General features: G+C 46.4%; 1 protein-coding gene across 1 annotated transcript; it reads left to right on the top strand.

Moving 5' to 3' along the window:
- The first annotated feature begins 82,768 nt into the window (after positions 1–82,768).
- Positions 82,769–140,805, top strand: LOC142558205 (dorsal root ganglia homeobox protein-like). The gene is made up of 3 exons (XM_075670367.1): positions 82,769–83,012; positions 134,988–135,175; positions 140,005–140,805. The coding sequence occupies exons 1-3, from the start codon at positions 82,910–82,912 to the stop codon at positions 140,209–140,211; spliced, it is 498 nt and encodes a 165-aa protein (XP_075526482.1). The 5' UTR covers positions 82,769–82,909; the 3' UTR covers positions 140,212–140,805.
- The last annotated feature ends 3,374 nt before the right edge of the window (positions 140,806–144,179 follow it).

The raw sequence follows: 144,179 nt of genomic DNA, 5'->3' as shown, positions 1-144,179 counted from the left end.
AAGAATTCACTAATTAACTTTTTAGCTAATAATCTTATGACCCATTTTGCAATTTACAAATTCTAGCAGTGGACTTCGCAAGGCGGATCCACTTGGAGCGAATTATCAGGACGACGCCATTTTCGAGATATAAATATCTCGAAAGAAGATAGAAATGCATTGGTGTTCCAGTTACTGGTGTGCTTCAGTGCATGAAACGTTTTTTGACAAATTAACTGGAACGCCAATGCATTTCTCCGCAAAGTTCAGGAATTTATATCTCGAAACTGGTGTCATCTTGAAAATTCGTTCCAAGTGGATCCGCCTTGCGCACTCCACGGCTAGAATTTGTAAATTGCAATATGGGCCATAAAGTAATTAGTTAAAAACTTAATTAGTGACTTTTTATTAATTAGTCGATTTCGCATCTGATTTTGTTGTGCAAGTATTGTCCGCCGCTTCGAGTAGACCAGCTCATGAACTAGAATTCGGATATCTGGCACAGGCAACTCTTAAAGATTTTTGAAAGTGTTCGCTGAAACACCCCGTATATATATATATATATATATATATATATATATATATATATATATATATATATATATATATATATATATATATATATATATATATATATATATATATATATATATATATATATATATATATACTTGAAACTCATCTTCCTCATCTGCACATATCGTCACCCCCAGCCGCGACTCGTCGTGGCTCGGAATCTTCCAGTATCTCTTAAAAAATTGCGCAGCGGGTTAAAATAGCTTACCAGCTTACGGCTTCAGAAAATGACATTCTATAGCTATAGACATTTCTATTCCAGGCCACATTCCACTTACATTCGTTCATGTTTATTTCCCCGGAGGCATTCGGAATACTAGTGTGCTAGATTCAGTAATTACGTCTGGTAGAAAAGAAATCATTTTTGCCAAAGGCTTTAACACCCATCATATTTTGTGGGGTTTCAAGACCGATTCGAGTGGTAAACGTTTGTGGGATTGGGCTGCCAACAATAATGTATCATGCATTAACGCAAGAGCACCCACATTTGTTTGTAGTCAGTCACTTTCTGCGATAGACCTCACTCTCGCTAGCTCTAATTTGTCTATCTCCACTTGCTCTGTTATAAACCCGGACACAAGCAGTGACTACCTTTCTGTACTTTTTGGGCTTGTATGCTCGTTGACTCAAATAACTATGCATTCAAATACTTTTGTTAATTTCAGTACATTCAAAAAGGTCTTACAAATGGCTTTATCTAATCAGCAACGGGATAATGAAGAAGATACGGCGATACATTTATTTTCTGTTTTAAAACATTCCGTAAAGAAGTCTCAATTCAAGGTGCACTCCACTACAAGCGGTTCTTCTCACCCTTGGTGGAACGCAGAATGCTCACGCGATTACAGGATAAGGAAAGACGCGTTGCAAAAAACTACTTCATAACCAGTGTCCTAGCAATTGGAGAGACTATAAGTTCGCGGCAGCAACACTTCAAAGAACTAATTTTGGCCGGCGATTTGAACTTTCCAGGCATAGAGTGGTCTGCTTTAAAATCCTCTGGCACGCGCCAGACACGCGATTGTGTATATTTTGTTGACCTTTTAGAATATTATTAGTTGTCTCCACTTATCGAAACCCCAACGCGGCACCAATGCTATTCTTGATCTACTTCTAACAACATACCCCGAAAGTGCTACCGTGGATGAACTAGAGTATATCAGTGACCATCATGTCCAACATTGTACCTTTAAATCGTGAACCGTGAAGAAACCGCGACAAAAAAATATTTATGACTATTCTAAAGCGGATCCCGAAGGCTTCAACTCTGAGCTTTTTGAATTTTACCTGTCATTCATGCAAACATATGAAAACTGTTCGTTGCAAGATAACTGGATTCGTTTTCGTGACGAGTTAAGACTGCGGGAGAGATACATCCCAAAAAAATGGATCTATGAAACAGCAGACAAGCCATGGTTTACGCGAGAGATTAAGCGATATTTGAATAAAAAGAAACGTTTGTTTCAAAAAGCAACAAGTGCAAAATCCGTTGAAGCTAAGTCAGAATATTTACCGTTTTCTAAAGAATGTGCATTACATATTGAGGCAGCCAAACATAAGTTTTTCAACCAGGCTATTTCGCAATTTCCAACAACAGATCTCAAAAAATTTTGGAAGGTCATTTCTCTCGCACCTACAAAAGAGTTACCTGTTTTTGACATTGAGTCTGGTGCTGCAATTGATGTCATGGATGTTGCTGATCGGTTTAATTTATTCTTTTGTAGTGTATTTAATGACGAAAAGCCCCTACATATGTCAACAAAGCTTTTTGATAGTTCTCCATTTATGGAATGTATTACTGTGACAAGTGACGGTATTGTGAAAGCTATTGAGCGTTTGTCATCGTTTTCTAGTCCTGGTGCTGATGGTATTTGTAAGCTACTAAAAATGACAAAGCACAATTCTGCTCTTATACTTACACTATTGTTTCAACAGTCTCTCGGCGCCGCCGAAATTCCAGACGACTGGAAATTTGCACATGTGATACCAATATATAAAGCCGGCGACAAAAACAAGCTAACAAACTATAGGCCTATTACGTCTGTTGTATGCAAACTATTGGAACACGTCTTATCTTCTCAAATCATGCAGTACATGGCTAGCAACCACATTCTATTTGCAAACCAGCATGGTTTTCAGCGAGGCCGGTCATGTGAATCCCATCTTCTTGAACTAACTACAGACATTCACCTCAACCTTCACGAACTTACACAAACTGACGCCATATTTATAGATTTTGCTGAAGCGTTTGACCGTTTGGCTCATAACCGCCTGATATATAAAATGAAGCTGATTAAAGTTGACGAAAAAGTAATAAACTGGGTTAAAGAATATTTAGGTAACAGACGACAAGCCGTCGTAATTAATACTGTCCGTTCGTCATTTCAACCTGTTCAGTCTGGTGTGCCTCAAGGTTCCGTTTTGCGACCCACTCTATTTTTAATTTATATAAATGATATTCATCAGGATATAGACTCGGAAATCCGGTTATATGCCGACGACTGCGTTTTGTATCGGCCGTTAAAATGTAAGGCTGACTGTGACTTGAAGAGGATTGAAAGATGGTGCTCAGACTGGCAAATGAGCATAAATACCTCAAAAACTAAACTTATGAGATTTGCTACTTGCAGTGAAATTACGAAGAACACATACTTTCTTAATGCTGAAGCTCTAGAAACTGCAGAATCATTTAAATATGCAACTGTTCATCTTTCTCCGACTTTGTCTTGGCATAATCATGTGGGTTGTATTGTTTCCGCTGTATGCAAATCTCTTGGCTTCATTCGTCGAACGCTTCGTCAGGCTACTAGTGACACCAAGCTTCTTGCATATACCACCATACTTCGGTCAAAGCTTGAGTATGCCTATTTATATGGAACCCGCACCAAACGCATCTTATTACCAAGTTAGAATCTTTTCAGAACAAGGCAGCGCGATTTATTACAGGTAACTATTCATAACATTCAAGCATGACCAAAATAAAACATGACCTAGGACTCATCCCATTACAGACTAGAAGAAAGATATCTCGGTTAACTTTCTACCATCAGCTTTTTAATCACCCAAATATCTTCTCTCAGGCCCACATCTTACCAGCCAAAAGGAAATTCCCACGAATTGATCACGAATTTAAGGTCGAACAACTATTTTGCAGGTACTAAACTATTGCAGTTTTCATGTCTGCACTTAGCCATTTCGGAATGGAATCATCTCCCAAGTAACATAGCCGAAATAACTGACCATATTATATTCAAATAAACCCTTAATTAAACATTTGGAAATTCGAAACATTAACATTTCTTCTTACATTTCTTCAGATGTCAGAGGATGTAAGATTATTGCTTGTATAATGTAAGAATTATTGGCGTATGATGTCGAATGAGAAGAGATGTAAAGGTTGCATAGCACGTACTACTACATATAAGGATATTCGACTTACATGCATGTTGCCCTATACTTTTGTATATGAATTGTTATTCTTCCCCCCCCCCCCATGTAACTGTCAGGCAGAGCCTTTGGGGTAAATAAATAAAAAAACCAGTTGCAAATGCGAAAGACAGCTTTGACTATAATCACTTTGACTTTCTTTTAAAGGCCACCAACAGAAAAGCGCTCTTTCGACTTCTGAGAAATAAAAATGTCCGTCCGGCACAAATAAACGTCGACTCTGGTTCCAACAACCGGCGCATTAGCCAAATTACTGGAAGATATTGCTAAAGGTCTACAATGCCGCTTTAGGTCGATTTCGCCCTATCACACTACGCCGCCTACTCATGGTGAAGATTTTGACGAACTTACAGTTTCTGAGCTGAAAAATCTACCAAGCCAGCTGCCTAATTGAACGCCAAGCTCCGATGGCACTACTACGACTATAATAAAAACTTTCAAACACTTTTTAAAGATATCTCCTCGCGCATTATTCACCCTGGTAAACCACTCTATTAAAATTTTGTGGATTCCTCCGGAATGGATACTTGCAAAGGTAATCCCATTATTAAAGGATCAAGGTGCCGGTTACATCCTAGATAACAAATAAGGCGAATATATTTTGCATCTAACCTAGTAAAACTCATCGAAAGACTCTTACACGACCGCATAGATAATTGGTTGACAGAGAACATGATTTTGAACGCATGCCAAATTCGCTTCAGACGTGGGTGCTCGATTTGGTGTGCTCATCTCGCCTTGAAAAAGACAAGTCCACTTGTCGAAACGTTGGCTCCCGCTTCACCTTGTTCTGGTGTTACTCATCGTCTTGAATTTCCATCTCCCACATCCCCGTGTTTTCCCTGTATGTCGACCTAGAAAGCCGTATTCAAATAGCTCGATTTCAGGCAAAATATGCTGCCTTAGTCACTCTGGATATCACTAAAGCGTACTTCAGTTCACTTTTATTTCCTTAAAGACCCCTCAATGGGGATATTACATAAGGGGTGGGGTTTACAAATGTTGTTTATTCTAATTAGTGGCCACATGAGTTCAATGAAGAATATTAGTATTAAGCTTATCAGAAAACGTCGATGAACAGGTGATTTCGGGTATGTGACGGGGCAGGCCGTTCCAGTCAGTTGATAATCGGCAAAAGAAGGATGCAAAGAAGGTTGTAGTACGGCTGCGTGGACGGGTTACTAGCAAGGAATGCCCTGTACGCAGGGAATGGCGAGGGGGTAGGGCCAACACATATGGTGCGTGATGGAGCGAACTGTAATAAAACTTATGAAAGAGGATTAAGGAATCAATGCGACACCAATCAATGCGACAGTGTAGAGCATGTAGGCCTAATAAACGTGCTTCAGAATGCAGGTCTGACAAATTATTTTGTCGCGTGGGCTTATCAATTTTCAAACAGCAGCGAATTTTGCTGCTCTCAATGCGGATTGTCTTCATTAACGTATAAACAGTCAAGAGGTCTACCCCGAGAATCAGTCTTATCCTCATTGCTGTTTAATGTTTTACTGAGTAGTTTTACTGAGTAGCGGGTAATTGCTCGCCGAGAAGACCGATAAACGTACAGTGCGACGCAACTTGAGAAATAATGATATTGAAACGTCCAAGACAAAAGAAAAAAAAAGATTGAATTGTCGAGACGGCAGAGCACAATTAAGTCGACCGTCATAGGCGTCGAAGTGCCTAGATATAATGAATTTATTTTTGAACAGCTCTGATAGCGTCCACGCAACAATGGTTGCTTGTGTACTGTCAAACGCTCATATGCTGCGGCCAAAAGTTCACGGCACAGTGCGAATTAAAACGCGCTCGCAGCAAAAACGAAGCATCGTGCGTGGACACGCATGTAGACGCGTACCCGGTCGCCGCGAACCCGTGCGATCGCTCCATTGTGGCTTCATTCTGTTATGAAGAGCATATTTCACATAGTTTACTATCAACGTTTGCCTACCTTTCACGCAAGAAGCCGGTTCGGGTGACTCGATCACGGCGACCACTAGCAGTTGGCGTTCACTGTACGTGTTCGGTAAAGAGATATAGTGTCTGCAAACCATTCTGTGCTTTATGTTTGCCCAAGATTCTTATTTGGACAGTAAAAAACTTCCTTCGTTTCGATAGCACTTACAGAAATGCCCAGGAAGGCTCCTGCGTGGTGTTTCTGTTGAGCGCCGACAGCCAAACCTATGAGGAGAGCGCCGCGTTATCCCTCATATTGCACAAGCAAGGCACTTCCGACACATGGCGACTCTGTAAGTCCTCGATGCCAATACTTCGCCACTCTTCGCCAGGTGCACTAATGATGTGGCGGCTCATGAATGCCGTCACTTAACCAGACCCTATACATATCGCACGATCACCACCAGTATTCTAGGTGTTCAGAAAACTGTGCTTTCTTCGTAGTCGCAGCATTTGTATACATGTATACAGGGGGCTTCACGTAATTGAACCAAGGATTAAAAAAAAGTGGCTAACCACAGCTGAACTAAACCAATGACATATGGTGCTCCGCAATGTGGCGCTCCTTAGAGCATATTTTATATTCCGCTTAATTAGTTAATTAACTAAGATGTTTTATGTAAAGCTTTGAATATTCACTTTAGAGCCAAGCGTGCTTCCGAAACTACCGATCCAATTGCTGTGGCATACATGCTGTGCATATATATATATATATATATATATATATATATATATATATATATATATATATATATATATATATATATATATATATATATATATATATATATATATATATATATATATATATGAAATGAAACCACGTGACTGCGCTCATGCGTTATCGTATTGCAGCGCTCTTCAACTGTGCTTTCTGGTTCAAGTTACGCGAAACACCGTGTATATTACTCCATTTGTCTTTCACTATGTCTCAGGCTATAACAGGTGTCCCAGTTAAGTTGAACCAAAATTTAAAAAAAAAACAAGAGCTCTAGAGAAATCGTACCGACTGCATAGTAGCAACAGACGTGTGTACTTACATACATTATTTTTTAATCACGAATATTAATTAATTAATTGCATTTATTCAGTTGACTATTTAATTATTGATTGAATCGCAAAGATGTCAAATACAAGGTTCTGGGCACCTTAAATAACCGCCGAATCAAGGATTTATTTCATGCTGAAGTGAGCCTGGTTGTTTATTCCAAGAAAAAGAACTAAAGCCCGCGAAATACGCTAACTATGAAATAGATGTGCGCTCGCGCGCCGCTACTCAAACGCGTCCAAGCAACCTTTGAAAGACATACGGCTGCATTCGTTTATCGCCGCATCATATAAGGCTTCATCATGTAGGAAGCCTCCAGAGGTTTCGCGACCTAACTAGCGTGGTGCGATAAGCGTCAGCATCTGCGGACGCAAGAATGTTGTGCTCGATCATGAGACACTCGAGATAGCTTTAACCTTCGCGTATCGTGAAACAAAGCTACAAAAGAAATTCAACCAATGTTAAAAAACAGTGCGTGAAATAGCACGAAAAAGAAAAAAAATCAGTGCCCTTCCACTCTGTGAAGTGTGACCAGCGAAGCTGTGTATGTGGGCCCCTTAAAGGGAAGCTGAAATGGTTGTCAATTTCCCTGAATTGCTAGGATTGGGAAGAACAGGCCTAATAATTTACGGTTCCGAAATTTTTTTCTTCGTTTTGTTAATATAAGGGCCGGAAATCGCTTTCTAAATCACCGCCGCGGACACGCCCCCATCGCTTCCCGGAGCGCCGGGTGAGGTGGTTGCCAGAGTGACGTCATTCGCGGGGACCGAGCTGCCGGACCGGCGTGCTGGCATGTGCTGGCATGCCTCTTTCGGTCCTGCACTTTACTGAACGACGCTACGAGAGATCTGCCGCCGCCGCCGCTCACGTTTGTTTTCTTTTGCGATTTTCGTAAACGCTGTGGAGGCTTGAGATACTTCTTGCAGTGGCTGCGTTCGCACTTAGAAAAAGTTCGCGACCCGATTTTTGAAATAATTTTCCATATATAAGCTGAGTTCTGAATGAAAAAAAGAAGAATTTACCCACAGAAACAATCCGTGTACTTATACGGCTGCTAACACGTTCTTTTAAATAAATTTTCTTTTCGGCATTTTTTAATTGCAGCCCGTCGCGGCAGCTTCACGTGCATGCTCGCGCGAGCAAACGCCGCTGGCACGCTGCGAAGCATAGACGGAAACGCGCGCAGTAATAAATTTTGGCGACCGGACTTCGTGCGTAGCTTCCACAGCGTTGCACCTGAGGTATGAAATGGAGTATAGGCTTGCCTAGTGACGTTCGACGTACGGTTGCAGTTATCGTGTTTATCACAAGGCGGTGCTAAAGCTGCCTAATATCTTTATGTCAACACTAGCATGGAGCACGCATACCGATTCTTGATCGAGCCACAATCGCAAAGTCGTCGAACCATAGTATGAATATTGCACATATAATACCTCTGGCCATCTCTGGATGTATATGATAAGCAACTTCCATGACTGTAACTCACAGCACTGCATGTGCGCGCTTTGAAACGCGGCACTTATGTTCGCGATCGTGTATCAACACTAAAAAAACCACGGGACTTTAGACAAGCAGCGGCAAGGTGCTTGACATCGCGGAATTGCACCCGTGTTTACAATCTAATGAGAAGTTAGTGCTTCAGCATTCTTCCAGCAGCAAGTTCCCAGTGACACTTTAGCGCATTTTTCTCCCGTCATTGGAACGTGCAGCTACATGAAGAAAAAAAAAACATACGTACCAGCTAAGATTTCCACCGCGCGAGAAGGTGCACACATCGCTCTCGCTGTTGGCACACTCAACATCGTCGTTGCCGCCGTTGCCGCCATTGTTTTCCGCTTCGGCTGTCGGTACGAACATGTACGGCGAAAATACAATCTGTCCGAGAGAGCGAGAACGTTCCATAATGCTTACAACTCAGCTATGAAGCCAGAACAGAACAGCGTGCTACGCTCTGAAACGGCGGCTGCCGCGAATGACGTCACAGCGGCCCCGACCAATCACGGGCAACAGCGGCGTTCGCGCGATGCCCTGAGGCACTGGTGCTCCTTTTCTTGAAAAAACAGCCGCTTGCGTTTGTTTCCGCCCTTTTTGAACCATATATTCATGTTCAGGGGACTCAAAACTGTAGAATGCCGCAGAGAACTCATTTTTTTCGAAAAGTGTTTCAGCTTCCCTTTAATGGCGAACTGCCCCTCCGCCGCGGGTCGGCCCGGCATTGCACTATATTCGGGATCAGCCCACGTATGGGTAGTGCTCAATGCCTGCTTCACCTCCTCCGCGGGTCGGCCCGGCATTGCACTATATTCGGGATCAGCCCACGTATGGGTAGTGCTCAATGCTTGCTTCACCTTCGCCGCGGGTCGGCCCGGCATTGTACTATCTTCGGTATCGGCCCACGTAGGGGGAGTGCTTAACGCCTGCTTCACCTCCTCCGCGGGTCTGCCTGGCATTGCACTATCTTCGGGATCGGCCTACGTATGGGTAGCGCTTAACGCCTGCTTCACCTTCACCGCGGGTCGGGCCGGGATTGCACTATCTCCGGGATCGGCCCACGTATAGGGAGTTTTTGCTTACCACGCCAAGGACGCGAAAATTTCCTTGGATGGTAGAGGTATACCGCTTCATGTAAAAAGCTAGCTCTCGGAAGAACAGAAAAGAGCTATTCGGGAGTTTATTTCAATAAAAAATAAACCAAAAGCACGTAAGGCGTCTCAGCCGCCCACAAAGAAACATCCAAAGGTGCAATTGGTTTAGCCATTTACCCTTTCTGTCTTTTGAACTGCGGAAAAGAAGCAAAAAGCAGTTTTTTACCTATTTCTATCTTTGTTGCAAGCTTTTTTTTATGTAAGGATAGGGTTACACTATGAAGGTGCGTTAAACAGTCACGTTTCACACCAGTTTTGAGCGGTTATTTTCGATTGCCACTTATAGCACGCGCTCAAACAGGTCACCGTCTGAAGCAATACCGTACTTGCTTCTTTCCAACGCTTATGCTGTTGCAGCTTTGAGCAACGACGTTGGAACCTCGTGGCAGATTCTGCTTATTTTTGCCCTTAGGGTGTCCGGCGTAGTAGTCTCGCCGCTATACACGGGATCTTTCACGTAGCCCCACAAGAAGTCCGGCGGTGTCATATTCCGGCGAACTTGCAGACCAGGATCCAGGTCCACGCCGGCCAATCCACTGTCCGAGAAAAAGCTTGTCGAGCCACGCTCGAGACTGACTACAACTATCCGCAGGAGCACCATCGTGTTGAAACCAGATGTTCCGAAGCTGCGCAAGTGGAACGTTGCAACAGATGTCGTTCACGGGACCCTCGAGAATGTCGTTGACTTAGCGTTGCGTCGTTAGTGTGTTGCCAAAAAAGATGGGCCCGATGATGTTTTATCAAAAATACCGCACCACACATTAAACGACCACTGGTATTGGTGTCATGCTGTGAAGTAGTGCGCCTTGTGAAGACTGATTAACTTGTGCGTTCCTGGAGAAATTAGCCTCATCCGTCCAAAGCACGCGAGTGAGAAAGTCCGGCTCTTCACATTTCGTGAAAATCCAATTGGCAAAGCCAAGTCCGTTTTCAAAATCTCGGTCTTCAAGTTTTTGATGAAGATATACATGGTACGGGTGCATGTGACCTTTTTTTTTAAATCCTCCACGCTGATGAATCTTGAGGTTCCGGCCTCCGCACTGGCGGTGCGCACACTACCGTGAGGGTTAGCAGCAAACAATGCCAAAACATCCGTTTCCACTTCCTGAACTACCGTCGCAGTCCTGTGTCGCTTTCTTGTGAAGCTAGCCGTCTCGCAAAGGACTTCATACGTTCTAAGCATTGTTGACGGACTAGGGCGTCCTCCACAATGCCACATTCGGAACAGCTTGGCTGCCTTCCTTTTGTTACCATGCGCCGTCCCCAGAACCAGGACCATTTTAGCCTTCTGATCATTCGTGAGGGGCATGACTGTTTTCTTGAAGAGCAGGTCCCTGGCGTGGTACTGTCGAGATCCTCCGTATTTATCTACGCACTGACACGTCAAGCAAAATGATTTACGTAATCGACAACAGCATATGCTGGCCGTACATCCTCCAAAACGCATTAGATGGACATAGCCTGTGCAATGTTTCTTACAGTGAAGCTGTTAGAGCCTCGCTTGGTTTTTCTTGACGTTCGCAGCTTCGCCGAGCTGGGGAGAGAGAGCAGAGCATAAAAATAGCATCGCGCAGTATGGCGACGCAACGAGGGTGGGTGGAGCCTAGTGGGGGAGAAGGAGCGGTGTGGCGGGGACACCGATGGTGTGACGTCATTGCTCTCCGATAAAAACCCACGCACTCGCTTCGGCGGATTTCGAGAAGCTACCAGGTACACGGCGCCGCAGCTAGCATGCATCAGAGCTAAGGCGCAGCGGTTGACACCGCGTCGCGTCGGTGCAGCGTCTGGCACAGGACACCGACGCATACGGCGTCTCAACAAATCGCTTCTGTTGCGGCGAGCGCCTCAGATTGCGCGCCGTCACAACCGACCCCCCCCCCCTTACAGAGGAAGACAACTTGAATTTTTCTGAAATCTTAACTTCCTCCTTCTCCGCTGGTCTCTGGTGTTTGCGATAGCAGAGCCAAGCATAATTTTTTCTATCGCTAAAGGGAACAAAAGGAACATACGAACATGAGCTTATCCATGCGTCAGCTCCGTGTTCTCATGATGCCGCGACCATCACTTAGCGTGAAGCACTTTATCGAGCTGCCAGTTGCCGGTCTAATCCACTCCTCGTAGGACGGCAGTGCGAGTGTCGTCCTACGAGGAGTGGATTAGACCGGCAACTGGCTCGATGGATTCCGACAGGGTCATTCTGGACTCGCTCTTGGCTTTCGCCAAGGATGCGCAGCTTCTAGGACGGCTCTGAATACGCCTCCCCCCTCCTCTTCCTATTCCCCATTATAGGCCGTCGCGCCATCCCTTAATAAATACATTTTCTCATCATCATCATCGAGCTGCCACCGCTAGTAAAGCCGTGTATCCGTGGCTATTCGTTTGGGAGCGCTTGTGTAGCAGCGCGCGAGCGCGTATCTATTTCGTATTTTGGATGTTTCGCGCACTTTTGTTTATTCTCAGAAAAACTAACGAGGCAAAGCTGATCACGAAACAAATTCTTGATTCGGAGGTTATTCGAGATGCCCTAAAACGCTGTAATTGATATGTTTGCGATTCAAGCAATAATTAAACAGCTCACCAATTAAATGCAGGTAATTAATTAATACTTCTTGATGAAAAAGATACTGGCTGTAAGTACACACGACTAAGGCTACTATGCAGTTGGTACGATTGCTCTAGAGCTCCGTTTTTTTTTTTAACCTTGGTCCAAGTTAACTGGGCATAATGAGGGCCCATATGTTTGGAAAGCATAACGAACGTACTCGGCAGACACACCATGCGCTGAAGGAAGTTTCCAAATTGAAGGCAGCTCTCCACAGAGCACACTGCTTTGTCAGCGCACGTGGTCCCAGTATCGAATGCAAATGCGGGAAGGGATTAGTGCTACCGCTATCGTCGACCTTTCGAGCGAATACCCTCGTGTGCATCCCAGCGGATCGGCGAGTTAATAGCGCTTCACCTGGACTAGTAGCGGGTATTCCGTAAGCTTAAAGGTATTCCGCAGGATTGCGTGAATATTTGTAAGTAGCACGTTTAGAAGTCGGCTCATTATCCCTGGAACAAGTGACGCTTGCTGCACACACAGCGTTATAGTACAGCGTTCTTTATCAAAACCACGCATGCATATTGGTTAGGCAAATCTACGGTAATGTGTTTACCCGACGCTCTACCAATGTTAGCTTGCAATGTTTAGTTTACTTATTTATTTATTTATTTATTTATTTATTTATTTATTTCAGGAGTACTGCCGACCTCTCATATGGGGCCTTAGGCAGGAGTGGGTTATAAAACAAAAACATATTTGGAAACAAAGAGAAACGAATCTAGAAGCGCAACAGAAAAAGTTGCCAAAGCAAGTCCATTGCAGGTACTAGGGAGAACGTGATTCATGCGCAGGTACAAGAAACAAACGCTAGAAACTCGAATACTAGAAGTTATACAATGTTATACAAGTTCGGGGGTGTTAAGGCACTTCGCTTCGTGCGGTGTCAACAGTGCCGCCTTGTTTTGTTTTGATTCTGTTGACAGTTTTTTCTTTCGTTTTTAACTGTTTCCGCAACACATTGTCGACAAGACTTAATGGGAATAGATTTAGTCACGCGCCCCACATTAGCGTGTTGAGAGCACTCTGCCTTGAGCTTTCGAAGCTCTCGTTCATTTCTAACGAGCAGAAGTAGCGGGACCATCGCGAAACACTCAGCTTTGACCATTCGTGCGCTATCGGTGTAGTCCGTGATTGATTGTGCGTATATGGTGCGCATATATACAAGTGTGCGCCCATTCACTCATTGACACGTTGGCGATAGATTGGGCGTAAGTTTTCGTGCCAGTTGGGGTATATGTGTTTCGATACTGTGCGCGAAACTTACGATGATATGTCGCGGCGCTACTCCCTTTGTCGTTGTTTAACGAGTGCTACTCACTCTTGCCGACGTTCCGGGGCTGAAGCACTTTCTTTGAAGGTTAGCGATACAACACTGGCGGATTGGCAAATTTCTGTATCCTCGAGGAAAGCCGTACATCTCAAAGCGCCAGTAACACGTACGGACAGTTGCTGCAGCGGTCCGCGAACATGGCGGCACAGATTCATTCTATTCCTTAATATGCCAGTCACTATTTTTTGCAACCAACTACTGCAGACGTCTTCAATCCAGTTGATTCAATCCAGCAATATTGAAGCCCACTGCGCTATCGCAAACTCAGTTGCATCTCCGACAGCTGATCGCACAGAAGCAAGCTGGAAGCGGCAATGGTTTCTTATTCGTGCGCTGTCGCTGAGGTTACGTGCGGCGCCATCTCGTTTATCTAGAACAAACTGCTCCGCGAAAAGGCTTAATACGAACGCTTGTGACTGTCAGCGGTCATTCTCCTTCAAGTGTACCACTCTAGCTATCCCTTCACTATCCTTCTTTTCACTTATCCTTTCCTATTTTTTCCCTCCCGATGTGTATACGGCAGCCAACCGGGCACGTCCTTGGTTAACATTCCTGCTGCCTTTCTATCTTTCTTTCTCTGTTCATTACTCCGTGATGTGATGCTTTCTTTTGTCGATGGACTGCTGCCACTATCACAGGGACAAGTACGAAGCGAATGAAACCTAACCGGACTGGTCGCGGGCCGCCCTCCTCGAACTCAGTATACGTTGAATTAAAATCCCCATTTCGTATCTGTCCCCAAAAGGCAACGATATAGGTGAGGTCAATTTATGGTAGCTCGTAGTTTTAGACGAACGACGCCTTTCACGCTACAGTTTCGTCTTTTGCGTGCTTGGGAACCGGAGTGAAAGGCAGGCGGGTAACACGACTTCCCGAAATGAAATATTCCGGAGAATAGTTCTCCGTTTGAATGTTGGACATATGTCAAGGGCCGACGATACGAACCACCTTCTAGTCGGTATCAGCGTGCAAAGAAAAAACTGAAATGGATCGTTTTGAAATACATAGAAGTTTAAATATGCAAATTATATTTTTGTTGAATTGACCTTCTCTAGTGTGCGGTGAAAACTGAATAATAAGCACTGAAATTTTATTTTCTCTTAAGACATCCTGCTAATATCCAACTTCCTCTAATTTGCCATCTGTAAGAGGAAGAAGTCAGTTGAGATTTAATTATTAAGTATTGCGTTAATGTAGTAAATGCAAGCGCAACAAAAGTCTATAATCCAGTTCCCCGTGTATACACTCAGTTTAAACTCAAACATATGCATATGCAAACTCGGCCGATATTTTGAATCATAATTTCCTAAAAGTTGTGCCCATTCAGTTACGCTTGTGCATTGCCGCGTAGTTCCACAGAATGGCGAAGGGCAATGTCCAGGATTCCCGGACATGCATTCGTCACGCTGCGCATAATCTATGACGCAGCGTGCGCACTTACCTATCGAGGAAAGATAGGAGCTCAATAAACCGCAGATACTGCACGAAGCGAAGCAAGGACCTTATATATCTGAGGACCACATATAAAATTAGAGAGAAAAAAAAAAGGCGTAGGACAGGCACGGGTGTTAACCGCAGCAGGTTCCGGTTGTCTGCTCAGTAGTAAAGAAAGGGGATAATTGGACGGAAATGACATGGCCGATGAACCAGAACTTCATTTTTCGATAGCGAAGGTTTGCTCAATTTCTCTATAGCGCACTAGAAATCGACCATCTTTGCCCGCTTAGGCTGTTTAGGTCATTTCAGTCGCGCATAAGGTGTACGTTCATTCGTCTAAGCTCAAAAGACACTGCAGACGGGGCTATCAGCTATAGCGTAGCAAAAAAGGGGTACTCATTTCCGAATCCCACTAGAAGGCACGCTCAACACAAGAGAGTCACACTGTGGTTGATTGAATCTTGACTGGAAGAAATATGGAACTGAACACCAGGGTGATTGACGTTCCACGGGTATAAGCCTCGCACTCGCGCTGTCAAAGCCTAGCTGCCGCTTCCGCTCGCGAAAACAGCCAAGTGCGGCGGATGTGTTGTCTAGGACGCTTCCACTTGCAGCGCAGTGACCTAGAATCAACAGAGGAACGATGTCACGGCCAATGTCGACTAAGAGACGAAAAAGTATGGAGGTTTACGTGCCGAAACCACGATCTGACTATGAGGCATGCTGTAGTGGGCACTCCGAAAATTTCGACCACCCGGGACTCTTTAACGTGCACCCAAATCCAAGTACACAGGTGTTTCGCATTTCGTCCCATTCGAAATCCGGCCGCCGTGGCCGGGATTCGATCCCGTGGCCTCCATGCTTAGCAGCCCAACACCATACCCACTAAGTTCAACCACAGCTGGTTGACCACGCGACGATCATGCGAACGCGTAAGGGAAGAATTATCGGCACGCAGAGCTTCCTACAAAATTACTACACAGACAGATGTGGCGCTAGTGTCTACGGAGCTACAAGCAGGGCAGTTCAGCCAGCATGGTACTGATGGGCCGTACGTGGGTTTGCCTAAAGTTTCTCCTTCTGCCTTCAAAAGGTATTAAGACTTTGTCAATTGATCATTTTCAGTAAAATACTGCAGTATAAATTCAACAATTTGCCATGCCAATGCCCGTGCGTAGATTCTTATTGCCTTTCGCGTTTAGAAAAGTAGGGTTCCTCAGAAGCTTAGGCCAATTAGGGGAGATAAAGCGTAGTAAACAAAGCCACAAGAACGTCTGAAGCCACAAGATGAGGCAAATCCACGTCCTAATCATCATTCCCTTGGTAGCTGAGCGATCGCAGTGCCAGAATTTCCTCTTGTAAATTAAGCAAGAACCTCTATATATGGCTCGACAAACCATGGAGTTTCCTACAGTTACTTGAGGAAACTCTGGCGCTGCGATCGTTCAGCCACCGTGGGAATGATGGGTAGTAAGTGAATTCGTCTAATCTTTTTGCTTGGGGCGTCCTTGCAATGTGGCTTCGTTTATTGTGATTTAGCTGGGCCTTAATTGGCCTAAATTTCAAAGCAATTTAATATTTTCTAATGCAGAAGGTAAAGGACTCTGGAAGCACGCATAATCGCTGATGATTGCAGTGATTCCTATTGTTCATGCGTCCATGGCCTAATGGTTTCAATGTCGGGCTTTTTGCTAGAGGTGCTGTATTCGAATCCTGCCGGCGGACATTTTTAATGATGTTTACGGAACTATTTATGACGTAGGACTTTCTTTAAAACGATCACTTTGCAAAGTCACGAAGCTACTTAAAGCCAGAAGGAGGAAGTTTAGGCAAATCCATGTTCTACCCAGTACACATTATTCCTATGCTGGCTGAACGGCCCTGCTTGCAGCTCCCGTAGACGCTAGCGCCACCGTTGCATCTAGCAATTGTATGAAACTCTATGGCTCGACAGACCGAAGTGTACCTTCCACCGTAGACTGTTTGCGGCAGGCATACCAAAATATGTCCACCGTCGAGAATTTCGATGATTCTACTCTTGTGAAGACCATCAATAAAATATTAAATTCTCACTTTATTTTTGGATCCATCTAGAGCGCAAGGAGGAACTTTCATGCAATCACCGTCACCTTAGAAAACATGGGGGCGTCCTGTTTCCCCGGTGTGACTCTAACTATACCACGGCATCTCATCACTCAGGGGCGTAGCAACAATGATTTACCGCTTGCTATTTCTGACACAACTTGGCCTCCTCTATTTCATCCTTGATTGCCTCGCGAGAAACCTATCAGGGAAGAATTGCGGTTGTAGCAGCGGTGGCTAGTAAGGCTTTCCCAAGGTTAATCGGCAGAGGGACTGTTTGCTGCTAAACGATTTTTGATCGCCGTGACGACCGCCTATGTCGCTGCAGTACTTTCGCGGCTGCACCGTTTCCCTTCGCGCACGTTCGAGCAAATGCCCGAGCAGTTCAATGCGAATTCATTTGCGCAGCATAATCGTTATAGAACACTCGGGCATGCCATATAGCATGAGGGAAGAAGTGCCGTTTCTTAGTTGCAAAAATAAACACAAAGTGACGCGACGCTTAGAGACAAGCAAAGATTTAATGAAACATTGTAGTATGTATTAAATGTGGTGTGCGGAAATTATAGCCAAAGGAATCGGTCAAGCGCTTCCACAAGCAGTAAAGAAGACTACAAACTGATGCTGTTCATTTGACATATGTTGCCCGCCGTTACCACTTATTAAACATAAAATACCTTTAGCTCCCGTTGTTAGCGACCTTGGAGCGACCTTGAGCCAAAAGCCAGAGCCGTTATCCGGGCACTCAAACGAGATTATCCGGGCAACCAATCAAAACTTAAGAAAATGCGGTCTCTGGCCCCCAACCCTTTGTGCAGGACCGCATTACATACGCTGGTTACTGCATGCCCAAACAAGTTACAAAGAATATCGCTTTCGAGTTCTTCCTAATGTTTATTGACAATATCACTCAAGCTGTAACTTCTAGTACGCTGAAGTTCTTGCTGTCATTTCCAATACCGACGTTCAAAAGGCATATACAGGGCACCATACACTTCATTGTCATCTTTCGGCGCTGAGACAAGGTTGACTGTGCTCTCTTGAACGCCAGCGGTCCGTGAGTTCCGCGGCGCGGATTTGTGTCACCTCGAGAGATGGCGCCACGCTGCGTGACGCCTCCTTCAGGCGATTTTCTTCTAGATGGACAGTGCGCTCTGTCTCCCTGGCGTCTTTCGCTGCCTGTCGTGCCGCCTTCAGCCGGTTTTCTTCTTCTAGCTGGGCAGCGTCCACATGGACCAGTGCTTAGTGTGGCGTGGTGCGGTGTGGTGCGATGGTGTGTGCCATTGCGAACATGCACTACACCCGTTTAAAGATTGTGGCTAGCATCATGTCCAACCAATCTGCTTTGCCGGTTGCCATTTCATGTTTACATCTACTCTCGATTACGGGAGAGCCAGCAATTATTTATTTAGGCTACAAGGGTTGCTGTCACTTCATCTGCCCTCAAATGTCTTGCGGACGTTGGACGTCCTTTAGTGTGGTATATCCAGCGATACTATTTGTGGACAGCGGCTACAGTAGAAGTGCCGTTTTGGTTTCGAAGCTTTCTTTCCCGTCGTGAGTCAGTGACAAACATTACTGTTGTTCGCCTAACATAACTTTTCTGTCGAAGTTTTCCCGTTTCCCCGAGCTCTGCAAATTTTTGAACTTAAGCACGCACGCGCCTTCACGCACCCGCCATGCAATGCTGCGCCTTAATGAGGGTGTGATACGCAATTAGTGTATGAACCACGTCCTGTTGCAAACGAATGAATGTGCGATGACGCAATGGGCGCTGTTGGTAGCAGTACTTTTGCTTGAATGCTTTATGCGGGTGTCTACGAGCCTGTCCTCACGCGCTTGCGTGATAGGGGTTTGCATGTATTGAGGTGTATCGCTGTCGGCTTAATCCATGAACTTCCGCGACCCGACACCGGATGTTCCTGGTTATCGTGATAGGCGAAGATATCACATCTGGAAAGCGTTTATTACAACGGCGCATGGATGCTAATTAAATGCACCCTTTGCCGGTCGGCATTCCTTCACACAAATCGTGTCACACGAGGCAGTTTAGGTCTAAAGGCAGGCAGTCGCTACCCTCCCGCCCTTGCTTTCTACAGCGCCCACTGGCACGGTTCTACACGAGAACGTGCCTACCACCTTTATTCCTTCTTGTTTTCCGAAGTTGCCCGTTTGTAGTGGAAATATATTTGCATGATTGAGCCAAGCACGTGCTTTGCTGTTGCACTTGTAATGAAATTTAATGTGGAAAAGGCTCATAACGACGAAATCACAACCCTTTACGGGAGAAACGGCGTGCGTATTGCGCACGGACAGACGGCCTCCGCGAGTGTGGAATGGGGTAGCAGGTCAAATGTATGAACAGGTCGCAGAAATCACCATGCATGTAGACAGGCTTGAAATTACGTAACAAAGAGAAGAAAAAACATTAAGGCAGTTGAGTTGAGTTGAGTTGAGTTGAGTTGAGTTTAGTGGTTGTAGGCTACTGGTGGGATTAGCCTTGCACTAGCTGCCGGCAATTGCTCCACCGTAGCGACACTTAAAATACATAAATCATATAAATCAGACACAGACATCACAACTACACATAGTCACTCCTAAGGTCACCATGTGGAGGCCAAATCCGTGTCCTGCAGGTAATTTAAAAGAAGGCGAGAAACCTCCTTCCTATCTAACTGGTTCCCGCGCGGGGAAACAATGTCCTGAAAAGAACTGTGGGGAATTCCTGTCTTCTTGAGGGACCCGAATAATACGCTCCTTTCCGCGTTATACAGAGTACAGTACATAAGGTAAGGTTGTATGTCACCGCACACACCACACGTTGAACATAATGGAGACAACGCCAGGCCAGTCTTACACATCCACGCAGGGGTACGAGCAGAGCCCGTGCGAATGCGGAGCAGTAAAGTGGCTTGGTTTCTTTTGAGACCCTTAGTCACACATGGCTTGTGAGGTGAGCTCCACAAAGAGCTGAAGTGGCACGACACCGCTTCTCTGAAGAGTCTCTTGTCCTCTTGAGGCACTTTTCTCAAAGGATTCCCAGACAGCGCTCTATGGGCGAGGCTGTCCGCCATCTCGTTGCGTATGATACCCATGTACGAGGACACCCATTGGAATCGTATGGAGAAGCCTTTGATATGGAGATTGTGCACCGAGCGTAGGGAGCTTAGACATAAAGCATCAGTAGGGAACCCATGCTCTAACCTTTGAAGGGCGGATTTCGAATCTGTAAGAATAACAACGGGTTGAGGCGTACAAAACCGTAGCTTCTTTAGAGCTGCCTCAATGGCAACGCTTTCGGCCGTAGTGGAGGGCACGACTGCAGTGAAGCGAACCGACCAATCATACTTCAAAGAGGGAATGCGAAAAGCAGCTGCACTAGATCCTCTGACCTTGTCCACAGAGCCATCAGTAAAAATTTGAAGATGACGTGCATATTCAGTTTCAAGATGTTCCAGCACGAGCGAACGCAGGAACCATCCTTGGTGATTATCTATATCGTGCGAATATTTCATGAAAGGTGTAGACGACGATAATGTGTGCAAAGAGTGGCGATGATGCGATGACGAGTGCATTACGACTATGGGATAAGGACACTTGTGCGACGACAATGGGTTCACGACAGTGCAATCGCTACGACAAAATGACGGCGGCATGGCGGCGACATTGCGATGACGACGCATTGTCGACAATGGCATGATGGCGATGGAAGGCTGAAGACGGTATGACGACGACGGCTCGAGGATTGCGTCATGACGACAACATGACATCGCAGTGACAGCAACAGAGTGAAAGTGGCGGGGGTGTGATGATGTCATGAATGTGAAATTATTATCACGTTGTCATAATGGCAATGAAATGACGACGATGGCATGACGGCGGCAGCATGACAACGACAGCATCTTGGTGTTGGACCTCACGTCTGCTCTCATGTGCACCACCTGCCGTCGCCGGCGGCCTTATTTCGCACCATATCCTGTGTTTGCTTGCACTATGTCCGGCTGCTTTTCGAACTGCAATATATCCGGGATCGGCCCTTACTTTTCAGAGATAAAATCGACGCATCTCTGAGCGTGACCTTGTTCTGATCTTGGCTCCAACTAGGCAAAGAAATGCTTTTAGAAACTGCATTTAATAACTGCAGTGGTGTCGCGTAGCCTTAAATAAAGGTGTATGAGAACTGTTGCGTATACTCAGTAGTTTATAATAATTCTGCGCGCAAAAATATGTATTCAAGTAACTCTTAGCCCATAGCTCTGAATATTAAGACCAAATCTTCGTTACAAAAACATGTATGCTCCACTCCATTCAAGTTACAGATAAGATAGAGACCACTGTGATCATCATCATCAGCAGCAGCAGCAGTAGCAGCAGCCCGGTTACGCCCACTGCAGGACAAAGGCCTCTCCCATACTTCTCCAACTACCCCGGTCATGTACTAATTGTGGCCATGTTGTCCCTGCACACTTCTTAATCTCATCCGCCCACCTAACTTTCTGCCGTCCCCTGCTACGCTTCCCTTCCCTTGGAATCCAGTCCGTAACCCTTAATGACCATCGGTTATCTTCCCTCCTCATTACATGTCCTGCCCATGCCCCCCCCCCCATTTCTTTTTCTTGATTTCAACTAATATGTCATTAACTCAATTAACTAACAGATGATAGATTTACAGAAATTTATAGCGACTCGAAAACAGCTATTAGAGCTTTCAATAGGGGAAAAATTGCTCCACAGGCTGCGAAAATAATTAACAAAAGGCAAACAAATGTTACGCGTTTCATTTATTGGTTCCCGGCGCACCTTGGTTCACTTGATGGTATTCCTGTCAATCCAAATGAATCGGCCAACAGCGTCGCCCGCGACCTTACAGACCGGGCCGCTTCTACATATGGTTTTGATTCTGCTGGATTGGAGAACTTACAGAGAGATACCCTCATTACATACAATGAAATTACAAAACATTACTACATGGGAAGGAGGGAGTTTCCACCCCCTCACTATAGACTAAACAGAGCACAAGCAGTTACACTTAGGCAATTACAAACACAGTCTTATTATTCACCTGCACAAATAAAGGAATGGTATGACATTGCAGACATGAATATTATATGCAAAGCATGCAAAAAGGAGATATGCACGCTTGAACATATGCTCTGGGAGTGTGGGTCGCTCGGCCCTGGCATTTCCCGGAATCGGTTTTTAGGAATGATAAGATCTCCAGATCATATCCCTCAAGTCCTGGCTGTCCAGTACGCCCGTGATAGGGCTAGGAGGCTTGACCTCCCGGTCCCAACATGGGACTAGCCAGGCGGGTGGCAACACCTTGTACAGGACAAGAATAAAGTTTTTTCCTCCTCCTCCTCCTCCTCCTCCTCCTCCTCCTCCTCCTCCTCAATTAACTCGCGTTATGTTCCCTCACCCAATCTGCTCTTTTCTTATCCCTTAACGTTACACCTATCATTCTTCTTTCCATAGCTTGTTGCGTCGTCCTCAATTTATGTAGAACCCTTTTCGTAAGCCTCCAGGTTTCTGCCCCGTACGTGAGTGATGGTAAGACACAGCTATTATACACTTTTCTCTTGAGGGATAATGTCAACCTGCTGTTCATGATCTGAGAATGCCTGCCAAACGCACCCCAGCCCATTCTTATTCTTCTGATTATTTCAGCCTCATGATCCGGATCTGCGGTTACTACCTGTCCTAAGTAGATGTATTCCCTTATCGCTTCCAGTGCCTCGCTACCTATCGTAAACTGCTGTTATCTTCCGAGATTGTTAATGTTAAACCTTACTTTAGTTTTCTGCAGATTAATTTTTATACCCACCCTTCTGCTTTGCCTCTCCAGGTCAGTGAGCATGCATTGCAATTGGTCCCCTGAGTTACTAAGCAAGACAATATCATCAGCAAATCGCAATTTACTAAGGTATTCTCCCTTAACTTTTATCCCCAATTCTTCCCAATCCAGGTATCCGAATACCTCCTGTATACACGCTGTGAATAGCATTGGAGAGATTGTGTCTCCCTGCCTGACGCCTTTCTTTATTGGGATTTTGTTGCTTTTTTTATGGAGGACTACGGTGGCTGTGGAGACTCTATAGATATCTTTCAGTATTTTTACATACGGCTCGTCATACGGCCAAATATTTTAATTTTTTTCGTAGAAATAAATACACATTTTCGGTGGGAGAAGCGTACGCACGACTCCATCAAAACCAAGCGTGACGGTTCCATTTGATCTAAAAGAACGAGCAGAGCGGTCTTCACCTCGTAATGTTCCAAACTATTTCGCCGTAGAAAAAAAAATGAGATCCTGTTTAACCTGGGATTGAAAGGACGCAATTATACGAACGAGGAGACACGAAAACACATGACAAGCGCTTGTCCCATGTTCGCCTGCATTGTCGCTTTGTGCGGCTTTGTGTGCGCAATGGGACTTGGACACCAACTAAAATAACAAGAACTTGGACTAAAAAGTAGTGTTCGAAACAGAGACGAGTATACACATAACTATGCCCGAGATTCCCATTCTGTGTCCTTGCAGTCAGCAAGGCAGTTTCCTTTATGCATCCGAGAAACGCCTAAAGTATATATTGCGGCACTTGTACGGCCAATAAATGGAGCTCGTACGCGAATTGTGAGCCGTTGCCTCGCATGGCTGACTTCTCCAATCTAATGAACCACTTCTCCGCATTTCAATTCTGTACAAGCTCCCGGCAGGAACATCCGTACCTTCTTGCAGAAGCCGCAATAAGCGAGCGGAAGTGCAGAAGGCCCGTGGACATGCCGGTAGGTTGCAAAAACTCCACATCTGTGCGCAGTTCTTTGGAAAATGCGAATCGCAAACGGCGATAATGGCGCAATCATTACAGATAGTCGCAGATATATTGCGCAATCCTAGTTACTGGCGCGAGAAATATTCTGAAATCTTTAGAAATCACAACAATGCATATGAAGAAAACAAACAATCAAGTTAGCGTGTTTTCTTCTCATGGCTGTAACCAACAGAAAATCGAGCCCTTCGGATCTCCTTATTCGTGTCGCTGATTGAGCAGTCGTCATAGTATACGAGTATGAATCATAAGGTTAGCGCAACACTTGCGTCATTTTGTAAATGTTTGTTGGTAAAGGTTCGCGTAGGTGTGCCGTATAGACAACAGCCTCCTCTGCCCGGTGAGGGCTGTGAGCTTCTCTGGCGTCACGGGTTTTCGCGCCTCCATGAGCCGAGCGGGGCACGCCGCCGACGGGACAATGAAGTTGTAAGCGCTCTTGCATCCGGTGGAGCCTGCGCGCCCCAGGCGGACGCCGAGAGAAAGGCCGCGCGTCGCGTATTTCGTACGCCCTCGCCTGTAGCGAGCGGAACGAGGCCCGCACGTAAACGGCGAAGGGCTGACGTAACCAATATATATCGTTATTATTGAGGCCGTGTCACTCCGACTATCACCGCCGTGATGCGCTGTCCGGCGTGCAGCCAGTTTTTTTTTTTTTTTTTAAATCACTTTGACGTTACATACGCCGCTTTTCGATACTGAGCACAACGCTGACCGAGCGCTCAACACATGCGCAGTGCTGCGTCTGCAGCGCCAGCTGAGACGAAGTAGGGCTCGCGCAGAAGGCCGACTTGCGCCACGCTGCGCCCGAAGGCCGCGGGGGCTCCGTGACCCAGACGTTGCTGCGCTTGTTGCCGCACTGAGTTCCGCGGCGGAGCGATATGCCTCGCTTCGCATTTCTCATGGTCGCGCCTCAGGAGGCGGCTTGTGCATTTTCGAACGATAAAATATGTAATCTTCTCCTACAATACGCTCTTTCTGTGGGCGCCCCATCCTTACGTGATATAAATAAAGCGACGGCCTGTGCCAACACTTATGCCTACAACCCCTGCTATACACAGCGCCCACAGAGACAGTTTTGTGTTGTTGTTTTTTTCTTCGTTTTCCCTCATATTTCATACTCCTTTCCCATTCCTCGGTACAGGGTGGCCCGCCGGAGATATCCTCTGGTATAACCTCCCTGTATTTCCCTTTCTTTTATCTCTTTCTCTCTCCAGCCATCCAAGTAGGCTAAATATTTTAAAAGGTGTTTGAACTAAAAGCGTCGCCATTTCGAGATAAGATAGTGCCTGTCACACGAAGTACATGAGAGAGATAAACAAATAAGGTAGGAGAGGGCAATGATGTTGCAGAATGACTGGAAGGTGATCAAGTTGGTGCTGACTGATATACCTGGGCAGCGCAACGTGACACAGACAAAGGAAAATAGAGGAAGGAAATGGCGTACAGCGCATATCCTGTGCACGTCCTTCGTCTCTCATTTGTCGCTGTTACGTGGATGCTAACCGGCAGATAAACATCCCGTTGCTACCCAGCACGAAAGGCGGGTAAACGGAGAGACAGTAAGATGTGCATTTATTTACATGATCTATTGTTCGCACCATTTATTAAGCTTATGAAGATCATCTTGCAAGGTATTAACATCCGACGTGTCATTAGTTGGTCGGTATATTGTGCAGTCATCTGCAAACGACCTCAGTTGTAGAACATGACGTATTGCATAAGTTGTTTACGTATCTTAATAGCAAAATTGGGTCTACTACGTTGCCATGCGGCTCTCCGGATTTTACGTGATCTGTCCGCCAAAAGTCTCTCTCTATTTACAGAAACTAATTGCGAGCGATTCGTTAACGACTTTCAGTCTACCGAACTGCTTTATTGCTTATGTCTGTATGTGTCAACTTCTTTTTTTAAACAATTCGTTGCGTGGAACTTTGTCAAGCTACTTACGGAAAGCTTCAAATATAGCGCTCTTTTTTTTTTTTTTTTTGCGAGGCCTGTATATGGGCGATGTGATGGTCAGTGATCAACTCAAACAGCTGCGTCTCGCTAGTACAACATTTAATGAAGCCGCGCTGACTCACAAAGAGAAAGCTATTCTTTAAAAGGCATCTCATTACTGCGGATGATGCAATGTGTTATAGAAACCTGTATGCAATGTTAAAGGAATGAGTCTATAATTTGAAGTCAGATGTAGGGATCGACAGGGTGAAATAACAGAATAACGCGAGCAATTTTCCACTCGCATTGTACGCATTCAGAGCCGAGTGACTCGTAAATGACAGCATCTGAAATAGTACATAGCGCAGGTTTTGTTATCTTCAGAAGCTTGGGACAAATCAAATGACGTTATAAAAAAAACGTTTTTTGGAATTTGTGGCCCTGTACATTGTGTATTTTGTCCACGAAGTGTGTACGTTCTCGATGCGGCATATGTGATATATACAATGTAGTTTGTTTTTAATCTTATATGTCCGCCTGTCCGTTTTACATGGACAGGCATACATACCTTGCACGACAGACTCTGAATATTAATTAACTGCTATTAACAAGGAATCACTAAGAAAACTCATAATTACTACATCTAGAACACACATTTGTGCACCATATTTGATGCCAGCCACTTCATTTTGTTTTTTCGTTGTCTATATTGTAATTTTAAAAAACAAGCCTCCATAAATAGCGCAAGACTCGCCTGGCGTGCCTCATAATGTAATCCCGAGATGTTGCACCATGTCGCCAGATGTAGCAGCAGCTTATCAGTCAGGCGGCAATAGGAAAAACCTTGACTAAGACTAGGCGCCAATAAAATCGAGGAAGCACTTCAAGGCACACTTGGCTCTATCGCAACGCGTCAATCGAGGATCTGAATGGCAACTTTAACGTCGGACATTTTGACGCACAACCGCACTATAGAAAATGTTTAAAGACCAGAAGAGCCCCAAATAAAAACAGGTTTGAATTCTGCTAAATAACTGCATGCTCTAAATTAAAAGCTGAATAATTATTTCTGTTAATTAGCTAACTGATTATCCTGATTTCTCCCCCAAAACGCGCACCTGCGCGTATAATCCCGTTCCGACAGCAGAATTGCGCTCCCAACCATACGTGATTTCTTAAAAGTCTGTTAGCTGTGTTAATTAGGAACACATCGTGTATTGTGTTTACACTTAAAAAGGTCGTCCGCAGTGGCGTAGCTAGATCCTCTGGCACCCGGGGCCCATAGGTCTTCTGTCATACCACCCCCCACCCCCCCGGGTGTAGTCGAGGAACGCGAGGATATCAACAAGTTGCGGGTGCCTTCAGACGTAAATGACACCCCCCCCCCCCCCCCGCTGGCCCCTTGAACCCGGGGCCCACAGCCCCCCGGCCCCCCCTGTTGCTACGCCACTGGTCGTCCGCACTTAATGAAAGCACAGCGTTGGTATTGAAGCGCTCACTACAGCGTTAATTCAGCATTAACGCCTGTCGACTCATCTTTTATTAATCGACATGGGTGTAATACATTCACACTGACCTGTGACTTCCCCCGAATTAGAAGATATATGCCAAGATTGTTTGGAACTGAACGCTGATGAGCTGTTTACCCTAAGAAGCAACTACACAGCAACACAGTGAAGGTAACGTGTCCGCTTTACATCGTCTTCATACCGCAGTCGCGATAAGCTGTATATGGAGGTGCCTGCCTCCTTCTTTTCTATTTTACAATGTCCCTCATTTGAATTATTTGCCCCAGCGGAACGTTTAGTCCTGTCATGTGTTTCCGTTTGTTGTGTGGTCCCTCTCCCTTATCTCTATGGTTCAATTGTGATGAGTCTTTCAGCGCGCATCTACGTGACACCTCATCGCGGTATCTCGGGTGCGTAGGTCACAGTGCTCGATACGGACAAACCCAACGACTTTTTTTTTTCGTTGCCAAGCAGCCGGGGGTTCATTCGCCCTTGCAGTGGGAGATTTTTGTCGCGAAGCTAACCGATTACGCTGTGTTTGCTGCGCCAGTAATGCGTCCGAGTGGTGTGCCAACGATGTGAGTCGGGGCTCACATTGCGAACACTTTTCGTACAATCAGCTTGCTACACATTGTGTAGCTCCCTCTCTACATCATTAATATCGCGGGAAACGGCTGCAAACGTTATAACGGCGCGGTATGCTGCTATTTTGCTATGAGAATCTCTGTAGCGTTTTATGATTTAGACATTTGGAATGAAGCAGTGGTGGAGTAAATGAGCCCATGGCTCAGCAACCTAAAGGACAACGGCGCTGTGGCGCTAGTTTTATTTGTATTTTATCTGATGCATAATTCAGTGACTTCTGCAATATTGCGCTGTGCGAGTCAGGCCACATTTTCAACTACTTCTGATTGTTCCTTTTTTAATTACCTTTATTTTTCAAAACACTGAGCGTTTCGAAATGCACTCCGTCCTTTTACCCGCACGATAAAGAAAACATCGTTGACAGGATAAATAAATAAATAAATAAATAAATAAATAAATAAATAAATAAATAAATAAATAAATAAATAACATGGCAATGCGTAAGGCAGAAATGTTTCAAATGTAACTTTAAACTCTGATGTTTACTTATAATGTGCTGAAAAATGCAACGAAGTTTTAACCAAGTAAGAACATGAACAACGAAGATCTCACGGACTAGACGACATGATTGTGCAGGAGACAACTGCCGGTATTTACAATGTACAATGCACAATGTAGTGTAGTTAGGTTGACCGACCACTCATCCTATATTTAAACTAGCAGCACCAATCATAAAAGAAAGCCGCAGTTCAATATTGTAGAAATCATTGCCCGGCGAACGAAGTGGGCAGCTGAACAAAATATCTTTCTTTTTTTTTTCCCGCAAGTCTCAAGGAAGCGCTGCGTACACAAACCTAAACATTTTTCTTTTTACCTCTGTTTACCTCCCTAATTTGTATGCATGAAAAACGTACATGCATTACAGCGAGACCATAGCATCAAGGAAAGAAACCCGCTTATAATGCAACTCAAATCAACATCTAAGACGCTCGTCCGGATAGTGGAGCCGTAAATGCGAATACGTGCGTCATAGGGATCGTGCGCCGTCAGGCACCTTGCCCTGCGTTGCAAGAAGTCCTGAATCGCCGACAAAATGACCTCGACTTGTAAACGGCGTCCATGCAAATAAATTATAGCAGCCGCCGCCCCCAACTTCTCCTTGCCTATAGCGAACAGCCATATCGAAAATAAGTATGCCGAGACTCATCTAATAGGAATTTATATATACTTATTTATTTATCTAAAAGGCAGATATTACTTTCACGGTAAATCGTAGTGTGATGTCAGCTATTTAACAAGGTTTCTCTAATGAACTTTTTTTCAATTATTCACCTTAGGGCACATGTCCCAATTCCTGAATCGAAGTCGAGAACTAATGATGTCATATTTATATAAGAGAAAGTATGTTACTTAGCACCAGTTTCGAGAAATAAATCCTCAAAAGCTGTGACAAAATTCATCGATGTTCCAGTTTCACACTGATCGACATTAAAAAGACAGAAGTGCTGACAACGTCTTTCCTCATTTTAAGCGTAGCGCTTTCTCTTTGTCAAGCGGGGATATTCGGACGGGGACATCAAGCCTGCCCGCATGGCATTGCAAGCTGTATAACAGCGTCACTGGCCACAAGCCTATGACTCTGTGGCGTTGCGCCTGCCGCTTGAAACTCGGAAGCTCGATCAAGAAAAATGAGGAGCACTCTCCCTAACAAACTCTTCAGTTTTGGAGCGCCGAAATATCTGCAGAAACCACAAGCAGTACGTGGCCAGGCAACATTTTCGGGTGCCTGGAGGAGTTCTATCTTTTGGGGGAGGAGGAGGGGGGGACACTTGACAGAAGCTGGGCCTCCGTAACTTGCGAACACCGTTAACAAAAAAAAAAAAAGAAAGAAAGAACGCTTTACATCAATATCTACAGTTCGCTTACTATTAACTAATGGCGAATTCAACAAACAGTTGTTCAGGATCCATTCGAGCTTCCACAATCATTTCGCCGAAAGGCGCCTACGGTGTCATAACGGCTCCCTCGTCAAGCTCCGCGTTTGACGACAACCGATGCAGAGTTGCCTTTATGTAAAATGACGTTGTTTAGAGTATACAGTGCTCCCACGCTTTTGCTTCTACGTACTCTCAGTGCCAACTACGTCCGTCCTTGGAGTACAGCACTGTGGTGCCTGCAACAGCTTATACCTTCAGAGCTCCCGCCAACGGAAGCACTTCCAGAGCGAGAGTTCAGCAAATGCTAAAAACTTTCATTCCAGTAAGGGCGTCCTTAAGTTTCAACGCGATAGCTTTAAGGGCCCTGTATCGCACAAATTCGGGCGTCGACGTCCCGCGTCGACCATCGATGTTCGCGAAAAATCATGCCGAACCACGCATACCCAACCACGCAGGCCCTTCACGTAGCGCAGAGAAGTTACTAAACTAAATGAATTTCTCAGAGTAAGATACGTCAGGAAAATCGTAACGTACGGCTTACACACTGCCTACAGACATGATAGCGTCGGATTGTAACTTGAATGTACCAGAAAACATAATTCTGTCACGCGGAAACTCATACAAACCCACTTTCCAGCGCTTCTACCAATCACAGAGCGGTGCGCCCGGTTCCTCGCAATGCCTCCAGATGGCGGTCGCCTCGGCGCATCGCGACCCATGCAAGAGGCCGTGTTTCTACCAGAAAGCTCGCCCAAGGTCAATTCAAATAGGTCCCGAAGCTTCGGGCAAAAAGCGTTTCAGAACAAATTGTCACCGACATCAGCAAGGGTGGTTATTGGAGCAGCGATTGAAGCGCGACTATGTTTGGGGGGAACAAACATTGGGAAAGAAAAAACGGCTCTTTAATAACGAGGCGCAGTAAGATTCATTCAACGACAATAAAATTCCCAATCAATGTTATGTATGCGTAACGAGTAAAGAAAATACAAGTCTATTTTATATTATTATTATCAATAAATACCCTTTTTTCCGTGCACATCGTAAGCGCCCGTCGACGCCGCTATCACTCGCAATGCAATGCAGCTCTTGAAATGTGCAGAAAGGCGCGCTCGTAAAGTTCACCTGTTAAAATACGCCCCCCCCCCCCTCACACATTGTGCCGTTTATCTTGTCGACGTTTGTTTGGATGTGGTGATGCGGGTAGCTTCATCGTTTCTTAACCTGTTCAGTCAAAAGTAGTGAGTTACGACCACTAGATAATTGTTTACTTTAGTTGTTTCGTGTGACTGAGCTGGCCGCCGGGCTTGGCGTCCGTCGATAGGACGAGCACTCTGCACCTAAAGCTTTCGTCAGCCTCCAAAGAAAGTATGTTCTGTGCAGGGGCGCGATTTCGACACCCGTACGTTCTGGCCTTTTCCTGCATCGCTTTCCACTCTGAAAGCTCGAAACGCCCATCAAGTTGGATGGCGGGGCATTTGAATACACAGCTCTAATGGCAGGACACCAAAACGAATTTCGCGCCTTCGAGAAGAAAATGACGTCACCTCTGTTTTTAACTGATATAATAATAATAATCATCATCAGCCTGTTTTGATGTCCACTGCAGGACGAAGGCCTCTCCCTACAATCTCCAATTACCCCTGTCCAGCGCTAACCGATTCCAACTAGCGCCCGCGAATTTTCTAATTTCATCGCTCTACCTAGTCTTCTGCCGTCCTCGACTGCGTTTCCCTTCTCTTGGTACCCATTCTGTAACCCTAATGGTCCAACGGTTATCTAACCGGCGCATTACGTGACCTGCCCAGCTCCATTTTTTTCGTTTGATGTCAATTAGAATATCGTCGATACCCGTTTGCTCTCTGATCCAAACCGCTCTGTCTCTTAATGTTATGCCTAGCAATCTTCGTTCCATTGCTGTTTGCACGGTCCTTAACTTGTTCTCAAGCTTCTTTGTCAGTCTCCAAGTCTCTGCCCCATATGTCAGCACTGGTAAAATGCACTGATTGTACACCTTCCTTTTCAAAGATAATGGCGAGCTTCCAGTCAGGAGCTGGCAATGTCTGCCGTATGCGAGCCAACCAACCCATTTTTATTCTTCTGTGAATTTCCTTCTCATGATCAGGGTTCCCTGTGATTAATTGACCCAGGTAAACGTACTCCTACGCAGACTCTAGAGGCCGACTGGCGATCCTGAACTCCTGTTATGGCGTCACATTATTTTTTCTTCCGCCGGAAGTGTTCCGCGTCACACAGGTGACGCTGATTCCCATGAACCGCCGATGGAGTACCATGATTTGAACCTATGGGCTTCTATGGAAGCTTCGCTACCAGGTATATTTACCTTGGCTCGCCTTCGTGCATAACGCTCGCCGCCAGTGTTTCCCGGTAAATATTACGGTTGCATGAGCTGCAGTTGCCGGGAAACGTGAGAATCAGTCAGGGATCTGTTAATGCTATGGTGTTCCACTCTTAAAGTCGGAGCTTAAGCGTCCTCCAAATTTTTTCGTCTGTAACTTCATAGAGCACACTTTGAGATATTCAACATGGCGGGTAAGTGCGGGAACGGCGAGAGAGTCAAGCGGAGTGATAGAGGGGGCAGGCGCATTTACGCTTACGTAAATCACCGGATCAAGGTTAGTTACAGCCGACGCTGCGCATACGGCGAAAAGTCAAAGGAGAAAAAAAAAAGGGGGGGCGGGGAATGAAAACGCGCTTTATCGACTACGTAACCGGAGGGCTTATAAACGATGCGGCACTGCAGCGGGCGTTTTTGTGCCCGCCTTCAGAATTACGGCTCTTGTGCGACAGACTCGGCAACGACAGCGTCCGCCCACGTGGCGTGAATGTCAATTGAGGGGACACAAGCTGCGCTCAGTCTTCTGAACGGCTTCGTTGCATTGTTCTCAAACTCAGAGAAGACGTCCACTTGGCTTTCCTCTCTCTCTCTCTCTCTCTCTCTCTCTCTCTCGTTTCCTCTTCACGTGTACCTTGTTCTTGTTGGAACAGTTTGCTACACGCCGCCTCGCCGCTAATTTCTGGTTTTACCAGCAACAGTCGCTTTCTCTTCTGTACTCCGAAAAACGCCTGTGCCAGCGCGCACCGCGCGTGCTGTTCAAGGCCGCACAGAGGAGGAAGAGAGTCTAGGCTATCTCGTAGCAAGGCAGGGCGCGCGTGTTTCATAGCTGAGCTCTGGGATGCTTAATTAGCATTCGTCTTCAATTTTATTCATATTAAAAGCGCACAACAAACGATTTGCCGAAACACCGCTTCGAACCACGACCAAAGTCTATAATTATACGGGTCCCATATATAGCAAGCTACCAATAAGACACGTTTGGGTACCGTGACAGCGACCGAGCAACAGGAGTTTACACAACGCTAATAAGGCAAGCGACAAAAATGCGTAGATTAATTGCATATGGATATATATATATATATATATATAACTGCAAAATAATAATTCATGACGCTGGCGGTAAAAAGTCCAACTAATGATTAAAACGATCACCTATTTCTGGCAGTTAAAAGAAAAAGGAAAACAGTTAAAAGAAGAACAAAACTTCGAATAAGAGCAGCGTATTTGAAACAAAGTATCACAGTTTTTCTCTGATGTAGGAAGACCACACGACCCCATTTCAGAAACCACAGCGCGCCGCCAGTAGCGGTCCTTCACACCTGGACATGATAAAGAAAAGTATAGCTGGCCAAGACGTGACGAAAATTTTAAATTGGAAAATGCAGCAGATACGAAAATCGCCCTTCTATTTTTTTTTTATAGAAGTACTTAAATGAGAGTGAACGGTGTGGGACGACGTTGAATGAAATACTCCAGAAATCTTTGAGTCAACAAAGCAAATATTTAGAAAGGGCAGGGGATATACATACGTGACTCAGAAAAGCGGTGTCCAGACGATGGAAATGAATTAGCTAGAATCGTTTTTCCACGTTCTTCTTTTTTTTTTTCGTACAAATAGAGACGCACCAGCATGCTATGGAGACATAGAAAAGGCAACAACCCCCACGAAACCTCTGCTTGGGGAAACGACGCTGTGTGGTTTTTACCCGTTTGCGATGACGCCAATAACTGACCGCATTAAAATGATTCGCTTTATAATCCACAGTGAACTTGACTGGGAAATTGCTGTAATAGCATATTCTGGAAGCTGATCACTTCGACGGAATCGCCTGTCTGGTGGTGTTTATTCATCAAGTGAACGCACGTTTTAAGCAGAGCACTGGATTTTATTTACAACCAGCGTATAGCGTCAACTCGGCTTCTTATTCAGGGGTTGCACGACGAATAGCAAGCATTCCAACTTAAAATGAAAACCATGAAATCGAAGGGACGGAGGTTGACGTAGGTGGGTCTCACTCGTTCTTATTTCTTTTTTTTTCTGATATGGCACGTCCTGCTTGGACGCGTGCAAGGATAGGTACCAAAACAAACAAATAAATAAAAGGAACAATTAGCACAGTTGCTTAGCTTTTTGGTATAAAAGAAAAAACGTTTGTTAATTATACAATGCGATATCGGTGCAACCTTCGACTCTCTTTATCAGGAATTTTTTTTTTAGCTACATAGAAAGAAAATATCTGACTACATTGAAATGTTAGGAAACGGCTTTACTAAAAGAAGTGTAATACACTATAGGCTATAGCGGTGCATTATACAGGGTGTTTCTTTTTTAACCACAGAGTCTTGAAAAGAAATCAATCTTGACAATCTCCCCTAATTTCAGATATTAATATTAAAATTTCAACGCTCAACCCAAGCAACATCGAAATCGCGCGTGCGCCGCAGTTATGTCAGTCGGGAACGCGCTGTGGCGATGCGCGTGACGAATTTTAATGACGTCCATGTCCTGACTCGCCGCGCCGTTCAGTTTCAAACTTGGTCGCGATTTTCGTCACGGGGCGTGAGTGAGTGAGTGAGTGAGTGAGTGAGTGAGTGAGTGAGTGAAGAAACTTTATTGCAGGTCCGGCGAGGACGCGAACTCGTCGCGCACCCGGCTGGTCCCACGTCGGGACCGGCAGGTCTAACCCACCGGCCCGGTCGCGGGCACGCCGGATGGCCAGGATTTGTTTTTATAGAGCGGGGCTACGCAGAAGCGAGTCCCACTCCTCCTTGATGAACTTGGCGTATGTCGACCCGCACTCCCAGCGCATGTGCGCTAGAGTACAGGTCTGCCCGCAGGAGGGGCAGGCGTCGTCGCGATACACGGCCGGGTAAGCCTCGTGGAGAACGGACAGACACGGGACGTTTCGGTCGGTTATGCTAGAGGGGCCGCCTCTTTTGTGCTCACCTCTCGCTCGGTTTCAATATTCCCTGAATTGAGCGTTGAAATTCGATGATGGGAATTTCTTGAAATATGTACGATATTCACGATTTAAAAAAAAATTGCGGGTACATTAGGATTTGACTGCCTCCAAATTCGCCATTTAAGCAACTGCCCCCAAAAGATTCAAATAAAATGTTAAAAACAATTTTTTTCATTAGTCTTCTGATGCTCACGTTATTAGAGGCAAGGTATGTCCGCCTCGCCGAAGACCTTATATGCAAATTAACAAAAGCCCGTAGCCTTTCTATAAAAGATATGTATGCTCTAAAAAAAAACACCCTGCATATTTCGTTTTGGAGTACTACAATAATTCTGTCGTTATTTTCTACACCAGCGACACGCACGGCCGCGGTACAAGGATCCGTGTTTCTGCAGATGGTATTGAGTACGGCCGGTTCGATGCTGTCCGAAGAGCTTCACACTCCACGCCATACCAGAAACACAGGCACATGAAGGGTTGAATAGCTTGTTTACTTTCGCAAGGGACGCGTGCAGTCGTGTCACCCATTTTAAAACGGAACGCGAGTAGGCCATCCCATCCCGAGCCACAAACGGCACAACAATGTGCGAGCAATTTTTGACGCAACTTGTAGCTTCAGGGGTACATATCTCTGACACCGTTTGTAGAATTGGTTCGCACCGTCTCGTGTGCGCGCAACTAGTGCTATGTCTCACCCCTCTATCTTTACGTCCCTTTATGCCATTCGCCCAGTTAATGGTAATAAATAAATAAATAAATAAATAAATAAATAAATAAATAAATAAATAAATAAATAAATCGACGCTTCTGTTTTTCTGCAGAGGACGGCGAGGTAAAAGCTGTGTAAAACCAATGCTTGACGCGGTTCATTGCCTGTGTATGCGGACCGCGAGCGCAATGGTAGTAACGAGAAGTAATGAAAAATCACAATAAAATATGAGCACAAGCCGTCATGTTCGGCCACTGTACAAGTACAAGGTATAGTCAAAAAGTCATGCGCACCAAGTGATCACTACAGGAAGTAATCAAGACGTACTATTAGGACACTGCGCAATTTAACAAAAATCAAACATAACAAAGCTGTTTCTTAATAGATACAGAAAAAAAAAGAAAACAATACCCTGAAAATAATTAGATACAGCCAGGCCCACATCACATAAAGCGAAGAGAAGGAAAATGACGTGGCGTGTAAATGCCCGAATAGTGGCGTGTGCAGAAACGGGGGCAAAAGCGACCTGAGCATTGCCGAACCTTCATCGGTTTGGGGTAACAGGAGAGAACGGCAAATTCGAACGTCATCACGCGAACAGCGGAGTACGAGTGCTAATATGCTGGAAAAAGTGAGTCATCTTCAGATGCTGTACACTTGTAGCAAATTTCAAACTTCGCTGGCTTCAATATATATATATATATATATATATATATATATATATATATATATATATATATATATATATATATATATATATATTGTAAGCTAGTCGAAAAAGAAGAAGACAAACATGATCTGCTGGGGATGAAGAAGTAAAGGCTTTTTGCGACAGAAATAAACGTGCTCTTTTTCTCTCCCTATTTCGAGGGCTTCTTTTTAGGACACAAAAAAAAAATGTTATTTAACAAGTAGGAAGCTAGAAGCTGCTGAATTAGATGTGTCCTTGAACGCTCTAAACTTTCTCATTCGAATTAAGCCTTGCCGCAAGGGTAGTGCTTGCGAAGTTGGTTAATAAAGTTGGACTAATTATGCAATTGAGTAGAACACAAGAAAGGTACTGTAACTTACTCCATGCCAGCACTACATTCGGTCGCGCCTGCCTATAGTGATTGCGCGTACTTTCACACCTTGGCTAAAATGAGATGAGACGCCCTATAACAACACGGTGTTCATGAACCGTCCGTGTGCGGCAACGTCGCGTGCGTGAACCTCTACCACAAAATGGACGAGCGCATTTCCTCTTGTCGGTGCACGTCGGGGAAGAATTTCTCGATGCACATCTTGCTCATCCTTCTTCGTTTTTCACTCTGGCGTTGAGTGCTGCCGTCCTTTTGCGAAGAAGCCACCGTCACGCACATGGGGGAGGCAGCTTGTCACTTCGTCACCTTCTGAGCGAAACCTCCGCCATAAGCCTCTGTCTTTTTTTGGAGAAACATGGAAATCTTGGGGTTTTGACAGGCCCCTTGCTGGGCGCGCAACAAGGAAATAAATTCTGACTGCGAAATCCGCTTTGAAACGTGCAAGCTGCTTCGCACACACGCGGTACGCGTTTCGTGCAGCTATGTTCACCTGGGATGAGCCCATGTTTTTCACGATCAGATGAGCAGCACAGCAAGCTAGAGCTAATAAGGAAGAAAAATAAAATCAGGCGTGATAATGGTGATGCGAGCTGTCGTGCGCACGACAGGCATACACGGCCCGCCCAAGCCATAACGGCAAAAGTAAGGCGGGTCCCGACATTTTCAGAAGAAAACAAATGATGATAGGCTCGCCAGAAGAGGCGTCATTAAAAAATTAAATTAAATTATGGGGCTTTACGTGCCAAAACCACTTTCTGATTATGAGGCACGCCACAGTGGGGGACTCCGGAAATTTCGACCACCTGGGGTTCTTTAACGTGCACATAAATCTAAGTTCACGGGTGTTTTCGCATTTCGCCCCCATTGAAATGCGGCCGCCATTTGATCCCGCGACCTCGTGCTCAGCAGCCCAACACCATAACCACTGAGCAACCACGGCAGATGAGAGGCGTCATGGGACGCAGGGAATATACCAATTCATATTCAGAACAGATTAGAAAAGAGGATCGCTATGTTTGCACCTAGACGAAGTGGCTGCGGAGGCATTTGTGCCTTTCAGGGCGTGTTCAACGGCGATTTACCTGGCTCCTTTTATTGTCTGGCCTCGTGCCTTATAGTCGGCCTCTGGACGTGCATTTCATCAATCATTCAAAAGTAAGAAGACCCTTGAATACTACCAGCGTTTCCCGCACTCCTAACTGATTCCGCAAGCAAAATCAAGCGCACGTGGCTCTTCGTCAGACATACGCTCAATTTTACAGCTCAAGTATAGTTTGCCGATTCGTGAAGAATCGAAACATGAAGCGCCAAGAAAATGTTTTACGGAGATGAATGTCGATTCGTGTGCGTAATTATGCGCAGTATGGATACGTAGGGCAGGCTGCATCTTCGTTTACAAGCTGTTTGTTAGGTCGATGCTGATTTTAACACAAGATTAGAATCGGAATGCTGAAGGCCAATAAAAATGCGGGGAAACAATGCGTTCTACAACGCACAGGTGCATATATAAAGTTATACGAGGCGCTGGCGCGAATTCTGCGCTACACTATCTCTCATATCGCACCAGTTTCTCGGATATGGTCGGTTGTAGTTGGCTCCTTAAGTGGCTCAGTTGCGCATCCTTTCCGTGCACTTGCCATAGCTCGCAGCAAACCCAGATGCAACCGCTGCAGGCGAATTTTGTATAGCTGATAACCAAAGCTGTCCTGTAAATCACTTACGATCAATTTGTAAGTTCTGCAGCACTCGCAGATCAGAAAGCTCGCGCATGTTATTTTTTTGTTTGTCACAACACCCTCCAGATGACCGCATAAGCTTACCTTAGAAGAATTGAAAAATATGCATTTAGTCGTTGAAGACAGGTCCAGGCCCAGGTGGCGTTACGTACACGTGACGTTAAAGGGACCGCTAAAGGTTACTATGAAGTCAAGCTAAAGTGATAGAGCAATGCCCTAGAACGTCTAAGGCCTCAGCATAATCGCGAACAGAGCTTTAGTAACCGGGTTCGCATCCCGGCCACGGCGGCCGCATTTCGATGGGGGCGAAATGCGAAAACACCCGTGCACTTATATTTAGGTGCACGTTAAAGAACCCCAGGTGGTCGAAATTTCCGGAGTCCTCCACTACGGCGTGCCTCATAATCAGAAAGTGGTTTTGGCACGTAAAGCCCCATAATATAATTTTTTTTAATTGAGGTAAATGCATGACACGATTTGAGACCCCCAGCGACATTCCGGTACTAGCCCGATGACGAAGGCACTCCTCAATCATAATTTGTGTCACTAGTACTCAACTACTCGCATTAAAAAGATCATTTCATTAGATTATAAGACGGAAGAAAATGCTACTTGTCTACTTCTGTTCGATTCTAAGAAAAAATAAGATTTTGACGTTACCCTTCAGTAGTATGGGTGGTCGAAAAGTTTCGTTTTCGCTCGACTCTGCGCGCTCGACTCTGCGCCGCGCGCGCTTTGGAGTTTCAGTTGTTTCGTTATCGCGTCGCGCTGCGCTGATTCTGCTGGCTCGCGAAACTTGCATTTGGAACAAGCAGCGAGAATGCCACGTCCACGTGAAGTGGAATGCGCGAAAGGTCCGCGGAACTTGGCCAAGGGCAGTTGCAGCGGCGAATCCAACGTTACTTATCACTGCGTGCCAGCGAGTGAACCTCTCCGTTCGAAGTGGTTAAGTGCCGTACCTCTGCCACAGCGCGTTGACAAAGAACCGAAAAATCGCATAGTGTGCTCGCTGCACTTTCGTCCAGAGGATTACGAGTTTAACGGCGACTTACTGAAGTCGCGTGGAGTGCCTTTCAAAGCAATGCTTTTCCGTAGCGCTGTTCCGTCGGTCTTGCCTGCATTTTCCGAAGCGCAAGAACTGCAGGTCGAAGACGGGGTGGTGAGTGCGGCATTTGGTTTTCATGAAGGAAAAGCTACAAATGTGCGAATATGTACAGCCATGACATATAGTTGCCGTCGTAGTAGTACGCAACGACGCCGGCAGCGCGAGCCCTCAGCAGCAGGTCACGTTCATCAGTGCTTAAATCGCTGAAGTCGAGCGCAGCATCGCGAGCTAATGTGCCGTTGCCAGGGTCATTCATTGCAACGAGCGTTGAAGTTGGCGTCATAAAATAAAGAACCAGCTTATCGTCCCGCGCTTTCCCATCCGCTAGCCACCATAGTTCCGCTTTCGCGCTGCTGTCGGCTCTGTCTTGGCTCTGTTTCTGGCCGCGCGTTTGCGTTTTGCGCAGAAAAGCCGTAGCGCCGTCTGCGGGCGCCGTTTTACTCACCGACGGCGCAACGTCACTATGAGACCATGACGTCACCACTCCTCAATCGGAGGGCGGGCGATTTGAACTGTTCTAGAGGTACGCGGACGCTTCAGAACGCATTTTCTCTTAAAATAAGTCTCTTCTTTGTATCAAACAAGCGTTTCGAGGTTTCCGGGATGGTATTTCAACAGTCCACGTTGACTTAATATTAACCTTTAGTGTCCCTTTAAAGAACCTCGGATTGGTCGATGTAGAATGGCTTATTAGAATGGAACGATGTAGTTATTTAACGACCAGTGGCTAAAATAGACTTTTCCGTATTCACACAAAGTCGAACGCGTAATACCAATCCTGAAACCTTGTAGGACCCCAGTTTGTCTCAACTCCTTCTGACCGTAAGCCTCACATTCTATCTTTGTAAAGTGATGGAGAAGATGATGGGCAGTCGGCTTACGTGGTGGTGTAAAAATACAAGATTACTTTCGGATTACATGACAGGGTTTCGACGGCGGAGCTGCTCTACTGATGCAGTGCTGGACACTCCCACACACGTCGAACAACGGCTTAGCTGCGGAAATTTAATAGTCGTAGATTTTCTAGATCTTAAACAGAGCTTTAGGCACTGTAAGCCACCTAAGTTTACTTGTTAGGTGTTAGAGCTTGGTCTCCGTGGCCGATCTCTGTGATGAATTTCCAAATTTACCAGTCAGATGAAAGCTTTTACGCAAACCAACCGAAGGCAGTGTAATTATCACAAATTAATGAATGGTGTCAGTGTGCTTAAGCCATTTCTCTTCAATTGCGTTTTGGCCCCTTTCCAGCTAAAGATTCTGTCTGGTCTGCAGTATTTCTTGCTCGCAGATGATGTCCGCGTATGGCCCTCTGCTTCGTCGACATTGCAGAATAGCTGCGGAAAGCTTCGGCAAGCTTCAATAGACGTTGCAGGAAGGTCTTAAAGTTATGGAATACTTCTTGTCACGGTCAGCTGCCGCTGTAATACTTCGCGTGCTTGCACGAAACATCCCATTTTCCGTACGGAACGCGCGAAGGCTTCAAAACAACTGACCGCACTACCTGGGCTCTTCGCTCCGCCTTCGTATCGCATCTGGACTCGGCCAACACGAGGCTACCCTGCTTTGTCGACTATGGCCAGAAATTGCCTTTACGAAATGTTTTGCCTGCCGTATCAAAACGACCGACAACGCTGCTTACGGTGATTCTGGACGCGAGGAGACCTCCGAACGCACTCTGTCTCTGTCCTCGATACAGGGGACAGAGACCAGTGCTCACGACTGCGATAGCTCGCGTTGATCACGGACCAATGTTCAGAACATACCATTTTGGAATGCCGACCTCATAAGCCGTTGCTACAGAGGGCGACGAAGGCATTGCTACATTTCTTAAGGACAACAAAAGTGTTCAAATTAATTTAGCTTTAATTGGCGTCAATTGGGATTCGGTACAGTGATCGCGTGTCTGTGTTCTGTGTCTCCTTATTTCGCTTTTTTTTATTTGTGTGTAGCATAGCAAACCCTATTTTATGCCCTGGTTAGCCTCCCCGCCTTTCTTCTTTCTTTTGTCTCTCTCTCTCTCTCTCTCTCTCTCTCTCTCACTCTTTTAAAAGGAAGGGGTACCCCTTCCTTTTAGAAAGAAAGACTCATACGTATGAGTCTTTCTTAGGCTAAGACAGCTGTACTGCCTTTCGTTAAGGCAGGAGCCTTCGCTTTAACTGTGGAGCAGAGAGCAAGCAGAGGAAAGGCAGAGAGGATAACCAGAAGAGCGTCCGCTTTACTACACTACACTGAGGGCGAAGGGAAAGGAAATAGAAAAATAAGGACAAAGTTAGCATTGCACCTACTGCAAATGATTTCCAGGAGCAAGCAGGCGTAAAAACTGTCCAAACCCCTCGTATGGTATGGTATGGAGAACTTTATTGGGTCCTGAAGGTCAACCATACGTTGACGCGGGCCGCTCCCACGTTGGGACTGTCAGGCCGAGCCCTTCAGCCACATCGCGGGCCTACTGGACTGCCCGTAATTGGTCAGAGAGTGATTCACTGTGTAGCATTTGCCGCCACCATTCTTGTTCCTTGTCACGGTCTGTGAAGACCGCGGGGCACTGCCAAAGCATGTGGTCAAGAGTAATGATGCCATTGCACTTATTACAGTTGGTTTGAATTTCCCTCTCCGGATAGATCCTGTTAATAAAATATGGACTTGGGTATGTTCTTGTCTGTAGCAAACGTAATGTGACCGCATGGATAAGGCGATTGCTACTTGTTCTGCTACTGTGGGGTCCTTGGTATAGACGGTGATGGCATCCTGTATGTTACGTTGAGTGTCTACGACAACGGAGGTATATGCATCCTTATTTTTAACCCAGGCAGCGTCAACGAACACCGCCAGCAGCTTATGTTGATCTATGTCTTGAAGGAGTGCCTTCGCCCTTGCCTTCCGTCTCTCGAGGTTATGTGTCGGGTGCATGTTCCGAGGGAACGGGGTCGTCTTTATTGTTTCTCGTAGTCCCGCTTGCAATTGTGTTAATAATTCTCCTTCGTTGGTGTGGTTGTTAATTTCTACGCCAATTTCTTCAAGTAGCGCCCTCCCAGGGCGTGTCCCCATTAGTCTCTCCTGGTGGGCCACCTGTTGAGCCTCAGCTATCTCCTCTAGTGTGTTATGCAGCCCTAGGCGCAATAAGCTATCATTGGCCGTGCTGATGGGAAGTCCTAGTGCAGTCTTTATAAGTCGTCTGATTAAAGCGTTTAGCTTGTTCTTATCGTCTTCCACTTCAAAACAGAGTCAATTTCATTGATTTACCTTCAGGGCCGTTCAGGCGTTACAGAATAGAGTTGATGACAGCGGTGTCATCAGGCGTTAGGCGTTACAGAATGGAGTTGATGAAAGCGAGCATAATAACATCAAGTCGTATAGTGTAAGCGATGACAAATAGCAGACTTGAACATTATGTGATCTTGTATGGAGATGGAGGCAGGAAGGTGATTCCAGTCCCTGATAGTACTGGGAAAAAACGACTCAAAATAGAGGTTAGTTCATGAAACTGGAACATCAACTTTGTGTCTGTATCAATGCACGGTGACACGTAATTAGCAGTGATTACGACGGCACAGAGACAGGTTAGGAAGTTCTAACCTTTATTTTTGCCATTTGTGAGACGCTTGCAGTCCGGTAATAATTCGCTGCGTTAAACCTAACAGAGCTGCTCTGGACCGACTCTAACAAGGACGCAAGAGGATTCGTGTATAAGTCCCAGACACTGGAAGTTTAAGGATTTGCCGTCTTTACACGAGCCTCCTTTTACGCGTCCATCGGTATTTAGCGTTTTTCTCAAAATAGGAAATATTTAAATAGCAGCTTAAAATGCTATGAATGAGCTTCCGTAATCTCGTTTAAACTGTAGAATACTTACAAATATTTTACTAAATCCTTAGATGAATTACATGAACTTGTATGTTCATGACACTACATATATTGATCATATTCACAGTTGCAAACACTGGACGCTGAGAAACGCAAGAATGTGTGGCTGTTGCTGCTGTTCTTGTGGCACTTCAGTACGTGTAATGCACAGCCTCCTTCTCCTCCTTCATTTGTTTCTATTTTTTTTTATTTTTTTTTTTGAGTACCAGCCCTACAGTCGGTCGCTTTGTTGCTTTTTGCCATATGCAGGAATCGGCACACAAGACCGTCTAGCTGCGCAGCAAAATGCCAGTGTCGCTGAGCCACCACCATAGGTATACAAGGAAATCAGAAAAGATTATGCTCGAAATACTACATAGCATGGAGCGGGATAGATGGAACAGGATCTATACAGAAAGCCTATAACATACGGCAACAAACACCGTCGACAGAGCCTGTGGAACAGCACAAGACGCTTCGTTAGCAACGGGCTTAAGCGAAAAACGAGCCACGAGCAGGCCCGCCTTCAACAGCACAAGGAAAAAGCCGAGGCTCTGCCTGATTGCTTTCGGATTCTCCAAAAAGCGCTGGCAGGTATGCGTGGAAAGTAGTGGCGCTTGTCATAATCCAAACGACCATTAGTCGCTGGGCTGACGTTAGTATTCTTAAAACATCAGTCGTAGAATATTTCTGGCAAAGGAACTGTGTTCAGCGTATGTTATGCATTTTGAATGTGCTATAAGATTCCGTGGTGGAGTTAATGTAGACAGCTTTTTGTTTCCTAGAAAAGGCAGTGAAGCGATCCGACGCGAGGGTGTCTAAGGTCAGCTTCCGCACACAGCGAAAGAAAAAAAAAGAAGAGAAGGGGAAGAAAAGAAAGGACATTCTCGCGCTGTCACATGTAGCCTTGTCACGAAGAAAGGTTTAAGACGGATGCTGTTGCGACTCGGGGTTCGAAGACGTAGGATCCTCTTTCTTCGTGGAGGGGCAAATGAACGTGAGGTTGGGTCCGATATTCAGGACCTTGATCCAAACACTTATATATTTACATAAGTACAAGAAAATGCAAAGAAATACAGAAAAGTTGACGATAAAGTGGTAGTGGCTGATCACTCCCTCCATCCGTAGCTCCTTTTATGCCTTGCGTGATCATTGTTTAGTCATTTCCCCCAATCCGGTGCCAGGAAGCCGCTGACACCAGGTCCCACCAATCCGGAGGTAGGTTGCCCTTTTCGCCGTCGCCGATCGTACTCTGAGAGGTGATGGTCGGATCATCGCAATGAGCGCGTCTCTGGCTTGGACACGCCAGTTTGCGCTGCTGACAGGTGACAGCCGTATCATTGCTAATTGCTGAAACCTCGCGTGAACGAGGAATTCCCGCGCTGGTCATAATTCATCCGTGTCAAGAACCATTTTGACGAGGCCGTCGGCCCGTTCGCCATAATCGTGCGAGCCGTGACCGAGGGGCGTCGCGGGGTGAACGGCCGCTCACAACAATGCGCAGTCAGGCTAACACCAGCCTTTTCGTCAGCTTTTCTACCAGTTTTAAGACATGCACCAGACATACCGAGCGTCCCAGTTATGCTAATTCCTCATGAAACGACACGCAGATGGGTTTGACACAATGTGCAGAGCTTACTTCATCCGATGAGCTAAGACAACAAAGGGCTGTTTCCGTGGCTCCCACGTCCGTGTGGGCGCAAAAGGAACGAATGACAGACACGGAGGCAAAAGCCTGTTATTGTAATTTTAAATGTCGCTGAAGTCGTTTTTCCATGTCGGATGCGCTTATTTTGTGGGTCCTCCAATATATCACCTTGCTTATCGAGTGGCTTTACAGCAGATGAGAGAGAATCGACTCTCAGAGCACGCAGTTTATTCACTTCTGCCTAAATCGTTAGTCATCTCCTTGCCAAGAAACACTGGTGCCATCTCTTTCTCTCGCTGTCACTCACACACATACACACACGCGGGCGCGCGGGCGGCTGCCAAATAAAGAACATATGTATATCTTCGTCGCGTTCCTTATTTTAGGCGGGCTTGTTTTATTTCGCGAAGTTAAGACGCAACCAAAGGCGGAAAAAAGCTTTAGGACAGGAAAGAGCGCCACTTGCAACTATTGAAAGCAGACGGGATCATATATACAGGCGAATGTGGCCGTGTGCGCACGTACGCTTGCGCACAATGCTCCAGCCACGTTTGAACCGTTATCCAATCATTCAGGGCAGAAACTTTCGTTCAGGGTTACGTCAAGCCACAGATGTATCGCTGACACCGACGTCATGGTTCATGTTGATGAAATAGGCCTCCATTAATTTCCGTGCCAGGGAATGTTTGATTTTACCAAGAATGCGGATATGGAAAAGATCCGGCTCATACGTGCAGGAATCGCAGTGCATAGGTAAATGTGCATTGATCTTGTCCTTCACAGACGGCTCGTGTTCCCTTGCCCTACCGTTGATGCAACGGCCTGTCTGGCCGATATATACCCTGCCGCAATTAAGTTCAATTTCGTACACCCCACCAACCGCGTAAGTCACACACGGCCTTGTATGCTTTTTACCAGAAGGGTCAGCTTCTGCGGGTCTAAGATGCTTGGGCACAGACCAGCACGCTTCCTTGGAGCCGAAAGAACAATAGGTACTTCGTACCTACTGGCCAATTTCTTTGAATTGTGGGCGAATTTATTCTTGTACGGAACAACCTGCGTCGTTTTTTCCACAAGCGGCTTCGCTTTCCCCTTACACTTCAATTTTTGATGGAGGGTTTCCGCCACTCCAACCGTGATAGAACAAGGGTATCCGGCTGATCGTAGCCGTGTAACCTGACAGTTAAAGCTATCTAGCATTTTGTGAGAACAAGAGCTCATCAATGCCGCCTCAAGACACATGGAAGCTATTGCCCTTTTAACAAGTTCAGTATGCGCCGAGTCAAACGGTAAAAGCTCTTTGTGTGAGCGCGGGCAGTATACGCCAAACAAATGTGTCGTTCAGAAATGAATGGACTTAAATCTAAAACTGCATCTTGTCATGTAGAGGACGCTCATGCGTAAAGGAAAGCCTTTTGCCATGTTGTCCAAATCACACTAAACGTTTTTCCACTGTATTAGTGGTCGTTGAAGAAAAGTTAGATCTTGAAATCACTAAAATATCGTCCACATACCTAAAAACTTTTTGCACTTTTGCATCGTCAAAGGCAAAAGCCAAGTCTCGTCAATGGCAGATAAAAATATGTTACATAAAACTGGCGCGACACAGGAACCGATGCAAATACCCTTACGATGAATGTAAACAGGATAATCATACGGAACAAGAGAAGAACAAAGATGAAATTCTAGCAAAATCATAAAGTTGTCAACAGATAAGCCTGCACCACTCTCAAAGGCGAGAACACCATTTTGTTCGATGCAGGCCCCAACTATCGGAAACAGTTCTGCATGTGGGACTGAGTGAAACAAATCTTCAACATCCACTGAGTCCACCAGAGTCCAAGTTTTGCAGATACTGTGTAACATCTGTTGAATTCTTGATAATAAACGGGTCATCTACACCCAGTGCACTAAGATGCTTTAGTAAATAACGGCTAACGTTTTGCGGCCAGCACTCACGCTCACTAACGCCGCACCTGAATGGCATATCTATATTGTGGGTTTTTACGCTAAAAAAACACTAACAACGAGTTGCGCTTAGAGGCGTTAACAGCTTTAGATAATTTCTCGAGATTAAGATCTTTACACAGCGCTATGGCATTCGCCTTTACCCTATTATGTAGCCCTTTGCTGGGACGAAACTCTTGGTGATTGCTTGTGCAGCTTTTTCACAAAAGACCCGGCAAGGTAACATAACAAAGCCACCTTCCTTGTCTGCTTGTTGGAGGCGAATGTTGTTTTGTTTGAAGTAAGTGACGACGTCACGGGTTGAGTCATGAGGGTGTAGCTGCGTGCGTCTAACGGCCTTCAGAAGGCAGGCTACACCATCCAAAAGGCGCCGTTCGTGGTCGCCGCTATCCGCCTTGTTTAATGGATGTCTATTTCGTCAACATGAAACGTGACGTCTGTGCCAGCTGTACATCTGTGGCTTTACGTAGCACTGAACGGCAGTTTCTGCACTGTATGATTCGATAACGATGCAAATTGAGTATTGTGCGTAAGCGTACGTGCACACATGGCCACCTTCGCCCATAAACATGCTCCCGTCCGCTTTCAATAAACTATTTGCAAGTGCCGCTGTTTCCTTTCCTAAAGCTTTTTTTCCGCCCTTCGTTGCGCCTTAGCTTCGTGGAACAAGATGGACCGACTAGACCAGCAACAAGTGTTGATGCGGCTTTGTTTGCCGATGTCGTGACCATGTGGCCATGACGACGAGGACCTGTCCGCTCCCACTGTGGTCCGGAATACAGTGCACACATGTAAAAAAGCGTCTCGAATAAGGATTCGGGGCACTTGACCCATCTCGACCCATCCGATGACCGTGCTCATCAAATCATCAAAAAGTGCACGAGTACGCTTCCATTGTTTTTAGATTTGTGATATTCATTATGTGTATGATCTCTCAGTACGGCTGAGTATCCTTATTCGCTCATCGCAGTAGCGCGCCTACACGAGTGAGCTGTATTGTGCATTTTGTGGACAATAGACGACATCGGAGCATTCTTATTCGATGCAGTAATATGTACATGGTTTTCAGTTCACGTCCCACAGGGCAGCGTTCTATCGCCGCTTGTGTTTAACACCGTATTCGCCGCGCTTCCAAGTCTCTTGCGTCGGGACAGTGACTTTCCTGTGGGCATGGTTATCTATGCAGATAATATTGCTCTGTGGATAAGCGACCCTTAGCACCTTGGTCCGTGGCTTCGTGCAAGCTTGCAAAGAGCTCTGACCGCGACTTCGGAGCCCTTGACTGAAGTTGGCCTGGGAATATCATTTGTTAAGTCGGGTGCAATAGCATATCATTCTAAACAACGCGCTCATCGAATAATGAGCCGACTGTAACTTGACGAGACGCTGATAAGCTTGGTGCGGCAATACCGTTATTTGGGCTCATTTGTGGATGACCGCATCTCCTGGCGTCCTGCCGTCAAATTTGTACGACGCAAATCGCAATCCCTCCTCAAGTATGCGGCCGTCTTGACTGCTAGAGGTGCCGGCTGCGACCAAACAACGGCTCTGGAGGTGTACCAGTCATCTGTACTCTCAGGCATGATGTATGCGTTAGCAGTCCTGAATGTGCCACCTAGTTTGATGGCCCAACTGGAACGAGATCATCGCGTTGCTTTCTTACTAATGCTTGGTGATGCGCAATGTGCCGCATTACTCGCGGAAGCACTTTAGTTACCTCTGAGGCTGCAAGCAGACCAGAGAGCTGTATATCATATTGAGCGTCTGCACCGCTCATCGAATGGTCAATCGCTCCTTGATCGTCTGATTCACCGCTCGTTACCTCGCATGGGGAAAATGGCGGCATTAGTTATAAACATTGTTGGCAGTTCTGAACATGCTGCTTCTACGCCTCCGCCTCCGGAAGATATCGCCAAACACGTGTTTCCCCTTTATCTTACAATCCCTGACATACACAAAAAGTCTATTATGCCTTTTTCGGCAATATTCCAATTGGCTCGGTCACGCATGTTCGAAAGATTTCCGGATTGTCTTCAAGTATTCACAGATGCACCTGTACACAGTGACGATCAAAACGCCTACTACAGCATTTTTCTGCCTTTCGACTCGAGTACAACGTATATTTCATATACCACATCCAGCCTCGTTAACAACTGCGGAGCTAGCAGCGAATAATGTTGCACTGAAATACGCGCAAGAGAAGTTCACCGCATCGAAGATTTCGATCTTTACGGACTCCCGCGCTCAGACTGCGGTCAGACTGATTGTCCAGTTGCGCGCAGCATTACTGACTCTGCCAACAAAATTGCGTAACGTAGGCTGCCAAAGCTGCATTACGTGGTTTGTAGCATTTTTCTATTTTCAGATGACAAAACCTCAGACACTATTTCTCCTATTTTAACATTCTTTAGTAGCGTGACCTGCAGTGACCGGCCCTACTATGCGTGAACGCGGTCAGACTGATTGTCCAGTTGCGCGCAGCATTGCTGACTCTGCCAACAAAATTGCGTAACGTAGGCTGCCAAAGCTGCATTACGTGGTTTGTAGCATTTTTCTATTTTCAGATGACAAAAACTCAGACACTATTTCTCCTATTTTAACATTCTTTAGTAGCGTGACCTGCAGTGACCGGCCCTACTATGCGTGACCTGTACTGTGCGCGTGTTCTGCTGTATTCTTTGAGATTTGTCATTTTGCTTTCTTTCCTCTTTCCTTCCCTCCTTCCTAACTTCCATTTCTATGTTTCTGTTTCCCCTTTCTGAAGAGCTGGCAGGCGTTATGCCCTATCCGGCGGCAGTTGTCAGACTGCTCCTTGCTTTGCTTTTCTTGTCAAGTACAAGTATGTCTTGAAATCAAATAATAGCTAAAAATAATAATTTACTGCAAATTTAAAAAGGGGGAGGCTATTTTTTTTCTACGAACTGAAAAGGAATGTCCATTACTACGATTTGATGACAAATTTTATTTAAAAAATAACCAAATTAGTATTACAAACCTGTACTTTGCTTTTCCTCGACATCTACCTCTGCTCGATTGACTAACGCAAAGTGAGCGTGACAGTCCAGATTTGAACTAAGAACAATGCCCCCCCCGAACCTTTGTTTTCCTATACGGTGCGCTGCGTCAACAGAAACTGCGTGCATCCTGCGCGTATCCTGCGCTCTGTTGCAACATCTGCTGCAATACGGTCTTTTCTATACTACAACGTACAGGTATCGCGTATCTCATAGGCGCGATGGCCCTCAAACATTAAAGCGTATTGGAAATTGCAGTACCTTTGTACGTGTGCTGCAGTGGAAATTATACCCGTAAGCATTTTAAGAATAGGTCAACCTGCGACTTCCTGTCATGAGTAACGCTGATGGAACTAACATAAGATCATCGCTGGTACACATTTAAATAAGCGAGAAAGATTTAAGCAAAGGAACCTGCCCAAGTTAAAGCCGGATAACAATCGTGCCGCGTACGCGGCAAACCCTGCCGAAATTTAATAGATGTTCGCTGCTCGTGTCTTGTCTGTTTGCCTTCTTTTTTATGAGTGTCTGCCCGTTTTCTTTTTTTTTTTTGCATTGAATTGAAACTAAAGAAGGAAAGCATCACTTCGCAGGGGTTACGCCCATAGGCGTGCGCACAGTGACGGCAATAAGAAGGATGTAGCGAACATTTGTGGTTACGGCTAGTGCGTTTCATGAGGCAATGAGGAAAAAGAATGATAATATAGTACAAGATGGGAAGAAACGCCACGGGTTTTATGACAAGCTCTGTCAAGTGTTTCCTGTCAACCATCTGTTCCAGGTAAGCTAATGCCGCCGCACACTTTCGAGTCGGCGAGGAGCATGTCAAGGAAAGAAATCTACAAAACACTCATCTGAATTGTGGAGCTCGTTCAATGTGCGATACTCGAATCATCTGGAAACATTTAAAAAAAATTAAAATATGGGGTTTTACGTGCCAGAACTCCGGAAATTTTACCACCTGGGGTTCTTTAACGTGCACTTAAATCTAAGTTAGACGGGTGTTTTCGCCCCCATCGAAATGCGGCCGCCGTGGCCGGCATGCGATCCCGCGACCTCGTGCTCAGCAGCCTAACACCATAGCCACTGAGCAACCACGGCGGGTTCATCTGGAAACATACTGAAAAAAAGTTTTCAACCCGTAGCTGAGGTATTCGATTTTGAAACAAAGCAAATAGATCGAGGCTGTTTTTTTCCTTCTTTAGGAAAAAAAATGCCGCGGTGAAGCGCGAAAGATGGTCATTGCCGATGAGGTATGCCGACGTCTCGGCGGTTTAGCTGGATGCTTCATACGCATCTCATATCTTCCCCTACTTTTTTGCATGTTGCTTATTGTTGAGTGAACTCCTGCGTGGTTTAAAAGAACTGAAACCTGGGCTGGTGTTTGTCTGCATTACTAGGTCCCTCACATGGGTCTTTTGTTCTGGTGATATTTCTTTATTATTATTAAATGTGTGTGCAGGAGAGGTTGGCTTCAAGGGTGATGCCCGCTATTCCTTCTCTCTTAAGCAAACAGTTCTTATAGAAAAAAAAATTGCCTGCTAAAACAAACAAACGAGAGGCAAAAAAAGGACAGAAACAGTACGTAACAAAGATAGGCCGGCTAAAACAGACACAAGAAAGATATTCAATCACGACATAAAAGCTCCAAGATAGGCCCAAAAGCGCAAACGCAGAGTTCACATGTTTTTCAAGTTGGCGCATTATACGTCACCACACAATTTGCACAGCAAGTAACGTTATTTAAGAATATAGAGCAGTCACTTGTATTTCGAGGGAGCGCAATCTACCATACCATATATGAAAGCTTACACGACAGGTTATAACGACGTCAAGATCAAGGGCACGAAACATTAGACTGCCGAGCTTATTCACAGAACGTAATTACTATGCTCTAGAAATTGTCCGCGATTCTTGTCACTTCCAAAAATTCTTTTCAGGCACTGAGTGCGCACTATATATTGTATTTCAGTTGTTGGGTATGGACCCAATATCTCCCCCAGTGGGAGCGGCCGTCTGTCGCAGAGCACACAATTTATCTCGTCTTTTTCTTCGCTGCGCATGGAAACTGCAGTGCAACAAGAGGTGTTCAACATCTTCTGATTCTGAGCAAGAGCACAGCGCACCTTGGACTCGTTCTATCTTTTGTTAAAAAAGAGACAGAGATAACTTTCGTGTGCGCTGTGCGCAGTTAGATGTCATATTTGTATCATTGTTTCGAGCGAACGCAGGCAGGCGTTGTGCCCCTTCTGGTGGCTGTTGCCAGCCTGCTCCTCGCTTTTCCTTTGCTGTCAGTTGTATATATGCTTTATACTACTACTACTACTACTACTACTACTACTACTAATAATAATAATAATAATAATAATAATAATAATAATAATAATAATACTAGTAGTAACCGTTACTGAAACAGGGAACTGTATTTTTGGGTAAATCTGAAATCGAACGAGGTTTGCACAACTGTTTACAAACCAGCTATCTCTCGATAATCGGAATGAAAGTTGACGTAAACTGTTGCGGGAACTGCAAGGTGAGAGAAGCATCAGATGAGTCTCATTTTTAGTGCGCGCCGCGCGTGCTGAACTGTCTGCCTCTGTGCTGGCATTGAAATACCACGGCGACTAGAAATCCACTGAAATAAAATTTTGCGTTGCATGTATGTCGTGTTTGTACGCGTCGTATGTGACGTATATGTGTCGGAGTACCACGTGCAATGGCAGGTGCTTTAGTAATAGCAGAGGCGCGCAAATCTTCCGAAGATTAATTAAATTCTGGGGCGTTACGCGCCAAAACCACGATCTGATTATGGGGCATGGCAACTCTTACCTACACGAATAACCCCTGCCATCCGTCCAGACGTTCACCTGCGAGGTTACGAAAACCTTCTGAAGGACTGCTCTAAGCGATAGGCGCCTTAGGCCATTGATAAAAATGTTTAAAAGTCCGCTTCGAGAAAAGAAAATGCCTAAATCAGCGTGGCTATCATGCGCAAATGTGCCCTAAGTATGTACATAATTATAGCGCGCAATGAGCAACAGTGGTTGAAGGGTCCTGACGAAGACAACATCCTCTTGCCGAAATGTTAACTCCAGACGCATCTCTTTTTCGACCACCGTGAGTCACTTCACCTATCCATCTTAGTCAAGTGTTCGACGAAAACTCGTCTGGCGAGGAAACATAAGTGCCGCCTTATCTGGAAAGTGCCGCCTTATCTTCATTCGGGACGCGGCCAAAGCTATTTCTAAGATACGTGGACGACTGCTTCTGCATTATCCCTCGCCGGCACGCAACGCATTTCCTCGACCACCTAAATTCCTTGAAGCCGAGTATACAGTTCACGGCTTAAGAGGAAAACAATGAGCGAATTCCCTTCCTGGATGTCCCCGTAGAGAGGACTTCAAGCGGCTTGAGGACTACTGTCTACAGAAAGCCAACGCACACGGGAAAGTACCTGAGCTTCGACTCGGCGCACCCAATTGGGCAAAAGCGATCCGTCGCAGCAGCACTCTTCAACCGGGCATTCCGCGTCTGCTCCAGCCCCACGAAACGTAGGCAAGAGCTACAGGCTGTAAAAAGGGACCTGTTGAACAATGGCTACCCTCGACAACTGCTCAGAAAGCAGGAGCGCAAAGCAGCAAAGCCCCGCCGTGAAACGGCGAAAGAAACAGTGAAGCGCGCGGCGGTACCCTACACAATGGGAACAAGCGAAGCCCTTGCACGAATTTTCAAGGGCTACGGTGTTCAAATCGCCCACGTGCCTTCCCGTAAAATTGGCCAACAGCTGGTACGCGCAAAAGACCCTTTGCAACACGCGGACTACACACAGATACCTTGCAAGGAGTGTGACGTGTCATACATCGGCGAGAGCGGAAATTTTAAACGGCGCTTGAAACAACACATGAATGACGTCGCCAAGGGCCACACAGTACCGAACGCCCTGGCGGAACATCACGAACTAACCGGACACATCATTGACTGGGACTCGGCAGCCATCATCGCAAAAGAAAAACACTTATCTGCCCGTTTGCTTTTAGAATCATTTTACATCCAATCAACTAGACACAGGATAAAGAGGACGCGGTGTAATCTTCCCGAGATATACACCCGAACACTGCGCCACCTCACCCATAAATAGCCGCGCGCTCATGCTTACATCTTCATTGTGATCAAGGGACCCGTACGGGGCCATAAACGTCGGTTCTTTATATTTATTTTATTCTTGGCGAGCGCACGTTTTTTTTTTTTTTTTTGCACCGATCCATCTTCCGGTGAACCTGTCTGGCGTGCAGTGAGGTTCCATTTTTTTCTTCTTGTGCTTCTTTTTTTCTTGTCGCAATTCATCGGTAGCTTTCTCTTTTTAAGGAAGTTTTACGCTCAACTACAGGGTTAACAACAAAGCAGTTGTACGCATAGAATTTTATGCTCAGCAGGGGTAAAAATTACTACACTTTACCAATACCCTGACGTTTATACGATGCATGACCATTCTCGAACACAGGCGTGAGAATGTGACATTCACTAAGTTGTGCAGGGTTTCGTTCTCGCCCACTCAGGTCCATGGACGTGGAGCACCGGCCTTCACTAAAACACACGTGAAGCGTGCCACCAGGTTTGGATTCACGCACTGGGCCTCCCAATGCGAGTAACACTAATATCGGCCAAAGTTGGATGGGGAATCTGCTTCCTTTACTATTATTTGATTTCAAGAAAGCAATTAGTATCGCTGTGCTGCGCCAGACTTTCGCCGCCATAACTGAACTCCACGTAAGGACTCACAAATACTCTTTCTTTTCGTTTTTCTTACTAATAACGGCTGCCCGACTGCGCCTCTCACATTCTCTATTTTATGGTCGGCTTTTGCGACTAGTTAGTGTTCCCACGCGGTCTCATTACATACTCCTCTAATTACGAAAGAGGACCTTAGTGAATCGACCTCCACGGTACTGTTTGCCGCGTAGTAAATTCGCTGTTTCGTCTCGACGCGGCGTAGCAGCGTCTCGTTTGCAAACACCAACCTTCCCTGAACACGTCTCGCTTGAATGGCGCGAGCGAGCGGGGGCCGCTTGGAGATAAGGCGTCACAACGCGAGCAGCGAACTCGGCAAGCTTACGCAATCGGCCCGACGGCAAGGGGTCGGGGGGTCCTTGAAGCGAGCAAGCAGGCAAGCGTGCCCTCCCCCTCGCGACCTTGGGGCGCAGCGGCCCGACGCCGGCGGTCGGAGAGACGCAGCGCGACCCTGCAGCGCGCTGCGGCTTCCCGCCGGCCTCGCTCCACCCCGGCCAACTAGCGACCTCTGTGCGCAGCGGCGGTTTCCAGCGTCTGCGGTCGACGAACCCGCCAGTTGCGCACTCGAGGGCACAAAAGGGTCCGCTACACTCGTATTCTAGCGACTCCGCAGTGACCGTTTCTTACAGCAGGAAAATTCCTTTGGGCCGTCGTCGTGGCTACACTCCGCCTCCGACGACGCGCGGGTTTTCCAGTGGTTTTCCGTTTCTTTTCCGCCAGCCAGTCAGAAAACGCAGTTTTCACCGCTTCAGCTGCGCAATGAAACGGTCATTTGATAGGCACGACCAAAAGCAAACGAAAACGTTGAGCGCAGTCTCCGTTCTCTCCATGAACATTCTGGAGGCTGGGAGGCGGATTTAGTGCTTCAGCTATCTGCGTGTAGTATGAACACGTGTTGGCGAGAGCTGTTTCTTTACTGACCACATCGTCCCTTCCACTGCTGTATGAAACTCGCATCACGAGCACCGTGATGTTTCTTCCCAGCGAGTGTCTTCAACTCTTCAAATTCGGAAATGACAAACATGTCGAGAACAGAGATGCGACATAGTCTGCCGGCCGTTCGCGTTCCTTAGCCTCGTACGATTCACATAGTTCGGGACACTTGTCACCCTTGGTTCAGAATATGTTGGGAAATTATGTAAAAAGAAGAAAAAGTTCGGAGTTTACTTAAATATTCCTTTCATTTTGCCGGAATTCGACGACAAATGCTCTGAGCGATGGCATAATACAGAACGCCAGACCCTCTCTATCCTTGTTTTTAGGCTCAGATTTAGAAATACAGTTTATAAAATCAAACGGGTTCTTATGTGTGTAGATATTAATGTTTCATTTTCACTTGGACAAACAATGAAACAGATAAGAGCGGGAGATAGAATAAGAAGTGGGAGAACCAGCACGCCGAGAGGTTAGGGAGAAATACATTGCCTATCAAGAGCTACACATTTCCAGCGAAGCAACAACATGCCCGCCAATATTGTTGAACAACGAGTTGACAACAAAGGAAGGAGGACCAAGAAAACGAAGTCGCAGATCGTCTGGTCAGGATACGTTCCAGGAGGCCAATGTAATCATACCGTAACAATTAGGCTAAGGAAAAACATTTCGGCATGAAAATAATTACGTGACTAGGTACCCCCCACTCCCCGTCGCAGCGATGGTTTTTCTTCTTATATCTTCAACTGTGTGTTGCTGATGATACGTGTTTCTCTAAAGATTTAGCTAAGAAGTCCGCGAGAGACGGAGACCCTACCATAAAACGGTTCTTAAGTGATGGTGAATAGCTCAGACAAAACGAAGTACGAAGTAAAAGCGGTAAAATTTTAAAAACCGAACTATCTTGCAATACGATTCAGCACTCTGCACTACTCTGCAATACTCTGCGAGTACTTTGAGCACACGGGTAGCGTTACAATCCTTGGTACATAGAGCGAATGTCGCGGGCAAAAGAAGAAGAAAAAAAAACAATATCTTCTGTGTCAACACATAAATGCACACTTACACAAAAGGTCATATCTCATTATATACTAAATAGAACTGTAGAGAGAACTGTTTCCTTTTGGGAGATGGGGGGGGGGGAGTAATTCTGCGTAGTATGTACCTATAAACGATGAAAATCGGACTTTGAAGCAGTAAACCTATTTCGATCTTCAATATTAAGAAACAAACAAACAAATGGTTGGGTTTAACATTTCGAAACTTCACAGCGGGTTTCGAGGGACGCCCGCAGTGGAGGGCTGCGAATTAGTTTTGGCCACCTGTGGTTATTTAACGAGCGTCTAAACACGAACATTCAAACACGAGTGTATCTTGGGAAAACATGAATTGGCAGTTTCCCTAACAGAGTGGGGTCTTTGGGTCAACGTTCACACACCATATCCAGCACCCTCACCTGAACCCAATTGTGCCGAAAGAACTGACATACAGACCGTAGTTCGTAGCATATGTAGCACAGAACTCGGTCTGATGCTACCACGACTGCGTTGTTTTTCCTTTCGCCAGTGATCCCTTTGTCTCTATCATCGCTGTCATAATGTAATCGCTATCATGCTAGACGCGCTTGCGGTATCCGAAACTTCGCTAATGTTGTCCTATATTCGACAGCAAGACAGGCGAGTCTAATCAGATAACTGAGGTTTTTTAGCGCACAAAAAGGGACGAGAGACAGAGGCAAGACGCGGACACAGCGCTGTGTCCGTGTCTTGCCTCTGTCTCTCGTCCCTTTTCGTGCGCTAAAAAACCTCAGTTATGGAATAGCAACACGCCCCAACCTACGCTCTAATCAGATAGCACGCGCTACATGAATAGCGTTATACAATTTCTGTTCTAATATGTTATAAGTAGTTTGCTGTGAAGATTGAGTGATAAAAGGGCTGGCTCCGCCGCTCCACGTTCCATATATACAGATCTATATCAGCAAAAAGAAAAAAAAGAAAAGAAAAACGCGTAACTGCTTTTCAGGTGTTGGCATTTACTACTTTCGTTGGCTGGCATGTCAAAACTTCGGCAATAATGCGACTGTTTAAAGAAACGCAAATAGTCGTCAGGCCCAGCATTCGCCGTCGATCACTTTTTTAGGAATGCTTGCACATAACGGCCAGCGCGGCTTCATGCCGTTATGTGCAATTATATATAGCCTCACATTCAGCAACACTTTTATGCCGCAAAAAAGCACTGATCTTATCTCTATATGCGCAGCCAAACCAGCTGACAGAGTAAGTCACTTCTTCAAAGAGGTAATAATAATATTTGGGGTTTTACGTGCCAAAACCACTTTCTGATTATGAGGCACGCCGTAGTGGAGGACGCCGGAAATTTTGACCACCTGGGGTTCTTTAACGTGCGCCTAAATCTAAGCACACGGGTGTTTTCGCATTTCGCCCCTATCGAAATGCGGCCGCCGTGGCCGGGATTCGATCCCGCGACCTCGTGCTTAGCAGCCCAACACCATAGCCACTGAGCAACCACGGCGGGTTCGTCAAAGAGGTAAATAAACTGCGCTGAAACAACAACAAATTCGGCAGAGACACTTGAGACTGCTTACGCATGGGAATGCGAAAGCATTGTAGTCCCTCTGGTGAAAAGATTATTTCTTTACAGCTGCTTTGGGGCCTTCCAGACAGCTCCTACATTTCCCTCTAGAGAGAAAGTCCGCGAAGCGCTTGCGTGCGCAGATAAGACCCCTCAGCTGTCGAGAAGCGTCGAGTGTAACGCCTTCATGATGGGCGTCTCCAGAAGCCAGAAAAAACATAATAACGACATTTTTGGGGGAACTCAGCTCGATTGTGACACAAGATGTGCCGGGGGCTAAGACGATTAGGCATCGTATTTTCCACAGAACTGTTTTCGCCTCTGCAAAATGTTTTCGTGCTTGAATCATTTTCATTCCCAGTGGAGGCAAAGAACTTCATTAAGACATTGTTTCTCAAACTGGCGGTCCTGACCATGAAGGGAGTCGTGATGTACTCATGTGGAGGCTGCGGGGCGTATCAAGGCTTCAATAAAAGGAAAGAAAATTAGCATGGGCATCGATAAATGCAAGGCACACGTCGAAGCTGCGCAACGTGTTGCAAGTTCGCGAGTTATAGTGACCAATCACTGCGTTCTTTGTTGAAAAACAATGTTCCAGGAAGCAAACTCGTTTAGATCGTTAAAACCATTTATTCCTAATTATAGGCGTTCCTTTTCCCTTTTTTTTTTCGTTTTTTGAATATCCCAAAAGCTTGCAGCAATGCAAGAAATCTGAATGGGTGGCATTGAAAGGTTTTATTTCTTTTGTGAGCAACAATGTAGCATGCGTTCAGGTAACGTTACATTGAAGTTTAAATCATGTGTGGAATGTCTCAGTTCTGCCTGAGCCTGCTTCACCTCAGATCACCGATCCTAAGCAACATTGGGCATCTTTGACAGGAATACCGTCTGGGAACGCTGAATCCTGATCCTTTTCCCACGTAATAATTCAGCTGCTCGTCTGGAGCGACACATTTGCAGTGTCGGCGACTAGAATGTCCCGCTCCCCCCTTCCACCTTCTCCTCAGTAAAACCTTAGCACTCACCTTTCATAACGTTAGTACTAATACCACTCCTCCCCCCCCCCCTCCTCGTCCTCAAGACAACGCCAACTTGCGAGTTGCTTTTGCCACATTCTCCGCTGATGTGGCAAGCAAAGGGGAGAGTGCGTTGAACTAAGCGAACTCAGCCTTTGAGACACAGGTAGACTGCGAGGACGCCGGTCGCCGATGACGGCAGCCGCAGCTGAGACCCGCCACCCGTCGCTCGCGGTGTGTCAACCGAAATGTCAGCCAAGCCACGCGGCCGAGGAAGAAGGCGGCACGGGACGCCACCGTGAGGAGACGCGAAAGTGTCACGCGAGTAGTCAGCGATCTCCTCGATGGCCGCCAAGTGAGTGCCGTGCGTGACAGTTTTTGTTTGTCTAGCGAGACAGCGCAAACAGCAGCTGGCGGCATTTTGACAACGGCAAAAGCGGCGAGTGAGAGAAAAAAAAAAAAAGAAAGGAAAGAGAGGCTCGGTAGCGAAGTGAGGGGCACGCTGCCAAGATCGGAGGACGTCCACCCGGCATTCCGCTTCCTGCGGAATTCAACGCAAAGAAAAATGAAGCAAGAGGGTAGATGCGGCTGCGGTCGTCAGCTGTTGGCTCGTGTAAAAGTGACCTAGCTTGACATACGTGCTGACTGGGACAGTGCATTTTTGGCTAGCCGGCTAGCACACCCAGACGGCTTGCGAACTGAGATATGTCTGAGTTTGAGGAAGTGTTACTTGTCAGATGTGTATACAATACGTGTAATAATTAGGCGTGCCGTTTGCGACGGGTCAGCCAAGGGCAACAGTGTAGTCGTAATATTGACTGCGTAAGCGCGTTTATGAAATTCGCTTCATTGCCGGATCGTTTTTTGCATGACCTGCCATCATCATCCTTTGATCATCGAACTATTCATTGTTAGTGGAGAAGCCAGCGACACATTCGTTGCCAACATCTTCAATTTAATCCAAATAGATAACTCACTCACGCTAGCTTTCATCACCACTCTTCATCACACTTTTGAAGATGGGTCACAAGCACTGCCGCGGATTCACATGGCGATGACCGTGGAGGACCGGCCTCACGTCCGCTCCTTCGCCTCCTTAGAAACATGCCTGCACTTCTGACGCACAACTTTGTCTTGATATATACAATGTGGCACAGAAAATTCGTGCACTGACAAAATTGAGCCTGCACTGAACCCCTACCTCCATTCCCTATTTGTTTTGATGAGCACACCATACCCGAAGCTACACCTTCGGTCGGCCCCACAAGGCAGTGAAGGCACTTTGATGCTTGTTGAAAACGACTGGCTCGTGCGAGCGCCTTTGACTGCGTAGTGCTGTCCCCGCACGCCCGCCCATTCACGGCCATTCCGGTCCCCCTCTCCGTTGTTTATATTCCCATTTTCCCTTCTGATAGCACGAGGTAGCCAACCAGACACTTTTCTGGTTAACATCCCTACCTTCTTTTTCTTTTATATATATATATCTCTCTCTGGATCCACCCCTGGTTACATACAAGCCAAACCCTAATGGCGCAAGATCGATCGAATAGGGAGCGAGCATTAGCAAGTAGGAGAAAGAGGCACTGATTACTCGAAGAAAGCTTTCGTGTGTGGTGGAGCAAATGAGCAAGTAAATAAAAGTTCCCGAGTTTGAAAACTAATGAAAATGGTGCACGGTGACAAAAGGGAAAGTAAAGGTGTACGTCTTGTCACTCTGAAGTGCAGGCCTGCTGCAAGTGACCGCAGCGTTATTTTACTTGTTTTTCTGTTTGTTTGTTTGTTTTAGACGGTACTGATCTTCTAGCTATGCGACAGCTATGCAAATTTTACGGAAACAGAGAAAAAACGCTGCGCCAAACCAATCCGTTGTGGGATAACCCTTCAAGCAAAGACAGGGCATGAGCTTCCATGATAAAAAAAAAAAAGAAATTGCAGGAATTTTCGACGATGACTGCCAATAAAGCGAACAGCACTGAACGCTTCTGGAAAGCTATTCGCTTTATTAGGGAAATGATTTGCTTGAACGCGTCTATCGGTTGCAGAGAGGACATCCAGGCGGTATTTGTCGTTTCATTGCGTTAATTCCGCAGTGAACAGAGGCGTTAACCAGCACATCTGCAGCGGCGCCGAAGCCCCAACCTGCATGCAGTCGCCACTGGAGAAGAGGGTGGTGGGAGAAGAGGAGGCCTATCCTTCACGAGCGCTCCACAAGAGCGTCTAAACCTTCAGACGGCCTAACGCTCTCGCGCAATAGCACATGCATGGCGGCAGGTCCGGCTTTGGCTTAGACGCGCAAGTATACAGACGATAATACGCGTTTATGCGTTTATGTGCACGATTTCACTCGACGCATATATATCCCTCGGGTGCATGTAGCTTGTAATACAGAAGCCCGGTGCGGAATTGAATTCTGGGGTTTTACGCACCAAAACCAAAATTTGATTATAGTTACGCCATAGCAGGAACTCCGGATTAATTTTGGCCAGCAGCGGACGTTTAACGTGCCCGCAATGCACGGGACACGGGCGTTTCTGCATTTCGCCCCCATCGAAATGCGACCGCCGCGGCCGGGATTTGATCCCGCGACCTCGTGCTTATCAGTGCAACGCCCTAAAAATTAAGCAACCACGGCAGGCATTCATCATACGAGAAATGTTACTGCGTATAGAAGTATAGACCTGCCTTTTCATGGTCGCGCATCCGGAAAGCGCCAGACTCTATATTTCTACAGCACGCGCAAAATGATGGCGTGTCTCCTTGCCTCGCCGCACGTGCGTGCGTTGAGTCGCATGACAGGCTCATACTATTCCGCCACTTCAGTGAAACTGGGATGGTTAGAAAAGCTTTCTCGCATGAGTTCGAACTCCGCCGGGAACAAAGGTTGCCTATAGGCCCATTCTTCCGGTGATCGAGAACTACGCAGCCGGATGTGAATGACCGCTGTGGGGTCTTCAGTCTCACAGGAGTACCGACCACCGCGGTTTCGAGCTTAGCGAGCCACAGGGCCGCGTCAGCCGTCAGCCTCTAGCGCCGCTGCGCGCGAGCTCAGGCCACAAAGTGCTACCGAGCGACGCACGCAAGAACACTATTGCCCTGAGTTAGCGGAAACGTTTATTGTATCCGGCGGCACCCGACACTGCACAAACGCCCGGTCCCGGTGCGGCGGGGAACTAAAGGGGTTACGCACCAAGGGCGAAAAATACAGTCAGGGGCGCCTATAGCACATCGCTGCGAGAGCACAGGCAAGCTGGGACACGCCGCTAGGAAAAGTCCCGGCGGCTATGCTACTTTCTCTTGCGATAACCAATGGACCAAGTCGCGAGAGCTCGGGCAATCTCCTTCCGCTTGGACCTCCGATGAGTGCGGCTCGGCGTGGTACGACCTCGCGCGAGCACTAGGCACCCGTTCTTCGGCTTAGCGTCGGGACAGGATCAACACGAGGTGCGCTCTCCCCACGGGAAAAGGCACCGTGCGTGAGCTCAGCCCTAGTCACAGAGGTGTCGGCAGACGAGAAGAAGCATGTACGTATTCGGCGCAGTCCCAAGGAGAAAGAGACACGCTACCGTCACGACAGAAGCCACCAAAGGCCGCTTCGTCACGTCGTTGCTCCGCCCTCACTGCGAACCATCGCGAGTAGAGCGCCACCGTTGACAACTTGTTTGGAGCGAGGAGGCAGTGAGGCGTAGGGATTGCAGAAACAGATGAAATGCGCCCGCGCAATGGTGCGTCGAATTCCCCAAATCCCCACGCCGTATATGATGACTACCGCAATTACAAGCAAACAAAAGGCGCCGGCATGACTGCGAATGGCCGAGCCGAATATCATGGGCGTCTCAATAGGTACACGGTGCCCTATACATCTATTGCCCTCGCAGCGACGAGAGGTGGAATAAACATCTTTATTTATACACCTATATATATTATGGGTCCTTTGATCGTGAAGATCCTTTTCTAATCGCACGAGGAAAAAAAAGCGCGACGTCAACTTGCACCAATTACTCGACGAAACTGATAAGCGCCCTTTAAGCTGTTCCGCTACATTTGCGCAGTGAGTGGTGCTTCTGTGGGCGACCGCCAGCCCCCGAGAATGGTTTGCACTCAGCGGATGAAATAACAGAATTTTATCTAACAATGAGAGCGGCTCAGCAACAACCAGACATCCCGATTTAGGCGGCTCCCGCTTTCACCGCCGTGGTTCCGCCGTCCCAGGGCATACGTGTGGGACAGTGTTTTGTTGCGCTCTGGCCTCTCCAGACCCGGTGTTGTCCGCAAAATGCCTGCTCTGTGGGGCTGAATCGGCTTCTCACTTTCCCGGGTCTGGTAGGGCCACCTTCAAAAAGACTAGAGGCAGGCGTGAAAGCGAAACGCGGCCACAGGTAGGGCAGCAGCACCTGCCACCCTATAAGGTTTCGGGAAGCCAAGCGTTCGCTTTCCAACCGTAATAAGATCGCACCCTTCCTAGAACGCACAACCACTTACGGCTAGTACGTCTTCTCGATACAGGTTCAACGTACTTCTCAATGCGTTGACCAGCCGTAGCCAAGCCAAAACGCCCTGCCCCCTTCGCCTTCATATCGTCTTGCTTGTCACGCATGTGGTAATGGAAGCACGTATAATAATGCAGAAACGCAAGTGAAAATTTACTGAAAACTCTAGAATAAATTTGCCTTCAGATAAACAAAACTTGGAATAAAGGTTGAATCTTGTTTCCATCTCCAACCTCTCATATTTCACTATACGCATGCAGCTTACACAAGAATCCTGTCGTTCACGTAGTGTGCGTTGACTTCAGCCTGAGACCTCCATTGTTTGATAACTGTTTATCACTAAGTTAGCCACCTCTAATAACGCGTTTGCAGCGCTAAAGACGCAGCACAACACGAAATAGACAGGACGGGCGTTGGACAGCAACAATTGTTCTCCTACCGCCATCCTATCTACATTTCGTGTTGTGCTATTGGCGCTGCAATGTGTCGCATAAATCAAGCAGCCGACTAGCCCAGCTTTCTGCCTTTAACAATAAACGTTTTGGCTTTGGTGAGGCGGAGGAGGTCGTCATTTTTAAAGAGCGTCTACTTTATGCAAGGAGGTAGCTATAAGTGACAACGTAGACAATCATCCGATGTCACTAGGTAGGCTGCTCCTTGGGATCTGCTCCAAGGAGCGGCCGATGTCCTTGGGACCAGCTCCAAGGCGTTCTTTGCTACGAAAAAAAAATTCAGAGGAGAAGTCAGCACCTTACTCCCTATAGTTAGCTGTGTGCAGCGACACAAAGAACGCAGCGCGCAATTTAACGCAATAAAAAACTTTCATGCCAGCAGGAGTAAAAGCGAGATGCATAACGAGGCAGGGCCTGGTGAAGCCTGACCATGCGCACGTTGTCGCAGCTGATAAAATGTTGGCACAGCTGACATTGCCCGGTGTTTGCCGTCCTTGGAGGTTCAGTCGAACTCAATTGGGACAACGTGCGCGTCGCTTGCTAATAAATGAGCGGAAACGTCGAATTATTAGATATACGACCGCTCTCAGAACGGCGCGCAGTGTGAGACTATGACACACTGAGACTGTGACTGCGATTTCTGCTGAGAGTATATGTTTGACTAATCCAAGCAAAGCTACTCGCGTGCTAGTATGTAGTCTCGAATACGTGCTTAATACGATTTTTTTTTCTTTTTGATGTTATGGGCTCACAGGCAGCGAATGAATGCTAGTCAGCACTTTTCTTTCTTATTTATTTCAATACCACAAGGACCAGATAGGGCATCACGCAGGGGAGACTTCAAGATAATATACATATTACATATCAAATATTAAAATTTATTCGAAACCAATAAAACCAATAAAAAGTAAAGAGTTGCTACAACATGGCTTATTTTTTTCTCGTAAAGGACAGAAGGATGTGTTTTGTACTATTTCAGGTCCCAGAAAACGAGTATTGCATACTCAAATTCGCTGTAATCTGCCTTTCTTTTTATCGATACGAAAAAAATAATCATGTGAGAACGTTCAAAAAGTCGGCTCGACTCAAGGCTCTTCATTAAGGGCGTTTGAATAGTGAAATTTCTGAATCGAATTGAATACAAATATTCGAGAAAAACTACCTCCGAATGTGAAATCGAATACTTTCTCATTTATAAAGCTACATCAAATACGAGGCTTACGTGGAGTCCATTCGATAAAAAAAAGAAATCAAGCTTGTATATATTGGCGCTTGTATACAATACCGTTCACACGTGGACGTCCGAATAACTGAGGAGCCTATATAAGATAAACTACGTTGAGTTATCTTTGGCATCATAACAATAGCAGACCTAAAACAAGGAAAGAGCACGTACAGTATTGTTCTAGCACAGGTAGAAAAGTATGATACTACAGAACCGCACACTGTTTTAAAGGGATGAAAATATGGTGAGAATGGCGAAATAGTAAATCGGAACAAGTTGATGTATAGGCTGCCTAAAGGAGACCTACTCTTCCTGAATATCTGGAAATTAATAGAAAAGCTAGCACACGCTGTTCTATTCGTATTCAATATTCTACATATTCGCAGGCCCCTACTCTTCGTTGACTTTGACTCCACTGAGTAGTTCCTGTATACACATGAACATTACCACCGAGTGGAAGGCAACTCGGCCCTTTGAATTAAGCATACAATGCGCTTCAACGGTGCTTTTCAGTCATTTCTACGACGACGAGTTGCTTGACAGATACTTTTTTACTCCGTTGCGTTCTGGCAGCCGCCGAAAGTGCCTGGTTACGTCATTCTCGCTGCAGAATCGCCATTGAGTCTCAGTAAAGTGCATTGACCACTCCAGTCGAGATGCGCTGCTACTACCCACTTTCTTAAGTCGAGGCCGAGTCCTAAGCCGAGGAACCTTCTAAAGCACATGAGATAGTCCTCTTACAGTGGTGATGGCTGCTCCAGAAATAATATCAAATAAGAAGAGATCGCACGTGTTAAGTAAAACAAGCACAAAGAGAGTACATAAGGCTGGATATAATTCGAGAAGGTAAGCGTAGCTAACTTGAACGAAGTAAAGCAATTCGAGAAATGCTTCTCTTGAGAATTTAGAGATGACTAGACCAGTATAGCGAAGCTAACAGACACCACTACAGTCACTCTTTTCTCGTTTCTTTTTTTTTTTCTTCCCCGATGACTAAGGTGGAATTCTGAGCGATTCGGTTCTATCTCTCCGATCGCCACAGGAATCTTCCTAGAAGTGGTTGTATGGAGCGCCGAACAATGACATACAAAGGTCCGCAAGGACCACAACTAAAGGAACGTCAAGAGCGCGGACATCATAGCCGCAAGGGCTAAAGAGGGAAAGGTAAGGCGCCTTGGATATGTAACACGAAGGTGCGATATCTATACAATGGAAAGAAGACCGTCAAGGCGGATGAGAAGAATGAACGAGGCCGGCCTCAAAAAATTAGCCGGAGACGCGTAACGCTGTGTAGAATGATCTAATGGTCAAGATTAAGCTCAGCAAGATGTGGATAAAGCACAGGAGAAAATCGAAATGCACATCGCAACCAACCACCCCGTATATCCCTATAAAAAGAACACGCTACTAATAATCCATTACATGTTTTAGTAGTTTTGTAAATGCTCGATTAACTTTTTATACTCGGTATAACGCTCACTGTTATTCGGTTACATTTTTTGCAGTACCGAATTACATGTAACCATTTACATGATTGACGAGACAAGCTGTATAACAGGCCACCCAGCTTTTTTGAGCTCTTGCATTTGGCGGGAACTGCACAGAAAATCGCCCACGGACGTGGCACGCAGCCGCTGCGCCGGTGCGCATGCTCAACAAACATGCAGACCTGGGCGCAAGTCCTTGCGGCTTCCTCATCTTGAGCTCCACCAGACGTTGGCCGACTGTTTGAACCGGCGCTGCTAAGACTCGATAGCGATGGTCACTTCGTACGTGGATGCGCGGAAATCACCTCTGGACGATTTTTTCGGCTTCCCCTTGGCTCGATCGCCACGGTAGCTTAGTGGCTATAGCGCTTCGGTGCTGAAGTGGAGGTCGCGGGGTCGAACGCTGCCGCGGCGGCCGCATCATTGACCGCATTCCGATGGTGTTGGAATACAAGAACGCTCGTGTACTTAGATTACGGTGCATGGCAAAAGACACCAAATGGTCGAAATTAATCGCGAGTATCCCACTATGGCGTACCTCATAAACAGATCGTGGTTTTGGCTCGTAAAACTCCAGAATTTATCTAGCTTTTCATTGGCTCTCCTCGGGGCGCATTATTTCATTTAATCTTACGCACATTCATTTTACATCAGCGTGATCTTTGTTTATCATCGCAATAACTTCACTGATTAGTCGTGGCGCTCTGCGGCCAACCTGGCCCTCGCGCCAGAAAAACCAAAAGAATATTCTCCGAGCATCCGCAAAGGTGAAACGCTGCGCTTTATAGAGGAAGCACACGCGAGCATTGCGGCTTTGAGTCATCATCATCATCAGCCTATTTTATGTCCACTGCAGGACGAAGGCCTATCTCCCTGCGATCTCCAATTACCGCTATCCTGTGCCAACTGATTCCAACTAGCGCCCGCGAATTTCCTAATTGCATCGCCCCACCTAGTCTTCTGCCGTCCTCGACTGCGTTTCCCTTCCCTTGGCCCCATTTTGTAACCCTAATCGTCCACCGGTTATCTAACCTACCCAGTCATAGGCAGAAAGTTTTCATTTTTCCAAGGGGGGGGAGGCCGACCAGGTTCCCGAACCCGCTCCCCATATATATGTGTGTGTGTGTGTGTGCGTGTGTGTGTGTGTGTGTGTGTGTGTGTGTGTGTGTGTGTGTGTGTGTGTGTGTGTGTGTGTGTGTGTGTGTGTGTGTGTGTGTGTGTGTGTGTTTCTTGTTGCACATGAAGAAACTTCGTGTGACCTAGAAGAGTTATCTTACAATACCTCATATAGTAGGAGACAGTTCAATTTCACAGTCTGAGTCCTCTCCCACCCCCAAGAATCTGGCGTCTTTCGGTGGTGTAACCTTCCTTCGTGTAATTGTCGTATACTTCGCTATCACTAGTACTGCTTCGCCTTTCCGGCGAAACTGCAGCGTCTCTTTGTCTTTTTTTTTTTCTTCTCCGAGTCCGATTATAAGCGCTTCTGCGCATGGCTGCTGTTGATTCTGATTTCGAGTGAATCCAGCTTGGCCTCATTTCGGTTACTGAGTGAATTATACAGGGTGTCCCAACTATCATGCACCAATACTTAAAAAAAAAGCATTTGAGTCACTCGAAGAAAACTATAGAGCATATTGTTTCCAGTACAGTGGAAGAGCCGCCAGTAATTCTTTCGTTCCTGAAATTTTATTCGACAATTGCAATTAATTATTTAATTCGAGAAGTACTGTCCTAATTATCGAAGTGTCAATGAGGCATTTGTAGGCACTCCCAGGAACCCCCAAATAACATCTAACTGCCATGTTTTCAGAGACGTACTAATTGCGTGCAATTTTTTCCGACTGGAAAACAAACCTCACGAAATAGGAAAAATACCGCGTGACTGTGCTCCGATCCGCATCCATAAAGCAGAGAGAGTAAAAACTTTATTGAATATAAATAAAATAAGGCACGATGGTTGGAGCCCCTATTCCAGGGCCCCACTGGCACGAGCGGCTCGCTGGGCTTGGTCCAGAAGAGCCAACTGGCTCTCCCGGCCCCCGTCCGCAAGCCATGCCTCCCACTGCCTATTCCTCATTAGTGGATGTTGGTGTAATATGGGGCTGTCTGTGTGCGGAGGCCTCCTGGGGCACTCCCACGTGATGTGTTTTAGTGTGGGTGTGTCTGTGCACCACGGGCACTCGTCAGTGAACCTCGTGGTGCGTGTTCTGTGTAGGTAGTGCAGGTTGGGGTATGTATTCGTCTGAATACGACGCCAGTCCCGCTCCTGTTGGCTGTTAAAATCGGAGTGAGGATGTCCAAAACGTCTCCGCCCCTGCCTTTGCTGTAGGAGGATGTCACGAGAATTCGGTGGAAGGTCGTCGCTAGGCCATGACGTTGCTCGGACGTTTAATCCTCGAGCAATACGGTCTGCCCTCGCGTTTCCTTTCAGTCGCTCGTTTGCCAGACACCATAGGATAGTGTGGTGCCCCTCTAGTTGAGTGCCTAAAATTTTGATTATTGATTTGGGTGCCGTTCCATGTAGAAACAGGCGGCAAGCCGCTTGTGAGTCGGATAATATGACAGCCGAATTGGTTTGGCGCATGGCGTCCTGAATGGCCAAGGCGATGGCTGCATCCTCTGCCACGCATGCCGAGGCGGTTTTGAAGGATGCCGTTGTTATGTTGTTGTTGCATGTAGAGACTATGGTGAAAGTGTCTGAGCTGGCTCGACTGGCATCCGTATAATACACCCCCGGTCCCATGCCAAAAGGTTTGTGAAGAGTCTTTGCCCTTTCTCTGCGTCGTCCGGGATGGTACTTGGGGTGCACGTTTTTGGGAATTGGGGCCACCGCGATGTGCGATCGAACGTTGCGGTCTATCTGTGCCGCTTCCTCTCCGTAATACTGGAGTCTCAGGGGAAAGCCTAACCTCGCCAATACTTCCCTGCCCTGAGTTGAAGAACAAAGTCATTCCTACTGAGCATATAAAGTCGCGACTGCGTACTCGTCAAAAGTATTGTGCAGACCCAGCCCCTCGAATCTCTCTGTGCTAGAGCATTCGGGAAGACCAAGGGCGGCTTTGAAGGCTTTTCTTATTATTGTGTTTGCCTGTATATTTTCTTGGTTTGTCAAGGCCTGATACGGAAGGGCGTATGTGATTCGGCTAATTACGAATGCGTGAACCAGGCTGATGGTCTCTCCCTCAGTTAGGCCGTCTCTGCCTCTTGCCACTCTCGGTATCATTCTGGCCACGTTTCCTGTGACAGACTTCAGTTTTTGAAGGCTGTGGAATGTTGCAGCGTTCTGCTGTATCCACATCCCCAATATTCTGAGTGTCTCCACTTCACGAATTGGCGCCCCGTCGAGAGTCAGAGTGAGTGACACCCAGTCCTTCTTTCTTGCGTATTTCGCAAGCACCCGAATGAATTACGATTTTTCGGAATTCAAACGAGGGCGGCGCACGCCATGTCCGCCGCCCTCGCGTATTTCACGACTGCGTCTATGGCCTTTTGAAGAGTTTCTTGCTTGTCCCCGTAGGACCCCTGCTGAGCCCAGAACGTGAGGTCATCGGCATATATCGCACAGCGGAGATTCGGGTGTTTATCTAGCTCCAGGGCTAGCTTTCTCATCCCTACATTAAATAGCAGTGGAGAGAGTATGGCTCCCTGAGGGGTACCTCTGTCGGGACAGTTGAAGGTGTCGGACCTCGTGGAGCCTAATTCGATTGTGGCCGTGCGGTCGCTGAGGAACGAGCGCACGTGGTTATAAATTCGCGTTCCGCAGTTCACCGCTTCCAGTCCTTCCAGAATAGTGTGGTGGGAGATGCTGTCGAAGGCATTTTTGATGTCCAATGCCAGTACAAATTTATCGTCCGACCCTCTGCTGGGGTGCAGGACCTCGTGCTTGAGTAGTAGAAAAACGTCCTGCGCCGACACGTGGGGTCGGAGAAGAAGCGACCTGATTGAAAGCAACTGCATTGCCTGTCGCAAACCCGAAGAGAAAGCGCCTCACCTTGATAATGGTACGGAAGGAGCACCAACAGCAGGTTTCACGGCTTTGCAGCTATTCCTTCCTCTCTACGTCACACTTATTATCCGTCTCTCAAGGTCGACTGATCGCATCGATAACAAAAGCCCCTTGATAACGCGGCCGAAGCGCAGCTCTGACCACTGTTAGGGTTGGCGTCTGGCACCACGTGCAGAAAGGAATTTCATCCGACCATCTTCGTCGAAATGAAGCCTGACTTCCTAATTCGCCATGACCATTTCGAGTGTCTGCCGGTCACGGGACGTCGACGGAAGCCCCGCAGTGTACAGGCCTCTTTTTTTGTGTGTGTGCGTGCGTGCGTGTGCGTGCGTGCGTGTGTGTGTGCGTGTGTTTGTGCGAGTTTAGAGAGACCCTTTCCCCGAAAAAACTACAGGAGAACTTCCACGAACCCGCAACGCGCAGAAGAGACGGACAGGCGTCTACAATTCCAGGAGGCGTAACGACCTCCTCCTTGCAGCAGGCTCGGTATAACCAGAGGAGGAGGGGCCCTCTTTCTGTGCTGGTCACGTGACGTCGACGGAAGCAAGATCCCGCCCACGATTGTAGAGAGCCTATTTAAGGGGCTCCGAAATGTACTTTTGATCACTTCATGCTCTCCTCATTTTCTTTCACCAACTTTTGAATGAACCGTGCAAATTTCGCACTAGAAATCGTCTCGCCCTTGCTTGGTCGCCATGGTATACCGGATGCCTGCAGCCCGCCGACAACGCCACGCTACCCAATAAGTAACGTCGGTCGAGCTTCGAAAGGCAGGCGTCGCTACTTCTCGGCAGCAGTACGATACGCTACTCTGGAGTACGCAACGCCACGCACGAAACGCGAAAAGCAATGTCGGCATTGCATTTGTCAAAATCCCAGCTTTGCTCGCACCGCATCGACAGAGTGCGCGCGCAGCTATATTTCGCGCCAGAAGCTTGCTTCTGACCAATGCCAAATTAAAGTGACGGCTTTAGTTTTCATGAGAGTATATACGTGCTGCAAAAACAAATTCATAAATTAAAAGCGAAATAAACAGACCGGGAAGCGACCCACGTGTTGAGAAAAGGAAAAAGCGATGCGTTCAAGAAAGTAAGTAAGCACTTCTAAATGAGCCCAATTGGCAATCAGGACGCCTGCACAAAAAAAAAGAAACAAAATTACATCATATTTCAGTGTGCCTTTATTATCTATGAATTCGTAAGCGCCGTTGAACACCAGCTGCTGCCTTGACGACGTGTTCGAATAGATCTCCTTCAGCCAGCTACGCAGTCCTACGTCCATTTTATCCCATCTTCAGTGGCTTTCTTGCTGACCGACGCCGTAATTCTACGGCTGACATCCGTTATCCTTGCCTTGAGCTAACCTGAAGTCCGTCTCGATCGTGTAAGCACGATCTTTCACATAATCCCAAAGAAAGAAATCGAGTGGAAAAAAGTCAGGCGACCTAGCCGGTCAATTTACAGACCCGTGCCTTCAAATCTATTGCGCATGAGAAGACGCATCCAGCCAGTTTCGTTCTCGGCTGCTGCTGTGTGCTGGTGCCCCATCTTGCTGATACCACAAAAGTGGAAGATGTGACAGTGGGACTTCGCTGAGAAACTCAGCCACCACTCCTTCAAGGATTTCGTCCACGTAACGCTGTCCAGTGAGTTTGTGATCGAAGATGGACCGATTATAGCACCGGAGTAAATTCCGCACCACGCATTCAACGACCACTGGTACTGGTGCTGATTGCGCTTTACCCAGTGTGCATTGTAGTCACTCCAATAGTGTGCATCTAGCAAATTTACCCGGCGTTTCTGTGAAAATTGGCTTCGTCTGTGCTCGTTATATTGTTCAAAAAGTTCGGTGACCCATCGGCTTTTGTGAGGACCCAATTCTAAAAATCTAGAATGTTTTACAGGTCCCTATCTTCTTAGCATTGGTGCTGGTTAAGGTGGTACGGGTGAAACGCAGTCGCTTAGAATCCTCCAAGCCGATGACTTGGAAATTGGTAAATCGGCGGCCACGTCCCGCCCGCTAGCATGAGGGTTTGAGGCCATAAATGCTAACACATCCGTGCGTAGGCTAGGACTCAGAGATGGAGTCCTGAGCAGTTGTTTCTTGAAGCTGCCGGTTTGTCTTAGGTTTTCGTACAATGCGAAAACACCCGTGTACTTAGATTTAGGTGCACGTTAAAGAACCCCAGGTGGTCAAAATTTCCGGAGTCCCCCACTACGGCGTGCCTCATAATCAGAAAGTGGTTTTGGCATGTAAAACTCCATATATTATTATTATTATTATTAGGTTTTCGTAATCTCCGACGCGTTTGGTCTACCGCCACACTTCCATGACTCATATATATTTGCGGCCTTCCTCTTGTCATTTGCAGCTCCCAAGACAAGGATCATTTTTGTCTTCTGTCATTAGAGAAAGACATGGCGACTGGGACGAAACGCACCTTTAAGCATTTGCACTGACGTTGTACGTCAATTCGTTTTTGTGGTGATAGGTGTTGTGGCAAAAGACAAACAAAACATCCGTGAACTTTATCTACGCTGAAACAGCTATGACAGCTTGTTTCCAACTGATACCAAACGCGATGTGTTACTTCAGCCGGGGCGTGGCAGATAAAGCACTAGCTAGATCACGAAGTTTCTTCAGCGAAGCTGTATATGGCTAGCCGATTCGTCCGCCCGTCCGCCTCCGGCGCAACCTCATGCGAATGCGCGATAAAAAAAAGCGAAAGAGAGGCACGCGATTGGCTTCGCCAGTAGTAACGTCGTTGTTCTCCGGCTCCTGATGAGCAAGCAGCTTTCGATCAGCAACGCCGCGAGCAGAACCGGGAACGAGCTCGTCTACGCCGTTCCGATGCTGCAGCCCAGGCACAGAAACAGGCTCGTGCAGGCGAGCGCAAACGGCAACTGCGTACCGAGGATCCAGCAGCCTACCAAGCCGTCGTTTAATGAACCGTCGGGATTAACCCAGTGATAAACACCGGGGCCGCACGTTTCAGCTTCGCTGGTTAACCATCCGTACAGAGTGCTTGGTCGGTGATTTCTTCTTTATGTCCTTCATTTCGTTCTGGCTAAATCAGAAGGAGCCTGTTCGAGGGCGCTGCTTTATGATGCGGGTGGGAGTGGAGTCACGTGGTGTTCACCATATTTCGCAGGGTTTATTTATCAGTCGGAAAAAATTAGAACGCAATTAGTACGCCGCTGAAAATACTGCAGTTAGATGTCCTTTGGCTGTGTCTACAAATGCCTCATTGACATTTTGATAATTATGACAGTACGTCTCGAGTTACATAATTAATTACAATTACCCAATTAAATCTCAGTAACGCAAAAATTATTGCTGGAAACAATATGCACTACTATTTCTTCGAGTAACTCATTGCTTTTTTTTAAATCTTGGTGCATGATAATTAATTGGGGCACCCTGTATATATTTATGACCTCTGTATGCAAGTGACGATGTTTTCGTCGCTAATCCATGCCTTTAGCTATTCATACCTTTAGAAATAATCTTTACTGGACCTTCTATTTCAATAGATATAATAAACTTTGTCCTGTGTGTATATTTAAATATATTGTCTATGTGGACGGTGTTTACAGTGGAAATTTAAAACAAAGTTGAAGTGAGAAAATGCGGATGACGCAGCCGCCGCTGGTACTTCCAATGCGCTTGTTCACCTATTGTCAGGATTTGCAGAAATAAAAGTATGAATTAAAATCCGAGCACGTCCGCGCGCCAGCAATGATGCCGTAAGATATTAGTCACAACAAAATTTTAAGTGAGGTTTTTTTAAAGGTCGAGGCAAGTCGAAAGAAACCTGAAATGATGTTGAGTAGACCATAAATATGATCGCTTGGTGCTAACAAGGAAGGACGCTCCCCTTGTTCCCTAACGTCCTTCTTTATTTGCGCCAAGCGATCCTATTTATGGCCTACTCAGCAATATGAACCGACTAGACCAGCAACATGTACTTCTCAAATGATGTGGGTGACAAAACTCTATCAAGGACACATTATGTGAGGGGGGGAGGGGAGTAGGCTTCGGCATAGCCTGGGGGCTCAGCCGCCCTCCCCCCGGTAAACTCCGGAGGGGGCTCGGGCCCCGAAGCCCCCCATTAGTCGGCGCCTATGTGCCCAGCACCATTTTTTTCTCTTAATGTCAATTAGAATATCGGCTATACCCGTTTGCTCTCTGGTCCAAACCACTCTGTTTCTGTTTCGTTAACGTTATGCGTAGCATTCGTTCCATCGCTCAATGGCGCGGTCCTTAACTTGTTCTCAAGCTTCTTTGTCAGTCTCCAAGTTTCTGCCCCATATTTTGGCACCAGTAAAATGCACTGATTGTACACCTTCCTTTTCAATGATAATGGTAAGCTTCCAGTCAGAAGCTGGCAAGGTCTGCCATACGCGCTGCAATCCATCTTTATTCTTCTGTGAATTTCCTCCTCATGGTCAGGGTTCCCTGTGATTAATTGGCCTAGGTAAACGTACTCCTTCACAAACGGCTGACCGGCAATCCTGAACTCTTCTTCTCTTGCCCAGTTATTCTAGATTATCTTTGTCTTCTGCATATAATTCGTCAAACCCACTCTTAGACTCTCTCTGTTAAGGTCCGCTATCATTTGTTGTAACTCGTCTCCAGTGCTCAAGGCGCCCGTACATTAATACAGCGCCCTTCCCTCTATCGCGCACATCGATCGAGTTTTCAGTGTCGTTGCTGGTGGTTTCACAAGGAAATGAGTGAAAATGACCAACAAAAATCTTGAAAAGCACTTGTTAGTGTAGGAAAACAACCTAGAGCATATGCGGAAGGTTTGAATTTTTCTGTGGGGCGGGGGCTCGACCAGCTTTCCGAACCCAATGTATATATATATATATATAGTTGGCTTCGTCTGAGCTCGTTATATTGCTCAAAAAGTTCGGTGACTCATCGGCTTTTGTGAGGACCCAAAACGGGTGTGTGTGTGTGTGTGTGTGTGTGTGTGTGTGTGTGTGTGTGTGTGTGTGTGTGTGTGTGTGTGTGTGTGTGTGTGTGTGTGTGTGTGTGTGTGTGTGTGTGTGTGTGTGTGTGTGTGTGTGTGTGTGTGTGTGTGTGTGTGTGTGTGTAAGGGGGGTAGGTTTAGGCACCGCCGGGAGGAGATCTGCCCCCTCCGAAGAACTCCGGATAGGGTTCGGGTCCGGGAGCCCCCCCCCCCCCCCGATCCTTCCCCTTTCCCGTAGTCGGCACCTATGACCTAGTGGGCGCACTGAAAGATCCAGGTGAGTTGGCTCTATTTACTGAATTTGTGCTACGTCAGTAAAGGTTGGGAGAAAAGTAACGTAAAAGTAATCCTTAAGATTTTATTAATTGCTCGGTTGCTTTCGTGGGGCAGTAATTTATCACTGTAATCGATGGCAGTTTTGAATGGTGTAGTTTTAATCGGTTACTTGCTTCCGTAACGCCTGATTAGACGCTCATCTGGTTTGCTACCTAACGCATGAGGAGGAAGGTGGTTGAGAGATGAAAAGAAAGAAAGAAAAAAAACTGAGGGCGTCGATCATTCCAGAAATTAGTTGCTCTCCTACGAGATAGACTTAACATCAACTTTTACAGTGTCCACTCATGTTTCACACAAACCAACTTCACATTAATTCGTTGAAAACAATATTCACATTGTTTCGCTATCCACGAACACTACTTACAACTCCTTTCACTGTCTCGCTAAATAAGTGTGTGATAGCGACATCAGGTAATGTCACATTTTCTAGGTGTAATGTTAAATAATTCCCAAAGATATCACTGCCATTGTAATTCAATAATCCGAAAGGTGTCATTTGGTATTTACGTTATATTTAAGAAGCATATTTTGAACATCACATTATTCGGCTGTTGACTCACCCGTACATTCATAGCCACTTATCATACTGCGAATCTTCGTAGAACAAGGCACACATTATGCATCTAAAGAATTTGCAGAATATTGCAAATCAAATGATTTAATTTACACATTCGATTCCTTCCGCTGCCACTACAATTGCCTCTTTAGCAATACGTCCTCATCTTGCCCCTTCGACGGTGATTTCGTTATAAACTTTCAATCATTACATTCAGCCTCCTTCATCAGGGCATAATCCCGGCCACGGCGGCCGCATTTCGATGGGGGCGAAATGCGAAAACACCCGTGTGCTTAGATTTAGGTGCACGTTAAAGAACCCCAGGTGGTCAAAATTTCCGGAGTCCTCCACTACGGCGTGCCTCATAATCAGAAAGTGGTTTTGGCACGTAAAACCCCAAATATTATTATTATTATTATCCTTCATCAGAGCATAACTATAGGGTGCCTATATTTAGAGCACCTCATAAATACAAAAAAAAAAATTTTCTCCGTATTCATGTGAACGAAAACTGGAAAGCGAACTTAATATAAGAATCACTCATCATGACCTACTAACAGACGTTTGTCTTAATTTCCATGCCACTGTTTTAGATATTGCTACTCTTCCTTGCAGTGAGTTGGCTTTTCGCTTCAGAATATTTCACTACACAAGTACAGTGCGCGCGAATTGTTTTCGCTTTGTTGACTATGCGCAACGAATGCATATGTAACGTGTTCGGTACGAGGTAGTTTATCATCCTAACCTTTTGCTTGTTTCGGTAAAACAGGCTATCGAGAACTCGGCATTAATTGATATTTATGCATTACAAGAACAATCAAATTCTAAGTTCGTACGTGCCGAAACCGCGATCTGATTATGAGGCGCGCCGTATTGGTGAACTTCGAATTAATCTTGCCCACATCGTGTTCTTTAACGCGCACCGAAATCCACGTACGCGAGCGGATTTCTCGCGTTCCGCCCCCATGGAAATGTGCCTGCCGCGGTCGGGATCGAACCCGCGACATCGAGCTCAGTTGCGCAACGCCACTCGGCTACCGCGGCGGGTTATTTATATATGTGTCAAAAAAAACTATTCATCTTCTGTGCGTGCGCGTGTGTTGTGCAAAAAACAATCACTAGATATTTTCTCCGCATTCTCATACATAAGTTTGGGGATGCAAATCTTCCATTTCCTTTACTACACCCGAATCACTTTCAGCGTGTACCATCGAACCGCTTTGAAACGTTAAATACCTTTCATTTACCTAAACCCAGAAACAATTACGGCAAGTCAACTGCAAATTTTCCCATCGGTGTAACTTTGGAATTCTTTACGTGCAGGTGTAAAAAAAGGGATCCATTGAAATGTTTACAAGGGACTTGCGTTTATATTTGGTAAACTCATAATTATTATTCACGCTAACTGCCTTTTCGTGTTTTATATTGCTATGTATGTTTATTTACAACTTCACGTCATCATTTTGTACAACTTGTTTTCCCGCGTTTTCTGCTGTCCACTACGATGTTATTCTCTCATGTAAGGTCTAACAGGAGGTCTCGCTCTGTGTCTCGCGTTAGCGACCTCCTCCTCCATTTATGTATTTTTACGCAATGTATGACATGTATTTTGATTACAAATCTGAAATCTGACACGTTGTTGGTGATGCGATGACTACTGTAATTTTATTTTTGCATGCGGCATTTGTTTTTTACTGTCTCTTTTTTTAACGTTCGGGCAGTCATTGCCCGCTGGGTAAGTTGTTAACCCGCATCCTTAATTTATGGGAAGTTCTCTTTGAAAGTTTTTACTTTGGGACCGCCTAATGTGTTAAAGCTACGTGATATTTCCTGTACAAATATATACAAAATATTGAATGAATATACTTCAACTTAAAAGCGTACGTTTGAAACTCCCTGCCCTATGCCTGTACCCAGCATTTCTCGGTTTTGCAATTCTTTCAAGGTCAGCTAGCTAAACTTTTTATTCGCGCTTGAGAAGAAATGACTCAGATGGGAAAACGTTTTAGAATGTTTTGATAAAGGCTCGTCGTTGTTGGAGCAGTCTCAGCATAGGAAGTGGACGAGTGCTTTCAAACATATACGCACGTGCGCTTCTTTGCCGGTTCCTTCCGTTGAGAATGGCCGACCCACTGGCTGGAATATGCACTCGCACATATAACATGTATACAAGGTATTATTCATTTCCCTGAGTTCCACAGTGAAGCATGGATGAATACCAGTGACGTGTGGGGATCGTATTTTGTAACGTTTCTTTCAGTTTCCCATGGTTTCTGTTGATCGTCACAGGCTCGTGCAAAGCCGCGGCGCCCTTGTTGTCAACGAGATCGTCCACTCGGTGGGACGGACAAGAAATAATTAAAATCGGAGGAAAATGATCCTTACGAAATACGGTCCTGGACTGGTTGCCAGAGGCTTTTCTCTAGCATAGGCTGATCATGCAGTTTCAGCCGCACAAGCTGAACAGTAATCTAGGAAAGCCTTAAACGAAGCCTTTCGGCTGATATGTGACGGAGTCACACAAGATCCTACTTATAGATTTGATATGCAGGTTGTAGAACTACGGGCGGCACGTGTTCGTGCTACTAGTCTGAATTCAAAATACTTACGCGTTGATCACATGCCAATGCGTTTGTAGCCCAGAAAACGTAGCGTATATGGTAGGACTACAGCAGAGTTCGGGCAATGATGCGCTTTAGAGCTTTGCGAGGCCGGCATCACGTGGGTTTTTGCGTGACACACATCACTTTCGCTGCATTCTAGTCAAAATAACGTTCTTAAATGTGGAAGTGGAAACTCACTGCTATTTGTCTTAATGGTAAGCTTGTCCACAACGTTGTCACGTGCCTCCTAGAAGTCGAAGAACAGTTTATGATTACCCCATTCGACGAATCACGAGCATGAAATTGTGTGTTCTGAAAATACTGCAATCAGCAAGACACACTTTGTAATTGCCACGCTTAATTAGGCTCTGGACCAGTACTGCACTCTACGCTAAATTTCCACCAGTTCCACGTTCTAGAACTTTCTGCATGGTCAATCTGAAATCGTGTCAGAACACATAAATACAGCAAGTTTTGTCGCATCCACTATGGTGGCTTCGCGGCTATGCTGTTGCGCCGCAAAGCACAAGGTCGCTGGATCAAATCGCGGCCGTGGCGGCCGCATTTCGTGCGGGCGAGACGCAAAAACGACCGTGTCCCGTGCACGTTAAAGAACCCCAGGTGGTCGAAATTAATCCAGAGTGCCCCACTACGGCGTGCCTCAAAACCAGATCGTGGTTTTGGCGCGTAAAACCCCAGAGTTTAATTTAGGTTTTGTCTGATGCACCCTCCCTCTCCCCTCCCCCCCCCTTTTTTTTCTTTCGTAAGTGGAAGAGAGCTGGAGTAAGCGGGACCATCGACCGGTTCGACCGCAAGAAGGTTCCATTCATATTCTTGTCTTGCTCTATCTTTACAAAGCTTTCCACTATGAGCGTAGTTATGATACGTTTAGTAGTGCGGTGGCGGTGCATGTGCAAGAGGCTCTCCGTGTAACCGACACATTTGTGTGTCCGAAAGCTGCCGTTCGTTATAGACTACAAACTCTGTGGTGGGCCGTGTTCGTTTGTCAGCGACAACTCACAAGGCACTGACCCCGCTATACATTTCGTCCTGAAAGATATTTCGCATATATATAGTATATTTGCTGCGGCTTGCAGGTCCCCTCCCTCTCTCCATTTTATCTTTCTATTCCCTCTTTCTTGGCCCCCAGAGCAAGGTAGCCAAACAGACGCATTTGTGGTTAACGTCCCTGCATTCTATCTATATTTACTCATCCTCCTACTGTGCGCTATATAAAAAGAGTTACAAGGCCATAAAAAAAATCGCATATACTTCCCGATGTGCCAAGTATTGGCAAATATTGCTAACACCATATTACGTGAAGTCAAACTCGTAGTGTTTTGCTCAGTATTACTTGTAGCAATAATTTCCCGGGGCCATCTGAACAACCTGCGTATGTCCCTCTCAGGCTGAAGTCCACCATGTCGCAGGTCAGTACAAATGCGAAGACTTTTGGTCCAGGCCCGGTCCAAGCACGGCCCGCGGCCCTTCGGTTCAGCTGATTCCTTGAATATGTATGAAAGGAAACTTTTTGCTCGAAACAACTAACTTGTGTTAATGTATACTCCGAACAAAGACTACAGAGGCACCGGAAGTTAGTTCGTTTTCTTCATGCAAGGGTGCGGAACTATCGTTGCTGCCCGAATCGTTCCGGAAATCTGAGCGTTCGTAACGTCACACTCAGTTCACGTTTAAAGCCGTTCTCATTCTCATAAAAGAGAGACGAATATAATATTTGGCATAGAGACACAGATAGACGCAAAGACCTACAAATTAAATCTACAAAATTTAAATGTCGTCAAGTAGTTAGCGTAATCAGAATGGATTGGTATAAATCGGCGAAATCAAGGCCAAGTGAGGCGTGGCAGTCATTTTCAAAATTCCTCTCAAACAGAAGCTGTCTTAGGTGTCAGAGCTTAAGGTGTCGCCATCATGCTGTTTTCGTCGTCATCGCTGTCGTCGCCGTAAAATAGACGTCGTTGGTTCAGGGTCGTCGCCGGGCTATTAACTGCTTTGCTCTGTAAATGACGTCAGCATGTAAAAGATGTGCAGAGTCTGAGTCTTCTTTACTCCAGTATTTCTTCATGACATCATAGAAATGAGGAGAACTTACAATAGCGACAAAGGTGTTTGTCTTCGCTGTATGCACTTCGGTCTATTTTTTTTCTAAAACAACGAAGCGAGAACGACAGAATATATATATATATATATATATATATATATATATATATATATTTATATATATATATATATATATATGTATATATATATATATGTATATATATATATATATATATATATGTATATATATATATATGTATATATATATATATATATATATATATGTATATATATATATATATATATATATATATAGATATGAATATGTGTGTGTGTGTGTGTGTATTCGTGAAATTAATGAATTCATAAGTTTTCAGGGGCATTCCGCCTGCTACACCAAACGACGACAATGCTGTGAAAGTGGCTGAGCAGCCCTTACGAAAATTGCATCCGTGAAACGGTCGCATACGATGGCACCATTTTGCAAAATGGAAGGTCCTACCTGAACCATGAACTTAGTGGGAGTCAACTGCAGGCATTAGGGCAGCAGCTCTACGTAAGGCCGCACAGCTCTTCTAGCTGTGCCGTAAGTTTGATCACTCGCCAGTTTAACAATAATGAGTATGCCCATATGGAGTATTGAGGCGTATATCTCTCCCCGAACGAAGCGGAACCGCACATCTAGCGGTTCTAAAAAAAATGCACCGTTAAAACGGCGACAGTTTAGAGGCTAAATTTACTGCGTGCCACTAAACCGTGTCACGTGAAGTGGTACGGTCAAGGGACGGCCCTGCAGCACTCGTTTCGCCAGGGTGCCGCGGTGTGTGTGTGGGAAGGGGGGAGTCTAGGCGCTGTTGAAGTGTTCCTCCAAGGGTTGCGTCGCGGGGGCCCTCGGAAGGAGGAGGCGCGGTACCACAGGCGCCCCCGAGCCCGCGCCCCGGCCGAGGGGGCGCCGTGCTGGCGGCGGCGCCCGGACAGGCCCCTCCTCCGTGGCCGGCCGTGTCGCGGAAGCGGGCGGGGCCGCCTTGGCGCTGGGCCGCCGTGGGCCAGAGCGCCTCCATGGGACCCGAGCACCAGGCCGCCTCGGCGCAGGGCTTCTCCGTGCAGCGCCTGCTCGACCAGGCGCCCGCCGCAGCCAGCGCACAGCGCGCCAGGTCCACAGGTGAGCGCTCAGCCCGAGAGTCACTTGCTCGCTGACGGGGGCAACTCGCGCTGCGTGGCATACAGGCATCGCGCGCTTGCCCGAGATGAGAACGGCGGTCTGCCTGAAACCACCCGCACTTTATTAGTCCGGTTGGCGTCTGGGCAGCGCTCTGTTTTGTCAAGGCCGATCAAGCGCTCCGTGAAAGGCGCGTTCGACGCAAGTTCGCTGGTCCTCCTCGAGTGTTTATAGAAAACAACGTGAATTAGTAGGCACTGAAGGGCTGTGGAGTGGCCAGCTCCCTCGCGCCTCTCCGATTGCCGCAGAACTTATCCAGGACATAAAAGGGCATAAATATCATGTCTATTGGGCAAGTACAACAAGAATCAACAGCGCGAGTTGGGATTGTGATCAGCTGTCACGTGCCTCCTAACTTCTACTATACTCCCCTCAGTGTCAGTGAAAAATAACCCAAATTGCCGGCAAAGCTTCAGAGGCTTCGCTCAGGTTACCCGACTTCTTTCACCAAAGTGTCATCTTTTTCCTGAACCGTTATACTATACGATAAAAAAGAAAAAGAAACTAGGTTTTCATATGAGACTGCCTACAGATTTGAGTGTGTGCATGTGTGTTCCCGTTATTTGTGCGCTTTCAATGTCTGTGTACATGTCGCGTCAATCCTGACCATTTATCTAGAATAGCATGCCAGGCCTGCGGCCAAGCTAACATATTCTGTGGCCAATATAGCCGACGTCTCTTTCTCTGCAAGTCCGATAGACACTGCCTCTTGCCCATTGTGTACGGCCACTTCTGGTACCATTCTGGCAAGGATATTCAATAAAACGACGTAGCGTAGTACGGTACACACTACTACGTCACATTTGAATTACAGATACTTGCCAGATAGCAATCCGTACTTGGTGTGCAACGTCCATTCACGTTGCGCAAATATACTTCAACACTGAGCAGAGAGACGCAGCTAGTTCGAAGTTCCAGCACTCTACAGTCAAAACACAAGATATTCTGAAGGTTGTTAGCCTAAAAGCGCTAAAAAGGTCTTGCCCCACTTTTTATTCGCTACACCACTAGGAATATGCTAAGAAGGCTCACTTTTGTGTCTATGTGCGGCACAATTATTTGTCGATCGATTTACTTATTTGAATAAGGCTCCGACTGGGACTAGATGGTATGACATCGTTCTGTTTACTTCGCTATACTGTCCACAAACAGAATAATATTAACGAAATTGGCACACACCTGCGCAAATTTTCTACTGTTTATTATTCGCTGGCACATGTCAGATATATACAACAAGACAAGGTGACAAAAAGCTAATACAAAACATGAAATGAAAGACCAAAATAAATGTCATTTAAGTACATCTGATTCGTCCATGAATTTAAAAGATATTTATGCCAGCGCCACAGAAGGTGTGCTAACGTAGTTTCCCGAGTAATTTTTTAGCATGAAATAAGCTTCCCAAATTCCAGGTGCTTTTTAGAGCTACAGCAAGCGAAAGCGTTAATTTCGATGAAGACATGCTTGCAGCCGCATCGTGCCCACTGTGCCGTCAAATGTTCTGGTGACCGGAGCATTTCTGTCGCGTACATATGCTCTCTTAACTTGATATTAACACAGTGACCTGTCTGCCCGATGTATGATTTTGCACATGTGAAAGGGTTCTTGTAGACAAGATTGTCTACACGTTCCTAATACATGTTTGCATGCTTTATTTTGCATTTGTTTCTGGCAAATTTTTCTGTAGCGTTATTTAATCTTTGGCATATACATTTCATCTTTAAAGGAGCTGAAATAAAAATACTTTCGCATCGTGTCTTTCGCCAATCTTTTTGAGGCCATGTGATAGCTGACGCATATAAGGAATCACGGTTACTTACCTCTTGTGCTCATTGTCCTGTGTAGCTGCCTTCTTTTTGTTGACTAAGCCTCTAAAAACATGTTCGGCAACCGACGGTGTAAGTGTGGTAGGATAACCACTGTCTTTAAGCTTCCTGACCTGCCACTGCATACTAATGTTGACCCTATGGTCACATGAATGTCTAGTAGCTTGGTTCATGCTTGAGAAGGCGATTGCTCTTGTAACTAACTTCGAATGCCCTGAATCGTCAGAGAGCCGACATTTTTCGCTCCTCACTTTGTACTCCCAACAAGTGTAAGCTGCACTGAGTGTCACACGTGTGTAACTTTCATGTATTTTGTCCTTTGTGTGAACAGCATAGCGCAGTAAACAGAACAACTATCATTTTTAATGGGGTTTTACGCGCCGAAACCACGATTTGATTGTGAGGCACGCCGTAGTGGGGGTCTGGGGAAATTTGGACCACCTGGGGTCCTTTAACGTGCACCAGAATCTAAGTACACGGGTGTTTTCGCATTTCGCCCATTTGAGCCCGTGACCTAGTGCTTAGCAGCCCAACACCATAGCAATTAAGCAACCACGGCGGGTAGAACGATTATTTATTTGATGTTATTGGATATACAGAAATTACGAGGGAGAATGAGCAAATGAGAACACACACACAGACATACACAGCGATGAGCACTTAGCGTCAGCGCGCTTCAATCGATGAACAATATAGTATATGCTATGAGACATTTGGTACGATATATATATATATATATATATATATATATATATATATATATATTCCCTAACGACACTACTATAGCATAGAATGCCATACGAAGAAGTCTGCGCCGTTGAAAACATGACCATTTGTGTTGCTCGTACGTTCCCTGATGCTTGAATGCCTTCTCCGCGCTGCAAGGTCTTATGACAGAGCCAACGCAACAAAGGGTTCAGCAACGCCAGACTGCGCAGTAGGTTATCATGGACGGGGTTGTACCAGGGCTCCGGATTCATTTTTACCATCCTGTGCTCATTAACGTGCACGTAAATCTAAGCAACTAGTGCGCTTTTGCATTCCAGCCCTCTCGGAACACGCCAGCCGCGAAGGCGACGCGGACAGTTTTGAGCCAAGAAATTACTAGGTTAGGTAGCCTAGATACAAGCTGCATTTAGGCTCACTAGACTACGTTCGGCGCAAGCGCCATCTATCTATAGTGAGCGACCTAACCAGTGAAAATGGTTTATGTTCAGACAAGAGTGTCTCAATATCAATGACGCAGGCTCGATTCCGCCCAGCACGGGAGAAATTTCAAACAATTTATTTTTATCATTTGAAGAGCAGCCCATACCCATTGGCACGCACCCAATGCGCCAAGTAGGCGTCGAAGTGTTCATTGAACCGCGGCACATGCTCAGTGACCCTAAGATGGCGCAAGAGAGGGTCATTGAAGTGTGGTACACACTCAGTGGCACGCACCCAGTGTCGCATACTCAGTGACTCAAGTTAGTACGACGGTTGGTTTCGAATCCGCTTCCCTCATCACAGCAGCCTGATGCCTTACCCATTAGAATACCTATCGACTATACCCAGTGACTCATGCAAATCGGCGGTATAACGGTTAGCGACGAACAATCCAGAAAGTGCGTGATGCATCCTAAAATACTAATCGCATTAATATAGTTCTGACTACTTCTCCAGATTATAAGCACCTGGCGTTTCCCTGGCGTAGCGAATCCTGTAACACAAAGATGCTTGAGGTCTCTCTCACCAAATTACGTTGCCGCATTCCCTCCCTGAATTTCTACTTGTAGAGGTCGGCTATGGCTCCCTCCCCCCTCTGCTCGTTTTGTAATGAGGAGGAGACGATACATGACTTTCTTCTATCTTGTCGCCGCTTTACTGCAGCAAGAAAAAGATTATTGGAAATACCTTTTTGAAGATTTGGCCTGGACTTAACAGAGCCTGCTATTCTTTCGTTCGGGGCGTCGACTTTGGGGTTCAGCCACAGGGATGCTTGCTTCGCTGTCCGAACATTTCATACAGAATCCAAACGAATGCGCTGTTAAATTCTGTATTTTTTATATTTTAAAATTAACTATTACTCATTCGACATGACTTTGCTGATTTTATTTTAACAGACAATTCTACGCTATTCAATGCTGCTTCCATAGATATTCGGAAATTTATGCTCCATACTAATTTGGAATTATCCACCCATTTCTTGGCCAATCCCCCATCGTGGGTAGGAGCCACACGCGTGATAGGCAACAACAACAACGAAAAAGAATCAATCATGGTCGCAGGAGACATTGCGCAACTTAAGCACAAGTAAACTGAGAGAGAATTAGTCGTCTTTCTCTTCCTTTCTCTACCGAATTGCGCTTCTTCTTCGTCTTCGAGAATTCATCATCGAATGTGCCGCGACACGTGACGCGTGACACGACATCTCTGAGCCACGTCAATCTGCTCGCGAGCCCACCAAGGAGGACAGCTATCGTTTCCATCCAGCCATCATATACCAGCACAGCGGCTGATTATAGATACCTCGAAGACATGAACTCTGAGCAAGGCGAAATCCAGGAGTCCCTGAACCCAAATTCGATGTCTTCAGGTGATGCTCCAGCCACCTTCTGCGTAAAGGCGCGCAAGCGCCTCTTCTAGACTCCCATGCAGGAGGACTTGACTTTCATCGCGCCCCTGTGTCCTGGTTCGGCGAACAGCTCAACCGCGCAGAGCCGTGGAAAGATTTCGCAGACACCACCAAGTTTTCCGTTCCAAAGTCGGCCCAGGAGATCACCAACCGGATACAATTGAACGTGAACCGCTTCCGCAGCAACTACTGCGTCATTTTCGTCGGCATCGTGGCGGGCTGTGACATGTCCAGCGTGGCACTAGTGGCGAGCATCGCAGCGATTGGTGCCGTGTGCGCCGCGTTCAAGCTACACCACCGCGGCGAGAGTGCGCTCGTGTGGCGCACGAGGCATGGCGCTCGCCAAGAACCACAGGCTGGTCGCGGCCACATTGGTGGCGATGCCTCTTCTCTACGCCGCCGACATCATGTCCGCAGTTGTGTGGTCCTTCGGTCCCATCGCCGTGATTATCATGGTGCATGCCACTTTGTATGCCGAGCTTGGCTCACCGAGCAAGTCAGTCGCCAAAAGGGTACCGGACATTCCCGAAAAAGGTGACATCAGGGGTCTTTGAGGGACATTGCCGTCTTTTCCGTTGAAAACATTTTGCTCGTGACATTTTTTTATTCACGAATGTGTCGATGAGCAGGCTCTCTCTCTCTCTCTCTCTCTCTCTCTCTCTTGTTTTTCTTTTTTTTTAGGAAGCTTGAAGAACTGCTAGATGCTAAGATTGCTGGAATAAAACGTGTCGTGGCACTGCTTGATCTCAGTTCTCGTTGAAATTTCTCAGCGACCCGCCTTGGTTGGTCAGTTTCTATGGTGTTGGGCTGCTGAGCACAAGGTCGCGGGATCGAATCCCGGCCACGGCGGCCGCATGTCGATGGGGGCGAAATGCGAAAACACCCGTGTACTTAGATTTAGGTGCACGTTAAAGAACCCCAGGTGGTCGAAATTTCCGGAGTCCTCCACTATGGCGTGCTTCATAATCAGAAAGTGGTTTTGTCACGTAAAACCCCATAATTTAATTTTAAATTTCTGAGCGGTTTTAACATAAATCATAAAGGAAAGGCTTTGCGGATGTTATAGTCGATTTTGAGTATAGCTTTAAAGGAGTATGTTTTCGCCAAGGGCTAGTTCCACGAGGCACCACTTATACAATGTTCATCAACCCTACGGCAAACTCGCGAATCCTGCTGCTGGAAACTGATAAAAATCGAAGTGTTGCCGTTAACTTTCATGTTCTCCATGTAAGATGAAAGTGCCAAAAAATGCATTTTGTCACGTCACACAAATTGCAGCTGAGCAACAAAAAGAAAAAAAAAGGTTTCTGGCGTCCAGCATAGAACCTTCACCAATTTTGCAAGCCGATATTATATGCTAAAGCTAAAAAGTGCACGTTACGTGGTGTGGGCCGTATTGCAGCTATTTACTACAAATGTAAGTTCGGCTTGCTTTCACCGCACAACTTAATTTTTTTTTTTTGCGCTTGCGTATGCCGTTTCTCGTGCATTTCACACGCTCTATAAACACTAACCTTGTACCTATGGCACATGTAACGCAGTCACTTTTAAAAGCCTCGTTTGATGCAAGAGCACGCCGAGTTGACATTGTCAACGACGTGAGTTAAGGCGCACGAGCTTGCTCAGGGGCCGCTACTTTCAGATGGAGTCGCATAGAGGTATATGCGAGCATGACCGAGTTTGTTCTTAAAAGCATGCAGGCGTCTCACACGCTACAAATTGCCCAAGTTTTACAGCGGAGCTTCTATACGCCAGGTTCTGGCGGTTTGTGTGCGTATACGCATAGGCAAAAAAGATGGCGTCCACCCCATAGCTCAAAGAGCTAAAGTGTAAAGCAAAAGCGCATCGCCTGGTATGCCCCAGCTGCGTTTAATCGCGAGAAGTGTCAAAACGTATCGCGATAAAACAATATCGTAATAAAAAAAAAGCAAAACCGGAATAGACACTGTTTAGTATGGATTGCGGTTTGACGTCGCGGGCTCTATAGGCAAACCACGTAAACTTATCGCAGTTCCCTTCCACCCGTGCAATAATGGGTAGGCCGCGTGCGCAGAGGACCGCGGAAGAACAGCCCATCTACGAAGGACCCCGCCGTGAACAGAAGCGCGGGAATACGAGCGCGGCGACGGCGGGCGGCACGTAATACAGACGAAGGTCGCGCCGCAAACGCCAAGAGGAAGCAACTTCGGTTGGACCACCCCTACCGACTCCACTCCCATCGTAATTGTGGGTGATTTCAACATAGACGTGTCTCGGCCAGACGGAAAGCGGATCGTGGCATTTCTCTTGGAAAGGTTCGGCATTCAATGTTGCACAATGTTACACAAACAGCGTGCCCACGACGCGTCGTCGGTCCTGTATATATGCCTCACGTTGACCAATGAACCTTTCCAGTGTCGCCAAAGAGCCACTGGCCGTATATCATAGCGATCGTCAAGTGATAGTCACCTCGGGGACCAAATAATAAATCCAATAAAGCAAACAAAAGACGGTTAAAAATAAAAAAAGGCGTTGAGTATGAAATTTAATAAAACAACAAAAAATCAATAAAAAACGAAATTCATTGTGATATGTCTTATTTTCAAGCAATATATTTATTATAAACATATTTATCACCATATATACAGCTCCGCTGGTCATCCACCTTCACAGAGGGGAATGGCTCTGAATTTTTTCTACGTTGTCTCAACAAAGTTTCGAATGTTAGCGCAGCAGCCTGGACACAGGATACAGCCTCTCGAAATAGAGGCAACCACATATGCAGGAACGTACCCAGGGCGGGGCCCGGGGTACGTGGGGCCCGGGCAGATCCTCGGAACCGTATACCCGCGATATCGGCTAGATAAGGTGGAAAATAAAATAATGCGAAACAGCGTCCATCATCAGACCCTGCAATAACCGTTCAGCCCATAAGCAATATCACTGTCACCCGTTACCTTGTTTGGCTTTGCCCTAATTGTATAGCACTTTTCGTGCAAAATTGGCAGCTGAAAACAAGAGTCACAAGGAGTTGAGAAATTAAGCGACCTACAAAGGGAGAGAGCCAAGGAAACAGCCAAACAGGAAGGAAAAGCGAAAATGAACAAATTTAACTGTTTGTGAAAATATTTATCGATCAACTTCTTTTTACTTAAAAAGGAAGTAGAGAAAACGCCGCCGGAAGTGGAGAATAATTCCGTGTGTTTTGAAAGACACTTTTACAGTTGTCAGTCGAGCCGCTTGATGTAGCCACTTCTCTGCTGTGCTAATATGAGTATTTTTCTAACCTTCCGCGGTCGGCGCAGTATGTCTAGAACCGCAACGTCATGCGCTCTACGCGGTTGTACGGGACTGGTGACCACGCATCGTTATGGAACTTTCCGAATAACAACACGAGTAAGTTTTGCTCCTTGGTAGAGCAGCAAACGAGTAATCCAAAAGAACGGTTATTGTTCCGCAAATATATATTATCCACAATTCTTCCAAAGCTAATTAAAAAACGCGCGACTAGAAATCTTTATTTTACACTTTCGCTTGTTTACTTGTTCTTGACAGTGTTCCTCCTGCGCTTGTTTTAATCACGAGACCATTTGATGTGGTTCCTTGTTTGCCAAGTAAAGGAGCGATGTATCTCGCTGGGCGTACCTGTGAGATACACCTCATTTCAATTCTCTTTTGCGGGTTTACGCGTCTTTATGGCGAATGGTGGGCATTATTGACATTTGTGCTAGTAAAGGTACCTCCTACCCCCCCCCCTCATTTGCATAGAAAAGTTACCTTGGGTTGCCCCCCCCCCCCGAAAACAAAGCCTGGGTATACGTGCCTGCACATTTGCACGACAAAAAGAGCGAAGACAAGGGTCTCGATCGCGCCTGTTCACGAACGATGGCTGCAGGCGAAGAGATAGAGCTTGAAAGTGCTATGGGGAACGTGCAACACCTACAGGTGGCGCAACAATTCAGTGCGCCAGCGCCCCGAACGACCGCTTCAGTTTCCACCCGCGTGTTACGAACTGCCATCTCTCCGTCTGGTACGCCGGCACTGCATCGAAATGCGTGTGTGCGATGGTGACAGTGTGATAAAACGGATGGTTTTCAAGAAAGTTAGCATTGCAGTATTTTTAGGGCCTCAAACGAAAAGAAAGAACATAAATCATACCGAAGCAATCATGTTTTCGACGTGACAGAAGAAAGCGCGGATGTGCGACTGAGTGTTTCGAAAGGGCGATGCGTGCGACAGGCCCATGTAAACCAGGAGGCATACGCCGTCACAGTCGAGGTTAATATGCATTCTCATTTTTGCTTATTATAGAGAAAATGGTGACACTTGCATCCGACATGTGGTATACCGTGATCCTAAAGGTGAGCGCGATACTTGAGCGCGATAGGTGCAAGTAAAACGTACGATCCCCGAACGGTGTTGTGCGAAGTTTTCTGCGCTGTCGTTTAGTTCCGTTTGTGGACGTTCCTCGGGCCCGACGTGAGTGCTTCAGTAATAGAGGTGAAGCATGCTGTTTCCGATTTTCTGTTTCGGTCTCGGCCTGGCCCTGTGAAGCGCCATATGTGCCTGCCGAAAGGATTCGACACGCATTTGACTGCGTAGGAGCTGAAACCGTAACGTTACGCCGATATTTTTTAGCACACGGCTACCATTACGTTAACGTTACGTGCCCCCTTTGCACGTGGTATCTAAGCCGTCACGTAGCGCTATACACAATCAGGGCTCGGCTTCGCTTGCACGCGCAGATCTGTCAAGGGACCACTACCACTACTGCTTTAGTAGTGGTGGTGTAAATGCCAAAATTTGCGCGGTCGCTGATGCGTTGTGCCAGGCTTCCGGGGCTCCTTACCTGCTGTTCGCGTTTACGAACTACGCAGTCTGCTGATACGTAGCGCGTAGAACATTTTTTTTCCTGAATTGCGCCCAACTGACTGATACCTCTTTTTACGTACCTGTCAACTTGTCAGTTTACACTCGGGTCCCCATATGTAGTCATTGGACTATGCTAACAACACACATGCAGTTTTGCGGTAGGTCGGCGGAAAAACAGCAGAAGCGCACGAGGGTACAGAAGCTGCCTGACAAATATGACATCCATCCGAGCATTTCTGATGTGTTTTTACTCGTCGCACCGTCGGCCATTTTTGGTACTATCTTTCGGTCACGCTGCCGAGGACAACGCCGGATTTTTGCTTAATAGGGCATATAAGGCTTTCGTATTAAAAGAAATGTGGATCCCACGAATAGCATGAATCAGTTTAAGCGAAACTATCACTGCTGTTTGTGCAACTAGCAGTTTTTGTTTAGCGAACATTTGTAAGTAAGAGCGCACGGCTAAGTTGGACACATTTTGAACGGGAAACGCCTAGCTCAATATCTACTTGTGGTACTCGAACAAGCGGATTCTACACATGACGACGAAGGGCAGACGGCGATGGCATGACGTCACTTGAAGGACTACGACGCAATCACAACGACTGCATGACGACTACGTAATGGTGACGATGGATTGACGGACAGGGAATGCCGACGACATCATGACATTGAGATGACAAACCTGGCATGGCTACGACAAAATGGAGACGATAGAACGATCACGACGTCGCCACGACGACACTATTAACACGAATGCATGACGGCGATTGGATGACGACGGCAGAGCGGAAAATATATAATGAGCACGACGGCATAATGACGACACTATGACCACAACATTTATTCCTAATGAAGTGGGCTGACTTCCTCGTAGGGTGGAGCCCTTAGCGGGCACGCATTGGCTCGCGCCACTCCGCGTGCCCGCTGGATCAGCGGTCGCTCCTCCAGAGGTTCTAAGCTGGTCAGCGCAGCTTCCCAAGAGGAAGGTGTTTAAGGAATAGGGCAGTAATACGGAGGGTGTGGGCATTCCCATGTGTAGTGATATACTGTGGACTTTGCTCCACAGTAGGGACAGTATGAGGAAGTCGTGAAGATAAAAGAGATAAGGAAATGAATTAGTTTGCAGCTGTCGCCGCGCGACGGCATCTTCTCGATCAAGGGAATGATGTGGCCGGGGGAAGTGTCTCCTGTTATCTCCGTCATGTTGTAGAGTTCCTGTGTAGTTTAGTGGTGCTGTCGGTGCGTCGTCTGGGTTGGACAGCTCTTCCAATGGCGCCCGGTTAGCGAGCTCTCATTAGCGCGTTCATTACCACGGAGAGAGGCGTGTCCAGGTGCCTAAAGGATACGCACCTTGTGTAACGCTGTGGTGTGTAATGATGTAAGGATGCAGTGTGTGTAGGGTGTCACCATACCTTGTGCCAAAGTCCTGCAAGCGGTTTGTGAATCAGTGACCACTGTGATGGGTTGGTCCGGTGTCAGTATAGTTGAAGCGTGTACGATGGCTAGGTTGATAGCAGCCTCTTCCGCTGTGGCAATGTCCACAATTTTCAGCGTTGCCGAAGACCTAAGAGTATCTGTGCTATGTAGTACAACTATAGACACAGAGCAGGTCTATGTGGGTAACGGGCGATGTCTATCTATAGGACCGGTGTATCCGATGTGCCATCGCTAAAGAGTCCACTCAGGGCTTGTGCGCTTGCTTCTCTCCGGCCTTTACGACGGTCAGGGTGCATATTCCGAGAGAATTGGGGCAACGTGAATATTGTTTCGAATGCTAAGGGCAAAAATGTGGGGTTTAACATGGTGTTTGGTATCCTTAGCCGGGATAGAATGAGGCACCCATGCCTTGTTCGTTAGAGGCGTTATAAATGGCAGCCCACGGAGGTCACCACGTATTCCAAAAGCTGCGTTTCGGATACGAAAGAAAGCTGAGCAGAAAGGAATCGGGTGCCCGTGTCGACTTCGTCACTTGCGCAGCAGTTGTTCCGTTACGGCGAGTGTCACGGGATTGCACGGAACTTGATGGTTTTCGTGCCCTTTCGTGTTTTTCATGCACCTAAATCAGCCCTCTTAAGTACTGGGGACCGCGAAAAGAGAAAGCTGCATATGACTAGAATGCGCACGAACAGGGCTACGCATGCGTCAGTGCTTCGTTTGTTTATCTGTTTTGCTTTTTGCACGCAATGTCGGGTTCTTGAACTGCTATAATTGTGCGAAGCTCACACTCAGCTACGCGATGAGCCGGTTTAGTTGTACCTAATAGAGCTGGGAGGCGGGTGGGGGTCTATTTCGTAAGTGTCCGCCTAGTGGACATGTCCATTTCCTATGCTGTTGAAGTATTGGTTGGCCGGGGGCGCCTGTCTCACCAGGTGTAGCCCAACCCAGCCAAAGAAAACTTCAATAGCATACGAAATGGACTTGTCCACTAGGTAGGCGCTTACAGAATAACCTATCCCCCCCTCCCCCGTGACTCATTCAGCAATATCATTGATGGATATGCAGATTATTGCGTGTTTTCTAGTCACTACAAATAATAAATCATTACAAATAAAAAATAAAGCTCCTGTCGCTGCCGCTGGGAGGCGGCTCTCAAAAGTTCAGAGCTGGCAGACCAGCTCTCGGCCGCCCAGCAAGCCGAAGATGCCGCCCGAGTCCAAGGACAGTCGAGCCGCCACCTGAGGCCACCACAACAAAAACTACCTGACCATTCTTTAATGAAGTTTCTTCTTCTTCTTCTTCTTCTTCTTCTTCTTCTTCTTCTTCTTCTTCTTCTTCTTCTACTTCTTCTTCTTCTTCCTGTAATTGACAGCACACGCGACTTAAAATGCAATGCTTGTATGTAGGGCACACTGCACTGTTGGTCATGCTGCTGAGTGTGTTGTTTGTCAGTGTGAACAAAGCATATACAGACCATGCTGCTCATAGTTCGTGTCTTAAAAGTTGCCTGACCTACATAAACATGTAAGCGCTAGACCTTTCTGTGCGACTGCGTGCAGAGTCCAAGAATAGAAATTCACTTTATTGTACTGCTAACAATAAATTGTGTTGTGTATTGCATTGACAAACCAAGGTAAAGATGCAGCAAAGCATGGCGATAGCCCGCAGCACAAACATTCCACTCGCCTCTTAAAAAACGAAGTACAGCCTACTAGGTGTCTTCTAGTCCCTTTAAGAAACTGTCAAAAACGGGTATATATACGCAGATTGTGCAGAAAAAAGCTTCGCCAATTATATATTGTCACCCAGCTATTACAACTAAAACAGTTTACCACCGACAGATTGGCAAAAAAAGCGTCTGCCTTTTGCGATGGCTGGCCCTCGGTGAGCGCGCGCACAACCACGAACTTCGTCGTTCTCGCCTTAAGGGTCCCGTGTCATCACGTGCAAACTTATTTCGCGCAGTGAAGCAGACGGCGTTGCAGGGTGCTTCTCGCCAAATTACCTCCGCGGCATAATTTTGTCATCTTAAACGGGATCTACGCATTTACCGTACTCCGGAGACGCCATGACGGTTGCGGTGCTTTCGGAACTCGCCATCGCAGGCGACTGGCAAACTGCGAACACCCTGGGGCCTGTTGTCGCTCGCGCATTGCCCGCATGGTTCCGGCCGTCCCAAGGCAGCGCTCACACTAAAATTATAATAATAAAGAAACATGGCAGCCGCCTTCAGGCGCTGGATATCCTTGTCTATAAATGTTAAATAAACGTGCCTTCAGAAATGCAGTGTGTCACTACAATGCTCAAATGCTAATCGCTAACCATCGACAGTCATCGCGAAATGAATTCTCCCGTAATTTGATTTTCCTTTAAGAGATGGATTCCTTTAAAAGTACGCACGAAATCGGATAACATATGCTAAACTTTTTCTTTATGAATTCCGTCAGACACGCCGCAAAAATTTCAACGAGAACTAAGATCAAGCAGTGTCACGACACGTTTCTATTGAAGCTCTTTCGGCATCTAGCAGTCCTTCACACATCCCACCAAAAGTGCAAAGTAAAAAAAAAGTGCAAATGGAAAATCTCTCAATGGGTATGCCGCAGCCCAAGGATATTCGGCAATCTCTGGCGACTCTTTCGGAGCTGTATTTTGAGAACTCCTGGTGTCCACCGTGTCAAACGTAATGCTCTCTGCAAGAAAACTTGGGTAGATATATCCGCCTGTACACCACACAAGCCGCACTTCGGGGTCGTTGTAAAACTTAAGAAGAAAAAAAATAGAGACAGAACCCGTTCACCAATCCATTGGCGAAAAATAAAAATCACGAACAAAATGCCTTAAAGAACTGAATAGACAGAAGTGTCACTCACAGATGAACACTGGTATCATCTATATCGGGAATGACCGGTAAATTTTTGGCGACTGACTTGCTCGCTGAGCCAATCCCGGCATACAAAGTGGCATGGACCATGACAATCACAGCGATGGCACCGAAGGACCACACAACGGCGGACACGGTGTCGGCGGCGTAGAGAAGAGGCATCGCCACCAATGTGGCCGCGATCTTCCTGTGGTTCTTGGTGAGCGCCAGCCTCGTGCCCCACACGACCGCAGTCTCGCCGCGGTGGTGTAGCTTGAACACGGCGCACACGGCAACAACCGCCTCGATGCTCGCCACTAGTGCCATGATGGACACGACACAGCCAGCCAGGATGCCGAAGGAGATGATGACGTAGTTGCAGCGGAAGCGCTCCACGTTCGATCGGATCCGGTTGGTGACCTCTTGGGCCGACTTTGGAATGGAAAACTTGGTCCTGTCCGCGAAATCTTTCCACGGCTGTTCACGGTCGAGCTGTTCGCTGAACCAGGACACGGCGGTTCGGTGAAAGTCAAAGACCTCCTGTATCAGAGTCGAGGAGAGGCGCTTGCGCGCCTTTACACGGAAGGTGGCTGGGGCGTCACCGGAATACATCGGATTTGGGTTCAGGGACTCCTGGACTTCGTCTTGCTCACGGTTCATCTCTCGATGTAGCTATAATCAGCCGCTGTGCTGGTAGATGATGGCTGGATGGAAGCGATAGCTGTCCTCCTGGGCGGGCTAGCCAGCAGATTGACGTGTCGCAGAGCTGTCGTGTCACGCGTCACGTGTCGCGGCAGATTCGATGATGAATTCTCGAAGACGAAGACGAAGCGCAATCCAATAGAGAACGGAAGAGAAAGACGACTAATTCTCTCTCAGTTTTCTTGTCCTTATGTTGCACTTTTTACTAGCATGCCGTCGATTTCGAAATCAGAGGAAGAAATTCAAATGTTCATTCCGAAAACTGGGAATTTCTTTAACTACTCAAAATGTCCTCTCCTTCGGGGATTTACCACTGGGCTTTAGCCACAGGAACATCTGCGTGGCCATTTGCGACTATCTCTGTCAGACAAGAAGGTTGCCTTGTCAATTCTCGAAATCAATAATTCGATAGCTCATTAAATCGTTGATAACGTGTAACAAATTATTCTAATACCACACACAAAAAAGTTTTGCTGTTTACATATAACTACGATTACTTTTGTTTCTGTATATGGAGATAGATCTATTTCCTAATTATCATAAACGTTATACCTCACCCTGATTTACTTTCTCGTTTAGGTTTTTCTCTCTCTCCCTTCCCTTTAACCTTTAACCGCCGGCTTCTTGGCCTGTCCCCCGTAGAGGGCAGGCGCCACAAGTGATGAAGAAGAAAGCAAGCGAGTTGCCCGATGTCTGCTTCAGTCTTGATTGAGTCTTCAATGCGATTAGCACTTCAGGATACTTCACGCACTTTCCGAAATGCTCGTTATTAACCGTTCCACCGCGAATTTGAGTCACTGGGTATAGTCGATAGGTATTCTAATGGGTAAGGCATCAGGCTGCTGTGATAAGGGAAGCGGATTCGAAACCAACCGTCATACTAACTCGGGTCACTGAGTAAGCGACACTGGGTGCGTGCCACTGAGTGTATACCGCACTTCAGTGACCCTCTCTGGCGCCATCTTAGGGTCACTGAGCATGTGCCGCGGTTCAATGAACACTTCGACGCCTACTTGGAACATTGGGTGCGTGCCAATGGGTATGTGCTGCTCTTCAAATGATAAAAATAAATTCTTTGAAATTTCTCCCGTGCTGGGCGGAATCGAACCCGCGTCATTGATATTGAGACACTCTTGTCTGTACATAAACCATTTTCACTGGTTAGGTCGCTCACTATAGATAGATGGCGCTTGCGCCGAACGTAGTCTAGTGAGCCTAAATGCCGCATGCATTTAGGCTCCCTAGTCATTTGTTGCCTCTAGACTCGCCGCGTCGCCTTCGCTGCGGTTCGATTCTCTGTCGCGGCGGGCGAGCTCCGAGAGGGTGGAATGCAAAAAAACCTTCCCGTGCTTAGATTTAGGTGCTAGTTAACGAACGCCGCACGGTAGAAATGAGTGCGGAGCCCCAGTTCAACCGCGACACTCATAACCTACTGTGATGTTTGATAACCTGCCTGTGAAGCTAAACCACACACATAAAAAAAAAATCTGTTCAATATGATATACGTGTAGGTGCTTGAGTAAGGCTGCTTCTTATAGTTCGTGGATTCACATCTGTTTCATTCTAAAATGGATATTTGGGTTAAAAGCTGATCAACTCGCAGTGTTTTGTGTGTACAATGGAGAGGTATCGAAAAAAAGATGTACCGCTCGCTAAAGGCTCTCTGCTAACGCCGCTTGATAAGCAGCTATACTTCCCTCCCACGTTTTTTATTCGTCCTTGTTTCCTTACGCCACAATTCCGGAATAAAATGTCGAACCGTCATGTAGCTAAAACCAAAATTTTGGTGGGTCAGAACAATTTTGCGATTATTTATAGAGAAATATTTAGAGAAAATTATAGAGAAATTCGATGGCCCGGAAAGGACCCCAAATTTTGTAGGCACTCGCTCACGCTTGTAAACATTATTTTTCTAATTTCCACTATCATCCGGCGCCACTTTACTGAAAGACGCCGAGACTCACAGTCACGTGTAAGAATGACTGCAATCGCCAGATAATATGCCGAGGAATGAGTGGTTTCCATACCATGTTAAGTAAAAAGGTTCGAAGCTTAACATTTCGCCACGAGCTACAACGTAAACATGTGATGAGCGATATTATGGAGCTTTATAGTTCACCCAAAGTCTGGAGACGTAAACCGCCGGCTATACATAAAATTACAAACACGGATGCAAAATATAGCAAGATGGGTACGAAAGAAAGCAAGCCGGGAACGGCACTTTTCGTGGGTCCCTTTGTGCCCTCAAAGCCCCATTTGGGTGCACATCACATGAAACTCCTTATTACGTATTTTTGTTTAGCAGCTCGCGTCCACGCTTACGCACATCACCTGCCACCGTTGGCAGCATTGGTTTGCATTGTATCCAGTGTCGGTACCGGTACTGGCTAATCGTGCAAGACAGAAGCCAACAGCCACCGCAAAGTGGGCGAAAGGGAAATAAAGCTTCGCTTTGACATAAGGTTCTGGCTACGTACGCCACAGAATATCTTCCGCCAAAGCGTTGTTGTTGCACTTCGGCAACTCACGAAAAAAAAAAAAGTTATCGGTCGAAAATGCCTTGAGTTCGAAATGTGGTTAATAACATTTTGTTTTTAAATGATTCACGATCTGATGTGCTTCTTCCTGGTAATATTGTAAGGCGACTGGTGGCATAGAATGCTGATGAGGACTCCTTGTATCGTGAACAAAGTGTGTGCAGGTGTAAGACTTCAAAGCCTGTAGGGAACAAATAAGTCTGAACACCATAGCACATTGATGCAAGCCCGCATTTTAATACAAATCTGCATCGATTCCTGTGTAAGCGACGTGCGATGGAACGATTGGAGTAATTTCAGAGACAGGAAGACAGCGGTGGGTGAATGGAGGTAGCCAATATATATATATATATATATATATATATATATATATATATATATATATATATATATATATATATATATATATATATATATATATATATATATAGTTGATATTAAGGGGCAGAAATGATGTTGAGTAGGTGGTCAGTTACAGAATGGGTACTAAAAGATGGGGGGAAACGCAGTCAAGGACCGCAGACAACTAGATGGCATGATGCAATTAGGAAATTTGCAGGCATAGGATGGTGTCAGCTGACACAAAACAGGAGTAATTGAGCATAGTTGAGAGAGGTCTCCGTTCTGTGTAGTGAAGATAAAAGATGCTAATAACGATGATGATGATGCGCACAAGTGGTTGCGCGGGTTTGTATGGTGGTTCTGTAAAACGCGGAAAATAAAGAAGTGCTTGTACTATTATACCCCCTTGCAAAAGAAGCTCTCCGATGTAGTATTTTTACACATTCGCAACATTAGCTGCCCACAACCAAATTGTTATTTCGTTGTTATTGGAGTACACAACGTTGTTATTGAAGCAGCGCACTTGCATCTGACACGTACACGTACACATAGAAAGGACATACACAAGCAGGCGCTGGACTGCAATGCTTTATTGCTCAAAGAACCGCATTTTGTAGTGTCCCTTGAGAAGCGCACATGCTCTGACCGCAGGGAGGCGTGAACAAGACCAAGAGTAAAACACAAAAATCAAAGATGATATTTTTTGGATTCCCACTCTAGGAATAATCAAAGTCCACGAGAGCGGCGCGGCGCGCTTTGTCAGAGAGTGATACCGAGGGCCAACTGATACAGCTGTCTTTCCATTCGTCAATTTCTATTGCTTCAGCAATTTCCTTTGTTTGATTTTTTTTTGTATTCCGTGCGCGCAAATTAAGTATCTTTCAGGACGGGTTTGCAGCCACAATCCCTGCAATGAAGGGCTAAATGACCTGAATCTTTAGCCGTGCAGTGATAATTGTCCTCCGTTAGCCTCGTATTCAAGCACCTGCCCGTTTGCCCAATTTATACCGTGTTACAGGGCAGTGGAATCTTGTAAGCTACTCTCTCTGTACAAAGCGATGAGCAAAACGAGAACAAGGTGAAGACGGGAGCCAACGTTTCGACAAGAGGACTTGTCGTTTCCAAGCCGACATCTGCTTTCCTCGCCACAGTACATAAGGAGGGTTCTTCTAAAGGGGAGAGCGTATAAGGCGGGTCGGTGCGGCAACGACAGAACGTGTGTTAGCGGCGAGGGTGTAGAATTGAAATTAAAGGAGTGCTGTGCACAAGGCCAGTGACACGACCGCGTGTCAGCCGACGTGTCAACGGTCGTGTGCACAGCACCCCTCTATTACCTGCTTCGCTGGTGGTCGTGGGTGATCATGTCTCTGAAAGAGATAATAAAAGGAGAAGGCACCCGCCGTGGTTGCTCAGTGGCGATGGTGTTGGGCTGCTGAGCACGAGGTCGCGGGATCGAATCCCGGCCACGGCGGCCGCATTTCGATGGGGGCGAAATGCGAAAACACCCGTGTGCTTAGATTTAGGTGCACGTTAAAGAACCCCAGGTAGTCAAAATTTCCGGAGTCCTCCACTACGGCGTGCCTCATAATCATAAAGTGGTTTTGGCACGTAAAACCCCAAATATTATTAAAAGGAGAAGGCAGAAAACGGTGCTCTTGAAAAATAAAATAAAAGAACTGAAGTGAAATAAATATAGAAATAAAAGAAAGAAAGAGGGTAAAAACACTAAGCAACCAAAATACTTGTTGCCTATAGCTTGAAATTTAGCATAGCGAGTGATTCTAAAGCTCGCTTTCAAACGTTTATGCCTATTGGTTGCAATGTGTTGAACTTATGAATAAGGTATGTTTCTCCCTATTTCCTTTCTTGTTCAGAACGGCAATTTGACTGTAAGATGTAGAGTTTAAGTTCATCAAAGTTATGACCTGGTTGGTTGAAATGCTCGGCGACGGCTTTGGGAAGCTTTTTAGCTGTGCCCACGTGATGTCCGTTTAATCTGACGTTCATTTATTCTCCCGTTTCACCGACATATTATTTATTACAGAAGGAACATTCAAGCATATAAATCACATCCGATCTTGTACAAGTAAAGCTCGTTTTCACTTCGTGTGTATAAGTATTTGCGGTGATTTCAACTTTAATGTCCCCTTGAAGGTGTCTGAAGGTTTCGCACCTGGGGCGACAACATGCTTTAATTACGGGAGAATGATGGTCGCTGACTTTTGCGTGCACTATGTCTTTAATGTTTCTGTTGTGGCGATAGGTAACCCTTGGTACATTCGGAAACTCTGTATAGCACCCTCACATCTAACGTTTCTTCTCTGCCATGCAAACGTTATCGATCTCGGTATATCGGAAGCCCCAGCATGTTGCAGAGAGAGAAAAATAGAGAAAAGGAAAGGAAAGACAGCGAGGTTATACAGAGAATACCTCCGGCACACAATTATATTCAGTTTATGCTGGAGCATTGTAATTAATATTTCAGCAAACACTGCAGCCACTGCGGCAGCACGATATGCACGTGCGAGGAACGTGGTGTGAGTGCTCATTACGCAAAAGCACTCGCCATGGTTGCTTAGTGGCGATAGTTCTTGGCTGCTATAAGCACGAGCACGAGGTCGCGGGATTGAATCCCGGCCATGGCGGCCGCCTTTTGATGGGGGCGAAAACACCCATGTACTTAGATTTAGGCGCACGTTTAAACGACCCCAGGAGGTCCAAATTTCCCGAGTCCCTGCTACGTCGTGCCTCATAATCAGATCGTAGTTTAGGCATGTAAAACCGCAGAATTTAATTGCACAAAAGAGATAGGATGTTTTTTTTATTGCGCTACAGCCTAGAGATTTAAAATTAGTGAAACTTAGACTAAGCGCTTCGATTATCAAAACCATGTACTGCCAGAGGACAAGATCACACACCGGAACTAACACGTGTAGAAGCAACATAAGTTAACAAGCAAATAAGGAAAGGAGAAATGAAGTAACCGGATGCCTGTTGCCCTCGAATCTCTTCACCTGACAGCTCCGTTAAACATACATTCCAACTATGACCTTCTGTACCATTTATATACTCGCGAAGGTGCGAAGTTTTAAACGCCATAGTTCTTGTTGTTTCACGCGAGAATATATATGTTATAGTGCACATACTCCGCTGATTAGAGGTGTACTGTCATGGAACGGATCACTTCCATTCATGCTCCAAGTTCACAGAGTCCTAATTAAACAAAAATGACATATTTTGCACCTGCATTACACGGCATGCTCAAACATGCTCAATAGCTAGCTAGAACTTTCCAGATATACATATATATATACAATATCCAAGAAACACGGCTATAAGGATGGTTCAAGTCTAACCAACTATTCTACTTCAGTACACTTGTATACTTAAATTGAATAAACAATGAGCATTTAAGTCTTCTAGGGCGAGATCGTCAACAACAGCTGAACCATTCATTATCCTGTGAGTGTTTCAGTTCGTAACTGCCGAACGAGAGGCGCCAAAATGGGTAGATTTTGAACCTCTCTCAGGCGATACTCATTATCGTCTTAGCTGTACGTGTATTAAAGCAGTGAACGCAATGATAATTTATGACACCTTCGAAGAGTTCACAAAGGCCAGCCAAGCCCAGTGCACAATAACTTTCAGTGGATGCTGGAAAACTGTAATATTGCAGCAAACACTGCGGCCGATGCTGCAGCACGAGCAGCGCGTGGAGGGAGACGAGGCGCATTCCTTTCTTTTTCCGGACGCCCTTCTGCCAAGGATGGCGACAGATACGAAGGTACCCGCGAAAGAGGTCTTCGATAATTCGTAAAAAATTCTTAGCGAAAGCAGTAGGAGTTGTTATCATAGGTTGATGTCTTAGTAAGTGCGCCAGTAAAGCTATGTAATATACTGTTAAAACAAAGTCACATAAAATATACGATACTGTAAAAAAAGCCCCACCGCTCTCGCTGCCCCTCCCCTTCTGTTCGTATGTTTGTACTACCCGCTTGCAACGTTGAAAGCACAAGGCGCAGATATTTCAAGGGGCATAGAATCTGGATTAACAAATGTTACATGATTATCAACTCTCGAAAGTGATAGAAGTGATCGCGTACACTGCTGTTTGTAACGCGACCTTTAAACTAAGATTACTAAGCACCACGAGGTGCATGTGACTGCATACGTACGTATACCGGGTGTGTTTTACAGAGTCCAAAATTTAACAATACCACCTGTGGCAGATAGCACAATTCTAACCTTTGATCTAAATTACTTGATGAGGTGGCCATTAGTTGTACGAGAAATGAAAATGCTCCATGTTCAAACAACCTGGCACATGTCTCGGGTGTAGTTGAAGATGCGCATGCGTCGGAGGTTATGCGCGGCAATGTGAATTCCAATAAAGTACAGTTGAAAGTCCAGCGACCGTGCCTGTCTAACGCCTTTTCCTTGTGTGCGCGTCCTTTGTGTTTTGTTGGTACCCCTTTCTCAAGTTCATACTATATATGCTGCTAATGAAGCTGTTCAAAGAAAAAGAAATGATTTAGACACCACCATGGAAGTTACGATTTTAATACCTACCGTGTTCGGTCGTCAGACCTCTGACGACTGAACACCGAATTCGTGCGGGAGACCTCGCAAGAGAACTGAATATTATTTCATTTATTCTTACCTGCCATACACGGACGGTTTTGCGCAAAAGATTGGAAAGCACGCTGCACTGTTTGCACGAGCGATTTCTTTGCGGTAACGGCAACAAGACTCCGATAATTGTTCCTTGACCTCACCGACGTATTTCACTGAAGACTTCTAACGACTGCATTTCATCCTCACGGTAATTAATCTAAGGCACAGGTCCCTGGTTCGTTATTGTATACCCGCCGCGGTAACTCACTTAATATACCTTTCGGCTACTGAGTGCACGAAGTCGCGGGATCGAATCCAGACTGCATACGTTAAATGGACAGTTGCGCACTGACACCTTCGTGCCTAGATTCGAGTGCATACTCAGAAGAACCACGGGCGGTCAAAATAATGGCGGGGCTCTGCACTGCGACGTCCCTCACGGTTTTTTATTAAATCCCAAGAATGTTCGTTCATTGTTGTCAAGCTATTCATATATTTCAACAGAATAAGAACAAAACACGCCGCACATTTTGAGATGAATCAACCTAAGCGCTCTGCGTAGCATGTCTAACGTCTAGTTCTTTCTATCTCGTCCTTCAGAATGTTGCTTTTTCTTGGACATCAGCACAGCTATGTATACCGTCCACCGACAACAAGTAATTAGCGAACACCCTTCGTTATGTTCGTTAAGCGTTATGTCCGTTAATTGTTATTTTCTTTGTATGTGAAGGATATATTATGTCGTCTTTGGGGTTCTGTTCTTCGGCCCTACTGTCCGCTATGTAAAAGATATATGACACCGTGAAAATTGCAGGAGTGGCGAAGTTGGCTGCGCTGCGCATATGCATGTGTAACAAAAGTTTACTGTGTTAAGAAAATAAACGTTAGAGCGCGTAATAGTTACGGTGACGCACGATTTCTCTGTACGTCGTTATTTTATTTTTCAGCGTATCAGCTCATTTTTCGTGTGCAGCATGTATCCAAGACCTTGCCGCTACTTTGGCTCCTAAAAGGAGCTCTTTTTAAATGTCCGACTAATCGTCCTTGTAGCGCATTTTCTGGCCGTCACCATAGCCATTTCTCCCTCGTGGGAGCGCGTAAGCTTTCTTTTTTTTTTCCTACAGCCCGATCAGGACTGTGAATGAAGACGCGTTCAGCGTCTTGCAGTAATCGTGCGCAGAAGCAAGCCGCAGCTAGTCTCTGCCACTTCTGTACAGTAAACATACGGCGTACACGCGACGTCATGGTTCACGTAGTATACGTGTTTCGGCTTCGCCAAAACCGTCGGCAGGTCGTGGCCATCCCAGCGAGCCAACTCGGCTGGGGCTCTCGGTTTCCGCAGCGAGCTTCTAGAAGCAGCCGACACGCAATCTCAGCGGGGCTCGCGTCGGTAGCTTTTACGATGCTTGCACGACGGCGCCGAAATGAGGAAAGAAAAACGACGCGCTGCCGCCCGCGCGCACGCACACAGTCGCCGAAGGGGTGACGCACGCGAAGCCACCTTGTTTCCAGGACGTCGGGACTCTCCCGGCGGCCCTCAGCGAGACGACAGCAATCTGTTGCGCCGCCCTGCTTGCGTGCCTGCTCAGTTAAACAACAATGTATCTCCATTACGCGGAACACGAAAGAACGTACAAACCAGCACTCAGCGAGATTTCCGGTGACGCGGAGCAGCGAGAAACCTGTCGCGGCTCGGTGACAACGCCAACAGCACGGAATGGCCTCGCCGGATTAACCCGCGTTCGCGACCTTTCTGATCCCTCTTTCAGCGAAACATCTTTATTTTTTACGAGTCACCCGCTGGGGTAGCTCAATAGAGAGTTTTAGTTTAGGGGCCGCAAGCGGCTTGCGTACGCAAGAACTAGGGGCGACGGTACTGCGCATGCGCAGTATCGTCGCCCCCTAGTTGTTGGTCTGCGCATGAGCAGTACCGTCACCCCTAGTTCTTGCGTACGCAAGCCGCTTGCGGCCCCTAAACTAAAACTCTCTAATTTCTTACGGCGTTCTGCAGCTACGCACGCGGTCCCGGGATCAAATCCCGGCCGCTGCGTCCGCCTTTCGATGGGGACCCATTGCAAAAACGCTCTTACGCAACGGGCATTGGGTGCCCCAGGCGGTCAGAATTAATCCGGAGCCCCCCACTACGGCGTGCCTCATAATCAGATCGTCGTCTTGGCACGTAAAGCTACAGAATTTATTTTATTAATCATATCATAAGAAGCCAAACAAACAAAGACATCAAGGACAACATAGGGGAAATTACATGTACTTACTAATTGTACGCATTACGCGTGTGATGATCGCGCGCGTAAACCGAAGACGTCGGATCGTTCCCCACCTGCGACAAGTTCTTTTTTTCATCCACTTTTTATCGCCATTTATTTATCATTTCCTTAATTCAATTAGTACGTACGAGTAATTTCCCCTATGTTGTCCTTGATGTCTTTGTTTGTTGGCTTCTTATGATATGATTAATAAAAATCGGGCCCCTCGGACAACCCCCTTTCTTCTAGAAATTGTTTTTATGAGTGCTCTAGCGTCTCGCTATCTGCTCTCTCTAGTTTGCCTAACGATGAAATAAGAAAAGTACTCGTGAACTCAGCGACCTCGCCCTTACCACATCTGCTTCAAGTGTTTTTTTTTTTTTTCATCTCGGCGAATTATATTCGAGTGCAGGGTGCTGCGCTGCTTTTCTCGACGCACTTTCGGCTACCCGTACTGCACACGCACATCTGATTGTGCCTAGCTCGAGCAGGAGCGTAGGTAACCCAAGTCTGATACCGGATTCAATCACAGCTAGAATGCTTTCTATCCTTGGCCCGTCGTATATATATATATATATATATATATATATATATATATATATATATATATATATATATATATATATATATATATATATATATATATATATATATATATATATATATATATATATATATATATATTGTTTTAGAAGGTCGGAAATCTTTCGAAATTGCCAGATCGCAGCATTCTGAACCTTGACCTAAATTACTCGATGGGGCGGCCATTACTCCTACGAGAAATCAAAATGTTCAATTGAATAATTAACGTAATTACCCTAACTAATTTTTCAATTAATTATTTTACGGCACGTATATAAATCTGCGAATTATGGCCGGTGAGTTCGCAAGGCGTATCCACTTTGAACGAATTCTCCGGACTGCACCAGTTTCGAGATAATTTCAAATGATGCCGACGAAATACATCAGTGTTCCCGTTACTTCTGTGCTTCGGTGCATAAAACAACATTTACTTAGAAGTACTCACCTGCTATAATTCATAGATCCAAGTACGTGCCGTAACATAATTAATTAAACATTAAATTAGCGTAGTTATTCTAATTATTTAATGAAGCATTTTCGATTCTCGTACAACTAATGGCCGCCTCATTAAGTAATTTAGATCAAAGGTTAGAATTGTGCTATCTGCCACAGGTGGTATTGTTAAATTTTGGACTCTGTAAAACACACCCGGTATACGTACGTATGCAGTCACATGCACCTCGTGGTGCTTAGTAATCTCAGTTTAAAGGTCGCGTTACAAACAGCAGTGTACGCGATCACTTCTATCACTTTCGAGAGTTGATAATCATGTAACATTTGTTCATCCAGTTTCTATGCACCTTTAAATATCTGCGCCTAGTGTTTTCAGCGTTGCCGGCGGGTAGTACAAACATATACGAACAGAAGGGGAGGGGCAGAGAGAGAGGTGGGTGTTTTCTTTACAATATCATATATTTTATGTGACTTTGTTTTAACAGTATGTTACATAGCTTTACTGGCACGCTTACTAAGGCATACACCTACGATAACAACTCCTACTGCTTTCGCTAAGAATTTTTTACGAATTATCGAAGACCTCTTTCGCGGGTACCTTCGTATCTGTCGCCATCCTTGGCAGAAGGGCGTCCGGAAAAAGAAAGGAATGCGCCTCGTCTCCCTCTCGCGCGCTGCTCGTGCTGCAGCATCGGCCGCAGTGTTTGCTGCAATATTACAGTTTTCCAGCATCCACTGAAAGTTATTGTGCACTGCGCTTGGCTGGCCTTTGTGAACTCTTCGAAGGCGTCATAAAGTATCATTGCGTTCACTGCTTTAATACATGTACTGCTAAGACGATAATGAGTATCGCCTGAGAGAGGTTCAAAATCTACCCATTTTGGCGCCTCTCGTTCGGCAGTTACGAACTGAAACGATCACGGGATAACGAATGGTTCAGCTGTTGTTGACGATCTCGCGCTAGAAAACTTACCTGCTCATTGTTTATTCAATTTAAGTATACAAGTGTACTGAAGTAGAATAGTTGGTTAGACTAGAGCCATCCTTATAGCCGTGTTTCTTGGATATTGTATATATATGTATATCTGGAAAGTTCTAGCTAGCTATTGAGCATGTTGGATAAACATGTCTCGTTTTAGAGCCATGCATACACTTTACAACTTTATTTTTATGTTATAATTGGCCATGGAAAATATTGAAAGTGTGGTATCCAAAACCCATGAATAATGCACCCAGATATCGGTGCATTATTGAAATGATCCATGGATGTGACTGCTGTCCCTTTTGATTAGATCTACGACCAATGGGTTCTTTTCATGCTGACGTCTGAAAACATACCTACACGTTGCTGTAGTTCCCGGGACTAAAAATGAAGGTTAGCGATTCCCAACAATAACGGGAAAGCTGCAAACATAGCGCGGGTAACTCCCAGGCTTATGCGAAAATCTCTTGCTAAGGATCGTTGGAGACTGATGCCGTGTAATGCAGGAGCAAAATATGCCATTTTTGTTTAATTAAGACTCTGTGAACTTGGAGCATGAATGGAAGTGATCCGTTGCATGACAGTACACCTCTAATCCGCGGAGTATGTTCACTATAACAAATATATTCTCGTACGAAACAACAAGAACTATTGCATTTAAAACTTCGAATCTTCACGAGTATATATATGGTACAGAAGGTCATAGATGGAATATAAGTTTGACAGAGCTGTCAGGTGAAGAGATTCGAGGGCAACAGGCACCCGGTTACTTCATTTCTCCTTTCCTTATTTGTTTGTTAACTTATGTTGCTTCTACACGTGTTAGTTCCGGTGTGTGATCTTGTCCTCTGGCAGTAAATGGTTTTGATAATCGAAGCGCTTAGTCTGAGTTTCACTAATTCTAAATCTCTGGGCTGTAGCGCAATAAAAGAACATCCTATATCTTTTGTGCAATTAAATTCTGCGATTTTACATGCCTAAACCACGATCTGATTATGAGGCACGCCGTAGCAGGGACTCGGGAAATTCGGACCACCTGGGGTTCTTTGACGTGCACCTAAATCTAAGTACACGGGTGTTTTCGCCCCAATCGAAATGCGGCCGCCGTGGCCGGGATTCGATCCCGCGACCTCGTGCTCGTGCTTAGCAGCCAAAAACTATCGCCACTAAGCAACCACGGCGAGTGCTTTGGCGTAATGAGCACTCACACCCCGTTTCTCGCACGTGCATATCGTGCTGCCGCAGTGGCTGCAGTGTTTGCTGAAATATTAATTACAATGCTCCAGCATACACTGAATATAATCGTGTGCTGGAGTTATTCTCTCTATAACATCCCTGTCTTTCCTTTCCTTTTCTCTATTTCTCTCTCTCACCACCATGCTGAGGCTTCCGATATCCCGAGATCCGTAACGTTTGCATGGCAGAGCAGAAACGTTAGATGGGAGGGTGCTATACAGAGTGTCCCACGTAACTTCAGCCAAACATTAAAACATATGCAAATGCCACGTAGCTGGACAGAGCCAAGGTAATGTTGTTTGCCGTTGCTTGGAGATACTACAATTATTTTTTTTCATTCAGGGTAATTAGATAATCAGTCTTAATCAATTAAACAACTTCTCAAATATTATAACAGCAGAAAAGTGTCAATGAGAATATTGTAGAGCGATATGAAAACTTGCAATAAAGCTTTACGTTGCTCAACCGCGCACGACGGTCTACAAATAAAACGGAAAATTGCGAACACTCCAGCGTAAGCCTACGGATAGCCGGCAATATTTAGACTCCAAAAGTCTCACCCGCGACACCGCAAGCATGAAATTTTCGTCGGACAAGCGAAACGAATAAGAAGGATCTGCAGCGAAGGCAACTATTATATCAACCACCTAAATAACCTTAAAAAAACGCTAGCAGAAAGAAACTATCCACAAGTTGCTCTCGACAGAGCTTATGATGTCGCGTCAAGATTGGAGACAGTCTGAATTAGCTAAGAGACAACCTACACCAGAATATGACAGACCGCCACCCTTTGCAACAAAATATTCTAATGGCCTCCCAAACATAAACAACATCCTATAAAAATGCCACCCGATATTATCAAGTAACGACCGTCTGAGAAAAGAGTTCCTGGATGTACCAAGGGTTACCTATCGCCCCAACAGAAACTTTAAAGACATCTTAGCGCACACAAAAGTCAGCCAACATAATTACCCCGTAATAAAAGCAAGTTGTTGCCGAAGGTTCGAAACCTTCAGGCACCTTCAAAGTGACATTAAAGTTGAAATCACCGCAAATAGTTATACACACGAAGTCAAAACTAGCTTTACTTGTGCAAGTTCGGATGTGATCTGTATGCTTGAACGTTCCTTCTGTAATCAACAATATATCGGCGAAACGGGACGATCAATGAACGTCAGATTAAACGGACATCACGTGTACACAGCTAAAGAGCTTCCCAAAGTAGTTGCCGACCATTGCAACCAACCAGGTCAACTCTACATCTTACAGTCGATTTCCCGTTCTGAACGAGAAAGTAAATACAGAGAAATACATACCTTATCCATAAGTCCAAGACATTGTAACCAATAGACATAAACGTTTCAATGGGAGCATTAGAATCATTCGCTATGCTAAATTTCAAGCTATAGGCAACAACACGTATTTTGGTTGCTTAGTGTTTCCCCCCCCCCTTTTATGTCTTCATTTCTTTCTTTTCTTTTATTTTTCTTGTATTTATATGTTTATTCCATTTCAATAACTTTTTTTAATATTTAATTTTTTTTTCACGAGCACCGTTTTCTCCCGCTTCTTTTATTATCTCGTTGAGAGACATGATAGCCCAATACCACCAGCGAAGCAGGTAATATAGGGATGCTGTGCACACGGCCGTTGACACGCTGGCTGACACACGGGCGTGTCACCTGCCTTGGGCACAGCACTCCTTTAATTTCAATTCTACACCATCGCCGCTAACACACGTTCTGTCGTTGCCGCACCGATCCACCTTATCCGCTCTCCCCTTTAGAAGAACCCTACTTATGTACTGTGGCGACGAAAGCAGATGTCGCCTTGGAAACGACAAGTCCTCTTGTCGAAACGTTGGCTCCCGTCTTCACCTTGTTCTCGTTTTGCTCATCGCTTTGTACAGAGAGAGTAGCTTACAAGATTCCACTGCCCTGTAACACGGTATAAATTGGGCAGACGGGCAGGTGCTTGAATACGAGGCTAACTGAGCACAATTATCACTGCACGGCTAAAGATTCAGGTCATTTTGCCCTTCATTGCAGGGATTGTGGCTGCAAACCCGTCCTGAAAGATACTTAATTTGCGCGCAGGAAATACAAAAAAACAAACAAAGGAAATTCCTGAAGCAATAGAAATTGACGAATGGAAAGACAGCTGTATCAGTTGGCCCTCGGTATCACTCTCTGACAAAGCGCGCCGCGCCGCTATCGTGGACTTTGATTATTCCTAGAGTGGGAATCCAAAAAATGTCATCTTTGATTTTTGTGTTTTACTCTTGGTCTTGTTCACGCCTCCCTGCGGTCAGAGCATGTCCGCTTCTCAAGGGACACTACAAAATGCGGTTCTTTGAGCAATAAAGCATTGCAGTCCAGCGCCTGCTTGTGTATGTCCTTTCTATGTGTACGTGTACGTGTCAGATGCAAGTGCGCTGCTTCAATAACAACGTTGTGTACTCCAATAACAACGAAATAACAATTTGGTTGTGGGCAGCTAATGTTGCGAATGTGTAAAAATACTACATCGGAGAGCTTCTTTTGCAAGGGGGTATAATAGTACAAGCACTTCTTTATTTTCCGCGTTTTACAGAACCACCATACAAACCCGCGCAACCACTTGTGCGCATCATCATCATCGTTATTAGCATCTTTTATCTTCACTACACAGAACGGCCCCGCAGGGGCGTCTGCGTCAGCAGGCGTTTGGTGTGTTGCGACACCACGTACCCGAGCACACGAGGGTTGGACCCTCCCGCGTGTAGCCGTGCGCGGCTTAGCCGTGTCTGGGGAAAAGGGGATCCTGGGGGTGGAGCCGAAGCTGGGTGTCTGGACCTTTAAGGCCCCCCGGCGGAGGCAACACACCTCTTCGGCCTCGGCTTCACATAGACGGCACCTCCAGACTGACCCACCTGGAGGAAATCGGCAGTCACCTTTTCCTGTCCTCCTCTCCAATCTTCGTCTTTCTCTCCCACTTTTACATCTTTCCTGTCGTCTCCTCACTTCTTATTACTTCCGTATTTCCTGGCGGCAAGGGTTAACCGTGTGTAATATATCCTGCCTTGGGTATATATATATTAGGTTATAGCGGCGATGCATGGCTGGCGTCTGCAGGTAATCTTCCAACCTTGTAGCGTCCCCTTGTTGGGCTCGGTGGTGGGTGGCCACCATCGCCGCCGAATTTCCCAGCTCTATATGGCAAACAACTTTCCTCCGCTACCTGATCGCTCCCTGAAGAGGGGGCGCACCGATGAAACATTCACTTTCTTCATGCAGCCTAAACAATCTTTTCCAAAGTACCACGTTGTACATAGTCAGCACGATAAGAAAACCGTCAGAATGATCTCACCATTTGTTGTAGCGAAATCTCTCACTGAAGCAATTGGCCCAGGCTATAAAGTAACGAAGATGGGAAGTGGCGATCTTCTTCTCGAACTCCGCGACAAAGTGCAATATGACAAACTGTCGAAAGTTGTAGCATTTGGTGAAATTCCCGTCTCAGTGGGCCCACACAGATCAATGAACACAGTGCGCGGGGTCGTCTCAGAAGATGACCTCCTCGAACTGAGCGAAAGCGAACTGCTTGAAGGATGGCAAGACCAGAACGTAGTCAAAGTTCAAAGAATAACATTGAGCGATGACAAGCAAATACCTACCAAACACATAATCATAACTTTCGGAACCTGCAACCTACCTGAAACAATAGAAACCGGTTACTGTAAGCTTCGCGTCAGACCGTATATCCCAAATCCACGTCGATGCTTCAAGTGTCAGCGCTTTGGGCATGGGTCGCAGAACTGCAGAGGACGTGCTACTTGTGCCAAGTGTAGTTCTTCTGAACACGCTTCCGACATCTGTACATCAACAAACCACTGTGCCAACTGTGAAGGAGACCACCCCGCCTACTCGCGATCATGCCCTACTTGGAAAAAGGAGAAACAAATCATAGAACTGAAAGTAAAACTGAACCTATCATTTCCAGAGGCACGTAAGCGTTTCGCATTCCAAAATCAGTCCAGTCCTTCCTACACCGATGTGGCGCGCCGGGGGGCAGCGCTACATCTTCAGGCGGCCGCGCAAGTCACACGGAGTGTGACGGCGGTTACGCCATCAGCCCCCCTGGTGGGAGCAGCCACGGCTCTTCCGCCCCCTACGACGAAGGGCCAGCAGACCTCCGAGCCTGCCGGTCCCAGGGCCACTGCTCGTGCAGACAGGCCCGAAAAACCCCCGCGCGTGCCCGCTGAGCGGGCGTCATCCAGCGCCTCTGATGAGGCGATGGATGTAACAAAAACTTCTCCGGCGTCTCAGACGCCGAAGGCACGGCGTTGCTCCCTGGAGCGCGCCAACAAAAAAGAAATACCCCGCATCAAGGGGCCTGGAAAGGTCCCTTGAACCAACCTAAGTGATATCTCTTGACACACAGCACATAAACACAAACAAGATGGATACACAAATATTACACTGGAACGTGAGAGGCCTGATCCACAACCTCGATGATATCAAAGAACTCTTGCACAAATACAATCCAAAGGTGCTGTGTGTTCAGGAGACACATCTTAAATCTACGCATAGAAACTTTCTTAGGCAATACGCTATTTTCCGGAAGGACCGCGATGATGCTGTTGCATCGTCCGGCGGTGTAGCAATAATAGTAGACAGAGGCGTTGCTTGTCGGCAACTGCAACTCCGGACTCCTCTTGAGGCAGTTGCTATCCAAGCAGTACTATTCAATAAACTAGTTACTATCACGTCCGTATACATCCCCCCAAGTTATCAACTCTCTAGCACAACATTTCAAAGCTTTATTGATGAGCTGCATCACCCTTACATAGTCGTCGGTGATCTAAACGCGCATAACCCACTGTGGGGCGACTCTCGCTGTGATGCGAGAGGACGGCTTGTAGAAAACATCCTGTTCTCTTCAAGTTCCTGCTTGCTGAACAAGAAAAAGCCAACATTTTACAGCTCTACACACAGAACATTTTCTTCGATAGATCTAAGCATAGCGTCTAGTACAATTGTGCCATATCTGGAGTGGGATGTCATTAATAACCCTTATGGAAGTGATCATTTCCCCATCGTTCTAAACCTTAAAAAACAAAGTGAGTGTCATGCACATCTTCCTCGATAGAAAGTTGACTCAGCCGACTGGACAAAGTTTCGCGAACTAACACAGCTGCCCTGGAATGATATCTCTGAACTAAGCTTAGACGAAGCAGTAGCATACATAACAGCGTTCATTATTGAGGCTGCATCAGTATGCATTCCCCAAACAAATGGGTTGCCCTCGAAACGACGTATTCCATGGTGGAATGAGGAGTGTAGGGAAGCCAGGAAAAAGCAGAACAAGGCTTGGAGCCTCCTCCGTAACTCCCCAACCACAGAGAATCTGATTAATTTCAAGGCGATCAAGTCGCAAGGTAGAAGAACGCGCCGCCGCGTTAAACGAGAAAGTTGGAAAAACTACGTAAGCAGCATTAACTCGTATACAGACGAACGAAAAGCCTGGAACAGGGTTAACAAAATAAAAGGCCGCGAAACTCATCCCTTACCATTATTAAATACACAAGGAGACACTCTGGAGGATCAGGCAGATTGTCTAGGAGCACATTTCGAGCACATTTCTAGTGCATCTCATTACACCGATACATTCCTAAAATACCAGCGACTAGCAGAACAGATGAAATTGGGTTGGAACAGCTCATCCAATGAAGCATACAATCGTCCATTCGGAATGGCTGAGTTCCAGGCCTCACTGAACTGTTGCAACAAGTCCGCCCCAGGAAGTGATAGAATAATGTATGAGATGATCAGACACCTACACCCTGAAACCCAAGAAACACTACTGTCACTCTTCAATTCTATGTTCTCCGCAGGCTACATTCCGTTTACCTGGAAAGAAGCAATCGTAATCCCCATTCTCAAAGAGGGCAAGGACCCTTCCTCACCCGACAGTTATAGGCCTATAGCTCTGACAAGTTGTATATGCAAATTATTTGAGAAAATGATTAACCGTCGCCTCATCCATTTTCTTGAAAGCAACAAGATACTCGATCCCTTACAGTGCGGTTTTAGAGAGGGTAGATCCACAACAGATCACCTTGTCCGCATCGAGACAAATATCTGTGATGCCTTTGTACACAAACAGTTTTTCCTGTCCGTATTTTTAGATATGGAGAAGGCATACGACACAACCTGGCGTTTTGGAATCCTCCGTGATCTGTCTGAAATGGGAGTTAGAGGCAACTTGCTATGCGTCATTCAGAGTTACCTCTCGGATCGCACTTTCCGTGTTAGAGTTGGTAACGTTCTGTCTCGTCCATTTACGCAAGAGGCTGGTGTTCCACAAGGAGGTGTGCTGAGCTGCACTCTTTTTATTGTAAAAATGAATTCCATACAGACTACCATACCACGTAGTATGTTTTATTCTGTATATGTAGATGATATCCAGATAGGTTTTAAATCATGTAATCTAAGTATCTGTGAGCGACATGTACAGCTTTGCATAAATAAATTGTCTAAGTGGGCGGACGAAAATGGTTTTAAGCTAAATCCGAGAAAAAGTACCTGCGTCCTGTTCTCTAATAAGAGAGGTATACTGGCGGAACCCGTAATCAATCTCAATGGAGAACGGTTATCTGTGAGCTGTGAACACAAATTCTTAGGGATCCTTCTAGACAGTAAGCTAACCTTTGTGCCACACTTGAAGTATCTTAAGGCAAAGTGCCTCAAGACTATGAATCTTCTGAAGCTGTTGTCACGCACAGCTTGGGGAAGCGACAGGAGATGCCTAATAAAGCTGTACAAAAGTCTAGTATTAACACGCCTTGACTATGGCGCCATAGTCTATAATTCTGCAGGACCTAGTACTCTAAAAATGCTAGACCCTGTCCACCACTCAGGCATCCGCCTTGCTACAGGTGCCTTTAGGACTAGCCCTGTGCAAAGCCTTTACGCCGAATCTAATGAATGGTCCCTATACTACCAAAGGACATATTTAAGTCTTTCATATGCCTTGAAGGTAAAATCAGCTGTGGATCATTCATGTCACTCAACTATTCACGACTCCTCCACGGCCAGGCTGTTCCGTAACCGCCCAGGTGTCCGGCCTCCTCTGTCCCTCCGGTTGGAAGCACTCTCAGAAAAAACAGGGGTCTCTCTTTTAGAGAATGTCTTAATGGCGCCCTCTCGGCTCCCACCGCCTTGGGAGTGCCAAACTATCCAGTGTGACATCTCTTTCTTAGAATTACCGAAACAGGCACCTGAGGCTCACATACAGTCACATTTTATTGAACTTAAAGAGAAGTATTCCTGTGACGAATATTACACAGATGCTTCGAAGTCTCCTGCTGGTGTTGCTTACGCAGCTCTCGGACCCTCATTTTCAACATCAGGGCCACTAAACCCACACACCAGTATCTTTACGGCAGAAGCATACGGTGTACTTTCGGCTATTAAACACATAAGGCGCAGAAATGTCGCTAAGGCTGTTGTCTTTACAGACTCACTAAGTGTCGTGAGAGCGCTGATTAGCTTACGAAAGCATAAAAATCCCGTTTTGAATGAGCTGTATAGTTTGTTGTGCTCCGCATATATCTGCAACCAAGCGATTATCCTATGCTGGGTACCTGGCCATAAAGGTATAAAAGGCAGCGTAGCTGCTGACGAAAACGCTACGTCAGTGAGTTTTAGTGACACAGATGGAAATATCCCCATTCCTGCCACAGACCTAAAGCCCTTTCTGCGCCGTAAATTGAGGAAACATTGGCAAGCAGAGTGGGATACACAAACATTGAATAAGCTACCTACATATTATAAAACCAAGATTGCGGAATTGGATAAGTGACAAAACAGCACGGTACAAAGAAGTACTTCTTTGCCGATTAAGAATAGGACACACTTACAGTACTCACTCCTACCTCTTGACTGGCGGGGACCCTCCTACTTGTAGTAGGTGCGGCGATGACCTGACAGTCATCCATGTTCTTATCCAGTGCCCTGCAATAGAAACGGAGAGGAAAAAGTATTTCCCTTCTGCATATCGCGAAAATATACCTCTCCATCCTGCATTTTTTCTTAGCGACGAACCGTTTTTCAAACTGCAAACAGTCTTAGATTTTTTAGACGAAACTGACATCCTGAAAATCATTTGGCCTGGCAATTTTTAGCACGTGACTAACAGCCCTGCATTCAAGGGCTCTCTTAAAACTCTGGTGTCAGTGTTGTTTTATTGCACAATGTTTTAACGACAGCCCATTGCCATAGCCCACATCACTGCCTTTTCACCGTCATCATTTTAGCAACTATATATTCTACGCCACTTACAGCTACAGATTTTAGGCCCTTTTACAGCCATATCACATCTACCATGATGAGTTCATTGTGCATGTCATCCACAATACATCGTCCACATTACCACCTGTCATGGCGCTCTTTGGCCAAACCTGGCCCTTGCGCCATAAAACACCACACATCATCAACTACACAGAACGGAGACCTCTCTCAACTATGCTCAATTACTCCTGTTTTGTGTCAGCTGACACCATCCTATGCCTGCAAATTTCCTAATTGCATCATGCCGTCTAGTTCTCTGCGGTCCTTGACTGCGTTTCTCCCCATCTTTTAGTACCCATTCTGTAACTGACCACCTACTCAACACCATTTCTGCCCCTTAATATCAACTATATATATATATATATATATATATATATATATATATATATATATATATATATATATATATTGGCCACCTCCATCCACCCACCGCTGTCTTCCTGTCTCTGAAATTACTCCAATCGTGCCATCGCACGTCGCTTACACAGGAATCGATGCAGATTTGTATTAAAATGCGGGCTTGCATCAATGTGCTATGGTGTTCAGACTTATTTGTTCCCTACAGGCTTTGAAGTCTTACACCTGCACACACTTTGTTTACGATACAAGGAGTCGTCATCAGCATTCTATGCCACCAGTCGCCTTACAATATTACCAGGAAGAAGCACATCACACCTTGAATCATTTAAAAGCAAAGTGTTATTAACCACATTTCGAACCAAGCCAAGTGAGGAGCATTAAAGTCTCCCGTGATAATCCAGGGTCCAGAAGTCGCAGTCAGGATGTCTCACAGTCGGTCGCCGTCGAACCGACTACATGGGAAGATGTAGGCGCCGATAAGGGTGAATGCCCCTTTATTCTTTGTAATGCGGAGACACACGTATTGGTTTCCATCATGAGGCTGCACTGAGTGGGGAATGTAAGTTAGTTCTGTTCGGATGTAAACAATTACTTTGCTATATTGCCAGCGCGTAGTTTCGCGTTACTGTGTGAATTTTCTCTTTTCTTTCCATTTTTTCCCTCTTCTTCTTTCTCCTTTTATTCCCTTTACCCCTTTCCCCAGCACAGGGTAGCCAGCCGGTACTTACACTGGCTAACCTCCCTGTCTTTCCTCTCCTTTGTCTCCTCCTCTCCTTGCTATATTGCCCACACGTCGACGCCATAAAGGCTTCGTATCCAGAGAGTCTTAGCGCTTTTGACACGTTCGGTTCACATATCACCACTACAGGAAATTGGTTCGTAAAAACGTATTGGCGGAAACATGAAATCCGTGATTTAAGTTCTCTGGCATTCCACTGAAAAATCATCGCACTACGCACTCCACGGAGTGAAGGCAGTGGAAGAGCCATTGTGCTTACGCAAGATATGCAAGCACTGGGCTCAGGGCATCCAACACTTGCACAGTGCTTCGAGCTGTTGGCGTATTCGAGTTGCCCACAAGCGTGCGAATCGCATTTGTCAAAGACTTGCGCATTGTTACAATTCGGCGGTCATGCTCTGTCAGCTCATCTGGGTGAGGGGTCGAGCATTGTGGTGCCTCTCCTTGTCGGGGGTTTTCCACAGAACTTATCCTTGGCAGTGGTGGCCATTCTTTATCCACGGCATTCTTTTCAGCTGCTGGGAGGGCAGTATACCTGCTGATAAAGCGGTGTTAGCAGAGAGCCTTTAGCGAGCGGTACATCTTTTTTTCGATGCTTCTCCATTGTACACACAAAACACTGCGAGCAGATTAGCCTTTAGCTCTAATATCCATTTTAGAATGAAACAGATGTGAATCCACTAACTATAAGAAGCAGCCTTACTCAAGCACCTACACGTATATCATATTTAACAGATTTTTTTTATGTGTGTGGTTTAGCGTCACAGAAGGTTATCAAACATCACAGTAGGTTATGAGTGTCGCGTTTGCACTGGGGCTCCGCACTCATTTCTACCATGCGGCGTTCGTTAACTAGCACCTAAATCTAAGCACGGGAAGGTTTTTTGCATTCCACCCCTCTCGGAGCGCGCCCGCCGCGACAGAGAATCGAACCGCAGCGAAGGCGACGCGGCGAGTCTAGAGGCAACAAATGACTAGGGAACCTAAACGCAAGCTGCATTTAAACTCACTAGACTACTTTCGTCGCAAGCGCCATCTATTTATAGTGAGCGACCTAACTAGTGAAAATGGTTTATTTTCAGACAAGAGTGTCTCAATATCAATGACGCCGGTTCGATTCCGCCCAGCACGGGAGAAATTACAAAGAATTTATTTTTATCATTTGAAGAGCAGCACATACCCATTGGCACGCACCCAATGTTCCAAGTAGGCGTCGAAGTGTTCATTGAACCGCGGCACATGCTCAGTGACCCTAAGATGGCGCCAGAGAGGGTCACTGAAGTGCGGTATACACTCAGTGGCACGCACCCAGTGTCGCTTACTCAGTGACCCGAGTTAGTATGACGGTTGGTTTCGAATCCGCTTCCCTTATCACAGCAGCCTGATGCCTTACCCATTAGAATACCTATCGACTATACCCAGTGACTCAAATTCGCGGTGGAACGGTTAATAACGAGCATTTCGGAAAGTGCGTGAAGTATCCTGAAGTGCTAATCGCATTGAAGACTCAATCAAGACTGAAGCAGACATCGGGCAACTCGCTTGCTTTCTTCTTCATCACTTGTGGCGCCTGCCCTCTACAGGGGACAGGCCAAGAAGCCGGCGGTTGAAGGTTAAAGGGAAGGGAGAGAGAGAAAAACCTAAACGAGAAAGTAAATCAGGGTGAGGTACAACGTTTATGATAATTAGGAAATAGATCTATCTCCATATACAGAAACAAAAGTAATCGTAGTTATATGTAAACAGCAAAACTTTTTTGTGTGTGGTATTAGAATAATTTGTTACACGTTATCAACGATTTAATGAGCTATCGAATTATTGATTTCGAGAATTGACAAGGCAGCCTTCTTGTCTGACAGAGATAGTCGCAAATGGCCACGCAGATGTTCCTGTGGCTAAAGCCCAGTGGTAAATCCCCGAAGGAGAGGACATTTTGAGTAGTTAAAGAAATTCCCAGTTTTCGGAATGAACATTTGAATTTCTTCCTCTGATTTCGAAATAGACGGCATACTAGTAAAAAGTGCAACATAAGGACAAGAAAACTGAGAGAGAATTAGTCGTCTTTCTCTTCCTTTCTCTATCGGATTGCGCTTCTTCTTTGTCTTCGAGAATTCATCATCGAATCTGCCGCGACACGTGACGCGTGACACGACAGCTCTGCGACACGTCAATCTGCTGGCTAGCCCGCCCAGGAGGACAGCTATCGCTTCCATCCAGCCATCATCTACCAGCACAGCGGCTGATTATAGCAACATCGAGAGATGAACCGTGAGCAAGACGAAGTGCAGGAGTCCCTGAACCCAAATCCGATGTCTTCAGGTGATGCCACAGCCACCTTCCGTGTAAAGGAGCGCAGGCGCCTCTCCTCGACTCTCATACAGGAGGTCTTTGACTTTCACCGAACCGCCGTGTCCTGGTTCAGCGAACAGCTCGACCGCGAACAGCCGTGGAAAGATTTCGCGGACAGGACCAAGTTTTCCATTCCAAAGTCGGCCCAAGAGGTCACCAACCGGATCCGATCGAACGTGGACCGCTTCCGCTGCAACTACGTCATCATCTCCTTCGGCATCCTGGCTGGCTGTGTCGTGTCCATCATGGCACTAGTGGCGAGCATCGAGGCGGTTGTTGCCGTGTGCGCCGTGTTCAAGCTACACCACCGCGGCGAGACTGCGGTCGTGTGGGGCACGAGGCTGGCGCTCACCAAGAACCACAGGAGGATCGCGGCCACATTGGTGGCGATGCCTCTTCTCTACGCCGCCGACACCGTGTCCGCCGTTGTGTGGTCCTTCGGTGCCATCGCTGTGATTGTCATGGTCCATGCCACTTTGTATGCCAAGATTGGCTCACCGAGCCAATAAAGGTACGGGACATTCCCGAAATAGATGATATCAGTGTTCATGTGTGAGTGACAATTCTGTCTATTCAGTTCTTCAAGGCATTTTGTTCGTGTCTTTTTTTTTTCGCCAATGGGTTGGTGAGCGATTATTCTCTATTCTTCTTTCTTTCTACTTTGTACAATGAACTTGAAGTGCGGCGTGTGTTGAACAGGTGGACATATCTACTCAAGTTTTCTCGCAGTGAGCATTACATTTTACTCGGTGGACACTAGGAGTTTTCAAAACACAGGTCCACCAACGAATCCGAAAGAGTCCCCAGATACTGCCGAATGGCCTCGTGCTGCGGCATCCCCATTGAGAGATTTTCCATTTGCACTTTTTTATGTTTAGACTTGGCGCTTTGGTGGGATGTGGGAAGGACTGCTAGATGCCGAAAGAGCTTCAATAGAAACGTGTCGTGACACTGCTTGATCTTAGTTCTCGTTGAAATTTTTCCGGCGTGTCTGACGGAATTCATAAAGAAAAAGTTTAGCATATGTTATCCGATTTCGTGCGTACTTTTAAAGGAATCCATCTCTTAAAGGAAAATCAAATTACGGGAGAATTCATTTCGCGATGACTGTCGATGGTAAGCGATTAGCATTTGAGCATTGTAGTGACACACTGCATTTCTGAAGGCACGTTTATTTAACATTTATAGACAAGGATAACCAGCGCCTGAAGGCGGCTGCCATGTTTCTTTATTATTATAATTTTAGTGTGAGCGCTGCCTTGGGACGGCCGGAACCATGCGGGCAATGCGCGAGCGACAACGGGCCCCAGGGTGTTCGCAGTTTGCCAGTCGCCTGCGATGGCGAGTTCCGAAAGCACCGCAACCGTCATGGCGTCTCCGGAGTACGGTAAATGCGTCGATCCCGTTTAAGATGACAAAATTATGCCGCGGAGGTAATTTGGCGAGAAGCACCCTGCAACGTCGTCTGCTTCACTGCGCGAAATAAGTTTGCACGTGATGACACGGGACCCTTAAGGCGTGAACGACGAAGTTCGTGGTTGTGCGCGCGCTCACCGAGGGCCAGCCATCGCAAAAGGCAGACGCTTTTTTTGCCAATCTGTCGGTGGTAAACTGTTTTAGTTGTAATAGCTGGGTGACAATATATAATTGGCGAAGCTTTTTTCTGCACAATCTGCGTATATATACCCGTTTTTGACAGTTTCTTAAAGGGACTAGAAGACATCTAGTAGGCTGTACTTCGTTTTTTAAGAGGCGAGTGGAATGTTTGTGCTGCGGGCTATCGCCATGCTTTGCTGCATCTTTACCTTGGTTTGTCAATGCAATACACAACACAATTTATTGTTAGCAGTACAATAAAGTGAATTTCTATTCTTGGACTCTGCACGCAGTCGCACGGACCTACATGTTTATGTAGGTCAGGCAACTTTTAAGACACGAACTATGAGCAGCATGGTCTGTATATGCTTTGTTCACACTGACAAACAACACACTCAGCAGCATGACCAACAGTGCAGTGTGCGCAAGATACAAGCATTGCATTTTAAGTCGCGTGTGCTGCCAGTGACAGGAGCTTTATTTTTTTTATTCGTATTGATTAATTATTTGCAGTGAATAGAGAACACGCAATAATTTGCATATCCATCATTAATATTGCTGAAGGATTCACGGGGCAGGGGGGGGGGGGGTTATTCTGTAAGTGGCTACCTAGTGACACGTCCATTTCGGATGCTATTGAAGTTCTCTCTGGCTGGGCTGGGCTACGCGTGTTGAGACAGGCGCCCTCAGCCAACCAGTACTTCAGTAGCATACGAAATGGACATGTCCACTAGGTGGACACTTACAAAGTACACCCCCACCCCCCACGCAGCCCTGTTAGGAACAACTAAACCGGCTCATCGCGTAGCTGAGTGTGAGCTTCGCACAATTATAGCAGTTGAAGCACCCCGACATTGCGCGAAAAAAGCAAAACAAGGAAACAAGGAAACAAGTGAAGCACTGACGCATGCACAACCCTGTTCCTGCGCATTCTAGTCATATGCTGCTTTCTCTTTTCGCGGCCCCGAGTGTTTAAGAGGGCTGATTTAGGTGCATTAAAAACACGAAAGAGCACGAAAACGATCAAGTTCCGTGTAATCCCGTTACACTCGCCCTAACGGAACAACTGCTGCGCAAGTTACGAAGTCGACACGGGCACGCGATTCCTTTCTTCTCAGCTTTCTTTCGTATCCGAAACGCAGCTTTTGGAATACGTGGTGACCTCCGTGGGCTGCCATATATAACGCCTCCAACGAACAAGGCAGGGGTGCGTCATTCTATCCCGGCTAAGGATACCAAACACCAAGGAAACCACACATTTTTTGCCCTTAGCATTCGAAACAATATTCACGTGGCCCCAATTCTCCCGGAATATGCACCCTGACCGTCGTGAAGGCCGGAGACAAGCAAGCGCACAAGCCCTGAGTGGACTCTTTAGCGATGGCACATCGGATACACCGGTCCTATAGATCGACATCGCCCGTTACCCACAGAGACCTGCCCTTTGTCTATAGTCGTACTACATAGTACAGATACTCTTAGGGCTTCGGCGACGCTGAAAATCGTAGACAGTGGCACAGCGGAAGAGGCTGCTATCACCCTAGCCATCGTACACGCTTCAACCATGCTGACACCGGATCAACCCATCACAGTGGCCACTGATTCATAAACCGCCTGCAGGACTTTGACACAAGGGATGGGGACACCCTACACACACTGTATCCTTACATCATTACACACCACAGCATTACACAAAGTGCGTATCTTTTAGGCACCTGGACACGCCTCTCTCCGTGGTAATAAACGCGCTAATGAGAGCTCGCTAACCGGGCGCCATTGGAAGAGCTGTCCAACCCAGACGACGCACCGACAGCACCACTAAACTGCACAGAAACTCTACTACATGACGGAGGTAACAGGAGACACTTCCCCCCACCACATCATTCCCTTGACCGAGAAGATGCCGTCGCGCGGCGACAGCTGCAAACTAATTCGTTCCCTTGTCTCTTTTATCTTCACGACTTCCTCATACTGTCCCTACTGTGGAGCAAAGTCCACGGTATATCACTACACTTGGGAATGCCCACACCCTCCATGTTACTCCCCTATTCCTTCCCCACCTTCCTCCTGAGAGGTTGCGCTGACCACCTTAGGCCTACAGGTGCAGCGACGGCTGATCCAGCGGGCACGCGGAGTGGCGCGAGCCAATGGGGCCCTGAACTAAGGGCTCTACCCTACGTGGAAATCAGCCCACTTCATTAGGAATAAACTTTGTGGTCATAGTGTCGTCATTATGCCGTCGTACTCATTATATATTTTCCGCTCTGCCGTCGTCATCCAATCGCCGTCATGCATTCGTGCCAATACTGTAGTCGTGACGCCGTCGTGGTCGTTCTATCGTCTCCATTTTGTCGTAGCCATGCCAGGTTTGTCATCTCATTGTATGATGTCGTCGTCATTCCCTCTTCGTCAATCCATCGTCGCCATTGCGTTGTCGTCATGCAGTCGTTGTCATTGCGTCGTTGTCCTTGAAGTGTCGTCATGCCATCGACGTCTGCCCTTCGTCGTCATGTGTAGAATCCGCTTGTTCGAATACCACAAGTATGTATTGAGCTAGGCGCTTCCTGTTCAAGATGTGTCCAACTTAGTCGTGCGCTCTTACTTACAAATGTTCGCTAAACAAAAACTGCGATCTGCACAAACAGCGGTGAATGCTTCGCTTAAACCGATTCATACTATTCGTGGGATGCGCATATTCTTTTAATGCGAAAGCCTTATGTGCCCCATTACACGAAAATCCGGCGTTGCCCGCGGCGCCGTGACCGAAAGTTAGTACCAAAAATGGCCGACGACGCGACGAGTAAAAAAAAAACCATAAGAAATTCTGGGATTGACGCCAAATTTGTCAGCCAGGTAAACAAAGTCCCTTAATGGAAATGAAAAGTTTGTACGTTTCTATCTGGGTGCGCATCGAACCCAGGACACTATAGGGTGCGAGACGAGGACGCTTCCCGACGCCACGGTGGACCCACGGCCATGCCTGACGAATGTTATGCTTAGTGCGTGTATCATTTTACACGTCACGTCACTGCCTCCGTCACTGTTTCCCACGTGTTACTTGCTCTTCGGATTTCATCGATGCTGTGTCTACTGCGATGCACTCCCGACGCCAAATCACGAGTGTATAAAACTAGGTGTGCCTAGTGCGTGCATCATTGCACGCGTCACGTCGCTGCCTCCCACGCTTGCTCTTCCGATTTTATCGGTGGTGTGTCTACTGGGATGCACTTCGAGGAGTCTACCTCAGCTTCATCTGTGCAACCTGGTCGCCCACGGAAGCACGCCGTAGAACATGAAACAAAGGAACATAAAAAAAAAAGAGGAATGCCGCGCAAGTTTACAACGTGCACGACGACATACGGATGAATACCTAAGCGAAAACATTTCCATAGAGCGACTACAACACTCTCGCATTCCCACACGTAAGCATTCTTAAGTGTCTTTGACCAACATTTTTTTTTCCTCTGTGGCTGCCACCAAAGCATTTTTTAAATGGAAAATCTTTCTTTGGCCACCGATTTCGCGGTCGGTGGTCGGCGGTCGGACTTTCACCGCCGATGCAAAGTGCGCGTGCGGTCGCGCAACCGAGTTGCGAGGCGCGTTAGTCGCCACACTCCAACAGTAAATACTATAACAGATTATAAGACCTTCGGTACGAACGTACTTCTCACAAACTGATCAGTTATAAACATGACATTTGCAACGACAAAATAAATATGTTATCAAATTTTTAAAGGTGTCCAGGGCTATTCCGGGGTTTGTGGAGATAGGCAATAGGCGACAATGCAAACGTTGAGCTTTACTCTGTTAAAAACATGCCTTAGTAATATCGCCTAGGCTTTTGTGCGTTAGCGAAACGACGGGCCTGGCGGCATCTGCTGTGGCACGAGAGCTTTGTGGCGTCTGCAGGTTTAGGTGCTGTAATGCAGCCCTCGGGAATGATTGCCCTCCTCTTTTATCGCTGCCCTCTCCTCCTGTGGCGGCTACTCCGGCACCGGTGCAATATGCTGATCAAAGGTTCTGTTCACAACGGAATTATTCAATGGGACAACAAACGCTGCCAAAATATCCTCACTGCCACAAATATACGCCTTCAAGCGCACTATTCCTTTAATAAAACGAATAGCTTTCTTAAGCCGTGCGGCTATTCGCTTACATTGACAATAATAATCGATGGTTTCTGCCCATTTTTTTTTTATTTCATCAACAAACCGATCTCGTCTGGTAAGCATACCTTCGTGGTTTTCGTGGCGCATAGGTGTAGCGGTCCCATTTTGTCCAGGAGGGGGAGGCGACGACCCAGACGGCATCGCCCAGGGGTTCGTGTGGACGGGTGGAAGGCAAACTAACTGTGCATTGAGGGAGGCACACAAAATAAATCAGCCACTGCTTTGATCAATATTTGGAAGTTTATTTACGCATGGTTCATTCTTTGTACAACGAAAACGTATTTGTAACGTTCTCCTTTGCAAAAACATACAGCGTGGGCTGCCAGGGTTTGCCACCGGGAAGGGGTAGCTATGGAGGGGAGGCGGTCGAGAACACCCCTGCGCCCCCCCACGACTCCGTAATTGACGCTTATGGCTGCCCCTATGTTAGTCAGAAAGAACACGACATTCGTGAGCTGAGCAGTTGTGTCCCATCTGTCGTGTCTCTTCACCCGTTGGTAGTGGGTCAGCCAGTCGTCCACGTCTTGCGTTCTTCCACCGCATTTGCGTCTCTCTCTGTGATGTGGCCAGTGACCACCAGGCGTTATAGTCAGAGCATTTCCGTTGCTGGACATTTCCGAGGGCAAAGGGGGAAGTCCGGTGACGCGACAACTGCGATAAAGCATCAGTGGATGCGGTTCCGTAGTTTATATTGCACCACCTCACATCTCCACCAAATTTTACGCTGTCGTGAGTCGTTTATTCCGAGAGCGAAAACAAGACGATGCGAAGTCCTTGTTGATACTGTGGCCTCAACAAATGGCTCATATCCACGAAGCAGATTTTCCACACAGGGGGGAATAAATTGTACACACAACATAGATAAACGAAAAAAAAAATCAAGACGGCGAGAGTACGCGACTACAGCTAAAAAAAAAAAAGAAGCTTATGAATCGGTGTACGCGAAGCGACTAGAGACACGCCGCTCTAGCCGCTGGTGGGGAAAAGGCTAATACCCCTGGCACGCGTGCACTCCAAACGCATTTACTCGAGAGGAACATCTACCGGAAAGGCGCTCACGGGGAATGACACGACAAAAGAGTATCTCCTTTTTGGTGAGGGCCGCTTGCGGAAAGGAAGATACACCAACTCCTGTGTGGGCTTTAAAGGGGTTTCCGTTAAGGGAGCTCGAACCCCTTTATAAACCTCATTCGTTGCTCATCAATAACAGAAAACTTGACAGAAATGCAGCAGATCCGACGAGCTGGAATTTACATATAGCGAAGTTTTCTATAAGTGCATAAAGAGTCGGAAGCACTATAGTACACGCACGCACGCAGGCACGCGCGCGCGCGCGCACACACACACACACACACAAGCGCGGGCGCACAAAAATTGTACCGAGCCTTCTTTTAAGCGAAATTGCTGACTACTAGTGAGTGCGACCGACGCCTTGAACGCATCATGGTTTCATAGGCAGCATGCGCATACGTACGTAACGCAATTCGAATCCAGTCTATCTGCAAGAAGCGTTTACTTCCTCATTACCGTGCAGCCGCGGATGCGCGTAGGCAAGCTTTCTGGTTCTTTTTATTTTTTCTCTTTCCACCGCCCGGCCGGTGCCGCAGATGGCTGGATGGATGGATGCTATGACGTTCCCCTTTGGAATGGTGCGGTGGGTTGCGCCACCAAGTTCTTGTTATTACATTACTTACAACGTCCTACCTATGTTAATAAAAAGGAAAAAAAAGAAAGGAAGGAAAACCACGAAGAATTCCCATCACCAAACTTTATGAAGCCCTATTGTGAAGTTTGTTCTTGTACACCTCCATTGTTTGTCGTTTCGCTACTTTTCTTTCGCCAATATTCAAATAGCCTCTTATCTCTATTGCCGACAAGTTCACTTTCCCCTTGCTCTCGCTGAACCGAAGGGCTTCAAGGAGGTCAGAGGTGCCCACATCGACCGCTGGACAGACATCTTCACATGCTAATAAAACATGCTCCCTCGTTTCCCTAGCTTTACCGTAGCAAGCACATGCTTCTTCTTCCTTGTTGTATCTCAATTCATAGGTGCGTGTTCTAAGGCATCCTGATCTCGCTTCAAAAAGTAATAAGCTTCCTTTTGAGTTATCATAAATTGCTTCTTTCCTGATTTCGTTTTTTTTTTCTTTTATGTACTTACTCATAGCAGGTTTCTTTTCCATTGCCGCCACCCATGAGACTATTTCAGCCTCTCTGACTTTCCGCTTGACGTTCTTTGTTGCCATGTTGCTCACCATACCTGCCGCATACTTGCTAGTAAGCTTCCTAGTTCTTTTTCCTCCACTGTGAATCAATGTTTGTTTTTTCTATGCAAATACCTGAACACTCTCCCAGCCCATTTACTTTCTTCGATATTCCTCAGTCCTTCTTCATAATCAATTTTACTCTGAGCTTCCATAACATCAAAAGTTGTCCAGCCCGTATCACCCTGCACAGCTTCATTTGTAGTCTTCCCGTGAGAGCCCACTGCGATGCGTCTCACTGACCTTTGGTTGCCATCGTGTCCTGATAGTACTCCTCACTTCAAGAAAACAAGCACATTTCCAAATGTCAGTCCTGGAACCACTACACCTTTCCACATACCGCAGAGCACCTCGTACCTATTGTATCCCCATAGCGCTCTGTGTTTCATTATGGCCTCATTTCTCTTCCCCCTTTAAAAATTAAAATTAAATTATGGGGTTTTATGTGCCAAAACCACGATATGATTATGAGGCATGCCGTAGTATGGGACTCCGGAAATTTGGACCACCTGGGGTTCTTTAACGTGCACTTAATTCTAAGTACACGGGTGTTTTCGCATTTCACCCCTATCGAAATGCGGCCGCCGTGGCCGGGACTCTTCCCATTTGCTATTATTGTTTTTTTCGTGTGTTTCCATATATCTATTGCCTTCGTTTATCCATATACCAAGGTATATATAGTATTTTACCCGAGGTATTTCCTGGCCCTGTATTGACATTGTCTTTTAAGTGTTTTCATTGAATACCATAACACTTGATTTTTTAACGCTAAATTTCAGACCTAAATTCTCGCCTTCCTGTCCGCAGGTATTAGCCAGGCGTTGCATATCACTTTGCTTGTGAGCTAGGGACACAATGTCGTCCGCATAAAACAAACCTGGAAGCTGCTGCTCTACTACTGTACCCGCCTGTCTATATGAGAGATTAAAGCCGATATCGCTTCACTCAAGCGCTCTTTCCATCCTCGCCATGTACATCATAAACAGCAGCGGGGATAGAGGGCAACCCTGTCTCAGTCCCTTGTTGATATGAACTTGCTCTTCGCTTCTCATCCCTTCACATCTCATTCCAGACGCGCGGAGGCGAGCGCCATCTGGTGGTGCTGCAAGGAACTCAGCCGTGCGCGCGCCGCGCGTCCTCCGCTGTGATTGGTTGGCCTAATCGCCAAGCGAACAGTCAGGCTGCAGCTCCCACGATCACGAAACCCGGCGAGGTTCGCAAAGCTTCACTTTAAACACTATGGTGACTTATCAATAATTCTACTGCTTCCTAAACAGTTTTATACTTAGCAGCGGCACAATTTTACTGCAGTGCTAATCTCAAACCGTGGCAGGCGCTGTTAGCTGCATCATGTTAGCCTCCGGCAGTTTCTTCGCTCTATAACTTCGTTCCCATGCGGCTTAAATGCGGAATCGCGGTTCTCACAGTCCAAATGTTGTCAGGGTTGGGAAGCTCCATGCACATTTTTCGCTCGACGTTTATTCCATTCAGACAAACCTCTGCTAACAACTCGCACACAGCTGCACTACAGGAACGCTATAGGGCGTGTTCGCCACGGTACGTGTTCGCACAACGCTCATTCCGGCGTGGGACGGCTAGATCAGCATTCCAAAACGCCCTCTCAACCTGCTACCAAGCCGACTGAGCAATTGCAGCCAAGCTGACTGCGTGCGTTTGGCGTCTGACAGACGCGCTAATGCATTAGTGAAATCGGTGGCAATTCTTCGCAACGGTTGAACAAATGAAATGTGACCGGAGTGGACCGTAAGCGATGCTAGCCTTAAAATTTTTAATGCTTTTGACAGAACTAAAGATAGTTTACCTTCTCTTTTCTTTTTTCTTTTACTTTCCGTTCACCCAATACACTACTTTTTTACCGTTTTGTCAGTTTCGGTTTAAAGAAGCAGTGCCATGCGATCTCCTACGTCGTTATAACACATACTGCGCCGCGTACTCTGTGTCAGCGGCGAAACTTGGCGAAACTGCTTTTAGTAGGGAGTTCGGTAAAGGAAAGAGGTTTACTTCGAATGACTTTGCCCGTATGTCAGGGCTAAAAGAAAGCTTTGCTCTAAAATTTTGGTAGAGCACAATTTGTCTTTCTCATCCTTTCTCTACCGGATTCTGCATCTTCATCTTCGAGAATTCTTCGGTGAACGTGCCGTGACATGTGACTCGCAAGCTCTGAGCAGTGCTAGCGCCACGTCAATCTGCTGCGGAGCTCGTCAAAAAGAACAGCGACCGCTTCCATCCAGCCATCAACTCCCAGCGCAGCGGCTGATTATAAGTACCTCGAAGACATGAACTGTGAGCAAGGCGAAGTCCAGGAATCCCTGAACCACAGGCCGAAGTCTTCAGGTGATGCCCCAGTCACCTTCCGCGTGTTGCAGCGCAGGCGCCTCTACTCGACTCCCAGACAGGATGAGCTTGACGTTCGCCGTGCCATCGTGTCCTGGTCCAGCGAACGCTCAACCGCGCACAGCCGTGGAAAGATTTCGCGGACACCACCAAGTTTTCCATTCCGAAGTCGGCCCAGGAGCTCACCAACCGGATCCGATCGAATATGGACCGCTTCCGCAGCAACTACTGCGTCATTTTCGTCGGCATCATGGCGGGCTGCGTCGTGTCCAGCATGGTACTAGTGGCGAGCACCGCAGCGATTGGTGCCGTGTGCGCCGCGTTCAAGCTACACCACCGCGGCGAGACTGCGCTCGTGTGGGGCACGAGGCATGGCGCTCGCCAAGAACCACAGGCTGGTCGCGGCCACATTGGTGGCGATGCCTCTTCTCTACTCCGCAAACATCATGTCCGCAGTTGTGTGGTCCTTCGGTCCCATCGCCGTGATTATCATGGTGCATGCCACTTTGTATGCCGAGCTTGGCTCACCGAGCAAGTCAGTCGCCAAAAGGGTACCGGACATTCCCGAAAAAGGTGACATCATGGGTCACCTTTGGGTGGCATTTCCGTTTTCTAAGTTCAGGACATCTTGTTCACTGTTGTTTTAATAATTTGTCGATGTGCGCTTTCTTTCTTTCTTTCTTTCTTTCTTTTTTTCTTTTACTAGGAGCACGAGGCCCTGCTAGAGTGGTGAACAGTTTGACATGTGGAATTTTCTCGCCGTCAGCATTGCATCTGACGCGGCTGACGCCAGGATATTTCAAAACAAAGCCACAGCAAAGCATTTGAAAGAGTCGAAAGAGACTCCCGAAGAAGCTCCTGCTGTGGGACCTCTTTTACAAACCTTTCCATTTGCATCGGGTTCTTTTCGTTTCTTTGTTATTTATTTTGTCGTCCTTGCTTTTTATGAGGAAATGTGAAGTACTGCCAGAAGCTGAGAGAGATGGAATGAAAGGTATCTTAATAGTGTTTGATCTTTCAAGTTGAAGTTTCTGAGCAGGTTTCACGGAATTCACATAAAAAAAAAAGCGGATTTTTCTAGTTGAAATTTCTCAGCGGGTTTCACAGAATTGATAAAAACAAAAGAATGGTGCATGTTAGCCGACTTCAAGTGTAGTTTTCCGGAAAGCACGTGAAATATCCTAAGAATGTTAATCGCATTAAAATAACACTATTCACTGAAACGTGATATCTGCGCTTTGGTACCAAACGCTGCGTTATAGCGAGAACGACACATTTGTATTGTGCTGAGTGCAGTATTTCAACCGATCTTTAATTTAAACCTTTCTCATTCGTCGCCAACTACTTTTGAGTGATTGTGTTGATCTATCGCCCGCATTGATATTTCCTTTATTTTTAAGCGAAGTTTTCTCGGCGAAGCTTCCCGGACTTCCCTGATCGTGGCTGCTGGGTGAAGTTGCTGTCTTGTCGAACAGCGCACACCTAAGGAAAAGAAAAAAAAATAATTACGTGCCCGATGATGGGAACGAACCGCGGACATCCAGCAATGCAGCCTGATGCTCTACCATTAGGCCCCAATCACCTTTTCTTTTTCGTGGTACTTAATTAAGGCACTTAAGGCACTTGCGAGAAGCAAACAAATAAAGAGCTAAGAATTCTCTTCCACGTGCACTGCGAGGAAGGCATACACAGAGCACCATGGAGTTGCTGCTCCATGTCAGGGTTGATTTTCACAAGAAACACTCAAATGGTGGTAAGGATAAATACCTTAACAATACAGGATAGCGCTCTGGGCGAAATTCAGTTCGTTCGTATAGATGTTTGAGTTGGAAGATTCTTTGAATGAAATTAGTTGCAGATGAAACTATACGTTCCACATTTCGATTCAAAATGCGTCTTTTCCACGGGCTGTATGCATTTCAATGAGCATAAACATATCGAAGGGTACATCGTCGCAACTAGTTGGCACCAGACATCGCACGGAATGATGATTCAGATCAAGGTCTCTGATGCACATCCCGAATTAAAACGGCATCTCGCCAGCCTATAAAACAAATTATTTCGGGTGCATCGCAGGAGCGACAATTAGTGGATGTCACTAAAATGTCTACTGAACGTGTACCCAAAGTCCTGACAGCCAATATTGTTTCAGAATGTAATTTAAGGAAGAACGTTTTTACAGACACGCACCCCACACGCATAGACACACACACCCCACCCCTCCCCACCTCGGTCTCTCATTGCCCCGTCCTCCTTCGGGACGTTATAAACCCAATAATCAACAAGCGTGTTCAGAGAGAGAGAGAGAGTGAGCAAAAGGGCTGGCAGCATTCGACGGTGTCACGGTTCGAACTCTGTCGCCGGTGGCGATCAGTTGTCGCCTGCTGCCGCGTGGCCCGTGGGAGCAGCGGTTAGCGGCTCGCGCCCGTTGCCTCTTCCCGCAGCGCCCAGCCGGAGCAACGTTGAGCCTGCCGAGAGCCGCGCGTCCGACGCCGCTCGACGCAGCCGCACCGCGTTCAGCGCCCAGCAGCTGAGCGCCCTGGAGAAGGCGTTCGAGCGCAGCCACTACCCGGATGCCTTCGCCCGCGAAGAGCTGGCCGCCAGGGTGAACCTCAGCGAGGCACGCGTACAGGTGAGCCGGCGTTTGCAAAAGAACGAGCCGGTCCGCTCTTGTTCGACCAGCTCGTTTTTGTATGCAGCCGATCCATTCCAGAAAATCCAGATACTGCAGTGAGTAAGCGTACGATGGTGAGGTACATTATGACTGCGTCGCCATTGGTAGTGATAATAAATTCGCAAAACTTTCAGTAGCACAATCATAAGCATTCTATAGACGTTGTAAACAAATGCTTTAACGCAATTTCTTGTTTCTTTTCGCGGAGCGACCCAGGATATTTTACTCCAAGTGTTTGCACGAGGAGTCTGGGCGTTATCTGCATAGCAACGAGTCTCGATCGATCGTTCTCTCGGCTGCGAAATTCATATTTAGAGTAATAACATTTACCTGTAGCGCAAAACGACGAAGTACAGTTACAGTACGAAGATACACGATCGCTACTTTTACGACTTGCTCTCCGTCTTTTTACGCTACATTAAAATGTGGTCAGCCAACTCGCTCAATTTTCTGTTTTGCTAAAGTATACTTAGAATAACATTCGTTTTCGGTATGGATTTATACGCCCGCCGCGGTGGCCGCATTTCAATGGGGGCAAAATGCAAAAGCGTCCGTGTCCCGTGCATTGAGGACACGTTAAAGAACTCCAGGTGCTCAAAATTAACCAGGAGTCCCCCACTACGGCGTGCCTCGTATTCATATCGTGGTTTTGGCGCGTAAAATCCCGTCAATTTAATTTTTAGATTTATCTATATGACTTCCCTCGCTCGCTAGACAAGTCATGCCCACACAATAACAGCATCTTTCTTTTCTTTTTTTTTGTGCGTCGATGGGCACACCATTTGCTTCTCCCTCTTGCGCGAATTCAATTCACCGCGCTTCTGAACGCGTTTCGGCGGGGGAAACGGAAACGAGCTGTGGCACGGGAGGTTGAGCGTCGTTGACACAACAGTTTTTCCCGGAGTCAGCCACGCATATCTGCGCGTAGCGTAAAATGCGCGGGAGTACGGTTTCGCTTTTCCTTCGCCTTGCGTGCCTGTAACGCGATCCGCGCGACGCAGACGGGCCCGCCGTCGGGGCCCCGAACTGCGGCTGCCGACGCCTCGTTGTCGCCGAGTGTCGGTCCTCCCGGCGGGGAGATAAGCATCGCCGACGCCCTGGCGCGCGCTCTTCCGCAGCTCGCCCGCCCCATCAGCTGGCGGGAACTTTTGGCTGCACTCGCGGGGTCGAGCGGAGATTTCAGAAGAAGGGGGGGGGGGGGGGGGGCGCACTGCGGGCTTGCGCTCCGCGCGCGGCCGCCGGAAGTCTCCGGGCGTCGTCGACCCGTTGTACGAAGCTGTGGGGCGCAGCCTGCAGAAGTTGCGCCTGTTGGTTTTAAGAGCGACGTCTGGTGGTATCATTAGAGCAGTAAAACGCTGTCTACACAGCGACCTATGATTCTGGCCTAACACATGCAGGAAATATATATATATATATATGTGTGTGTGGCTTGTGATTCACGAGTTTGCATTGCGGGGGAAAAAAAAAGAGATTTAAGAAACACGAACACCCGGATATCGCCGTCTCGTGACTATGGGTGAAAGCGAACCAACCGAGGGAATTTTCGGCGGGCGGGACGTGTTGAACCAGTTCAGACTGAGTAACGCGGAAGCTGTGGGCGCGTTTGCTGGGTGGCACCCAAGCACAACGCACCTGGAAAAGTGCTGAATCCCTGCTCCACTTGTACTGAATTAGCGAACAAGAAGCCACACTGTTATCTGTATAAGTGGTTGACTTGTCTCTCAATAATAAAGGGCAGAAATAATATAGAGCTGACAAAAAATTGTTTTAGCCTTGTGGACGAGGCGTGGGGCGCCCGACGCCAACAACTAACCTTGGAGGGATAAGTGTATATTTCTGGGAGGCAACTCTTTCGGAACTCAGTCTGTATCTGGGCTCTGCACAAAAGAATGACTCATCGGGGGAGCATTTAAGTAAGCATCATACTTCGCTTCATGGTGCCGTCCAGTGAACGAGAAGAAACGCACAGAAGTGCTCTCAAGGGCGCTCTCAAGAGTTATCATGCCAGTTTCGGCATGAAAGATGATGCCATCCCCCCTTTTTTTTTCATGATGAAAAAACGCAATTACGCTGAGTGCGCGTCCGACGCCGTACAAATTGTTTTCTACACTCGTTGCTGGGGTTCTGCGCATGCGCTGTATACGACCATGCAAAACGCGGATTGAGCGCCGGCAGTCAAGCTATAAGGGGTCAAGCTATGCGGAGCACTCAGTGTTGTCCCTCATTCTACGTCTACGAGGCGCATCTGATATCCACCGTACGCCTTCGCCGCATACGCCTACCCAGATTTTCAGAGCACCCAAAAACAAAACTAAGTGGAACACCAGTCTATTCTATGCCACATTTTTAGGACGGATATTTCTAAATCGCTAGCCTCATGATATATATCTATTAAGAGCCGTGCCTTGAGGACTCGCCGGCTCCAATTCCGCGACTGTAGTCTTCTTAAAGTCATATTATTTATAGGTTTTAGCGAAATTTAGCTAACCATTTAGTTAATCACCGAATATCGCACATTTACTAATATCCAATGCTGCTAATTATGTGTTGCCAATAAATAAGACAAATTATTCACTGTCTAAAAAAAAGAATTTGGCTCTTCGGATTCAACAGGTGTGGTACGTTGTGGGATTCAGTGACATCCAGTTAATAACTGTAGGGTATGCGAGACTAAATTATCGTTTTCGCTGGTCTGCAGCTGCAATAGTCTAAAATTGTACTATAATCGCCAATGAGATATATTATTGATCCGATTATTTAAAATAAATTTCATGTAGCAACTGTAGCACACATGTTGCGATTGTGCAATTGAAGCTGGTCAGTGTTGATGGCGTGAGCACTTCGGAAAACTGTGAGAATGCCCTCAGTTTCGATATATCGGTCTCGAAACTTTTGCCGAAATTCACGGGTGTTCCACGTATCATCTACCTAGCGAAGCTACGTGGAACACCTACATTTAAACGTTAATCAGTGTAATTATACTAATTATCCAATTAGGCATATTGATTTCTCGTAGAAGTAATGGCCACCTCATCGAGTAATTTAGCTCAAGGGTTACAACTGTGCAATCTGCCACAGGCATTTTTTTTTTATTTGGTGCAGCTAGAAAACAAAGAACTAGTTGGTAGGAGTCGGATGGCATTATCGCGCTCAAAGTGACCTGCGCACTTGTAACAGAGACAACAGAAGTACGGGTGGACAAGGGTGATGGTGGGTGCACGTTCTCTGTGATTGGTGCGTAGTGCTTCCACTTATCTCTTTGCCTTCGTTTTTTTTTTTCTTGAAACAGGTGAACGTGCATGGTATCGCTTTCAGGCATACAATTGTTAGCGTGTCTTTATTTCACTTTTCTGTTGCCTTTGCATATACAGGATGCCCCAACCATCATGCACCAAAATACACGCAAAGTGCCTCGAGCGGCCAGTCGCGCGGCAATTTTGCGTGTGTTCGCGGGCTTCGGTCACAGTCGGAAAAACACTTTTATGTAGTACGTATTTAGCAACAGATAGCTGTATCGGGAGTTTTTCGTGCTGCTCTACAATTATCTCATTGGCACTTTTCGTCTAACTGTAATATTTGAGTAGTTGATCAATTAATTATGACTGATTATCTAATTAGGCGGAATGCGAAAAATAATCTGGGTATCTCCAAGCGACGGCAAACAACATTACCTTGGTTCTGTCTACCTAGGTGGCATTTGCATATCTTTTTTTAAATCTTGGTGTATGATAGTTGGGACACCCAGTCTATTTGCGAACCAATAAACCAATAATATTTTTCATGTATTTATTTTCACGTATGATGCTTGAGGGATGATGAGAGTCAAAGGTGCGTCGACCAACTCCCATCACCCGTTACAAGGGCAACAACAACAAAGCAATAATATACGGGGTGATCATTTCTAATTTTCCCGGTAAACAAAGAAATGTTTAAAAATGTGTTATCTGTTGCAGATAACACAATTCTAGTCCTTGAGCTGGATTATTCAGAACAGCGGAGATTACTTGTACAAGAAATAAAAACATATATCCAACTAATTAAAACAATATTAATTAACTTCTTAATTGATTATATTATGCCACATATTGCAGCTTACGAATTGTAGCCGTTGAGTTTGCGGTGCGTATCTACTTGGAATGCACTTCCAGGATGACACCAGTTTCGAGATATGCGCCACCAAACTCGCCGTAAAAAATGCGCTGTTGTTCTACTCGCGTTCTTTTCTTTTTTTACCAAAACGCTCTTTTATGTACTGAAGCACAAAAGTAACTGGAACGGTCATGTAGTTTGTCCCACACTGGGAAATAATATCTCGAAACTGATGCCGTCCTGAAGATTCATTTCAATTGGATACGTCTTGAAAACTCGCCCGCTACAGTTCGTAAATAGCAAATGTAAGTAAAGTAACTAATCGGGAAATTAATTAGTGCATATAGTTAGCTGAATAGGTGTTTCGATTTCTAGGGCTAGTAATGTCCGTCTCTTCGAATCGTCCAACTCAAGTACTACAATTATGCTACCTGCCGCACAGGGGATTTTTTTTTTTTTTTTAGAAATTGCGGAAAACTTTAAAATGATCACCCCGTACATCCACAGAAAAACCTAGCCAAAGGAAGATTACACACCGGAATAAGGTAGCAGTGAGAAACGCAATAAGAATGTTTTCAAGAAAACGGCTCGTGCCAGGTGCATTGAAGGATCTCGAAACAGAGCCTTGTTGGGCATTGCGACCGCGCGCGAGGACGGCTTTCATGTTGGGCCGTCTGGCGATGCCCGCCGTGTCGCAGGTCTGGTTCCAGAACCGGCGAGCCAAGTTCCGTCGCAACGAGCGCAGCGCGCAGCGCGTGGCCCGCGGCGAGGCCAGCGAGCAGCCGGTGCTGGCCGCGCCGCCCCCGCCGGTCGCTCAGCTGGCGCGACTGCCGCCACAGGCGCCCTGGCACTGCGCCGCCTCGCTGCTGCCTCAGCCACTGCACGGGCCGGCCCGCTGGTGCTAGTGGACGACGACGGCGGCACCGACCCCGACCGTCCAAGCCCGGTGCGCGCTGTACACACCCGGGACTGCGAAAGAGTGCTCACTGACTTGGAACGTGACGGTCGCACGCGGGGCCGCACCATCAGCTGAGGTGCCGGGAAGCGGAGGAGTTCGTGTTTAGGCGGACAGCTGCGCTTTCAATAAAGGATGCTTGAGAGTGGACTCTGCGACGCGAAAAGCTTACGACACCAGCAGAAATGGCCCACGTGTAAGGAGCTTTTGTCGTCGGGGTGTCTGCCTTCGTAGGACAGTAAGCAGTTCATTTCGTTTCATCGTTTGCCCTTGCTGCGGTCAGGCGGTCAGCGAGAGAGCTTTGCAGCACGGTTTACCATCCGAGCGCACTGACCAAGTTCAGTGCTGCTCAGCCTCGATGATCTCACGAGAGCCAGGCGTATTTATGTATCAAATGACCGATGGTCAAGTCTATACACTATATAAGACGCTTGGTATACCTATAGCTATGTACGGTATAGTACACAGGTATATGCGTATACCTATGTATACCTTAGCACTCGGATAGATCTCAATGCATGCAAAGCCGTTCGTAATATTGACTCCTGGCCAAAAAGCGATACAGTCAGCCAGCTTATTTGTAGTTGTTTTTACGACGAAAACGTTACGAGTTGTTGCTGAATGACCAGTTTTATTCATTGTGTACATCACGAGATCATATCTGAAAAACAGAAAAGATACAGTACAGCTTCATCGAAGTTACAAAAGGCAAGTCAAAAACAAAGAGCGCGAAACCAGCCCAATGTCGTTGCTGTACAGTCAAAATTATTACTCCTGCGGCAGCTCACACAAACAATTTTACCCGCAGTTAAATTGCCTCTTAAAAACGTATACTGTGCATCAACGTAGCGTCACTTGCGTGAAGCTTTCTTACACGCAGGTAAATTTATGCAGTGTAAGAAACTTCGCACAAATGACACTCGACGTTGTCGCACGGTACGAGTTGTCGAGTGCAGACTTGTACGTAACGAATTACATGTAATTAATTACTTGCAATCAATTACATTTCTTGGTAATGTTGTATTTTAACGATTACTTTTTTTACTGAGTAACGGTCGTGGTAATTACATTTTTGCAGCACCCAATTACATGTAACCGGTAACTTTATTGACAGCACAAGCTGTAGGAGGAGACGCAGAATTTTAGCACTGTGTTTTGGCAAGAATCACAGTGGGATGCCCCTGGTCGTTCAACTTACGTGGCAGCCTCGTGGATGCACAGTTTCAGACAGACAAGCCCGAGTTTTACACACCTCTCTCGGAGGCGCTTTTGAGCTGCATCCAGATAAGTGGTAAGAGCTGCAGTTCTTCGCTTAGCGCAGTCTATCATTTCTCACATATAGACAAGTTTTTGGTCCAGTAAACGTAAATGTTCCTGCCTGTCGGCATATGATACGCGACCCAAAAGCACTTATTTTGTGATTGTAACACAAACCGTATTTTGTGGGCCTAATGACAAACAGTTATCTATAAGAGTCTTAAACACTTACAGTTACATGACAGCTTTAGCCACCTGTTCGAGGAACATGAACTTGTGCTGGCGTCCAATGAGTGAAGGGGGCCGGCAAGAGCTCGACCAGATGTTGGCCGACAATTTTAACAGGCGTTGCTATGATTCCCCGCCGATGCCCACTTGGGAAGTTGTTGCCTGCAGACCATCTAAGGACGATATCTCAGATTTTCCCTATACCAGGAGTGTGTACTCGACCGCCAACAACAATGAAACGCTACGCTTCACAGATGATCCCGACGCGAGTATTGCGGCATCGTGCAACCGTGATCTCGTGTGAAAGGTGTTTGTACGACGCAACACCGCCATTCCTTCGGGCACGCAGATCGACCGAGTTCTCAGTGCCGCTGATGGTGTCCTTAGAAAGAAAAGATGGAAGTTGAGCAATGGAAATTTTCAAAAACAGTTGTTAGTGAAGTTAAAGTGAAGCTGCAACGACGCACTGAAAGATCCATGCCAGCTTGTTTTATATATATTTACTGTGTTCGTGCAATATTCATAAATGTTGAAAGGAAAGTAACGTAAAATTGATCAATTACTTTTTAGTAATTGCCAGTTAATTTTGTAAGGCTGGAATTGGTAACTGTAATCAATTACATTTTTGATTGAAGTAATTGTAATCGGTTACTTTTTTTCTGTAATGTACGTGTACAAGGGTAGTCGAGTGGCAATGGAGATAAACCATTACTTCCACTACACACTCTGAGGCAACTTACTGGCACTTCCGCAAAGTTTTTTTACCCGTGGGTAAACTTGCCTACAGATAAACTGCTTCGTACAAAAGGCCCCTGGGTGAATAGTCAGAACAAACGGCCTCTGCGTATTCATCATTTCTATGTTTGTCTGTTGTCTGTACCGCTGTATATTGCAGCACCATGATGGTTTGTGCTCCTCATGAGTTTCTAACATGACGTAGACCAAAATACACAGAGAAAGCTCATATGAAATCGGATCAAGACCAGCGTAGTTGATATTTATTAAGCCTATGTGCATATCCAGGTGAAATTTGAAGGTATGACAGTTGACACCCTTTTTTTCTTTATTCTTTTTTTAAGAAAAAAAGGACGTTTCTCATTTAGAATTACGCGCAAGCGATCTTAACATGGTTCTTGCTAATATGACAGGTTCGGTCAGTTATATTTAAATTATTGTTCGTTTCTTACAATTTGCCAAAACATTACCAGACCTTAAAGTAAAATAAAACCAGTGCTTGAGATACTTCCCAACCCCTACCGAAATATACATATCAGATCTTTTATATCTACAGGAGAGAGCAAAACGGAGCCGATAATACTTGGAAAGTGCGTGGTCAAAAGAACGTTAACGGCGTACATAAAGCGTGCAGGAATAGTCACAGTGACATTAGCGCGAGCAGTGCTACGGTATGTCAACCAATATTGGTGTTTCGAGTAAGAAGCGTCGCAGCTATATACAGGGACGGCGCTGACGCCTTCCGCCAGCAGAGACCAGGCAGAGACGTGTCCTTGCGGTTCCAGCAGGCGGGCGCGGGTGTAGTGGCAAATATCTCGTATATCTGCGAGATATATGCGTCCTGTGGATGCCGTGCCAGGGAACGTAGTTGGCGCAGGAGGCGCCAACACGTGCTCCTCGCGGGGCGCGCGAAACGGTGACGAGTGGTCGCCTGATCGATGTCTGAAAAAGAGGTGGGCCGCGCGCGTGCATCTGGTGCGGAGCCAAAAGGGCGGCCGCACGAGGGAAATTGCGCGTGACACAAGCGATGAGCGCGGGTTGCACCGCTGACAGCGCGGCTGCCGCGGCCTCCGTTGCTGCTGACTCGGCTGCCGCCCGCCCGTGCAAGCGGCCTGCACCGCGCAAACGTCGCGCTCCTGCCAAAGCAGGGACCCGTCCACGGTGGGTGATGGATACACGTCGTTCGGGGAAGCCCTTCGCAACCTCGCGAGCACCTGCGGCTGCTTTTGAGGGGAACCGGCGCATCTACGCGCTATTCTCGCTTCTCCGCGCCCGCGTGTAAAACGCGCGGACGTTCGTCAATGATAGATAGTAGTATAGCGCCAAAAGCGCGAGTCACGGCTAACACAGAACCCCACGCTCACCCTGAGTGCTTCATGCAGTATGCGTTGCGCTCCCCGCGCTAAATTAACCTCCCTTTTCTTCTAGTCGAAAATTCATTCGCTCGCTAAACTTAGGAGAGAGACATTAATGTGGCAAGAAAAAAATTCACCGACGATTATGGTACTCCCTAATGCGAAATTTGAGCGCAGCTCTATAGGTATTTTCATTTCGCGATATAATGGCTGATGCGGACAGTCTGTCTCATGCGGCACATTGCAAACGGAGCGAAGTGTGGTGCGACTGCCTCGCTAATCGGGAGATTGTGAGAGGCAGCGCGTGGGTGACGCGATTCACAGCAACCGCCGAAAGACCTCG

This window comes from Dermacentor variabilis, chromosome 1 (genome assembly GCF_050947875.1).
Source record: "Dermacentor variabilis isolate Ectoservices chromosome 1, ASM5094787v1, whole genome shotgun sequence".
Classification (NCBI taxonomy): domain Eukaryota; kingdom Metazoa; phylum Arthropoda; class Arachnida; order Ixodida; family Ixodidae; genus Dermacentor; species Dermacentor variabilis.
The sequence above is the reverse complement of the archived record's forward strand: the minus strand, read 5'-3'. Positions and strand labels throughout refer to the sequence as shown.

What these genes read in the sequence shown, in the direction of transcription:
- LOC142558205 (XM_075670367.1), top strand. Translation starts at nt 82,910, where the DNA reads ATGGGACCCGAGCACCAGGCCGCCTCGGCGCAGGGCTTCTCCGTGCAG. An exon ending in ACAGCGCGCCAGGTCCACAG is followed by an intron (nt 83,013 to 134,987) that starts GTGAGCGCTCAG and finishes CTCTTCCCGCAG; the next exon opens with CGCCCAGCCGGAGCAACGTT. An exon ending in TCAGCGAGGCACGCGTACAG is followed by an intron (nt 135,176 to 140,004) that starts GTGAGCCGGCGT and finishes GCCGTGTCGCAG; the next exon opens with GTCTGGTTCCAGAACCGGCG.